Here is a 121,896-nt window from a genome sequence, read left to right as displayed (position 1 = left end):
TAGTTTCTGGCCGCTAGCGGCGAAAATCGCACTATTTTTGGCCGCTAGCGGCGAAAATCGCGATTTTTGCCCGCCAGCTGCGAAAATCGCATGGTTTTTGGCCGCTAGCGGCGAAAATCGCACGGTTTTTGGCCGCTAGCGGCGAAAATCGCGCTATTTTTGACCGCCAGCTGCGAAAATTACATGGTTTTTGGCCGCTAGCGGCGAAAATCGCGCGGTTTTTGGCCGGTAGGGGCGAAAATCGCGCTATTTTTGCCCGCCAGCTGCAAAAATCGCATAGTTTCTGGCCGCTAGCGGCGAAATTTGCAAGATTTTTGGCCGCTAGCGGCGAAAATCGCACGATTTTTTCCCGCAAGCGGCGAAAATCGCGCTATTTTTGGCCGGTAGCGACGAAAATCGCGATTTTTGCCCGCAGCTGCGAAAATCGCATGGTTTTTGGCCGCTAGCGGCGAAAATCGCTCGGTTTTTGGCCGGTAGCGGCGAAAATCGGTCGATTTTTGGCAGATAGCGGCGAAATTCGCGCGGTTTTTGGCCGCCAGCTGCAAAAATCGCATGGTTTCTGGCCGCTAGCGTCGAAAATAGTGCGGTTTTCGGCCGTCAATGGCAAAAATCGCCCGATTTTTGGCCGCTAGCGGCGAAAATCGCACGGTTTTTGGCCGCTAGCGGCGAAAATCGCGCATTTTTTGGCCGGTAGCAGCGAAAATCGCGATTTTTGCCCGCCAGCTGCGAAAATCGCATGGTTTTTGGCCGCTAGCGGCGAAAATCGCGCGGTTTTTGGCCGGTAGCGGTGAAAATCGTGATTTTTGGCAGGTAGCGGCGAAATTCGCGCGATTTTTGCCCGCCAGCTGCAAAAATCGCATGGTTTCTGGCCGCTAGCGTCGAAAATAGTGCGGTTTTCGGCCGTCAGCGGCAAAAATCGCCCGATTTTTGGCCGCTAGCGGCGAAAATCGCACGGTTTTTGGCCGCTAGCGGCGAAAATCGCGCTGTTTTTGGCCGGTAGCGGCGAAAATCGCGATATTTGGCCGCCAGCTGCGAAAATCGCATGGTTTTTGGCCGCTAGCGGCGAAAATCGCGCGGTTTTTGGCCGGTAGCGGCGAAAATCGCACGGTTTTTGGCCGCTAGCGGCGAAAATCGCGCTATTTTTGGCCGCCAGCTGCAAAAATCGCATAGTTTCTGGCCGCTAGCGGCGAAAATCGCACTATTTTTGGCCGCTAGCGGCGAAATGCGCATGATTTTTGGCCGCTATCGGCGAAATTTGCACGATTTTTGGCCGCTAGCGGCGAAAATCGCACGGTTTTTGGCCGCTAGCGGCGAAATAAATAAATAAATAAATATATATATATTTATATATATATATATATATATATATATATATATATATATATATATATATATATATATATATACATATATATATATATATATATATATATATATATATATATATATATATATATATATATATATATATATATATATATATGTATGTATGTATATATGTATGTATGGATGTATGTTAAGCTTATATTGAGGCCCCCCCAACTTGGGGGGACCTCAATAGGTTAAACTATTGACCCTCCCTAGGATGCAAGCCCACAGTTGACCAACTCCCGGATACCTACTCTCAGCTAGGTGAACAGAGGCATTAGGCGATAGGAAATATACCCAACCATTTCTGTCCTGCCTAGAATTCCTAACTGCATGTCAAGAACAACCAAGACAAGCACTACTAAGACACTTGTGCTTTTTAAGGAGTACAAGTCTCCATGAGACTTGTACAGTTGAATAACCACTAATTTCTTTTCCTTGAAGTCATATGTTCCTTAGAATATTCCTAAGGATTGGTTATTTTCTATTGCAGCTCATATATAATTGTGCAACTTTCGATGACTAGGTCCTATTCTTTATCGATCTGCTGCATATGGTAGTGTTCATATTATACTTGTGATGTGCATCGTTATACTATTTGTAGGGGTATTCAGAGTTTTTCAATTTTTAGTGTGAATAGTAAAGTATTCAGTGTTGGCTGCTTGTTTATCGTCAATTATAACTTGTCTGGTCTCGTCTTTTAAAAGTCCTACAGAGTCCTTTGTCTTGGTTTTACTTTTTATGTAATGTTTTGAGTAAGTTTACTTTCATAGTTCCTTTTGGCTATGATTTCCTGGGTAGCTAAGTTTAACACCTGTCTGTACACTGTATCTCTAATGTCTAAGCTCACTATTCCGGACTGTATGGGAAGGACCCCTCACCAGATAAGCAGAATTTATTACTGTGGAAGTCCAAAAATGACCATATTCAAATTTTTTTGTCCCATAACCAACTTAATTTGAATTTCCACACTTTAAATAAAAAATATAATACAAAAAACTAGAACTTACCTTGTTGTAGTTAGTCTTTTTGTTTGATACTGTCTATCTTAAATGTGTAGTTCTTGAAAATTTATGTTACATAATCTCCAGATTTCTGTCTGGATATGGCAAAGTTTTGCAGAAAATTATCAGCACATAGTTTTGGCTAGATAACTAATATATTCGATTTAGAGAAATTCGGATAAGCGATCGCATACAGTACTGTATAATATCTTGAGGTTATCTTGAGATGATTTCGGGGCTTTAGTGTCCCCGCGGCCCGGTCCTCGACCAGGTCTCCACCCCCAGGAAGCAGCCCGTGACAGCTGACTAACTCCCAGGTACCTATTTACTGCTAGGTAACAGGGGCATTCAGGGTGAAAGAAACTTTGCCCATTTGTTTCTGCCTCGTGCGGGAATCGAACCCGCGCCACAGAATTACGAATCCTGCGCGCTATCCACCAGGCTACGAGGCCCCATAAATATAAATATAATCCAAGTGAGTTCTGGTGAATTGATCCCAGTGGACAATATTTTCCTGAGGGCCACCATCTATCCAGTGGCTTCAATGAGGACAGGAAACAGGGTGGCTTCTCATATTCCCAAGGATTCTTTTTCCAATTGCATTTTGAACTGCAGTAATGTCAGGATTTACAGTTTTGGCAGTTCCACAGGTTTATAACCCTATGAGTGAAAAAGCATCCGTTTTCTGTCCTACATTGTGGCTTGTTTAAGTTGTTGCCCCTCGCACGAGTTATATTTCACATTAATAAAAATTGGAATCTTCCTTGCATCATCATAGATGACACTTTCTCAAGTTTCAAACCAATGCACACAAATGTTTCTCCAGGCATCACAGATATCAGAAATACCAAATTAAATACCTAATTAAAGAAATGAAACTATTTTTTACCATTAATTTTATTTACCTAAATACATAATTTGCACATGTTAAGTTAACAAAAATGCTTTTCAAATAAAATAATACTGTATATAGTGGCACAGACATTTTGGGCAAGTAATTATCAAAAGCACTACGCATTATATAGCAGCGTCTGTTACAGAAAGATTTTAATGTAACTGCTGCTTTACATAAACAATGTATACATGTCCAATTTATTTTGAGCAAATATTTGTACAGTAAATAAGTACTCAATAAAGCCGATTCAACTCTCACCACTTGAATAACCCGAGCAACCTGCCTCCCTGGAAACACAAACTGAAACTGTCTCTATTTTCCGCTTGTTACAACTTGTAATAAAGTTGTTACATCTTGGCTTAATGTGTTTATGACGTATTAGAACGTTGTTACAACTTGCTATATTGGTTGTTATAACTGGTCAGGAGGTGCTAAAACTTGTTCGAACGTTGTACCAACGTCGTAGTTTCAGTGTGTGTTTGGCAGGTTAGGGCGTTTCCTACAAGAGCGAGCATGAATTGGTACTTGAATAACCCGAGCGACCTGCCTACGGCGTTTCCTGCACGAGCGAGCATGAATTGGTACTTGAATAACCCAAGCGACTTGCCTAGGGTGTTTCCTGCATGAACGAGCATGAATTAATGCTTGAATAACCCAAGCGACCTGCCTAGGGCTTTTCCTGCATGAGCGAGCATGAATTGGTGATGTCATCCCGAGAATTCTTTGCTTCACCACAAAGGGTGATAGTGTATTTAATTTTTTCTTTCCCATGCATGATCAGGGGAACCCATTTTAACATTATTAGAATACAAAAAAAAAAAAAAAAAAAAAAAATGCATGCATACCAGGGTTGTCACATGTAACAGGCACACAGTGCAGGGGTTACAAAGAAAGCAAAATTCTGTAAGAGGTACTAGCGCAAATGAGAAAAAATAATCATCACTATCTGTAGACTTTTACAACTATGAAGAGCACATATGAGTAGAGAAGTAGAGAACGTGACCAACCTTTTCAGTAATTCCTCTTTAATTAGCTTTCATTATTACCGGTATATTGTATCGAGAGGAAAAGTCAAATAGAAGGTTGAGAGGTCTTACTTCTAGTAAAATATAATTTTGAAGTTATGATCAAGAAACTGTTCATTTTGATACAGCCATTTCAACAAATACATCACATTAGACTATTATTTCTTAGGACCATAACAAATTATTGGTCAAGTACATCCTAGTCACAACCATATAAGATTCCCTTTGTGCATTACAAAAGCAAAATACAAAATTAAAGAAACTGACAACGCTACATATTCCAAGATAAAATTCAAACTACTTTTTGATTCAGAACAAAACAATTAGGAGCAAGCCAGGCTAAAGCCCAAAGTATTAAACCATCACTTCACTCTTATAATAATAATGACAAAAGCCTGCTCAGATTGGTCCCTCTGTTGCAACTTGTTAGCTAGATCATCATTAAATATATATATAAACAATATAATTTGTAAGTGACAGTATATATCAACAGCTTATACACCTATCTTTATGACTTATACTTAGTAATTCAATAATTTCTTTTGATTTTCCGAGAAGTTTTCATTGTAGTTGCATAACTGTACTTATATTAATCTCCTTTTTGTTTTAGGCAAATTTAAAACATGAGAGAATCTATGTTCTGATACATTGTTACCAGAAATACTGTATTCATAAAATGACATCCTATATAAATTTTGAATATTCAGTCTTGCCCAAAAAGACTGTTGACCTCCACAATTATATATATTTTGTGTTATAAACCCCATGTGTGGAATAAAATAGGCACTTGCCTATTTTAAGTTTTTACAATACAGTATACACATGAACAAACTATTTTTACACAACCACTGTTTACCAAGATAGATACATCCAAAATATTGATCATTACAATTGCTTTTTGTAAAATTTTACTTTTATGTAAAATTTTAAAATAATAATTTCATCATTTGACCATTAGCCTAGGTGTGTGTGTGTCAAAATTGAGTGTAAACCTAATCAAACTTCATTTATGTATGGTAATCCACAGAAATAGTGCAATAGTTACATAATGGCTGTATTCAAAGATGGAAAGACAAAGAAATGTACAAGATTATAATTTTAGTACTGTCTCGAACTTGAGTGGGAATAGGAACTTTGAGATGGATATGATGAAGATGGACCTGCTGTAGGATAGCTAGGATTAGCAGAAGTCGATGCAGCATAATATGAGGAGGAGGTAGACCCATGTGGAGGAGGGGGATAGTGGCTTTGAGGAGGGGGGTTTGCGGGTGGTGTTGGATAATGTGTTGTAGTGGATGGTGGATGGTACGAGGCAGAAGGATGACTTGTTGTGGAATAATGTGATGGAGGAGGTTGTGAGGCATAATGTGGCGTAGCAGCAGCCTGGCATGTAGCTGCAGAGGGAGGTGGGTAATGTCTTTGAGGCGGCTGATATGCTGGAGGGGGTGCCTGGGGTGGCGGGGCCTGAGGTGGTGGTCCCTGGCTAGTTGACGTAGGGTATGAATATGGATACCGCTGGGAAGTAGCAGTAGAAGTTGCCTGAGAAGAGCTTTGGGATGGATAGGAGGGAGGATAATTGGCATATTGGTATGGGTACTGGTAAGGCTGTGTTGGGGTAGCAGCCTCTGTCTTGGCTGGAGAAGATTTCACTTCTTCTTTCTTTGCTTTTTTGGCAGGAGGTAGAACTACACTACTGGTCTGTGTTGGTGTAGTTGGTCGTCGTGGAGCAGCTCCAGGCATGACAAGAGAAGTGTCAGCAGAACTTGAACCTGATTCAGATCGGTTTGGGGAATACAGATCTAAAACTTGGTGACATATATCTGAAAATAAATAATTATAATATAATGTTCCACCCTCATCAATCCACTGCTAAATGTAGCCTTAACCAATGCTGAGAGAAGCTAGTCAACAAGAAAGTATGCTCACTAAATTAAATGTTTTACAACCAACTGGGTTGTAGTGGATATGCGGACTACTGCGGATATACTACTATTGCGGACTGCTCCAGCTTGCCTGCTAGACCAAGTTATCACAAGTTGAGCTTGGCCCCAGGCCGGGCTCAGGAAGTAGAACTCCCGGAACCCTCTCCGGGTATGCTCCAGGTAATAGTAAATAGAAACTTTCTAATTTATACAGTATATACTTACACAAGATTTGAACAAATATTTGAAACCTAAGATGACTTTCCAAACCATTGGTAGAAAAGATTACTATTGCATCACCAACCGCCTTTTACCAAAGCAAATTTTTCCATAAGAAATAATGTAAATTGAATTAATCCGTTCCACACTCCCAAAAATATTAACTTCAAAGTAAATTTTATATCTAATTCACCCAAATTTAGTACTAAAGTATGTACAAGTTATTGCTTACCTTTATTGATGAATCTTGTTGGCGTATGGAAAACAATGGGGAGGGGAGGAGGAGAGGTGTTAGTGTTTGGAAGGGAAGTCCCCTTCCATTATAACATCAAGCAGTGATGACTTCTCTGGGGTACTCTCTCTCCTACGTTTTGCAGGAGTATCACTAGGACCTGGTTGTGGCTCACTGCTTGCTTGTTTTATTAAGAATCTGTCAAAGACACCTGTTTTTCCCTATGTTTTAACACTTGTCTGTATTGAGACATCACATTAGCATTTAAAAGGTCAATGCAATGGCCTGCTACAGCTTTATCTGGGCGAGTTTCTTCAACAAAACTCTGCAGTTCTTCCCATACTTCACACATTTTCTTAATGAGCAAGGGACATCCTCTACTGCCTCTACTCACAACTATTTTCTTAGGTTGAACCTTATCACTGACTTTCTTGGGACCCATGGCGAGATATATAACAATTACTTTTGCGTTCAAACACCCAAAAATCCAAAAAAACACTGAAATTCTTTACAAAGAATTCAGGCGCAATTGTTACCAGGCGGAAGGCATTGGTGAAACGAGGTGCAGTCGCCGTGCCACCACGCGCTAGGTCGGCCATACGCATATCAACAAAATAGCTACCCGAGGCAAAGTTCGTAACCCGATTCGGATTTTATGAAGAAATTGGGCTCGTAACCTGAAAAGTTCGTAAAGAGGGGCATTCGTAAGCCGAGGTGTCACTGTATACACATTTATCATGCACCACCACACACTGCTAGTAGTCCACCACTTCATCAAACTAGATGTACACTGTTCTCCTCGAATTGCTACACACATTATACTGTAAGTACATTCACTCCCTCCTCTTAGATGGATCTCACCATATTCAATGTGATGATTACACTCAATCCCCTGCTTTCTTACACTCACTAAATCAATCTATCTATCACTCTACCTCTCTATCTCTATCTATCTCTCTCTCTCTATCTATCTCTATATCTCTCTCTCTCTCTCTCTCTATACATTCTGGTCTTCCTCTTTTTATCTTCAAATTTACTTAAATGCTCTGCATTTCATTTTTGTAATAGTGGTACAATGCACCAAAGCAATGAAATGACAACACAATATATACGTCCATTATCGGGGATATACTCTCTGGGTACAAAGAATACTCAGAAGACAATATTGTGGTGAAACTGCTACCTGACACACTAGGCTAAGAAATGATCAAGTGATCAACCAATCCAAGGAAAAAAAGGGGGAGGCACTGAATGAAATCCAACATACAAAAGCTGCATAAAATAAGGTCCTCTGAGAATGAAAAGAAAAATGGCTAACCCTTACCAAGAAGTCAGAGAGAGAACTAAGACAGGTGTCCCGTCTTCCCAGTACTCTTTGTCGTATACATCTTTGAAACTATTGATGGTTTTGGACTTCACCTTCTTACTAACTTGTTCCAACCATCTACCACTCTGTTTGCAAAAGAAAACTTTTTAATATATTTTCAGCACCTTATTTCCTTAGCTTGAATCTCTGTCCTCTTTGTTTGTGAAGTTACCTGGTTGATACCGGGTTGATGGGGTCCTGGGAGTTTTTCTACTCCCCAAGCCCGGCCCGAGGCCAGGCTTGACTTGTGAGAGTTTGGTCCACTAGGCTGTTGCTTGGAGCAGCCCACAGGCTCACATACCCACCACAGCCCGGTTGGTCCAGCACCCTTTGAAGAAAACTATCTAGTCTTTTCTTGAAGATGTCCACGGTTGTTCCGGCAATATTTCTTATGCTCGCTGGGAGGATGTTGAACAACCGTGGACCTCTGATGTTTATATAGTGTTCTATGATTTTGCCTTTGAACCCCTGCTCCACACTGGTTCTATTCTGCATTTTCTTCCACATCATTCACTCCAGTATGTTGTTATTTTACTGTGTAGATTTGGTACTTGGTTCTCCAGTATCTTCCACCTGTATATTATTTTATATCTCTCTCGTCTTCTTTCTAGTGAGTACACTTGGAGAGCTTTGAGACGATCCCAATAATTTAGGTGCTTTATTGTGTCTATGTATGCCGTATATGTTCTCTGTATTTCCTCTATTTCAGCAATCTCTCCTGCTCTGAAAGGGGAAGTGAGTACTGAGCAGTACTCAAGACAAGTGATTTATCAAGACAGTACAAGTGATTTGTATAGTACAACCATTGTGATGGGATCCCTGGATTTAACCTTTTGACCTGGATTGACCTGGATTTGAGTTGCTGGTTTCAGGAATTCCTCTTTGTCAATTTGGTCAATTCCTGTTAGTATTTTGAAAGTGGTGATCATATCACCTCTTTTTCTTCTCTCCTAGTTTTGGCATGTTTAACACCTCTAGTCTCTCCTCGTAACTCCTCTTTTTCAGTTCCGGAAGCCATTTTGTAGCATGCCGTTACACCTTTTCCAGTTTATTTATGTACTTGCAGATGATGAGTCACAATAACATGACTGAAGATGTGAAGACTAAGCCACACACCAGAAGGTGAGGAGACGACAACATTTCGGTTCATCCTGGACCATTATCAAGTCGATTATGATAATGGTTATCCGACTCAATTATCACAATCGACTTGATGATGGTCCAGGACGGACTGAAACGTCGTCTCCTCATCTTCTGGTATGTGGTTTAGTCTTCATATTTATGTGCTTCATGAGATTTGGGTACCATACAACTGCTGCATATTCCAATTTTGGTCTCACAAAAGTCACGGACAGTTTCTTTAGTATTTCACCATCCATATAATTAAAAGCAAGTTTGAAGTGGGAAAAGAATGCATACGCTCCTCTCGAATGTTCTTTATGTTTTCCTCTAGTGACAGCTTACTATCCAAAACTAGCCATTGGGCCTCATTCTTTAATATTTCTGTACTGTAATTCCTTTCCACATCATTTGTAAGTTGTGTGTAGTCGATTTTCTCCTAATTTCACATTCCATAACATGGCTTTTATTCAACATTAATTCCATTTGCCAACTGACACTCCAAGCACTCATTTTATCTAGATCGATTTGAAGGGCATTACAATTGTCTGCATCTCCTATCCCCAGTATCTTAGCATCATCCACAAACATGTTTATATAATTCTGTATTCCTTCTGGTAGATCTTTTATATAGACGATGAACATTACTGGTGCAGGAACTGAACCCTGTGGTACTCCACTAGTAACACTCCTCAGTCAGATACACTGTCTCTAATTACCACTCTCATATGTCTGTCAGTTAGAAAACTTTTCATCGATGTTAGCAGTCTCCTTGTCACCTCTCCAGTATGTTTCAGTTTCCAGAACAGCCTCTTGTGTGGATCTCTGTCAAAAGCCTTTTTTTGGTCCAGACACAGTCAACTCAACCATCCTGTAGAATCTCTGTGGCTCTATCATAAAAACTAAGTACTATAGATTTATTACATAGGATCTTCCTGTTTGAAAACCATACTATCTGTCCGTTATTATATCATTACTCTCTAGGCATTCAACCCATTTGGTTTTAACTATTGATTCTAATGTTTTGACCACCACACTAGTTAATTATATGGGTCTATAATTTATAGGTTCCTCTCAACTACCATTTTTATAAATTGGTACTATGTTAGCCATTTTCCATATACAGTATCTGCTAAGATTCCTGTGCACAAGGATGTCTGGAATATTAATTGGAGTAGAATGCTCAGCTCAGTAGCACATTCTCGCAGCACACAAGATGAAACCCCATCAGGTCCAGCTGGTTTATTTCTTCCTAGCCCCTTGGTTATCTTTCAACTTTATCTTGGGAAACCTCTATGTATTCTAAGGCGTGCTCTGGAATTCGTATTGGGTCTGAGTCTCTGAAATCCTCATTTTGTACAAAAACTCTTCGGAACTGTTATTTAACGTTTCTCACATTTCTTTTTCATTCTCAATAGTCCTGTTCCCCCATTCTCAATCTCTGGATTTTATCCTTTACGTGCAGCTGGTATTTAATGAATTTATAGAAAAAGCCTGGATCTGTTTTACATTTGTCCGCTATACCTTTCTCAAAATTCCTTTCTGCCTCTCTCCTCACTGTTGTGTAATTGTTTCTTGCTTGCTTGTTGTGATGGTATGTTTGGGGGTTAGGCCTCTTCCTCTTCCTATATTGAACCCATTTTCTTGTCGTTTCCTTTCTGGCTCTCTCAATTTCTGTTGAACCAATCCTGTTTTCTGGTCCTGCATATCTGTTTTGACATGAATATTTGTGTGCCTTCACCGTATATTTTGCAAAATTTGGCATACATCTCAATTACTTCCTTGCCGAGCAACAAGTCTGTTCAATTAAACTCATTAAAGAATTTTCTAAATTCCCCATAGTGTCCTCTCTTGAAATCTAGTTTATCAACTAGATACTGCATAATGTTTACATTCTCTTCTAAATTATATCGCAAAGCATACTTAATTTCCAACAGGACATATCACTCTTTCCCAAGGGAAGAAGGTACTGGATGTCAAATATGACCAAATAAAAAATATGTGCAACTGAGTCTATTGGGCTCTATCATATCTACATTTAAAACTGTGTATAGAGTCTGTCTGTGTGTATACCAGAAACTTTCCATACTCGGTCCTACTTCCATTTTTGCTTGCACAGTATACTATACCTTGTTAATAGCATCGAACTGGGACCTCAGATTTAGTTGTACAATGTTGAGCTGTTAAATATTAATCATAACTTGGCTGAACTATTTTCTCTATTTGATGCCCTTTTAAACCCTACAACTTGCTATGCAGGCGATGAGTCACAATAACGTGGCTGAAGTATGTTGACCAGACCACACACTAGAAATTGAAGAGACGACGACGTTTCGGTCCGCCCTGGACCATTCTCAAGTCAATTGTGACATTCTCAAGTCACAATCGACTTGAGAATGGTCCAGGACGGACCGAAACGTCGTAGTCTCTTCAATTTCTAGTGTGTGGTCTGGTCAACTACAACTTGCTACTTGTACTGCAGTAAAAAAACAGAACCTATTATACTGTACTATTACAAAATATAATGAGATTGTGGTACCTTCTAACAGCTCCATGGAGATGCCTTCAACATACATGTCCCACCAACGCTGGTGCTTGGCATTTCTTCCATTCCAATCAGTTACCTCAAATTTGCTTAATTTTCCCGCAAGATACATAAGTGCAATAGCAATTATTTCTGGTTCCCACTGGAGGCATAATGTTGTGCACAGACTGAAAAAAAAAATTGAATATAGTAATACAAATTGAATTGTACAAAAATAAAATACAGGTATTAATTTTCTGAGAAATGTAATAATGAAACTTATCATCCAAGAATCTTGGCTTAACCCTTAGATCGCGAATATTACCGCAAATATGGGGGGCATAGTAGTAAAAAATATTCAAATTATGTAAAAGTAACCTAAAAATGTTAAACAAATCTCCAACTTATTGGCTTCAGTGTCATGAAACTTTCAGCAAAATACTTTCAGAAATTAAATTTAGATGAATTTTTTAAAAACAAGAACGTTTTATTGATAAGGAGAACAACTCCTAATAACTGGAACTGAAGGATAATGCAGTAATAAAGAGATGGAAGCACCTGTCCTATGCACAAAGAAGAACAATAGTAGTAAGAAGTGTCCACAAAGTGGATATGCAGTTGGTGCCTCTATATCATTGCTGAATAATACATAATAACACAAATAATAATGAATAACTATGTTAATATGATCTATTTTGTTATATATCATATAAATGCATTGTCCAATGTTAATATATGTTACTTTCATCAATGTCCAAAAAATAGTTTTTAGGGGAATTTTTTTTTTTTTAAGATTTTAGTTTTTTCTCCTTTGTTTATTATCTGATTTTGTTGTAACATTTACATCCTGGAAAATGCATATGTTTTCATAACTATTTGAAGGTAGAATGAAATTGGTCAACAAATAAATCAGTCACAACTCGCACAACTTGAGACTAAACTTTTTTCGGATGATTTTTTCTCTGATTTCAAACTCTATTTTCTTTGTCTCTTTAGGTTGTTTTGATGATTCGGATCCATATTAGGGCTTTTTAACTTATATAAAGTATACCCTAAATATATCCCCATAAATCATTATAATTATTATAATTATCCCTATATTGTATTTTTGGGGGTTATATTTTGATTCGGATCCATATTAGGGCTTTTTAACTTATATAAAGTATACCCTAAATATATCCCCATAAATCATTACAATTATTATAATTATCCCTATATTGTATTTTTGGGGGTTATTTTTTCTTGATTTCATTTCAACACATATTGACCTACAACTATCACATATTCGAGTACGAATGCCAATGTTTATTAAAACATACAATTAAGTAATTATCAAAAGAAGGCACCAATCCGAGAAGGGTATGTAGCACCATCAAATGTGCGGGATAATCAGAGGACACTAAATATCACCAAGGATGCCAATACGAGAACAGAAACGCATATGGAGAACGATATCAAAAGTATCCGAGTCACCAAGAATTCGATCGAGGGACAAGCGACCGCGGGGGATGGTCGGAAAACAAGACACACGCTCATCCCGGAAGTCAGGACATTCAACAAGGATATGCACGGCCGTAAGAGGGACAATGCAATTTGGACAATAAGGAGCAGGGATGCGCTCCATTAAGTGACCATGAGTTAAGCGAGTATGGCCAATACGCAACCTCGCCAGAATTGTTTCCCATTGCCGGTTATGGTGGTAGGACGACAACATACAATTAAATTAACGAATTAAACCTACCTTTATTCATTGTTGATAACTTCAATTATCTCTGAAACCAGAGTTTCAACTTTGAGTGGCTTCTAAAATTCCAGTTATTAACCGATTCTCACTATTTTGACACATTGTGTGCTCAGCTGTCTATTTTACAATCCCATCAGAATGGATTTTTTCATAAACTTTATACATTTGGAGTTATAATTTTTTTTGTCTAAATTTGCCACATATTTCAAATGCCCTATTGACGATTTGTTTTACAGTAAACTATACTGAAAACTTATATTCTAATTTGATGAAAATGAAGATCATATGCTATTCTGAGAGAATAACAAATAACTAGATATCTAGATCTAGAGCAACAGCACAAGACCCTGAGATTTTGTCAGATATAGATTGTGTCTCCTCACCTCAAGGTAAGGTCAAGGTAAGGTGTCTGAATCCTTGTCTTCCTACAAGGCCTTAGCACAGTATTATAAATTGCAGTTCTCTACTATATTACCTCTCATGGGTGTCTCACTAAAGACAAAAAATAGTTTAGTTTTCCAACTATTGCACAATAGTCAAGCTTACATTAGAAACATGAACATGTAAGACATACCTGTCATTGACAAATGTCCAAGCCATTTGTACCATGTTGGGAAGTTTCTTCTTATCTCCTGTAAACAAAAATTAGGTTCACTACAGTGATAACTATACAGCACATTTACTATACATATATTTAGTAACTTTTTCAACCTCTACATACTCAAATTTACCATCATTATTAGCCCATTTTCACTTTCATAGGCCAGGAAACACTTGCCCACAATGAAGGGAGAAGAACTGTAGGGAAAAGAAGATTAAAAATACCAGAAATAATTCTGTTGGTCTCCTGGACATCATGCACAGCCAAGAACAGTTGACAATCTGCAACAAAACAGCAGGACTCTTCAAAGCACCATGCTGTGTCATACTGATACAAGGAAGGGCAACAGTCAAGCTTGATCAAAATGACCTCTAGAATTCTCATTCATAAAAACTCAAAAGACCTTCCAAGAGCTAGTTGAGATCATGGAATCTACCACGCCATATTTTCCCTGTTAACTGGCCCAACTGGCCTGTCACCTATCCCAACAGTTTCCTGAAATGGGCCAGCTGACATTTTACCCAACATGAGTACCCTATAAAGCACAGCAGAAACAGGTGTAGAAGAATAGGAATGGGAAAAACCAAATAATATGTTCAGAAAGTAGCGTTTCATATACAGTACAGCAACGAATGCTCAAAACCTGTCGTAAGCCTATTTAGTCCAGTCATTATTGTAATGATTTGTATAATTTATTACAAATGAAGTTTCCGAGTCTGAATCCAAATCTGATTTCTGAGCTACTCCTTTAGACAAGTCGAAGTGGGAGGATGAAGATTACAAAACACACAAAGTGACCTGACTCGCCTGTGCTGCAAAGAGTAGCAAATGGAGCTGCAGTGAATGGAAGCCCTATACCCAGGCACTCAGAACCCCAGTCAAAGAGATGCCCATCTGGGAGAGCTGCCAATGAGCAGCACAATGACAGTGCAAGAAGACAGTCATGAGAACATATTGAGATGCAAATATATGATTATGGCTACACTTATAAAACCTCTGAGCTTTAATGTCAAAACAAGACATGATAGTAAAGAATGCCTTTACAGTGGCAAATGTCCACAGATCATAAGAACAAGAATAAATCTATGACCAACTAAGTTTCACCATTCTGCACAATAGCTGGGAGATCTATGCCTTCATACAAGGCATCATTAAGTATTCAAGATGGAACACAAGCGAGTGTGCAGTGGGAAGCGGAGATACTGGAATAAAGCTGCAGCTGGACAGAAACGAGGCATTAAAATGAGGGATTACAAATAGGACAATTTTTAGCTAGCCTTAGTCAGAGAACCCTATTTATGTGCTGCTGCTGCCACAAGGTAGTGCTCTGAGGTACCCAAGTAGTGCTTGAAAGAGCATTGAATTCATATGAATAACCCTTCTATAGGAATCACACACAGAGATCACAATAACGTGATGCATCAAATGAACAAATCCACAGATTAAGGCAGTGTCTGGGATGCTCCCGGACGCAGGTTCGTATCCTCGTCACGGCCCTTGTGGATTTGTTCTTCTATAGGAACTTTTTAGGCTGAACTGAAAATTCTCCAATTTCTCCCTTGCAGTATGACCAAGAAAGGACATTTCAAAAGATTCCTTTTGTGCCAGTGCAAAATGTATACCTGCTCTGACTATGAATGATGCTCTCCAGAGGACCAGCAGAACCTTGCCTATGGGAGCAACTGAATGGTTTAGTTCACCAAGAAAAAATTAAGTTATTAACTAAACTAAATCCTATAAATTTTCAAACTTTTGTAGCATCGGAGAAAATTACTACCACACAATAAAATTAAAACCACAGCAGTTTCATAAACTAGGTACACAATGCTTCATATCAATTTTTCCAAATAAAATATCCACTCATACTCCAAACCAAATACAGTGCAACCTCTAAGTGACAAACTTAGTTTCGGCAAATCTCTGGTTGAAACACTGAATTTACAACCTGAACAGCCATACAACCTATATGACTGAATTTACTCGACTGCTTCGCTGAATACGAAGCAGGGATGTGCAGATTTGCTTAGGAAGAAGGCCCGAGTTCACAGACACGTGGGAAAGTTGCCCATCATATGATAGATTGAAATGAAAATTTCACTCATTGAAAGTAGCCCATAGAGCATGGGAGGTACTATAATAGGGAATAAATGGTACCTCTTTATATAGTTCCAATTATGCTTTCAATGATTTTCTTAGAAGAAAGAATTGGAGTCTTGAGAAAACTATTGACCATATTTAAAACTATATTCAATGGTTTATTTTCATTTTGAGTTGCCCCATATTTTTTTATTTTTTACTTGGGTATGGACCTAGCTATCTTTTAAAAGGAGGTTTCAATACTGGGTTGTGGAAAATAAGCTGCATGTGGCAAAATCTCTCTAAACTCAGGTTCTCCTAGTGGCAGTTCAGCATATGCTACTGAAATTCAAATTTTGCTTTGTGAAATTAGCTCAGTGAGGAATATTATGGTACAAATAGATATGGTAACATTCTAGATAGATATAAATAGATATGGTTAGTCATATTTTTTTTATTTTTTGAAGATGAATGAAACATTAGGAGAAAAACAGGCATAGCAATGCATTTTTTGTCTTTAAAAAGATTGCATTACCCAAATGCCTCTTGAAGGCATCTCTGGTTACAACAAATCTCCAAGTCCAATGAATTGGGAGGATTCCATATAATTCACCAAACTGAGGTTATACTGTACTACCAGTCCCATTTATTGCCACTTCTGGTGTTAATTCATCATATTTGCCCATTATCTTGACCTCTACCTTTACCCCTGAAACTGACTAACAATGTACTTCACTTACCCCTCAAATCCCAACCCAAATTTAAGGGTCACAGATAGTACTTAGTACTATGATAGAAACATAGTATTTTTCCTAAAGATCACCATCCACAATTCTATCCTCTTAAAATTACATTTGCCTTTCAGATTGTCCACCTTCACCACGCTACTTCTTATGTTTCGTGTTCATGCCGGGGAGGTGTTTCACATCTGACAACAAAAACACTATTGTGCCTCACCACGGCATCCTCTGCACCGGGCACTCACTTTTCTTGATCAACTTAAAATATACAAATTCCACTTTTGTCAAAACACATCCAAGGCACTTCAAACTTAACAGCAAAATCCAATACCTTCCCATTTGACACACACTTCCACAAAGATGTATGTTTTCTCTCCAATATTATTAATATAGTTTTGGTTGCCCCTTTGTGATCTTGATGTGGTTCCGAGATTCAATGTCCTCACTACATTTTCTACCTTTCCTCCCACATCTTGAGACCTTTCAATTATCTCAGTCTGTCAGATATGTCTTTGGCATATGTTTGATACGCTGTGCTCTATTTATATTACTGAATGTACTTTCACAGCTTTCTCCTTATACATTTACCATACTTGTTTCAAACAATTTTAAGAATGGAATAGTAAGGCACCTACTGAAACAAAAAGAATTAGTGTGTATGCACTGAAGTATGTCATTATCTAGTTATCATCATCTACTTGTAGATACAGGAAGAGAGCAATGCTTGCTGTTTACGAGTAAATACACTTCCATTTGTTTGTTCATAACCTTCTACAAATTTATATTGAATGTGGTCAGGATATTCCAAATATGTCTTTTCTAACAATTTGGACATATCAAAAACCTATAATTTTTCCCTTAGAACTCATCGCTCTTTGCTCTCAGGCATTCACAATCTTGCATGCCTTCGGACTTTTGTATTTTAATTGCATGTTTCCCCACCCCTCTCAGTACCATCACGTGTAATTTTTCCAGAATAAATTCCATTGCCAATTTGCTGCTATTTCCTTACTCTATTGAAGTCTAATTGAAGGGTTTAATGTAATGCTGAAGAGTATTTTACTTTATATGCACATTTTCACATCAACAAACCTATTCATACAACTGCTCTCACCCTCTAGGCACAAATAAGTTATCTATATAAGGAACAAACTTAGGTCCAACACTGATCCTTCTAGAATCCCACTTAACTATTCCCTACCAGGTTGAAAATTTTTCTCACTCTTCCTATTTTTCCTTGAGACAAAAAATCTCCCATTCATTTTAGTAATATGCCACTCCCTTCTCCCCCTTCTCTGGGAGGGCCACTCACAGCCTCCACAAGCCAAACATGGGTCCAGCCAAGCCTCCTAGATCTTCCCCTAGTCTATTGGGAGTCAGGGTCAGAATCTGGTTCTACAGGATGAGGGATATTTGGGGATCAGAGGTCTGCCAAAAACCAAGAAATAACCCAATAGAAAGCATAAGCACAATAAATCAAGCCATTACTTTTAGAAAATTTGGGACCCCTCAGGTAACAAGGCAAACAGTCATTGTTGAGGTGTAAACATTTTAGCTGCAATGAGCCTGACCAAGTAGTTTCTGGTAAAAGTGCCCAGCTGTGCCATAGCAGTTTCTTTTAGGCCATATTTTTGGGCACTTAAGGAGGTGTCCGGCAGTATCCAGGCTGTGTATCAAGTTGCATTCCAAGAGCTTCCTGAGCTGTGAGTACAGCATTTGTTGGGCTGTGCCCTAGCACAGATGATTTTGCCTCGAGATTTTTCTTGTTCCATGCCTTCGAGGTTCTGAGCTCAGGTTTGATTGGTTTCCTTCATTTTGGCAGCTGTCTCACTGGGCTGGCTGTTTCAGTGGTGCTGCTTTGCCTGTGGATTTGTTAGTTGCCTAAGTTCCTCTATTCAAGGACTTGGGTTCAAATAATTGGTTCCCAGGGCTATGGACTCAAGTTTAGGGACTCTGCACCCAAATGGTTTTCCAGGCATTCCTCTGCTTTTCATGGCTGTTTACCTGCTGATTGGACTTGGGAGCTTATCCTAAATGGTCCACCTCTAATGTTGTTCTTTGGCTCTGTCTTGGATGTCCCACAGCCTCTCAACGCTTGTGTTTGTGCTTCAGCATTTGGCAGACAATGGGTGCTCTTTACCACAGGCCTTCTCCCATGGCCAAGCCCTGGCCACATTTTGGGCACATTTTTCTGTTTACTGATTTGTCATTTTCCCAGAAATGCAAGCAACCTCTCCCAAGATGCTATTGTGAGTTACCATGGGAGAGCTACCGAAGGAGCCCTCTCTCAAATCATTATGCGATGAAATGCTCTTTTATGGTGGAACCCTTAATAGCTCCAGGGCATGACCTTGTTCTCTACTTTTTCTTGTGGGAGTGGAGTTCAGTTTGAATGGTTCATGAATAACCCAAGTTGATCTGATTCCCACACTCCCTTCGCTTGACAGCATCAGTTTTTAGTCCTGGCTCCCAGTAGGCCATTGTGAATCTCAGAGGTGTGGTGCATTTCCCCGAGGCTTGTCTGGCCCACTGCTGAACTCTGGGAGGTACTGTACTGAGGTACATCCCAATAAAGTCCCAACCTTTTTACTTAATGCACCATCTTGTATATAATAAAGACTTGATAATACTGTTTATACATTACGTTTGCTCATACATACCAATAAGTTTTTTTATCCTGTCTTTCATTGCAGCAGGAATTTGTCCCAAAACTAAAAAGTTGGAAAAAAAATAAAAAATAAAATAAATTTTCAGCAAATGGTCATGATTTTTTTTTTGGAGAGGAAACGTGTCAACATTCAAGACTTGGGTACAGATACACTTTACACTATACCGATACATTAGTATAATGATACACCACTGCTAGTTACTCCTAAAATTGAAAACCTACCTGCCGTCTTCATCAGCATAGGAACATTCACAAGCCCACCTGGATTCGCCACAAAGAAAACAGTGAAGAATATAATTTATTTTTAGCTTTAAAATATTATATCATTTATTTTTAGCTCTAAAATATGAAGTAATATATATAATATGAAGGTTATGAGGGGTGGGGGGAATAAAGTTAGTGGGGTACTAGATTATGGATAGTAATATAAACATAACTTTTGTTTCCCAGGATTAAAAAAAAAAATGATGATGGGTAAGGGGGTGGTTCCTTTGAGCAGGGTTCTAAATGATAAGATGCTAAAAGAAATGATTGGAAGATATACTTCCAATGGTGTTTGGGGACCAGAAAACAACATAATGTGGGAAGAGGTAACAACCAGGTAAACTCCAGGTTGATGACACACCTTGTATATACAGTACAAAAACATTACAACAGCAACAAATCATTAACTCCATATAAGGTTTCTTCTTTAATGAATGAATTAGGCAAGTGAACCCCGCACGCATTAAGTGGGGTTCGAATCCTCCTTATGGCTCCTACTGATTTTTCTCATTGATACATCATCATAATGCGATTTCATTGTGCATTTGATGAGAAGCATTGGAGAACTACTGAACCAATAGCCAGAGTGCATGGGAGCAATGCTTAAAACCCCGATTGGGTTTCAGTTGTAAGCCTCAGAAATCCTAGAGAATTCAGTGGAATCCCAGGTGTCTTATTTTCATTTTCAATGGTCTTGGTCAGGCTCTGATCTCCTCAAGTCAGAAAGAACACACCTTTTTTTTCTGAAGAGGTGGAGTGCTTGGTTATTTGGACTTGCTCTAAATTTGCTCCCCCACTCCACCCCTCCTTATCCTTTTTATCAGGTGTAAGCTGTACTGATGTGGTGTACAAGGCCTCCAAGTTTCTGCATTTGCTGCAGGCTTCGAAGTTCAAGCCTTCGAGGTCTATGGCTCTGTCGGGTTTGGGGATGGCAGTGCCACTTTGGAATGCCCTGTCTGGGGCTGTGGGAGTTATGCCTGGTACCCTGTTGAGACACTATTGCCCTCTGCTTGTTTGGGTGAAGCCAATGGGTTCATTAAGCACAGTCTCTCCCTCATTGTGGGATGCCTTTCCCCCTCTCTTCTTCACAGTCATCTGGTAGGATCCTAGTTCTACCCAGGGGTCTGTGGTTCACATGTGATTTATAAGGTGGTCAAGTTTAGCCAGCCTGATGTCTATCCACAGGCCCATGACATCTGCAAGTTTGCGGTGCTGTCCAACTTCTTTTCCACACATATCTTGGAAGACATTTAAGCATGGGGTATATAGCATTCTTGTAGCTCAGTACTTGGTCAATATTCTTAGGGAACACCAGGCTTGAATGAAATTGGATAGGTTGACCTGGAGCTGATTTCCACTAGTTACTGGCATCTCGTCCCTTCTTATGGTATACCTTGAGGTTATCTTGAGATGATTACGGGGCTTAGCGTCCCCACGGCTCGGTCCTCAACCAGGCCTCCTTTTTGTTACACCCCCCGGAAGCTGCCCGTAGCAGCAGTCTAACTCCCAGGTACCTATTTACTGCTCGGTAACAGGGTGAAAGAAACTCTACCCATTTGTTTCCGCCTCTACCGGGGATCGAACCCGGAACCTCAGGACTACGAATCCAACGCGCTGTTCTCTCAGCTGTCAGGCCCCTGACATGCCATTAATTTTTTTCTTCTCTGTGGGGAGTTAGCTCAGAGAGATGAGGGCAGCCCTCTCAAAAATCCAGTGGTGAATGTAATGAAATGCCTTTTTCTGGTGGGGCCCTTGGTTGCTTCCTGGTGCTAGCCACCTGGATAGCTCTACACATTTCATGTCACATCAAACTCTTGCATGTCAGAATATCACCTACCATAAACCAGAGGTCAAAACTTGGTCCACTCAAATAGATGCAGGGGAACAGTGAACTCAAACTAGCTCACCCAGACCAAGAGAAATTCAGCAGAAAGGAAGAAAAAATCAAAAGAAACAACAGTAAGGAGATATCAGCAACCATGACAACAAGGAACACAGTAATTAGGTACACACAGAAATCACAACAGCGTGATATATCAAACGACCAAATCCACAGAGACTAGGCGAGTACAAGGACAGTGATGAGGGTATGAACCTACGCCTGGGATGATCCCAGACGCGCTTTAGTCAACTGTGCCACAACATGGTTAAAAGAATTGCAACCTGGAGTGCTACTGCCCTCACGAGGATCCCGAAGCTTCTCCAAAGCACAAACCGGGGTTTCACACAATTTCCCCATGCACCCAGACTCTGTCAACCAGATGTTCTACCTCTACGTCCTTACTTCAATACACACAGAAATCACAATAGCGTAATACATATCAAATAAACAAATCCACAAGTGCCGTGATGAGGATTCGAACCTATACCCGGAATGATCCCAGACGCGCCTTAGTCAACTGTACTGTGCCACAACATGGTTAAAAGAATTGCAACCTGGCGTGCTACTACCCTCACAAGGATCCCGCAGCCTTTCCGAAGCACAGGACGCAACTAAGGCACGTCTGGGATCATCCAGGGCATAGGTTCATCACGGCCTATGTGTATTTGTACAGTAGTTAGGTTCTTACTCCAATAGTTACACATCCCCACTCCACCAAGGGGACCACTCTGTGTCACTGAATTAGATATGTACCACCCAAAACAACTGAAGACCCTGACAAAGGGTGAGAAGAGAAAGCTACCTATGAACCCACCAGAAAAAGGCATCTCATTACATTCAATGCTAGATTTCTGGGAGGGCTCTCTAGTGCTATTTCAGCAGAGAACAGAACACAAATGAGGCCAGCAATGGTCTGAGTGGGGTAGCATTGACAAACCCCTAAAGAAGGGAAGAGCAATGCCAGGAAAGCTACCAAATTCAACAGGCTCAGCACTACCAAAACACACTAGATTGAAGAGCAGCACAAGGCACTTCAGAAAAGAAGGTGGATAGACCTGCATACCATGGGCCTGCAGGGAGGCTGCAAGCCACAACAGTGAAACGACATTACAATCAACTAGAAAGAAACAAATTCCCCCCTCACCCCAAAATATACAAGAAACCAAGGCCACCAGACCAAGAGGAATGCAAGAAATGGAGGACTGCCATGACCAGGCAACAAGTGAAGCACCACTGGCCAAAATAAGAAGAAGTGCCCACACCCGGGCCAAACAAAGACCCAAAGAGCAACAAAACCGAAGAAAGGAAAACCAGAAACAGCACCCCTGCCAGAAAGGAGCTGAGGTACCAAAAACTGGACAGAAGTGAAAGAATACAGGAGATCTTTGCACCAAAGTGGAATAACTTAGGACTGAACCTCACAAGGAGATGTAGGAACAGAAAAAATGAGCAGGCTAGGACCACCGAGCCAAAAAGCAAGAAACCACAGATGAGTCAGCCACTAAGGAGCCATAAGGATCACCTATTGACTCCAGACCAGCCGAATGACAACCGCTGCAAAAGCCTCACAATCCAAGAATGAGACCAACAGATTAAGGAAGCCACGTGGCCAACATGAAGATGGACTACTAGAGTGCAGTCGAATGTCTCACAAAACCAACGGGAGGACGCATTGATGATCAACTACCCCGCGGCAAAGGAATGATACCCTGAAAACGCACGCAACGTAGCGGTCGCTATTATCATCTTGTTACAATGTGCTAGAAAGTTGTTATAACTTGTTCAAACTCTTGTAGCAATGACACAGTTTTGTCGTGTGTTTGCTGGGTAGAGACCATCTGCAAAAACAGTGAATACATCCCACACTTATATTGCACGGGGAGGAGGGGGGCAGAGCCTAGCTTTACGGAGGAAGGGACCAAAGTGACCGCTGGTGATGCAGATAATGAAATGCAGGAGCAGTCATATATTTCTGGATATAGTATACATACATACATACATACATACATACATACATACATACATACATACATACATACATACATACATATATATATATATATATATATATATATATTGAATATGTAATACAGTAATATGTAATAATTCTCATGTAGCTTATTTTTATTATCTTACACACTTTATGATGGCAAAGTGCCAATATGACCAGATTCAGATGTAAACAGGCAGCAATGAGTCAGTGAGGGCTGGTGGAGGCCACTAATGCATGCTTGCCCAATTTTAGTGATGAACTATTACTCATGCAGTCAGAATTTTGTTATCTCTATGATACTTGCATTCATAAACCTTGTATTGTATATTGTATTTCTTCTATATTTAAATTTATCTAGTGAGGTAAATTCGACAGGCTTACTTAGTTAGGTTTAGATTTTTTTTGTGAGGGCAGTGCAGAGATTCCTCAGTTAATAGGTATAGGCCCCCCCCCATCCAGTTAATAGGGGGGCAAAGAACCTGATTTTTCTATGTCCAAATAATTAGAAAATCTGGAAAGCTGGGATCCAGACAATGGGGGTTCCACTATACTAGCAGAAAGTCAGGAAGCTGCAAACTCAATCCTGAATGAAGGCCCAACACGTGAAACATTCAGGAGAGGACACCATGGAAAATTCAGGTGGGGGCCAGAAAAACCAAGCCCAGAACAATTTTGTTCTGGGCTTGGTTTTGGAACAAACACACACTCAATTTTTCAGGCAAAAAATATTGGGAAGAACAGTGCAAAACATGAAAGCTGGCTATGATGGTCACTATCCAGCACTCTGGAAATCTGCAAATGCTGCATCCTCAATCCCAAGGAAAGTTACAATGTCCAGATCATGCAGGAAGTGAAGAAAACCATAAATCACATTAGGAGGAGCCAAACACCAGTTGGCATCCCAGAAAGCTGTAGGTAGCAGCACACTAAAATCCAAATGATACACTAATGCTTATAGCATTCACAAAACAAGGCAAACTGCCTAAATGCAATGCTAAAAACCTTCCTCAGAGTCGAGCCTGCAGAAGGAAATCCAGGTGAAATATCTGGATATTAAGGCTGTCAATGACCGGACTATACCCTGGGACACTGCATGAAGCAGAACCTCCAATCCCAAGTGAAATACCACAGGGTTATATACAGAAGTAGGCAAAAGACCACATGCAATGCAGGAAAGCACAGGGAAGGCCATCAATGACAAAACCCTGGAAGGTGACACACACAGCAGCACACTCAATCTAAAGTAGAGAACCAGTGTCTATAACACCTAGCATGCTAAGTAGGCAACATGCCCCATGGGAAACCCATTCCCGGATAAAACTGAAGAAGACCCAAACATGACAAGTAGCAGGGAAAAAAATACCTGACAGCACCTAGGCCAGTAACACGAAGCAACAAAATGAAACCTAAGGGAAGACTAAATGTTTACTATCCCATAATTTGGAAAGGTGGCCCCAGAATGAAGTCCAAAGAAGGAAACCCAGGGTGCATGACCTGACCAGCAGAAATGACCAACAGGAAACACCACAAAAGTTGCAAAAATTAGTTTACTCAATCAATAGTGATGGCAAAATACAGAAGAGTAATTAGGCAATAGCCTATCTTGAGGTTATCTTGAGGTGATTTCAGGACTTAGCGTCCCTGCGGCCCGGTCCTCGACCAGGCCTCCTTTTTGTTACACACCCCCAGAAAGCAGCCCATAGCAGCTGTCTAACTCCTAGGTACCTATTTACTGCTAGGTAACAGGGGCATCAAGGTGAAAGAAACTCTGCCCATTTGTTTCCGCCTTCACTGGGAATCGAACCCGGATCCTCAGGACTATGAATCCGAACCGCTGTCCACTCAGGCTGTCAGGCCTAAGCCCAACTGAAGAAACATATCCCAGAACAGTCTGAGGATCTGGTTATAAGACTTGTCTCCATGAAAGAGCCCTGCTGAACTCTGTCAAGCAGTCACTGAATGAAAGCAAACGGGAAACTAACAAGTAATGAAAATCCAATATGATTTTCAAGTGTGGGTGCCACATCAAGCCTTATTACATTGGTAATAGTAACAGCTTTCCATTTTATGGAAAGAGAAAATTTAAGTATTTCTGCAAATAGTGTAACAACTGGCAGGTGATGCAAAGAAGCATATGTTCACACTTTTTTTAAGAGTATGGTACAGGTATATATAACCCTAAGAACTTTCATAAGTAAAATCAGTCATTTTATTAATAATCACTTCCAACATTTGCTCAACATTTGTATTCTTATATTCAATATGTAATGTTTTATGGAACACACAACTAAAAAGAAAAGAGCAGAGGGAACAATCTGACTTGTTGGTACTGTAACACATTGTTTACCATGAATGCGGTTCATAATGATCCCTCCAAGTGCCATCTTACAGTGATAAGAAAATGGCAGACTTGGCTACTTGCCTCTGGGTTGACCTTACCACAAACTAGGGAACTCGTCATAATGACCAAACCAGCAAAATTTACATACCTCGATATACGAGTGCTCTCAAAAGCAGTGTTGGGTCTTTGTAGGTGATTAAAAATCCTTCTAATACACTAAACAGTACAGCAAGATGTTGGTAACAAACTTCTGCCCATCCTATCTTCCAAGTATACCCTTATGGCAGTCAGCTAGAATAATTTCAAGCTATTTTCTAGAGCTCAGAATATATAACTGTACTCACCTTTGAGACATTTTGCATATTTCAGAAGATAGGTGTATGGATGCTCAACAATAAAATCAAACTTAATAGTCTGCAAGAGGATTCGCTCCAAAGTCATAACCTGAAAAACAGTGATTTAAGAGTTCCAAGTCATATACAGTAGTATTATTTGTAAATAATATTCTTCAAAACTTAATTAGTTTTATACTCTACTGACATTACCAAGACAAAACATTGAAATGTATATATGGGTGTTACAAAATAAAGACAAATTACCTAAATGGGTGTTTTTGAACTTTTGTTGAAGCAAGACTGCTCTTTATCATAGCCTATCGACACTTCTCCACACATTATACACATTTATATATAAACATTACCAATAACACGCTTCCCACTTTCACAGGTAGTGATACATCAGCCCAGAGAAAAATAAAAGAAACATTGTAAAGGATTATAGATATTAAACAGAACATTCAAAATATCACTTCACTCATTATATCATTTCCAAATAATATATGATATAGTATCAGGTAAACAAGTACTAACACACTACAATATCATAAGACCAGGAATACAGTGCAACTCATAAGATGGCATAGATATTTCATACAAATATAAAAAATAAAAAACCAGCAGTGAATGTAATGAAACGCTATTTTCTAGGCGAGCCCTGGAGACTCCCTGGAGCTATCGAACTGACATTAGCTATATTAGTCTGGGGCTTCAGTCATAGGAAGTTCTTGCCTACTGGGAACCACAAGCCAGCACCTGGGAGAGGGAAGAGGAAGCCCCTGCCCCATCGAGCCAGCCGCTAGGCCGTCAGTTCAGAGACTGATCAAATGAAAATAAAGACCGCCGAGCAGAGGGAAGGAGGGTACCAGGGAGCCTCCGGGACTCACCCAGAAAATGGTGTTTATTCAGTGCTATTTTCTGAGGGTAGCCCCGTCGGCTCCCTGGAGCTAGATACCCAGAGATTAGTAAAAAGAGAGACTAACAGCATGCCTCATGACGAAGACGGGACAACTGACTGCAACCGACGGCCCAAGGCCATACAAAAACCCAGAGGGCCTGGAATATTCACGAGATAATGGGTGGCCAGATCCATGTTTGACCTCCAAAACCCATGTGCCCAAATGTCAGCCCAAGACATGTTCCCAAAAACAGCAGCGAGAGCCGCAAACTTTCAAACATCACAGGCACGAGGGTAGACTGCAGACTAGCTAGACTTGATAACCATGCAGACCACCTGAGAGACCCGAGCTCTGGAGCAGGGAACGAGGGACATCGAGTCAACCCAAAGCACATCCCTGGACACAGAACTCGAGGCGCACAGGCAATGGCGTAAAGCTACAACCGGACACAAAACATGATGCACCCCTAGCCTGACCAACAAAGCAGAAAAAACCCATGGACACCTCCAGAAGCCCGCAGTCTCATTCTTCGCTAGAAAAGAAGGAGATGGCTGTAAACGAACAAAACGTCCACTAGGACCGAAAGAGCAGAAACCAGTGTCAAGGGAGAGCAGGAAGTCCACCAACTCGACCCCCAGAAGCCAAACCCAACAAAAACAAAGCATACAGAAAGCGAACATGAACCAAAAGGGCCACCACAAACCGAGGGGAAGTGAGAAAAGAGAGCACCCGGTCCAAAAACCAGGACGGCTAAGACAGCGCATGAGCAGGCAGGTGGAAAAATGCATGTGAAAGCTTACAGAACAGAGCAGAAGTGATATCCACCCTGAACGCAAGCTAGAGCGACCCCACCAGTGCACCACGATAAGAGTTGACAGATGCCGGTCCTGAAAAAGCCAAGAAAGGAAGGACAAGCACAGCCGCTCGAGCAACCGCCTAGTGACCAGGCACCCCCTCAAGAACAGCCGAAGGCAGGACTGCAGCTGGAGCAATGCCGCTGGGGCAAGAGACATGGACGCTGTCCGAGAATACCAAACAAGGCCCAGTCTAGTCCAAACCTGGGACAGAACCAACTGGGACTTCCAACAAACTACCAGGAACCTGAACTTGGCAAGCTGGGAAAGAATTAGAAACCGGCAAAGCAGAGCTGTTGATCGGCAGGAAGCCTACACCAGGCAGCCATTGAGGCAGGATGCCAGCCAGGAAAACACCAGAATGGAGGATTGCAACTGATTAGAGTAAGAGAAACCAAACTCAAACAAAAACTGGACCAACACAGAACTGGGTCTTCCAGGAGGCACAATAACCACGACTACATGTGATTATCAAAACCAATAAAATCACTGAATGAGAGCACAATATACAACTGAGCTTCCCACTTTTTGCTTTTCTTACTTTCAGTTCTTGTTTACCTCAAAATGATTGTGTTTGTGCCCATGATTATTTGTCCTTTAATATTAGCTACATTCTTTTATTAAACAGATTTCTTATATTATCTTCAATGTTGAGAAAACACATACTATTTACTATGTAATTCCATTAAAATATAAAACAATTAGTAATACACCGAAACCCTAGATACACAAATTCACACATCACTGAGGTTTTCTTATTATTACTTTATGAGAAGCTCTGCAAAACTATGCCTTACAAGAAACAAACTACAGTATGATGGTCATATCTTGTTACGACCCTGGGTACAACATTACACTGTGGCAATTGGTCCAGGATCGTGTGGCAATTGTTTATCTTTGAAATAGGGACACTTATGTAGGTATTTTAGTGTGATAGGCCATGAATGTGTTGGATTAATGTTATTTAAATTATAAGAGTTTTTAGATAGGCTTGGTTAAAGGAGGAGCATTATTGTCTGATAGTTTATATACAGGACTGTTTCCCGAAATTTGCAAATGGCAGGCGATCGAGTCCATGCCAGACTTTAGTTCATTTTGATGCCCCTAGCTTTGTAGTTACCCTGCGATAATAATTTGTTAGTGTATTGTAAAGCTAGGATGTTATATTTATACTTAGAATTGTAAGGTGGCAATTAAATATGGTATTAGAGATTCGAGTTAATTACTGTACGATCAGTTGACCAAGAGAGGACCTAGAACAGTGAGACGTGGGTGTGGCCTTTCTACCTCCTAATCTACTTCTGTAAAGTGTAACTTCTGTAAAAAAGTGTAAAGTGTAACTAAGTACCATTACCACGTGTCACCCTTCTATTCTAAGTATAATCTTGTCAGTGTACCATAGTAATATCCTGGAGTTCTATGTAATTGATCCAGGTACTGACCAGTGAACACGTGTCTGATATAATTATATGTTAAAGTTAAATTGTCCCTTAAGGAATCGTAGACTTTACCATTAGTTTTCTGTATGTGAATCTCATCTCCTGCCTATGTGGAGTCAGAGATGTAACAAGATCGAGATGGTAAAGTATTTCTGTCGTACTTGGGGGTTTTAGGGTTAATAAACTGATACAGTATTGTCAAACAGAGTATCAATCACCACTATTGCTTAAGGTTAGGTGATCTGCTTTAAATGACAGACCTTATTTATCTTATTTTGTTGGGAACTGTTTTCCTGGGGGCTAGGCTTTTCCTTAACCCCTTAGGTGGTACTCTAGTACCTAGTTTTAACCCTAGCAGTTCCCCCAACTTATAACACATCTTACCTCTTCACGTGGGTCTGTGCCAAATTCTGCCCAGGTCACTTCATCCATTAGACTTTTGGCAGTTTTCATAATGTCACGACACTTCTTGGGAGTTTCCTCAACCTTGCCAGCAAGGAAAAGGCAACAGCAAGCTGTAACCTGCAAGAAATGTGCAAACTTAGAAATCTACTCTAACTTTCCTAACAAGTGTTCAAATATAGTGTACAGTATTAAGTTATTACATTACAAGTATGTTATTACATTACAAGTATGTTATTACATTACAAGTATGTTATTACATTACAAGTATGTACCGTATTAAAGAAAGTTTAAAAAATTAGAGCATTGAAACATATTTAACATGTGTTTCAGTCTGCTTGTGTATCATTTTCCAAAATGAACTGGAGCTGAGCAGGTAAGCAGTACCACTCATTAATGTTTTTACTCATTGTAATCTGTATCCATTTTTGCCCTTTATATACAAAAATCCAAGTAAAATTTCACAAATAAAGTCTTTATACTATACTGTAATATATACAAAATAATTTATGTGAATCTTTGAACAGTAATTACAGTTTTCAGGTGGTTCATGATAATGCAGCATCAGCATAGACTCTATACCTTGCTAATCACAAAACAACACTATATACTGCAGAACCAAATCATGGCACAAGTCCCTGAGCCAGGAGATAATAAGAAAACACTAAATGAATTAAGCCACACATCAAGAGAACATAGAAATAAATGAGACATGATCACCAAATACAAAACACTCAGGGAAATTAAGTGCAGACAAGGATATATTATAGTACTGTACTGTACCAGGGTACTATAAAGTAGGAGACATACAGCGTTTAATACCATATTAAAACCTTACGTGTCTTGGGAAGGACTGAAAAGTGTGGACCATGTAGAAGCGGTGGAAATAAACAACACCTGTTGCCATAGTTTCATAGCGCAGTCCCATTTTGTTTCCAACCTGGAGAATGAAGCGAGCACCTTCGCGACGATACTGTACTTCCTGATCGACACTGAGACCTGCAATGATGCTAGGAGTGTGTCTTAATTCCCGTTTCTCATAGTACCAACCAGACAGCTGTTGAAAGAATAACTGGGATTAGTACTGTACCTACAGCATTTAAGAATACTGTATATACACAAAATAAAATATAAGACAGAACTTTGTTCTGTCTGCATTTTTAATTACCGTACAGCAGAAAATTTGCAAATATGTAGTCTAAATTCACAAAAAAGTAATCAGGTCTTGGCCTTGTCCTAAATAATTAACCATGTGCTAAAATTAAAAATTTTGGCCAATAATGGCTTACAGTACTATAGTACTCTTTTGTATTTCTGTAACTACAGTATGTGTAAAAAGGTAAAAATAATAATTTATCCCAACTATTAGCACGTGATAGAACTCTGGATGCTGTAACTATCATCATCTCTGCAGGTATTACATGTACAACATCCAAGCTAGTGTCATTTTATTCTCTCCTTGTTCAATTCATACTACAAATTTCCCAGTAACTTAATATAATTATTTTTTAGTCCAATGAGAACATCAATAAGTGTCTGGAGACAGGCAATTTTACCCTATAATGTAAACATTGTGCTGCCTGCCCCAGAACACTAACATACAGGGAACAAATATTTTCCGATTATAAAAATTGGTGCACGATATGAAACATTATGTAAAAGTGTCCTGAGCTACACAAGGTGTTTCTAATCTATGTTGTTTATAGTAGTCTGATTTCAATTCTATAGGCCTATGCTATTTTAATTTTCAATTATTTTAATACCAAATTGTGTATAGTAAACTTCAGTATATGTGTACAGAATATGCAAATTACAGAATATGCGATATACAAAATATGCAATATATATTTTTTTTTTTTTTTTTTTTTTTTTTGAGATATATACAAGAGTTGTTACATTCTTGTACAGCCACTAGTACGCGTAGCGTTTCGGGCAAGTCCTTAATCCTATGGTCCCTGGAATACGATCCCCTGCCGCGAAGAATCGTTTTTTCATCCAAGTACACATTTTACTGTTGCGTTAAACAGAGGCTACAGTTAAGGAATTGCGCCCAGTAAATCCTCCCCGGCCAGGATACGAACCCATGACATAGCGCTCGCGGAACGCCAGGCGAGTGTCTTACCACTACACCACGGAGACTGCTAATATGAAAAATATTGTATGAAATACTGTATACAGAACATGCTATACATAGTCAAATGCTAACTGTTTAAATATCTCATACATAAGACATCTGTCTTGATTTATGTTTTATTATGGAATGCATACTGTTAATAAATTCAATACGGATTACATAGCACTTAATTTAATGATTAGTATAAAATATGACTGCTCGTAGATCAAGTGATCAGGTAGCTTGTCTTTCTTCTCCCCATCTAGTCCGTTCGCTCCTCTGTATCTGATAGCTTTCCTCAATTCAATATTTGAACAGCCTGTTAAAAAGACCTGCAATTATTTGATATGGCTTGTGGTATCAGTTTGTCATCTCAAATTGTGATAAAAGTGGCAATAACTGAAGATTTGAAGATAACCCATAACTTTGTCATGGGTTCGTATCCTGGCCGGGGAGGATTTACTGGGTGCAAATCCTTAACTGTAGCCTCTGTTTAACTCAACAGTAAAATGGGTACTTGGTTGTAACAACGATTCTTAGCGGCGGGGATCGTATTCCAGGGACCTGCCTAAAATGCTACGCGTACTAGTGGCTGTACAAGAATGTAACAACTCTTGGATATATCTCAAAAAAAAAAAAAGCAACCTAAATAGAATGGCACAAGAGGTAGGAATAAAATGGCAGACAAAGTACGTAGTTACCAACAGAATGTCCCAAGCCGGGAAGACTGTGTAGTAATCTTACTATACTGCAAGATGCATTAAAATGGCATTCAAGTTAGCCATCTATAAAATAATAATAAAATAAATAAATGTTTATTCAGGTAAAGTACATACATACAAGAGGTTTTACAAAAATTGATAGATTTATAGATAGAGCTAGTACATACAATGCCTAAAGCCACTATTACGCAAAGCGTTTCAGGCAGAAAAATTTCAAATGGCCTGTTCAAATTTAAAAAAAATGGCCTGTATTTCAAAATACAGGCCATATTGGCCTGATATAAGATGAACAAAACACCCTTACTTAACCGTACCGAATCGAACTTAACCTAACATGAACCATTGGCTTTAAAAACAAAACAAAATTAAAAGAAATTTAGTTGATGTTAATTCGGTCGTGGACTACCAATGGGTGATGCCAAAGGTTGCCAACCGGCACTCATAGCTACACTCCTGAGGAGAAACAATTATTACAAACACTAAGCCATTGGGCTCAGCGATGCATTTACAGAACTTGCGGCTTAATTTATTAACTAAATAAACTTCTGGACTAATGTTGTCAACAGACGTGTCTCTCATATAATTGCTCCCAGCAAGCTAATAGTAATTACCTTAGTCATTTTGACTGTTGTTGTTGCTGTAGCTTGAATGTATGGGTTCTATTAGATTAGGTTTTGTATTAGCTTGTAATTCAGGTTCGTGATTAATAATTTTAGCGGAGTGGCGTGGACGGCTCCTCCAGTGTTGTGGCTGACACAGCTGGACGGGACAACGAGTCTAAACCCTTCCCTTACTACGGCCCTAAACCTTTCCATTAGTACATTAGTCAAAGGAATTCTGCAATAAAGATTTACTATTGTTCTAGCATATAAATATGGATTTAATTTTTTTATAATAATATAATAATAAAAAGATACCACACAAAGCGTAGTTGGCCCCATACTCATTCATGTCCCTCGCTATTTAGTTTAGTTCATTTATTATGCACCCCATACCCATCCCCAGTTTGCTAACTGTAGGTAGTAACCGAGTGATTGTAACCTATCCACCGCTGCCCACTGGATGGGGGGCGGTGTGCAGGACAAACATATAAATTTTGACACTAGCTCTCCACATATGTCAGTTGCTTAATTTAGAACCTGTACCTGAGGTCGATCTCGAACCCATTGTTGATGTGACGACTTATATTGAATTTTGTAACTAGCTCATCAAGATTGTAACTTGCTTAGCTAAATGAATTGTGGGGTTCAGTCCCTGAGCCCATTATGTGCCTCTGTAACCTTTTCCACTACCGCCCACAAAATGAGTATGGGGTGCATAATAAATGAACTAAACTAACTAACTAACTAACCATCTTGTAGGCGGTAGTGAAAAGGGTTACAGAGGCACATAATGGGCTCAGGGACTGAATCCCAAAATTTATTTAGCTAAGCAAGCTCAAGATAAATAGATAGAAGCAAGTTACAATGAAGATGAGCTAGTTACAACGACAAGACGAATATTTACCTGAATTAACCTGAGGGTCACCCTTACTTTTGTTAAATTATCTGTATGTCTCTTGCAAATTGTCTATACAGTATACCTAAGTCGTAAAAGTATTTGTGTGTACGTCTGATACCATATTACTTGTGTAAAGGAGGAATTGTATATGTTTATCTCTCAGAATGTTCGGCAATATGTTTATTGTTTGTGATGTGTGTCTATATATGTATGAACACGTTGTACTGAACGGGGTGAGAATAGCTTGAGCTACCTCATCCCTTTGTGTGTATTTTACCTCAATAAACTTTTTTCAATTTCAATTTCAATTTCTTCTATCTACTGGCCTAAACCGGGACAGGTAGTTTTCTGCTGAGCTCTTTCTACCTTTTTTCAAAAGTAGGGATGACATTTGAATATTTTAAGTCTAGGGGGAATTATCCCTTTATCTAAAGATTTTCTGTAAAGAAGTTACAAGTTTCAGTGGTAGACATAGCTCATCTGTCAATTCCTTTACGAATTTGGATTGAATTCCATCCACACCTGGGGCTTTAGCTTCTTTTGCTTGTCAGGGCTCTTCCTGATTGTTTTGCACATTATGGGAATATCCCTTAATGTATTCTCTTCACCTGCTTCAAACATTCAAAGTATATTGGCTGCCTTTTTATCATCAATTGTAACTTGATTGGTCTCGTCTTTTAAGGGTCCTATCGTATATTTTGTCTTATTTTACTTATGTAGGCATTAAAATAAGACTTGGATCATGCTTCATGTTTTGAGTGACTTTTCTTCCGTAGTTCCTTCTGATTTATCTGATTTCCCGAGTAGCAGAATTTAATGACCTACTTTATATATCATAATCTATGTGATTCTGACTCTTCTTCCAGTGGTTTCGCTTTGTTGTATTAAGTATTAATACAGTATTAAGTATTAAGTTTTATGTCTTTAATGTTTTTCCTGCCCGAAACGCTTTGTGTAATAGTGGCTTTAGGCATTATATGTACTAGCTCTATCTATAAATCTATCAATTTTTGTAAAAACTCTTGTATGTATGTACCTTACCTGAATAAACATTTATTTTATTTTATTTATTTATTTATTTATTTATTTATTATTTATTTATTTATTTGTTATAACTTTTTTGTTTTTTGCTGTGCCTGTCATCTATCTTCTTAATGTTTTCCTCTCCTTGGTACACATTTTTGAACAAGCTCAGTGATGATCTTTTTTTAAATTTTCTCACGAAGCTTCCGTATCTAAGATTGCCCTGTTATCAGTTACTTCAGGCCAAATGGTATGACGTACTTTGAGCTCCGTAATTACGTTATATTACTCAGGAATATTGGAAGATATTCTTGTGCTGTATCCAGATTTTGCTAGTGGAGAGTGATAGATCAGCCTGGCATCTCATGTTCTCTCCTGATTCCACGTATTATTGGCGGTCGTGTGAGGTGGGGATATTGGATGAGCTTGTAGCTGTTTTTTTCTTTATCTACACTGTGTGGTCATTCATACAGAATAGGGAAGCAGTGGTCATTCATACAGAATAGGGAAGCAGTGGTCATTCATACAGAATAGGGAAGCAGTGGTCATTCATACAGAATAGGGAAGCAGTGGTCATTCATACAGAATAGGGAAGCAGTGGTCATTCATACAGAATAGGGAAGCAGTGGTCATTCATACAGAATAGGGAAGCAGTGGTCATTCATACAGAATAGGGAAGCAGTGGTCATTCATACAGAATAGGGAAGCAGTGGTCATTCATACAGAATAGGGAAGCAGTGGTCATTCATACAGAATAGGGAAGCAGCATATTGCTGTGTACACCTAAGCCTGTTAAAAGAGAAACACAAAATCTTGATCTGCTATTAACATTCTCCAGGAGGTATTTTACAATTCCTGTCTTATTCTCTAATAGTCTCCTGGGTGGTGGTCAAGAAACTTATCATACTGGACTTTTAAATGGGTTTCTAGAATTGTATTCCATCCTAGAATATTGTGGTCACGTGAAGTGGTGAGCTTCTACCTTATCAAAATTTGATCGATCATATATACCTCTTCTGGTGTTATCATAATTTACCTGAATTTACCTTAAAGGGCCACCGTCTCACTATAGTGGCCTCGACTAGGACAGGAAGCAGGCAGCTTGTCAAGGGTCTCTCTTCCCGACGCCCCCATTTGTCCTGATGACTTTATCCAGCTGGATTTTAAATTCCAGCAGTGTTTTGGCATTTACGGCTTCGGCGGGAAGGCGGTTCTAGTGATTTATGATCCTATAGGGGTGAAAAGGCATCTCTCTTTTTTTTTCCTGTATTGTGGTTTGCTAAGCTTGAAGCTTACCTATTTGTGTTACATCTGACCTTTCAAAGAAGTGGTCTGGATCAATATCCTCCAGGTTGTTTGATTTTAAAAGTTTCAATGAAACTTTTAAAGTTTCCGGTTTAAAGTTTAAAAGTTTCGATGAAGCTTTTAAAGTTTCCGGTTTAAAGTTTTAAAGTTTAAAGTTAAAGAGACGGCCACATAACAAGCTGGCGGAGGCAGCCACGTAACAGGCTGGCGGAGACGGTCAGATAATAGCATGGCGGAGACGGCATGGCAGACGACGATATTTGAGAAACGAATGTCTATTTCAGATTCCAAGAGTACAACTCAACCAGAAAAAATGCCGAGCAAATTAAAGACTAAATTGTGGAGAGATCTCTCTAATGATATTAAAGTTGCACTTTCTTCAACCAGTTTAAAAAGACAAACTAAAAAAATACCTAATAAACATCATGTAACAAATTTCACTAATTTCTTCATCCTAAAGAAGTCAACCTATGTTTTGTAGTTATTGTGAACATTTAATATTTAATGCTGCTAAACTACAGATTCTGTAACTAAGTAGTCTATAAGGTTTTCATCGTTCGGTGTCACTTAAAAATTGTATACAGTTGTACTGAAGTGCCTTAACTTAGCCAACTACAGGAAACACGAACAGGAAAAGGTACATTATGTCAATTTCGCGAGCCGCTACCGTTACCTTGTACATCAGTTATGGGCCTTAGGTTAAGTATACGTCAAATTGCGACGTCCTATAAAGAGACTGAACAACCTTGTTCTCTTTAAAACTGGAGATTTGACTCCTGTGTTCGCTGTCTGTGATGTTAGTGAGACCGCTCTATAAATTTTAGCAAACACTTTCCAACCTCCCTTATGGAATGCAGCTATATCTGCTGATTTAAGTGCTCTGGTATCTCATCGGTATCAGATGTTTCTCTCTACCTGGGTACCTGGGAGTTAGTCAGCTGTCACGAGCTGCTTCCTGGGGGTGGAGGCCTGGTCGAGGACCGGGCCGCGGGGACACTAAAGCCCCGAAATCATCTCAAGATAACCTACCGCACTAAATGCTCGTGTTTGTTCGTGCATGGACATGTTGTCTATTATATCTTTCAGTCTACTGTTCTCGTGTTAATATCAGTTCTAATGATAGTTGTGGATATCGAAGCTGGCTGGACCTCCCTCATTCGTGCTTACTGGAGTGTTAAACATAGCCTGTATATGAACCTTCTACCATAAAATATGGAAGTTTTTTTTTATGTGAAAAAACATTTTCGATTTTGGGTTATTTCTTATATGGCTTTCTATTTCATCAGAATTTCTTCAATCTGGCGTGATCGCTTCATCTAATGCTCTATTTCTTTAACGTCCCTGATAAAATTAAATTTTTTATTCTTATGCATAATCCCTTTTTGATCATCCGAAAAAGAGCACATTTCAAGAATTGTTTCTGAACACTTCAAGTAAATTGATCAATTCCGTGGTGGAAGGTTTGCTTGTTCCATATGTTTTCATCAATCTTCTTATTGTTGAAATTGAATTTACTTAACAGCTTGCTAAACCTTTGGGATTTATTGTGCAAAATCAAACTGGTTGAGAATGTAACTGAGAAATGGTAAACAAGATTTTATGTAACTTTTGCTGAAGTAGCAAAAGGCTGAGTGGGAAAGAAGTATTTACCTGAGCAACCGTGGTCATCTCCAAGAGAAAACTAGATCGTTTTCTTCAAGAAGTGCCGGATCAACTGGGGTGTGGTGGATATGTATGCCTGCGGCCGCTCCAAGCAATAGCCTAGTGGACCAAACTCTCACAAGTCAAGCCTGGCCTCGGGCCGGGCTTGGGGAGTAGAAGAACTCCCAGAACCCCATCAAGCAGGTATCAAGCAGATAATTATGACAAGATAGTCTTGAAGAACTAAACAAATAATGAAAAGTACAAGGCAGGAAATAGCATAAATTCTACGCCAAGTTTACGCCAGAGAAGCAACAATGAAAATAGAACATTACTGTAGGAAATGTACAGAACGCTTCTATAGGGGCAATTATAGTTCTAAATCTGTATAGTCTCAAGTGCAGGAGATACATAATAATCTACACGTGGGAAATATTAGACTGGCTCCGAATCACCACACGGAAATAACATCTTATGAAACCAGTAGACATGGCAGGATGTGCAAAATAACCCCATTGAAATTCAAAGGTATGACAGATACTCTGAGAAAGCTCTCTCAAAGGCCCAAGATTTGTCAACACTCTCCTGCTACACATAAGGGGGTATAACTGAACGCCCTCTCACGGTGTTGGTAGAAAATAATAATAAAAAAAAAACGGTGTTCAAGGGAGAACTCTATAAACACCTCCAAAGGATACCTGATCAACAAGGCTGTAATTCATACCCCAGGCTGCAAGCAGCCGCATCAAACAGCTTGGTCGACCAGACGATCAACCGGGATGATCTAAAATCATCCCGGTTGTGATGTTATGAGGTAATAAACAAATCTTATAAAAGTATCAAACTATAATGTGATGGTGCAAAGAAAATTGCCCATTGTTAATTGAAAAGACATTTAAACATGTTTCTAAGAAATCTAATATTATTGTCTTAACCTTTAAGAAGGATCAAAGATGGTAGAAGTTATGGTCGTATGAAAATATAAATACTGTACAGTATTTGGGAGACTCCATTTTAATAAATTTTGCAAAGTCTAGGCGTAAAAGTCTTACGGTTTTAAGGTTCTGATAATAGTTGCGTTCATTCTAGACTTACAATTGAGAATTCAGTGGGACATAATTGGTTGTGTTTCCCTTTCACCTAGCAGTAAAGATATCCTTCAGTTACTCAATTCTTGTAAGGTTGCATCCTGATGTGTACTGTGGTTCCACATTGGAGGAGAGCGCGGCCTCGCTGTTCTTAAGAAACTGTTCTTATTTTTCAGTGATGGGAATATCAGATCATTTGATGTTCCCATTTTTCTGATGGGAACATCAGATTATTTGGGAACGCATTGGACGAGGAAGTGGGGAATGGTGGGGGAGGAAAATGAGGGGATAGGGGTGGGGGATGGTGTGGAGGACGAGGGGATGGGGAGTGGAGAATGGTGGGGAGGACGAGGGGACGGGGGACGGTGGAAAGGACGAGGGGGATGGGGGAGGGGGAAAATGGTGGGGAGGATGGGGGGGGGGGCAGGGGAGGGTTATTGTGTTGCTGCTGTGTCCCAGATATTGTCGCATTATCAGAGACGAAACTTGAAGGAAATATTTTAAATAAAGTCGTATTCCCAAGGGGCTACTCAGTTTGGAGACGTGACAGGAAAACTAGGAAAGGGGGGGGGGGAGGAGTGGCTGTGCCTGTAAAAGAACACCTGAAGGTAAGAGAGTTAATATTTGAAAACCCTCGAGATACTGACATAATGGCATTGCAGGTCTGGAATCAGGATGATAAGCTGATAATTTTAAATGCCTACAGCCCACCAGCAAGCAACACATGGACAAAAGAAGAACTGGATGACAAACGAGAGGGCCTCACAATGGTCACGAGAGAAATTATTGTACAAGCAGATAAAGATAAATCACGACTGTTGATACTGGGGGACTTCAACTTTGAAACAATAGACTGGGAGGCCTATGAAGCAAGAACGGAGGACTTTTGGACATGCAGATTTGTAAACCTCATTCTGGAGACACTCTTGAATCAACATTTCAAGCAGGCCACAAGAATGAGGGAAGGGGATGTACCGTCAGTACTGGATCTACTATTCACCAGGGAACAGAAAGAGATATTTGACATCAAACACCTTCCTCCCTTGGGAAAGAGTGATCATGTTCTGTTAAACATTAAATATGCTTTAAGATACCATCTAGAAGAAAATGGGGACATTGAAACAGTTGATAAACTCGATTTCAGGATAGGACACTATGGGGAACTTCGAACATTTTTTAATGAGTGAAATTGGACAGACTTGTTGCTAGGCAGGGGAGTAAATGAGTTGTATGCCAAATTTTGCAAAATATACGACGAAGACACACAAACATTCATACCCAAACAGAGATGCAGGGCCAGAAAACAGGATTGGTTCAACAGAAATTGCGAGAGGGCCAGAGATCAAAAGACACAAAAATGGAATCAATATAGGAAGAGGCCAAACCCCCAAACATACCAGCGATTCAAAGATGCGAGAAACAACTACACGGCAGTAAGAAATTTTGAAAAAGGGATAGCAGACAAATGTAAAACAGAACCGGGCCTATTCTACAAATTCATAAACAACAAATTGCAGGTAAAGGATAATATCCAAACGTTGAAAATGGGAAACAAATTCACAGAAAATTAAAAGGAAATGTGTGAAACATTAAACAAAAAGTTCCAAAGTGTGTTTGTACAAAATGAAATCTTCAGAGAACCAGACACAATAAGAATTTCAGAGAACATAGAGGTAAAGTGCATAGAGGTGTCTAGAGATGAAGTGGAAAATATTCTCAAGGGGCTAAGTAAGAACACAGCAGTTGGCCCTGATGGAGTTTCACCATGTGTTCTAAGAGAATGTGCATCTGAGCTCAACATTCCACTTCACCTGATCTTTCAGGCATCCTTGTGTACAGGAGTCGTGCAAGACGTGTGGAAAAAGGCTAACATAGTTTCAATCTACAAAAGTGGCGGCAGGGAAGACCCCCCTCAATTATAGACCTGTATCATTGACAAGTGTAATAGTCAAAATATTGGGAAAAATAATTAAAACTAAATGGGTAGAACACCTTGAGAGAAACGATATAGTATAAGACCGTCAGTATGGTTTTCGATCAGGAAGATCCTGTGTATCGAATTTACTCAGTTTCTATGATCGAGCCACAGAGATTTTACAGGAAAGTGATGGTTGGGTTGACTGAATCTATCTGGACCTAAAAAGGGCTTTCGACAGTTCCACATAAGAGGTAGTTCTGGAAACTGGAATACATTGGAGGGGGTGACAGGTAAGCTGCTAACATGGATGAAATATTTTCTGACAAAAAAATGAGGGCAGTAATAAGAGGAAGTGTATCAGACTGGAGAAATGTCACAAGTGGAGTACCACAGGGTTCAGTTCTTGCACCGGTAATGTTCATTGTCTACCTAAACTATCTACCAGATGGAATACAGAATTATATGAACATGTTTGCTGATGATGCTAAGATAATAGGGAAGATAAGTAACTTAGATGATTGTCATACCCTTCAAGAAGACCTGGACAGAATAAGTATATGGAGCACCACGTGGCAAATGCAATTTAATGTAAATAAATGCCATGTTATGAACATGGAATAGGAGAACATAGACCCCACACAACCCATAAATTATGTGAGAAATCTTTAAAGAAGTCTGATAAAGGAAGAGATCTAGGGGTTATCTTCTCGAGATGATTTTGGAGCTTTAGTGTCCCCATTATGTACATGATTGCAGATAGAATAAAAAAATAACAGGTGGTTACAGGAAAGGGTGCCAGAAAAATAACCACTCAGTTTTGCAATAACGGAAACAAAATTTACTAGTGTTGAGCAGTTTTCTACTTTGTTCAACTATGCATTTTAAAGTTAATACAATAAACCTTGAGAAAAGCTTCAGAAAATGCAAATTATAAACACTAGCTTCTTACACCTCTAGAACCTTCAATTACAAGCAAGGGAATTTACTGGGTTCCAACAAATTTGTTGATCTATAGAAAACAAAATGTAAACAAATTAGCGAGTAGAGAACACACAAGACATTGCACTAATCATCTCTGCCAATACAAACTACAAAAAAAAGTTTGCAGTATGAGCACAGCCCATTTGCTGCTTGGTAGATATATAATAGTACAAGGCACTCAGAAACCACTGGGGATGAAGAAACGCTAACATACAAGCTAAGGAAAAGTGCAAACACTGCTTGCCTAACTGTACTTTCAATTTTGAAAATACTGTACTTATGACATAATTAAGTTCAACCTGGATATTCCAGTTTCAATCCATACAGATGCATGATAGCTAGTGCATATACAGTATGGCCAAATGTCAAGTTTTGCATGGCATTACTCTTCAAAATTTCAATATGATTGTCATTTGCATTATTGTATAATTCCAGTCGATTGGTGTGAATTGGCTAGTTTCAGTTCTTATGGAACTATTATTATGGCAGGTGACAGAAATCCTTGCCATGTCTGCTGCTGCTTGTCGCCATATTCTAGATATATTTTGTCATTTTCAGCTGTATGACTCTTACTATGTATACAAAGACGGTAGAAGTTTCTTTCCTATTTGCTGAAAAAAATTCATATCCTGCTGTTAAGTTGATTATTGCTGTGATGTAGGCTATGATGAGCAATTTAGCTATAAATCTGATATGTTCGTTTAGGTTTGGCACACATTAACTGTTTTAATTTATATGCCAACATTGTATCGTAACCTATTACAAATTGCACATTTTAACGAGCCTAAAAAAATTTGATTTGAAATTTTTCAATCCATGACGTCTCAATAGGAGGTACTGTACTTTAATATAATCATAAATGCTCATCGTGTATTGCACATTTTTAAGCATCCTGTTCTTCAAAGAGCCTTTAACAGGCTGAATCATCAATAAACACAAACAATGATAGTTTAGCCATCTAAATTTTTTATGGCGACAATGATATTAAGTATTGCAATGTGGAGGGGGGGGGGGGATATAGGAAGCCAGTTAGACAGTTAACAGTTAAATGAGAGAATGTTAAAAAACAAATAATTTCATAAGGCATGGTTAAGATCAAGGAAGCTAGCAGGGACGGAATGGGTTAGAACCAAGATATTATGGCATGAATTCTATAAATGTTACATTATATTTGACTATCACCAGAATGTCAAAGAATTCATCAGTAATATACAACACATTACAGTCATTCGGTAATCAATGGGCATTCTTAGCTTTTGACAAATATAGAAATAAATTGCAATGGTTGTGGGTTTGAAAGGTATCACCGAAAGAAATTTTTTGTTTATTTTTCAAAATAGTACAAAAAGTCTCTTGATTGTCACCCTATATGGCATTGATAGCAATGTCATGTACACCATCTTTTAATTGGCAAATCACCATTGAGTCTTTAACAGATTATTTTCCATGAGGGTTTGTTACAATTACAATATTCTATCTTTTCACAGACAGAAACAATAAAACCATTTATGAGTACTTTCACAAAAAATTATTAAACCTAATCGATTTAGGAAAAAGTTAACTTCTTCAAAAATCTCAAATGCATAAATATCTTGCAACATCTAAGTAAAACTAGCAAATGCAGTAACAGTGGGCATGACTGATCGGCACCAACAGCTATGACAGCAATTATTCAGCCCATAATATAACTTAAAATATTTATGCTGCAACAATCATGCTTTAAAAGCATTCATTCATCACATCCAATCTAAAATGCAGATATAAAATTTAGTCAAAATGTAAAATAGTTTCTATTAAAAAGACATAGTTTTTTTAAGAAACTAAAATATGGATACACTTCACACTTAAAAGACATTCATTACACTACCATTCTTTAAACAGTTAACCAGTAATTTGAGTCATGTTCAGCCAACACTATCAGACAATAGGCGAACAATGAAAATACCACAGTCATATGTTTGTATCACTAATGAGCCTTACACTTCGAGGGAGAGGCAGTATGGGCATCCCAGCCAACAGATCTGGTATTCAGATCAGCACTGAAGCAAGAGTCTGTACTCCCCTCGAGCGGCACTAAGTACTTGTGAGCCAACTGCCAACACCTAGGTAGACTTTATTTACTCCACCAAAATGCTGGTGTTGGGTCGTCCATAATCCTGGGAGATGAAGAGATCGTTAGGATTGTTGAATTTTCCCTTGGGTGTCATGGCCATTGTAGGTTTCCTATTTCGCAGATTATCTTGGTTTCTAGCATGAACTGCTCTATCGGCTGGGTCCTCTAGCATGGTCTTTATAAGCTCTGGGTCCGAAAGTCGTGTTAGGAGCTCATAGAACCGTGCATGGCTCAAGTGCTGCTTCAAACGGTATAGCAAATAAACATCACCAATCTTGCAACAGTTTACTACAGAAACTATAGTGTTGCTCACTGTGTCTTTGGCATTAAGAGGCTTGGCTACCTTAAGCATCATCAGACGGAAGTATGGGAGCCACATGAAGCCTAAAAATATTAGGTATGCACACGTGATGGCAGTCAGGATGATGAGCCATACCCATACACCTAAAAATACTTTCTCATACAATTCCATCACTGTTAAATGACAACCAAATTTCTCTGTCCTTTGACCAACCAGCTTGTTCACTACCCCTAATTCACACTTGGCAAAAGGAGGAAAAGTCCTAGACATGTAGTCTGAGAAATTAACAGGGTCACGACTATATGGATATGCCATCCATCCATAATGCATAAAACGTCCTTGAAAAACAAAATCTAAAAACTGGAAACTGATAATATCAACAATCAATGCTACTAAATTACAGATGACAAATTTGTAATAAAGCCCATTATGGGTTTTAAGATTATAAGCAATATAGCGTGCTGCTCTGTCAACTAACTCTTTCTCGATTTGATCATATCGGTGAGAATTCACAGCAAGATCCTCAATAAGTTTTTTTACCTTGGGATTTTCTGAGTTCTTGGAGATTTTGCGGGGAATGTAGTAAATGCCAGCAAGCACCAGTAGAGTCCAATGTATCCATCTGTAGAAGAGAAGGAATCTACGGTCTGAGCTGCCTTCTTCTACATATGGGTAGGAGAGGCATATGTTTATATAATCCAGACGGACCTGGGTTTCAGCATTGAAATGTGATACACAGGTTATCACATCACGATGGTACCAGGAGTACCACACAGCAGAAAATCCAGCAAGTAATAGCCAGAAGGTCCACTGGTAGTGCATCTTGAGAATAAGTCCATCACAGGGGGAGGTGCATGGAGCACGTTTCTTCTTGAAGATATTTACTACATTGCCCACCAATTGGCGGATAATGTCGGTGCCACCGTGACCTATGATAGCCATCTTTCAGTTCCTGAAAAATCAATTCATTAAAATTAGGCTCCTAATCTCTTCGTACTTCATTACATCTGCAATGAAAAGATATTAGTAGCCTTCACAGTATACCATATCAGTGCCCACAACCATGCCATTGTGCATTTGTCAAAAGCGGAGCCCATGCTCAAGGAGAAAATGAAAAAACGAGAACTGTTCACATTTTATTAAAAACTGACTGGAGGAAAATTGTCTCAACTTGTAGGTCCTGCCCTCCCTCCCCATGAGTTTTTAAGAGAAAGAACGTCAACATCAGTCTCTTGAAAAAGAAGAAAGGCATAAATGCAACAACTACAATATAATGCCAAAGTAAAGACATAAATGCATAACCTGGATGTCAGCTGTTTTCTACATAAAACAAACCTTAAGTACAGTAAGCATTGCTATGAGATTCACACATAATTACAACTTAACAATCTCCGACACTAAAACAAACTGTCATACATGTCATACATACATACTAAAACATTAATCACTAAATTATCATCACAATGTTCAAAATTTGGGAATGATTCCACAAAAGCTTGTTAAAAGCCAGTCAGTTGTTTCACTGACCACTGTCCACCATTTGTACTATCCACTGATAAGTACAGAAGAATTAACAGGGCTGAAGTTGCAGTTTTAAATGACTTAGGCTTCTAGGCTTTTATTTTCCCCTAATTTATTCAACTAAGATACTGGAGTTGGGTAGATATCCCCCTTCACCAGGTGTGTTAAAGAGGACATCCTGAAACTTGCCTGGGGTTTTCGGGTTGTTCTTGCGTTGACGGAGGTCCTGTCCCCCAACACCTTTGTTGTGGCCATGATGGTCGATGGAAACAGTGTCAAGCATCGTGCGGAGGAAGTCAGGGTCTGAGAGTCGTGTTAACAGCTCATAATACCGAGCATGGCTAAAATGCTGTTTCAAACGATAAAGAAGATAGACATCTCCAATTTTACAAGTACTCACTATGTTACAGATCGTGTTTCGAATTGTGTCTTTTGCACTCAAAGGTTTTGCAATTCTTAGCATTAGTAGCCGTGCCCAAGGGACCCACATTAGAGCCAAGAAAACAAGATAACAGGCAGTCATAGTTGTCATAACAATGAGCCATAGCCAGATGACTAAGAACACCTTCTCATACAACTCCATCACAGTTAGGTGACAGCCCAGGCGTTCAATACGTTTATTAGTTAGCTGAACTTCATTGTGTAGCTCACAGTTGGCAAAAGGTGGGAACATTTCAGACATATAATCTGTAAAATGCTGTGGGTCACGGTTGAAGGGGTATGCCTGAAAACCATATCTCAGAAATCGTCCTTGGAAGACAAAGTCAAGAAACTGGAAGCTAAATATATCAACCAGCAGGGCAACCAAATTACATGTAACATATTTGTAATAAAGGCCATTGTGAGTCTTCAAATTAAATGCTATGTATTTAGCAGTTCTTTCTACAAGCTCTCGTTCCAGACCATCATATCGATGAGAATTGACGGCAAGATCTTCTATGAGCTTCTTCACTTTGAAATTCTCTGAAGTCTTGGAGATCTTCCGTGGAATATAGTAGATGCCTGCCAGGAGTAGTAGTGCCCAATGGATCCAGCGATAAAAGAGGAGATATCGTCTCTGACCGCCTTCACCCTCACCAGCATCTTCCCCAGCCCCATCCACGAAGGGGTATGAGAGGCATATGTTGATGTAATCTAATCTAACCTGTGTCTCAGCATTAAAGTGAGAAGCACATGTGATGACATCTCTGTGGTACCATGAATACCAAATGGCAGAGAAGCCTCCTAGAAGGACCCAAAAAGTCCATTGGTAGTGCATCTTAAGCACCATGCCATCACATGGTGCTGTACAGGGCGAGGCCCGCTTATTGAAGATATTGACGACATTTCCGACAATTTGCCGGATAATGTCAAAGGACCTTCCACTCTGGCCTGGCATTACCATCCCTCTCTCTCTGTAAAGGGAGAACTACATTACTGGTTCGATCGCATCTTCCCCCATCTTCTTTATTTCATAGTATGTCAATTTCTCAATAAGCTATTTACCATTAAAGCAAATTCTGAAAACATACAAATCTACTTATATTCAGCATTAACACAAATGTAGGTTAACAAAATTTACTGCCAACAATTGTCAAAATGAATACCTTTGAACCTTTATATTTTTTTTACAGATTAAGGAAGAGGAGAAATTGGGACATGCAAGTGAGCTGAATTGAAAAGTACAACCAACACTACAACATGCAGAACATAAAATTGACATTTACCTATTTAATTTACAAAATTCTGGTTTCTAGTGAACCTCGTTAAAGGTTCTTAAAGCCAACTGTAAAAATGAAAGGTGCATATATTAGCATTAGATTATATTTCTATCCTATAGGCATCAGCTTTAGATTTATGAGAAGATTATTTCTATCCCATAACTGTGAGTTGATGGTCAGCTAGAGCAGCTCTTAACTAAAGCTTTAAAAATGGCAGAACAACCAGCATAACAAGACAAGAAACCCTGCCTGGAGCAAGACTTTAACATCTAGCACTATGAAGTGGGCACTAATGTGGTAACTATGGAGCTTTGCTGACACCACCCCAGCATAAATGAAATGACTCAAGCTCATGAATGAGTGTAACTGTAGACACCTCATTCTGGCATTGCACTGAGTGTGCAACTTTGACCAGTCTGAGGAAAAAAATATTATAGTATTCCCTGGGATGGCATCAGTCAAGCAAATTTTCTTAAGGTACACCTTTATATCGGTGGCAGCACGTATCTACATCTCGCTAAGATGCAGAATTTTTAGCTCCCAGCGACACGGATCCTTAGCCTTATGTTTAATTAGAAAATGAAGCACTCGGTGAGAGCTGCAGGTGGCACTCTTAAGGAGAGTGCAAAGAGCAACCAACCACCAGGTGTGGCAAAACACCGCCTCCACTCATGCCACATTCCACTCTCCCCCTTATCCTTTCACTCCTCCCCCCACTGATTCCTGCCCTTATCAACCCCTCACACTGATTCTCACCCTTATCCACCCCTCACACTGATCCTCACCTTTACCCACCCCCACACTACCACAATTGACCTTGCCCCTAAACCACTTGATTATTGCAACAGTATAACATATATGACCTCTACAATCCAGTGTAAGTAGTTGAACTCAACTTAAAAAATCAGTTACCTTTATAAGCAAACATGTTTAGTACAATATTTGTAAATGAAAATAATTATTCGGGGCTCAATTTGGACATAATGAATGTCTATGCCGTTCAAAACATGTCTGGCTTAATTAATCAGAAGAAGACATGTTTATCTTATAGATAATATATTTATTTATAAATATATTGTATCTATAACCCAGACCATATACAATCTGTTATTCATCCAAAGGATTTTTCTGCTGCTAATAAACTCTCACCTAAAAGATCTTTAAAAATTTAAATTAAGGAAAAAATAAATCTCATGCTTTTTCTAAATGCTAAAGGCACTATACAACCCCTCCCTTTAAACCCACCTGTTTCTACCATATCTTACATCCTGTTGTCTTATTTTCTTAATTTGTACCCCTTGAATGCTCTTTTCCTGGCATACTAAGCTAAGCAATTCCCCCCATAGTTCCCACATTCTCCCCAACTATTATTACAAAAATATAAATTAAGAGTAACATTTCCAACATGTTGTTACTTTTTGTAACAATATATGTAAATAAATATGCAAACAAATATCAGACTTAACAGAACCCATTGGGTCCACTTTATGATCATTGAAAAAAAAAAGTGCAACATCCCAGCAATATGTATTTTAATATTTGGCAGTATGGCTAATTGGGATTTGCACAACCCTTTAAGTAGCAAGAAAAAGATAAGATTTTTTTTATATTTACTTTAAGGATATGCTATTCTGTACCTTACTTTCTTTCAAATATGAATGCATAAAAACAAATTTATATAACTTTAATCTTGTTTACAAATTTAAACTATATTTTTCAATACTAAAATGATGGAATGAATTTTAATTTAACAAAAAATTTAGTATCATTATCCTTAAGAATTTAAATAAAATATGAAACTGAAAAGGTACACATCAATAACATAGTGGTGAGTATTATCAGTTTTAAAGCATTTCTTGAAACTATTACTATCCAAATAGATCATCCTGCCAAAGTTACTTCAAAAAACAAAATATAGACTCTGGAACTTATTTTCCACCCCAAAATTACTATCTATTGAAAATCTCGTTTACTAATTAAGCAAACCTTAATAATTAAGAAGATGGTTCACAATTTTTCTTTTAAATTGTTTGTTAACCAAAAAAAAACAACTTGGGTCAACTGAATAAAACATATGATTATAATTTACCTTGTACAGTACACTGACTGTACTTCTCTATGCAACCAATTTCTATGCCATTTTTCAATACTATAAACTTTATTCACCCACAAAACTCTGAACCATCTTCCTACATGCATGTGCTTCAGTGTCGTTGCTCTCAATGTAACTCCTAACCTTTGGGTTTGGGGCTGTTTAGGTCTGGTCGATGCCGGGTCGTAGGATGCCAGAAGCTGACGCAGGCTGAGATCGACGTCACTCATGTGCTGTGATGTGATGGGAACATAACATCAGTGTAACAACGACCAATGCGCCATTGGGGCCCTGTGTGTCACCGCCACCGTCAATCTCCAGGCTCCTCCTCACGCTCTCCTCTTCTCACTGTCAGAAGTGACTCATCACGCCTGTAATGCATATGAACCAGTTATAATACATGAAGGAGATTATAAATGTACAATCATTTATGAATACAGTCTTTGAATAAATTCAGATCATGGGATCCAACGGGTATACACCTTATAATGTTAACCATCTTCAAGCTCAACAGTTTGTCAATAATAGAAATATATACTGTTTTAGTCGAGGATTTTCAAATTTAATTATTTTGCAGTAGCAGATAAGTAGTTTATTGTTACTAACAATATCAACTGGGTAAAAGCTTGACAGATCCAGTTGCATGTACTGTATATGACTAGGCCTATTTACTTGAAAATTTAAGAACAAAACTGGTCGAGTCAGGCCTCAGGCCGGGCTCTAGGAGTAGAACTCCTAGAACTCTCTCCAGGAATACACAGTACAGTATATAAAGCAAAATGAATACACTTTGACAAACACCTTTTCATTTATGATACTTCAGTTAATGCAACTGTGTTAGGCATTAGTCTATACAGAACAAGACAGCAAAAAAATAAAAAAAACATAATAAAATAAATCTGTTTGGCTGGGTCAATTTAACTACTGTAAATATAAAAATCAGGCATAAACCACTTTGGCAATGTGTACATTTGATTGAATGATTTAATGATACGCTGCACAGAGATTACAGTTAACATTTGGAAAGCCTCTATAATTGAATGTTTAGCACATTGCAGGATCTTTCAGGATGACTGGTAGTAGTTATTATAATGTGCAGGACTCATAAGCCCCACTTCACATTGTGAAGAACTACCAACCTTCACACATTGTGCAGGACTCACTCCCCCCCCCACCCCACACCATGACAATGCATAGCACTCGATCACCACCAATCAGCAAAAGGTGCAAGGACTCCCACACCGCCAACCAACAAAGGGCCCAAGGACTCCCGCACCACCAACCAACAAAGGGTGCAAGGACTCCCGCACCACCAACCAACATAAGAGCGCAAAGACTCTCGCACCACCAACCAACAAAGGGCGCAAGGACTCTCGCACCACCAACCAACAAAGGGTGCAAGGACTCGCACCACCAACCAACAAAGGGTGCAAGGACTCGCACCACCAACCAACAAAGGGTGCAAGGACTTTCACCACCAACCAACAAAAGGTGCAAGGACTCTCACCACCAACAAAGGGTGCAAGGACTCGCACCACCAACCAACAAAGGGCACAAGGACTCTCGCACCACCAACCAACAAAGGGTGCAAGGACTCTCGCACCACCAACCAACAAAGGGTGCAAGGACTCTCGCACCACCAACCAACAAAGGGTGCAAGGACTCTCGCACCACCAACCAACAAAGGGTGCAAGGACTCTCGCACCACCAACCAACAAAGGGCACAAGGACTCTCGCACCACCAACCAACAAGGGGTGCAAGGACTCCCGCACCATCAACAAAAGGTGCAAGGACTCCTGCACCACCAGCCAACAAAAGGTGCAAGGACTCCCGTACCACCAACCAACAAAAGGTGCAAGGACTTTCGCACCACCAATGAACAAAAGGTGCAAGGACTCCCGAACCACCAACGAACAGAAGGTGCAAGGACTTGCACCACCAACCAACAAAAGGTGCAAGGACTCTCGCACCACCAAAAGGTGCAAGGACTCTCACACCATCAAAAGGTGCAAGGACTCTTGCACCACCAAAGGGCGCAAGGACTCTCGCACCACCAAAGGGCGCAAGGACTCTCGCACCACCAACCAACAAAAGGTGCAAGGATTCACACCCCCAACCAACAAAGGGTGCAAGGACTCTCACACCCCCAACAAAAGTTGTAAGGACTCTCGCACTGCCAACCAACAAATGGTGCAAGGACTCTCGCACCGCCAACCAACAAAAGGTGCAAGGACTCTTGCACCACCAACCAACAAAAGGTGCAAGGACTCTCGCACCCCCAACAAAAGCTGCAAGGACTCTCGCACCCCCAACCAACAAAAGGTGCAAGGACTCTCCCACCACCCACAGTTAACCCCTTCCACATTATGGCAACTCGCTCAGTGACCACCTCAATTCCCCCATTTATAAACCATTGAGGCATCGGTTCTTAGCTCTCCCTTAACACCCCCTACATACCCCAACGGCATGTCAGCCTCTCACACAACATCCAGTGGGGGCAAGCCTTCCCATCGAGGGTTGAATTTAGAAATGGCGAGGCCTTAAACTATGGGAAACTGTAATGGTGCTCGTTGATATAAGAGAATAAGGCTGCGCAGCAACTGGCAATATCCCGCCAAAATGCATAAATCTGTTCTGGGTGCGGGAAGATTAGTTCCTTTAGAACTTTTGTCTATTCCGTTTTAAGACGTCTATTATTAATGGGAAAATACTGGAAATCCGTTCTCGGTAAATGTTTTTAATAATTAGGGACAATTGTTAATGTTAATTGCTGTTAATTAAGTTAAAGCACTTAAATATAGATTATGCTAAAACAAATTAAACTTCGGAAAGCTCGGCCCTAAGTTGTAGGCTCCGACTACTTAGGGTCGACTCCGCATAATCCAGGCGCCATCCAGCGGGGTGCACCGACCACACGCCATCCAGCGGGGTGCACCGACCACACGCCATCCAGCGGGGTGCACCGACCACACGCCATCCAGCGGGGTGCACCGACCACACGCCATCCAGCGGGGTGCACCGACCACACGCCATCCAGCGGGGTGCACCGACCACACGCCATCCAGCGGGGTGCACCGACCACACGCCATCCAGCGGGGAGCACCGCCCACACGCCATCCAGCGGGGAGCACCGCCCACACGCCATCCAGCGGGGAGCACCGCCCACACGCCATCCAGCGGGGAGCACCGCCCACACGCCATCCAGCGGGGTGCACCTCCCACACGCCATCCAGCGGGGAGCACCGCCCACACGCCATCCAGCGGGGAGCACCGCCCACACGCCATCCAGCGGGGAGCACCGCCCACACGCCATCCAGCGGTGTGCACCTCCCACACGCCATCCAGCGGGGTGCACCTCCCACACGCCATCCAGCGGTGTGCACCTCCCACACGCCATCCAGCGGGGTGCACCGACCACACGCCATCCAGCGGGGTGCACCGACCACACGCCATCCAGCGGGGTGCACCGACCACACGCCATCCAGCGGGGTGCACCGACCACACGCCATCCAGCGGGGTGCACCGACCACACGCCATCCAGCTGGGTGCACCGACCACACGCCATCCAGCTGGGTGCACCGACCACACGCCATCCAGCGGGGTGCACCGACCACACGCCATCCAGCGGGGTGCACCGACCACACGCCATCCAGCGGGGTGCACCGACCACACGCCAAATAGGCACCCATATATATATGGTCAAATGGTACTCAAGATTGTTCGACAAAGCTAGTTTTCAGATTTCAGATTAAGACGGCAGATATTGTTGTTAGCATACACTTGCTTGGGTTATAACATATTGGACTGGGTTAGGTTGGAAAGGTGGGTTGTCATCCTCACAGCTGGGTTATAATTCCCATAGACTTATTTAGCTTCTAGAGTTGGTAGTCATAAATTTTCTATTGTTTGCGTTCCGCCATTTGTTATAAACTATATACATGTAATATTTTCCATTGTATATTGAAGTATTATGATCTTTATATTGCATATATTATTTATTTACGAAAATTATGTTTTTCGTTAAATTACAATTTCCGTATACGATTTAGTTACTTTTCGTCCTGTGAGGTTGAATCCCATGTACATAATTTTTTAGTTCCTGGTTCCATTTTTTTTTTTTATACATTGGTGTATGCGAACGCGTCGGAGAACTCATTACAATACATAGTATCCCTATTTCCAAAAGTTTACGTGATTAATAACAGTGTCTTCCCTACTTATTTGAAGTGTTGAGCTGTGCTAAAAACATTTGGAAATAAACGCCCAGTAGCAGATTAATTTATGCTGATGCGCTGTTGATGTTGAGAGGAGGGGGAGGAGTTGAGTTTATATAAGGCGGTATTTGTAATCAGTAGAAGGAATTAACAGTAAATTACTCGAAAAACTGGTTTACATTCGCGTAGCTCATTGGATGAAACGGCCAGTACTCGTTCAGTGAGGTTTAAGTACTATATTGGGTCTGTCAACCTCTTGATGGGTGACAGCCTACCCCCCTTGGCAACCCCCCTCTCAATAAACCTAACAGGTTTCTTGCGTCTGATAATACTACATCACCTTACTGTGTACCGCATGGGTGTTCAGCTTAGTTAAGGCTTAGTTTACCAGGTACATTGAGGTTTACAGTTTATCATGCAGTGATTTTCAAGTTACCGCATACGACTGCCTTTATTACAACTATAGATGAGTTGGAATCTGCAAAATTTCCATCCCACTTTTGAACAAAGAATAACATTGAACAAATAAGAAGGTTAGCACTACCGCGGTCGATATCAAAATATGAAAGATATCCAACCAATCTTATAATATACAGCTCACAGACTGCAATATTGAACCTCGAAGCGAGCAAGTTTTAACTAGACAATATTCGAATACCAGTTCGACTACCATTTTCTCGAACCTCTACTCTAGGAAAGGTTCTACTTTTCCAGTTCGCGCTCAACATACATAACGTTGTCCTCTTAAAAAGTTACCTAAATATCTGCAATAGTCTATACAGCACACGCATCGCATTGCACAAGTATTTCATTATGAATGTATAATGAACTAAGCAACATGGGATTCCTTGGCACAAAAACCTGGTGACTAACACGCAAGCTTCCTCACACTGCTGGCACAAATTATCACCTGTCACTTCACCAGATGCATTAGGCCACGAAGTGCACTACAGGAAGCCTAGAGAGCAAGCCTCGGCATACAATATATATATATGCCTCAATTATGGCCACCACTTTCAACGCCTTCTGGTCGTAGTTTTGTTCCACTTGCGTCAAGATTTCATAGCGCAAGTCCAGTATTTTCTTTAACATCCCTGACCATTAGGAGCCCAAATGAACATGTGGGTCCTTTGTCTCCACCAGTAGTTTACAGACAAACTCGCATCTTAAAAACTCACTTCACATTAAACTACAAGACTGACTTCTTTGTCTTTGGTCTCATCCCCCGTTTTCTGTGGCTGAGGCTCAACCACAGGCGGTCGACACCCTCATCACCGAGCACTTCCACCGTACAGTATCCACCAGTGATTCACTTACACAAACTCGAGACAATTCGGTATCTGCTATATTCACTTGTCAAGAATGACACCACCACCGTACGCGATGAACGACAAGACTTCAATGCCACACTGCAAATAATCTTGAGAGGTTTGGGGCGAAGAGCGCAAGCTTACCTGTACCGTACTGGGCTTGCCCTCTAAAGTGTGACCGGCGACGGCAACACCGACCACTCGGGCCTCCCTGCTACAAAAAGTAGTGATGCCACATATTAACTCCCTAACCGAATTCATATATTTATACATATATTATTCATTCCTGCAGCGTAGCGACCTTGATTTACACCCGTTCTTTTAAAACTGCATAATGATCGTCGTTTTAGATATTCCGCTGTACCTGCAATCTCGATATAAACTACAAAATCTTTGCTTTGTATCGCCGTTTCAATCAGTCCGGCAGCCACAGAGGCAACTGTGCTCATTGGCTGTGATTGGCTGGCTGTGTGAGGGGCGGAGTCGTTGAGTGGGTGGTGGTGGGGGGGCCGGGGACCGGGAGAGGCTTGGGGGATGGGAGGGAGTCTTGGCTTGGGGGTGGTGGGAGACTATGATGGGTGACCATGCTATTACTAACAGACTTGGAGGTTCTGTAGTCCATCTCTTATCATTCGATCCCGTTGAGAGATCACTCGTAGCCCTCATCTTTCTCTCTTCATGACTGAGGGGGGGTTTAGTGTGTAATGCTATGACAGCGACCATTATGCTAGGCTCAAAGCTTCTTCCACACATCGTTGCGACCTCCGTCGCTATGGATAAGCTTTTGTGTACAAAGCAAAATATATATATACAAAAAATATTCGTACCTGGAGGCACACATATATGAATATTCTAATGTTTTAATAGTGGTGGATCAAAAGACTAAAACTCATAACACCCCTGTCTTTAAATTGTTCTGCTGATGTTTTGGTATTAATGAACATGCATAATCCTGAAAGGATGACTTGACATGCCTCTACACTAGAATTTGTAAACACCTCATGATAAATATTTTTAGCCGGAGCAAGTTATTGATTAATATTTTAGTATAAGTATAAACGGACATACGGGACATACGGCACTTCAGTTCAGTACGCCGTTTAGAAAGTAACTTTAGGAACTTTAGTTCAGAACTAAACTATACTTTCTGGTTAGTCAGTAAGTACCTGTGTGTCCTTAATAATCCTCCTTCAATACTAAATCAAAGGGACTGAACTCTTCAGCTTATATTTCTTGTGACTTTTCCTTAATGGTTTACATTTTATTAACTAGTGCGCTATAATAGTTTATTCTCTAGTGTACACACACTCCGTTCGTTATCGAAGACATGAAGCATTTTAATTAAGGTTTTTCTGTTCTGATGGGATCATGCGGTTCTCGGGATAACCCATCCACTTACTGGCCAGGCCCAGTGATGTTTAACCTGACTGACCGAGGGCGTGCATAGCAGCTACTGCACCACGCCCTCCAAACATACATTACGTGTAAGATTCTTCACATCTGTACACATGATATATGACTGGCCACTACCCTGACCTTGGTCACTATCTATCTGCCTCACCATGCTGCCCCCACTAATGTTTGGCGCTTCATCAACAGCGCGCCAACATTCCCATGAACGTTCACGGCTACTGAACGTAAGCTAGCCATACAGTGTCACTTGTATCGTAATACCATGCTGAAGATGGCCCGACACTGACACCAGACGGGGAGACAACGAGAGAGCCGTTGACACCAAAGGCCACAGTGTAATCTGCTGAGCTCCATTCTTAATGTTCTAGTACTTTTTCGCCTGCGTTGAACTATAACTCGACGCCCTGGGGAGGTTGGTTAATTCATTAGTTATCTCGCCTCTCATTAGTCTAATCGCCGAAGCTTCATTTATCTCTAAAATTTTATCCCCAATACTATGTAAGTTCAATCATTTATCAATATGTCAGCAATAAACTCCTTTTCTTCTGGTTTCAACTCTTTTTGACCATGTCGTAGCTCAGTTGATTAAAGCAGCGTCTGGGATGCTCTCGGACGTAGGTTCGAATCCTCGTCACGGCCCTTGTGGATTTGTTCTTCAGTAATAGTATTTCTTGGGCCATGAGAATAATCTTGAGATTATTCTCATGGCTTAATTTTATATCTTCTCCAACTTGTTTAGTTGAAGATATAAAACAGTACCTTTACCAAAACAGTACATGACAGGGGCAGCATAATCAATAAGAGATCTCACAGTACATCATGCGATTACCACTGGAATGTGAAATATAGAATACAATTAATAATTGTGTACTGTATGGGTTTGTGAGCCCCTTGAGGGACCTTATATAGACGAGGGTAGAAATAGCCTAAGCTACTCTAGCCTTTTGAGATGTACTTCCTTTTCTCAATAAATTGACTTGAACTTGAACTGGGAAGGTAGGATGGTTGAGGAGAAACCGAAACAGTTTTGTGTTCGCTCTACTGTGATTATGAAGGAACACTTGCCAACACTGTCACTATCAACTTTAATCTATTTGTCTATCTATTTTAGATAATATTCGTAATTTATTCACCACTAGCTCGACATTTATTACCGTACTTCTAGACTTATTATGCAAACAAATATTTGATCATGTATCAAATATTTTAGTATCCTATGTATTTTAGATATGAAGGTTATTTAGATATTAAGATCCTTAGATATTTTAGGATCTTGAGGATCCTTGCTGCAATCTACGTCGTTGGTTCAGCCCTCGTGGAAGAACAAAAGCGATTGTGGGAATTTTTTTTCAACTGATGCTTCTGTTCACCTATCAACAAATAGATACCAAGGTGTTTGGCAACTATTGAGGGTTGCATCATGGTAAATAGGGTGGTTGATCTATGAAACAAATTACGGGGTCACAAGTTGACGTGGGATCATTTAGATTATATTTTTTTTCAGGTAAAGATACATACATTGAAGATGAGTTACAAACATTATGTTGGAATTTAAAGAGAGAGGTAGTACATACAATACCTAAAGCCACTAGTACGCATAGCGTTTGTTTCAAGCGTAGGTTAAACATAAATGAGTGTGTAGATATAAATAGGAGCTGCCTCTGTTTCCTTAATTCTTATAAGTGGCTTCCACTATGGGGCCTCGTAGCCTGGTGGATAGCGCGCAGGACTCGTAATTCTGTGGCGCGGGTTCGATTCCCGCACGAGGCAGAAACAAATGGGCAAAGTTTCTTTCACCCTGAATGCCCCTGTTACCTAGCAGTAAATAGGTACCTGGGAGTTAGTCAGCTGTCACGGGCTGCTTCCTGGGGGTGGAGGCCTGGTCGAGGACCGGGCCGCGGGGACACTAAAGCCCCGAAATCATCTCAAGAAGATAACCTGGGAAACAACGAGGTAAACCATAGCTTGAGTGTGAGACAGGCGAGCTGTGTAAGAGGCGCCGTAATTACTCTGCGAGATGACTAATTAGTCCAGTACAGTGTATGGCACCAAGGCTTACTGATGAAGATGGCACGGGCATGAATAGCCCGTAAGGTAACACGGCTCCTTTCCCGAGCATATGTATGGTCACCTGCACTACAGCTGCCGTCAACGACACTCCGACACCAGCTACTGTGTTCACTATCTCCACACCTCCAAGCTCTCTCTTCTCTCTCCGCTATTGATTTTTGCTGTCCGCCTCTCCCATTAACGGTTGACGATATGACACCCAAGTATTAACCCACACCTCAACCCTTCATAGCTAAGAGCGAACACACCACTCACATTAACTAAGTTTGGCATTCTCACCCTTTTGATTAAGTGGATGTAGGCGATAAGTCACAATAACGTGGCTAAAGTAAGTTGACCAGACCACACACTAGAAGGTGAAGGGACGACGACGTTTCGATCCGTCCTGGACCATTCTCAAGTTTTCGAAGGTGAAGCCCTTCACCTTCTAGTCACATCTAGTGTGTGGTCTGGTCAATTAAGTGGACGTTTTCTCAGTGTGACTGTATTTTGCTCGAAACCCATAGCATCAGAAACACCTTGTATCCACCAACTTATATCCACTGACGTATATCCAGCGACTGGTGAGTTCGAGCATTGAGCTCGACTCTATATTCAAGTCTGCACCATAATCAGCACGCTCCATTGACGGTTGTCTTGGCCATGTTGTCTATTCGTCCGAGGCCAGGCTTGACTTGTGAGAGTTGGGTCCAGTAGGCTGTTGCTTGGAGCGGCCCGCAAGCCCACATATCCACTTCAGAACAGTTGGTCAGGCTTTTCTTGAAGAAAACTATCCAGTTTTATCTTGAAGCGGTAGTTGGAGGTGGATGTTGGGGCGAGCACATCCTGGAGACTTTATGAAACATTAACAATCAATCTATCTATTTATTGAGACACGTTCCTCGATAACCAAATTATGCAATGAAAAAGAAACCACCATTTCCAGATACAACTGTTGTCCTGTCCTTAAATTAATAAACATTAAAGGAATGGCAAAAAACTCTTTAGTCGCACATAGCGGAACATTCCTCAATGATAACGTCTCGCTGTAATTGCAGCAGGATGCTAATTTACAAAAGATAACATGGAAATTTAGACAGCAACAGACCATTACATCAAATCTGCCATGTTTCCGAGATCATTATGAAAATTTGAGAATAAATGCTATACGTTAAAATTCTCTATAACTACACACAATTTATCTAACTTTATCTAAGCATATATGTTGTGAGTCATAAAAGCACACAGTAGGTGTATGCTGTGGCCCCAGTCAGTGACAGTGGCTCTTGTGTACTCATGTACACACACCCGCACTTTAATGTAATGCTCTATAAAAGAACTTGATTTAGCTGATCAATCGTAAAGTAGTTTTCATCTTGGGTTTCCACTGCTGGTCCAGAGGACTGAGGGCCTCGCCCACTGGGTAAACCTAAACCCTTTCCTGCCTTTAAGGGACACAGCCGTCGACCACAAAGCTCTTTCATAAATTTATGAAGTAATTTCCATTTATAGCACATTATTTGAATATGTCAATCTATAGGAATTTATTGAGGGAAATACGAGAGGCAGAGCCAGAGGAACGACAAAGTCAGAACGTGTGCATACAAAATGAGATTTATTGGTCTCGTATCTCGACATGGCACCTCAGTAATGTTCGCGAGATTAGGGAAACTGATCTATTGGGCATGGGTAAGTAAGGCTCGTTATCCTCTGCTTCGCTCCCAGCCCAGGTGTTTATTGGGCTGTAGACAAAAGGTAGGACAAGCAGGGATAAATTCCCGCGCCCGTTGCCATCTTCTCCCAGACACACTCCTTCCCGCCATCGTACCATGCACTTCGTAGGTGCACCCAGGTTTTACCTGTTCTTAAATAGGGTATTTGCGGGACGACTATGCGCTGGTCACTCATGATTTACTGAATTGCTACTGGTAATGGACTGCCAGATAGGAGATATGGCAGCAGTGATTGAGGAGGCTGGAGGTAGCTATGGACCGGGTGGGGGGGTAACCTGGAGGTCAGGTAAAGTGAGGTAGAGAAGAGGTGGGGGGATGGGAGGAGGTAGAGAGAGGGGGTAGTGAAAGGGAGCTTTCCCTTCACACTGCTGTCCTCGTGTCATCTGGAGACTGATACTACACGTTTTACAAAGTTTCCCCAAAATAAGCCTGACTAGAGCGCGGAAACATTCTTCAGACTTACGAGTGAAGAATCTTGGGGTTAAACTTTTGTTTTAACTCTTAAAGCGCTACAATCTTCCAGGCTTGGTACCTTGTTTTGATAATTACGTCCTTCTGTTTAACTGAGAAACAAAGAAAGTCGTTCATTGTGATGCTGAACTCAAGTGCAGTGAACATTGTTGTTCACTTTATGTGCACCTGTAGATAGAGGAAACAATGTTGTGTTTCCGCGATACTTTGTTCACCTGTGTACAGAGAGTTAACAATGCTCATTCAGAGATAATGCATTGTAGTGATGTGGTGGCGGTAGTACTGGTGGCAGTGGTGGTAGTACTGGTAGTGGCAACAGAGGTGATAGCTCCGAAGAGGTGATGGTAGTAGCGGAAATGGTAGTACTAACAGGCGATGCAGCTGTAGCAGTTGCAACAGCTGTGGTCGTAGGACCGGTAATGATGGCAAGAATGTTGTGTGGGTCGTAGCGGCAACCCTTGTGATGCAAGCAAACTTAACAGCACCAGAATTATCGTCATAAACATCATTGTCACCAAGTAGTCCTCCATTGTAACTTTAGTCAAAATTACGACTGAAACGTGCAAATGGACTGGACTGACAGAAGCCTCTGCCATATGCGTCACATAGGCGGGCACCATTCATCTTTTAAGAATGGTTTAAACAACAAGACCTGGGGCCAGATTCACGAAAGCACTTACGCAAGCACTTACGAACGTGTACATCTTTCCTCAATCTTTGACGGCTTTGGTTACATTTATTAAACAGTTTACAAGCGTGAAAACTTCCCATTCAACTGTTGTTATTGTTATAAACAGCCTCCTGGTGCTTCGGAGCTCATTAACTGTTTAATAATTGGAAACAAAGCCGCCAAAGATTGAGAAAAGATGTACAGGTTCGTAAGTGCTTGCGTAAGTGCTTTCGTGAATCTGGCCCCTGCCTACCATGGGTCAGAAACCACTAGCTGCGGTGCCAGAAATAACAAAAAATAAAGTCCCAGTGTGGAAGGTCACAGATTGGCCGGAAGCCGAAACCAAAAAAACAATGTTTAATATTTTTTGTTGTAACTTTTAATTGCACAAAACTAACTTTGGTAATGAGCGGACGGAAATGTTTTCTGAAACATTGCAGAAGGATGACTACTAAGGAAACTAAATTTATATTTCCTAGAATGGCGTAAAGTACAAAATTACTTAACTACCAGCTAATTAATCGGTCATTGGCGGCATAACTGAAGTGTAGACATGATACAGGGGGCTCATTAGGTGAATATAAACAGTTCTTGAATGAGATCATAGTGGAATAGTTAAGATTAAACAATATAGAGATAAACACTTGTTCGGAAAAATTGGAATTGCGTAGAGTTGTTTATCAATACGTCAGACGCAATCAGTGGACAGCCTCAATCAGAGGCTTCATAGCATGAATGGTTGGGTACAGACGAGCTGCAGCTCATCCACCAACATGCCTCCTGCAGCTGCAGCTCATCCACCAACATGCCTTCTCCAGCTGCAGCTCATCCACCAACATGCCTCCTCCAGCTGCAGCTCATCCACCAACATGCCTCCTGCAGCTGCAGCTCATCCACCAACATGCCTCCTGCAGCTGCAGCTCATCCACCAACATGCCTCCTGCAGCTGCAGCTCATCCACCAACATGCCTCCTGCAGCTGCAGCTCATCCACCAACATGCCTCCTGCAGCTGCAGCTCATCCACCAACATGCCTTCTGCAGCTGCAGCTCATCCACCAACATGCCTCCTGCAGCTGCGGATCATCCACCAACATGCCTCCTGCAGCTGCGGATCATCCACCAACATGCCTCCTGCAGCTGCAGCTCATCCACCAACATGCCTCCTGCAGCTGCAGCTCATCCACCAACATGCCTCCTGCAGCTGCGGCTCATCCACCAACATGCCTCCTGCATTTGACTTAATTCTAACTCGTCTGTTCTAATAAGCAACAGCTTTCATGATTACAAAGGTACTTTTAACATACAAAATAGTGCGATCATTAATTTTTATCTCCTTAATTAGCGTGTCCGGTCAGTGACAAAGCTGCAAATCTGGACTGGTGGCGGAGAATTAGGGAGATAACGATGGTAGGCGGGAGGTGGTGATGGTGAGGGCTGGCGGGGGAGGCTGGTCACTCGTCCCCAGGGTAACGGGGGTTGACAAGCATCCCATCCCTCGCCATAACTCATCCCTCGCCATAACTCCTACCATTCAGAGCATCGCCAGAAAGCAACAGTGAAAATCTAACGTGATCTGCTGAATCCCCGTTTTGTTAATGTTGGCTTGAGAGTATGGGGTGTATGTGGGCAACAGTAGCAGGGGGAGGGCGGCGGGAAGTTGTGGTGGAGAGCTGAGCTAATTGCTGTACCACTGCAGTCACCCGCTAGCTGCCACACCCCGCCGCCTCCCGCTAACACTGCCCATTGACTCTGTACAGTGATTTTGTGCGGGCAGAACTCCCTATCAATAAATTCGTCTTTCGATGGCACGACACTGAAGTCAGTCAAGTCCAGGCTGATCGCATCGTCCGGGCTCTAGGCCTAAGAACGCCATAAGGTCGCATTGTGAAGTAAACTTTAAAATCTCTAATATTTGAAGATGTTTTCATGTTTTCTACAGTAAACATGTAGATAAATATCATCCCTTAGTAGTCCACCAAGGGATGATAAGCTGAACTACCTGGTCGACCCAAGATGGGAACAAGCAATCTCTATAACTTGCTGAGAGTGGAGATTGTTGGTGTCAGTGGGTCAGCTGGTGACAACGGCAGGTGTCTTCCAGCTACACGCGGGTAGAGATGAGGAGTTGGTGAGGTGAAGTCATGGAGATCAGGAGTTGGTGTGGTGAAGGAGCGGTGGGTGGAGGGGGGAAGAAGAGGGTGGTGGTGGGGAGAGCAGGGTGTGAAGGGTGAGGGAGGGAGGGGGCTGAGGGTGGGTGGATGCGGGTGGTGCGAGCAGCCTTCCTCACAGATGCCAATACCACTAATATTTTAACCCTCCAAGTTACCCAAGTTTCCTTATACTTAAATGCCTCTGGTTATGACTAGGGTTAACTCACCCAAGATATAATCAGAAGAAAATAAAACTATTTTTTTCTTCCTTCATAATGGCTGCCTACAATGACATTTATCACTGCTAGGTTATAGTCTAATATATTGTTACTAGGTAATATTTCTGTGGTAATTATTAACGAAATGTAATATGTTAGAAGAAGGAATGATAGCGTGCAACAGGGCCAGTACAAGGGCTGCAACACGTAAATTAAACAAGGTGAGTACAAGGGTCGCTCCTCTCACACATTCAAGGCTAAGACAAGAGAACTCTGTTTCCAAGTTCCCAGGCGCGCGCAGGAGGCCCTGAGGCCACGGTGGACGACTGGGGCTGGGAGGGAAGAGGAGGGATGGTGGAAGGGAGGACGTGGGAGGGAAGAGAGGGTGGGAGGGAAGAGAGGGTGGGAGGGAAGAGAGGGTGGGAGGGAGAGAGGAAGGGAGGAACGGACGGAGCAATTCTCTCAATGAGTTGCCCGCGGCTGGCCAAGCCCACACACACACACATATACACACACACCTTAGCCAGCTCCACACCAGCGACCCTTCTGTCCACCACCCGTCTACGTGGACACCAACCCTGCTGCAGGAGTGTCGCCTGGGCACATCTGAGTTAACCTCCCAAGTTAAAGATACTTCTGGGGGCTCCAGCAGGCGGTCCTTTAGATGAAATAACACATTTAAATTTAATATCTCTTATTTTCTATAACTGTGTGCGTGTAAGAGTGGGTATAAATAAAGCACTTGACGACACTGTAGACGTATTTGCTCATAAGCGGCAAAGAGAGTGACGGTTCTTTGGTTGGGTTCGTATACGACCGCTCACCCCAGCAGTCATCTGGTGGATGCCGTTATTTACATTTGTACACGTTCTCATCCGATTGTGAGAAAATATTAATGAAGTTTTATCCTAATATGATTATTTTTGTTACAGTTACAACAAGAAACATTTCAATTGGCATTCAGTTTAAGTATATATACGACGCTAGACACGATTTCTTTGGAACAGGTGGCACCACTGCGTTAGGGTGGGGCGTCGGTGGGGTTGGGGGGGGGGGAGAGGTGCTGCCTCTAGGCGAGCTTCTACTCTTGTTTTGGTTGTAGCGCACTGGAGTGGAGAGTGGAGTAAGTGGGCGCAATGAATAAACATCCCATCTTTTATTCTTTTTGTGACATCAATGTTAAGTCCATTGTCATAATATATCTTCAATACATTGACTCATTCTGTACCAATTGATGGCTTCCCAAGTAGATATTATCGTACGATGGTTGAACGGCATGTAGGGCGTCTGGCAAGCCCTTGATGCAGGGGAAGAGTGGCCTGTCTCCGCCACACTGCCAGGCTCCATTACCATGCCACCACTAATATCACAGTTCAACCCTACCAACACTACTTGCCTCTAACACCTTTCAACAACACGTTTCTATTACAGCCCTAGTCCGCCACCCCATGCGTCGCAGACGTTGAGATCTTGGTAATTAAAGGCCTACTAGGTAGTCTGGGGGAAGGGATTAACAGAGATCTTAAGGACTACACTAGCAGCCGCGTCGAACAGCCTGGTTGACAAGACGACCAACCAGAGGCCTGGTCAGAGACCGGGCTGCGGGGACGTTAATCCTCGGAATCATCACAGGTCGACAGGTTAAGGTATAGCCAAGTACGCCTTGTTTGTAGACTTCCGAGGAAAGGAAGGGAACTATCAGGAGAGTGCTAAGCCATTACGACTATATAGCACTGGGAAGGAATCAGGATAAGGAATGGGGATGGGACGCCAGGGATGGAATGGTGCCCAACCATTTAGACATTGAACGCCGACCTGCATGAAGTGAGACCGTCGTTCTACCATCCAGTTCAAGTTGGGCATCTATAAGTCTTTAACATGGCACAAGGAATTGCTCTCCTAGGTGAGCTTGTAGGCTTCGGTGTCAGGGAGAAGACTTTTGAAATGGATTGAAGACTATCTCAGGAAGAAAAGTCAAGGTCTGCTCTGACGGATCAAATTTGGCTACATAAATATTAAACTAATTACCCAAAGCTTCCTAGCATTACATAAGTAATGAAGAAATATGATATATTTACTCACTATAATGTTGGTGCTGAATGTAGAACATGAAAAACATTTTTATCCCAACGACATTTTTTTTTTTTTATCTTTATTTAAAAAAATACAATATAAATTACATATACATAAGTGTTACAAGGTAATTGACGAAACTAAGTGGCAGGTGACGCCACAGGAAGTCGACGATCGAAGCGACAACGTTGTGGAACAACTTGTCCGGAGGTTATATTAGATTAGGTTTAGTTAGGTACAGAAGGAGGTTGATATGCCAGCGAACACTCTCCAGTCAACAATATATCTTGGATAAGTCGTTCCACAACATTGTCGATTGGGTCGTCGAATATAGATACTGTTCTTAAAAGATTCCCCCATTAGACACCCACCAGATAACGTAAGATTTTAAGGGTTGACAGATGTTAATCTTCTAGTTTAGGAGTGTTGTACATGCTGGTTTGGCGGTGTGTCCACTCACAGGATGAGTGGCGCTGCCCAATAAACTCGCCCCCCCCCCCCGGGGCAAAATAAAAATTAAAATTGGTAACCTTCCCTGGGTCTGTTGGTGCTAACATTGGTAACCTTCCCTGGGTCTGGTGGTGTTAGCATTGGTAACCTTCCCTGGGTCTGGTGGCGCTAACATTGGTAACCTTCCCTGGGTCTGGTGGTGCTAACATTGGTAATCTTCCCTGGGTCTGTTGGTGCTAACATTGGTAACCTTCCCTGGGTCTGGTGGCGCTAACATTGGTAACCTTCCCTGGGTCTGGTGGCGCTAACATTGGTAACCTTCCCTGTGCCTGGTTAACATCCCAATAGTTTGACACGTGAGCTATGTCTGTAAAATAAGGCCTACATGCAATGTTCCTTTCTTAACACTTGAATACGAGGCCCTCAGCGGCGCACTCCGTCACTCGGACTCGAGGAACGCAAGGCCCTCATCACCATCTGGCCCAGGCATGCTAACAATGTCTTGATCGTGTAGCCAGAAATACAATATGAACTTCTTCTTTTACAATCTTTATACTACGTGCTAGTCTCGAGGTCTGGGGCTACCACCTACACCCATGATAGTCTCGAGGTCTGGGGCTACCACCTACACCCGTGCTAGTCTCGAGGTCTGGGGCTACCTCCTACACCCGTGCTAGTCTCGAGGTCTGGGGCTACCTCCTACACCCGTGATAGTCTCGGGGTCTGGGGCTACCTCCTACACCCGTGCTAGTCTCGAGGTCTGGGGCTACCTCCTACACCCATGATAGTCTCGAGGTCTGGGGCTACCTCCTACACCCATGATAGTCTCGGGGTCTGGGGCTACCTCCTACACCCGTGCTAGCCTCGAGGTCTCGAGTGCCTGGACGCACCACTCCCCTCTGAGTGGTGTACAGGTATGTTGTGTGTGACAGAGGCATTATACACAAGGCAAACCAAGCAGTCCACGGAACATACAACATACAGGAGAGTAGCAAGATACAGTAGATCTATTAGTGAGATGCTTCACCTTATTCTATTCACCACATCCTCGAAAAAAAATCCTTCTCTGCCTTTGACAATGTTAACAAGGAACAACTCTTAACTCCAGGCCAAATAAAGCTGTAATAATGAACTTTGGAGAGTTACTGTTTCAACTTCCTTCTCAAGTGAAGAAAAATATAGGGAAAATAGAGAAAATTCGTGCTAGAATCATTCTCACCTTTTCCGTCACATTCACTAATATATGCCTTCAGGAAAGACTGATTGTTATATATATATATATATATATATATATATATATATATATATATATATATATATATATATATATATATATATATATATATATATACATATATATATATATATATATATATATATATATATATATATATATATATATGTATATATATATATATATATATATATATATGTATATATATATATATATATATATATATATATATATATATATATATATATATATATATATATATATATATATATATATATATATATGTTGCGATAAATCTAAAATCAGAAATCAGTAATCTAAAACCTTTTAGATAAATCCAAAATCAGAAACTAAATCAGTAATGACTAAACCCGGATCAGGGCCAACGAACCGTGACAGTATGGCTGGGCTGGTGTTAAATCACTAAGCAGGTGTCAGCTCGCACACGCAAATGGACAAACCATCCTCATGTCCCACGTCACAGGGGAGGTGGCCAGGGGCGGCGGCCAGGGGAGGCGGCCAGGGGCGGCGGCCAGGGGCGGCGGCCAGGGGAGGCGGCCAGGGGCGGCGGCCAGGGGAGGCAGCCAGGGGAGGCAGCCAGGGGAGGCGGCCAGGGGCGCGCATGGCCACCATCAACACCGCCAGGAGTCCATCTCTGGTTGCCACCCCGCCCTGACTTCACTCTTGCAGGGTCCCTGAACCAAGTCTGTACACCTCTGAACGAACAAATCCACAAGGGCCGTGACGAGGATTCGAACCTACGTCCGAGATCATCCCAGACGCTGCCTTTATCGACTGCCTTTATTTGTTCATTTGATGCGTCACGCTATTGTGATTTCTGTGTGTTCTGTACACCTCTACATCATCGCTTCTCTATAAACGTAATAACTCAACCCTAACTTAACCTATCCTAACCTAACCCACCTCAACCTAACCTAAATTAATCTAACTTAAGCTAATCGAAGCTAACCGAACCTAACCCAACGATACTAAGAAATAAAATTGTGTTTTAGATATGGTGTGGAGGAGTGTTGCGTCATGATGTTGATGCCAGTACAGGCTGTGGATGCTCGTGGCTCGGGCGTCCTTGAGGCTGCAGGCAACACGTCTCTCAGCTGGCAACACGTCTCCCAGCTGGCAACACGTCTCTCAGCTGGCAACACGTCTCCCAGCTGGCAACACGTCTCTCAGCTGGCAACACGTCTCCCAGCTGGCAACACGTCTCCCAGCTGGCAACACGTCTCCCAGCTGGCAACACGTCTCTCAGCTGGCAACACGTCTCCCAGCTGGCAACACGTCTCCCAGCTGGCAACACGTCTCCCAGCTGGCAACACGTCTCCCAGCTGGCAACACGTCTCTCAGCTGGCAACACGTCTCCCAGCTGGCAACACGTCTCCCAGCTGGCAACACGTCTCCCAGCTGGCAACACGTCTCCCAGCTGGCAACACGTCTCTCAGCTGGCAACACGTCTCCCAGCTGGCAACACGTCTCCCAGCTGGCAACACGTCTCCGAGCAAGCAACACGTCTCCGAGCAAGCAACACGACTCCATGCAAGCAACACGTCTCCAAGCAAGCAGCACGTCTCCAAGCAAGCAGCACGTCTCCAAGCAAGCAGCACGTCTCCAAGCAAGCAACACGACTCCAAGCAAGCAACACGTCTCCAAGCAAGCAACACGTCTCCAAGCAAGCAGCACGTCTCCAAGCAAGCAACACGACTCCAAGCAAGCAACACGACTCCAAGCAAGCAACACGTCTCCGAGCAAGCAGCACGTCTCCAAGCAAGCAACACGACTCCAAGCAAGCAACACGTCTCCAAGCAAGCAACACGACTCCAAGCAAGCAACACGTCTCCAAGCAAGCAACACGTCTCCAAGCAAGCAACACGTCTCCAAGCAAGCAACACGACTCCAAGCAAGCAACACGACTCCAAGCAAGCAACACGACTCCAAGCAAGCAACACGTCTCCAAGCCTCTTGACTACACTGGCCAGTGCCCTTCTACTAGGACAAATACCATGAAATACTCTGAACTTTGTAACTATTTCACGCACTCCTGAATATTAAAATATATTCTCTTGATCTACCTAAGGCTTGCTAGTGCTAGCTAGTATATAAAATAGGGAAGCAGCACACTCCTGTGTGCACACGAGCTTCTTAATAAAAGACAAATGATATCAGGGAGAGTTCTCTGACGTCAGTTTCTCGGCATTTGAAGGTATAGGACAAATGTTTATGCTTATGTGAATTATGTTTATGAAGAGTGGGCGATTTCAGTGTTGGGAAGCGATGATGTGGGAGGGTCTAAGGGTGAGAGGGGTCACAGGGTCTGAGTGTGGCTGTGGGAGGGTCTGAGTGTGAGGGTCTGAGAGGGGTCACAGGGTCTGAGTGTGGCTGTGATGGGTTCAATTTGTTGACTGGGTAAGATGACCCGTCGGCAGCACTCGGTACCCCACATGTGAGGCCGGCTGCTCCCACAGCCTATAGTAGTCAACCTGATATCCGGCATAATAACTGGTCACCAAGGCTAGAGTCGGGGAGGAGTAATTAACCTGCGAGAACCCTTCGTGTCCCCTTCCGGCCAGCGGGCGGGCCGTGGAAGGGGACACAGGGTGTCTTCTCGCCAGGAGAAATAAATGGCTAAGTTCATCTTACCAAAGTGACACAATGATGCGCTGATGGAGGAACGCTACACCGGCATGCTTTACTTGGCGCCAACACCATCTTCATCAACAACAACATTGTCAGTCACACAGCCAATGTCTACCGTAAGCTTCACAAAGCAAAGAGTTTTTGCAGTCTTGTCAGCGCCACATACGGAACTGTGTCATCAGCAACTGCAAGTCGCACTGCAATGTTGTCAAGTGCAGAAAGATGACGAATGGTCTTACATGTCGTCAGGAAGGCGACATAGCTGCCAGATGCCTGCAGTACTCTACAGTGCTTCTGAGCTGTGGGTTACCGCTCAGAAGTGTGCTCCTTGTGCTTGGGGAGAGCCCACGGCACCTGTGTTTGGGGCTCCTGTGGGTAATGGTTTAGGAAACTTGTTCAAGACCCGTCCACTACACACACACATGTCCCCAAGACCCGTCCACTACACACACACACATGTCCCCCAAAAGTGTCTCATCACACTCAGTCTAACAACGTGCCTCTTCACTCCCGTGGCCTGCCCCTCTTCCCCCCTACTGTACACAGTCACACTATGGTGTATTATGTACACACAGTCACACACTGGTGTATTATGTACACACAATCACACACTGGTGTATTATGTACACACAGCCACACTCTGGTGTATTATGTCTACTCACCTTATACAACAGACTGTCACACACACTATTGTATTCTATACAATATGGTACGCTATGATATTTCTTCAGTGTTCTACAATGATTTAAAAAATGTTGCAACAAATTATATGTTGTGAGAGCGAGCGAGGGTCGGCCTCGGAGGTTACAGCACAGAGTAAAAGTGTTCTCCTCGGGGCGATTGGTTCACGTACGGAGCACGAAGTGTCACGAACACTGTCGTAGCTGTTGTATGGCTCGTGGCGTCTGGCCAGCACCTGGCCACAGCCTCGTGGCGTCTGGCCAGCACCTGGCCACAGCCTCGTGGCGTCTGGCCAGCACCTGGCTACAGCCACGTGGCGTCTGGCCAGCACCTGGCTACAGCCTCGTGGCGTCTGGCCAGCACCTGGCCACAGCCTCGTGGCGTCTGGCCAGCACCTGGCTACAGCCTCGTGGCGTCTGGCCAGCACCTGGCCACAGCCTCGTGGCGTCTGGCCAGCACCTGGCCACAGCCTCGTGGCGTCTGGCCAGCACCTGGCTACAGCCTCGTGGCGTCTGGCCAGCACCTGGCTACAGCCTCGTGGCGTCTGGCCAGCACCTGGCTACAGCCTCGTGGCGTCTGGCCAGCACCTGGCTACAGCCTCGTGGCGTCTGGCCAGCACCTGGCCACAGCCTCGTGGCGTCTGGCCAGCACCTGGCTACAGCCTCGTGGCGTCTGGCCAGCACCTGGCTACAGCCTCGTGGCGTCTGGCCAGCACCTGGCTACAGCCTCGGCAGGTAAGTCCGGGACTCACGACTGCGATACACAGCGGGACAGAGGAACAAGTATAATATATAACTATTCGAACGGTAAGAATCATGGGGCGAGAGAGTAGAGTTAGGTCTGGAGTGGCGAAGCAGCGTGACTGGCACCGTGGGTAACAATGCTGTAGGAGGCCTGGTCGAGGACCGGGCCGCGGGGACGGTAAGCCCCGAAATCATCGCCAGGTAACCTAAATGTGTGAGACAATACTCTGCTTTTCCCGCCAGGACGCTGCTTGCGGGGAGCCAAGCACAACTAGTGGTGTTTGTGCTCTTAAAGGAAAACAAAACTGTGTTTACTCATCAGCCTGAAGCCACCAGCTGAAGGAATGTCAATGTTATATATAATAAATTAGGCTAAACACAGTGCTAAGATTGATTGATGAAGATTAAGCCACCCAAATGGTGGCACGGGCATGAATAGCCCGTAAGTGGAGGCCCTTTTGAGCCATTACCATTATCAAGAGCTGATACTGGAGATCTGTGGAGGTGCAACTGCACCCTGCGTGACGGGAGATGTCTCCCGTGCACAGTGCTAAGCCATTAAGGCGACTATATAGCCCATGGAATGGATATGAGGAAAAAGATTTGAGATAGGTAGGAAGAAAAGAATGGTAGCCACCCACTTGGACGGTCGGAGATTGAACGTTGACCTGCAAGAAGCAAGACCGTCGATTTTTCGTCCAGTCCAAATGGTTGGGCTAAGGAACGCCGAGGAAGAGTTCAAGTCCAATAACAAGAGCATCATAACAACATAAGAATTAAGGATTGATGATATATTTATAACCTTATTAATATTCCTCTTGTTATGGCTTCCATCTTAACGATACAAAGATTCCGTCTTCGGAGCTGGTTCCATCCTTCCTAAGATGACTGCACCAACCCGTTCCATAGTGACACGGACGAGGGAGTTGAAGCCCATCAATGCCAGACCTTCACCACTGATAGCATCAACTTTGTGACTACAAACTCACCCTCGAGAACTCTCCACGAGTCCAAGAGCTCTCAGAGTCCAGGCCTGTCTCCCAGTAGTCGTGTAGGGATATACGGAAACGATTTTGCACACAAACTACCCGGAGAGTGAACACGTGACGTAACTATGAGCATGCTGGCCTGCCACCACCACCAAACATGACATCCCGTATTTTGACGTGACAATCCCGAGCGTCAATGATGCACTAAACATACATAGCGGCTCGCAAAATTGACGTAATGTCCCGTTTTCTATCCGTGGGTCCTCGGTGAGGTTCGTGAAGACACAGCCTTCTGTAACGCATCAAACACTTGGTACACAGATGTTACCAGACACAGACACTACCAGGGATGAAGAAGGGATAACACGCTCACTGCATTAGGCTATCCATATGCTAGGGAGGTTGGGATCAACACTACGGAAGAAAATAGAGTGCAGATGCAGCAGCTCAGGTTGTACTTCGCAAAGATTGGCCAACTCTAATTCCCGCCAAATAAATATGCAAGTAAATAATTAAAATAACAAAGATTTTTGAAGAGTGGAAATAACGATAGGAGGCAGTGAACCATCCACCCACAGTGAACCATCCACCCACAGTGAACCATCCACCCACAGTGAACCATCCACCCACAGTGAACCATCCACCCACAATATACGACTGGTAGTCGCAGCCAAAGCCATGTTTCACGAAAAGTGTTCATCCCTAATACTAATAATTCAGTTAAATAGACAAATAAAAAGTACTGCCAAACTGCGCTATTTGTACATGTTGCTGAACTTTTGAAGTGCGGAAATAAAGAAAAACTCCTTGATATAGGCCAGCCACTTAGTAAAGTGACGGCTTCTCTTCTTGCAAGGTGAGCGTTCGATCCCCAATGGTCCAAGTGCTTAGGCATCGTTCCCCTCCACTCCACCCTCGTTTCCCACCTCCCTATCCTAATGCCCTCCGAGTGCTTAACGCTTTCTCATGATAACAATCTTGCCTGGTCTCTGGTGGGTATCAGTGCCTCTCTTCTCCCTGGTGCTTCACCAGCCATCCCTGCCTGGCTCATGTCTTACACCTGTCCCCCTGGTGTGCCTCAGGCTAGGCCCTCTAGCCCTTGTGGCTCGTCAGCACCAACATAACCAGACGAGTCTTAAAGAATCATGTTATAAACTGACTTTAAGATGGATAGAACAAGGTAATATACTCTAGGAGTCTAGGTATTGAGGCAAGTGTTGTGAAGACATAATGTAGACCAAATGGGAACTTTTAGACTTGAAAAAGGAAAGTGACATGCGGTTTGAATTCACGAAGAGAGACATTGACGTGAAGGTCAATACAGACCTAAACAGTAAATATAATATATAAAAGTGGTTGTTAGTAATTGGAGTGCAAAGGATATTTATTGATACATTCGACTTGTGCGTTTGTGCAAGTTTGCTTTATATATGCAGCGCCTTAGTGTGACGATCCAGAGAGGAAATGCTCGCTCACTGCATCCATGGTTCGTGCCCGCCATTCTTTTTTTTTTTTTTTTTTTTTTTTTTTGAGATATATACAAGAGTTGTTACATTCTTGTACAGCCACTAGTACGCGTAGCGTTTCGGGCAAGTCCCTGGAATACGATCCCCTGCCGCGAAGAATCGTTTTTTCATCCAAGTACACATTTTACTGTTGCGTTAAACAGAGGCTACAGTTAAGGATTTGCGCCCAGTAAATCCTCCCCGGCCAGGATACGAACCCATGACATAGCGCTCGCGGAACGCCAGGCGAGTGTCTTACCACTACACCACGGAGACTGTGAAGAATTCTAGAATGAAGATCTTCATTCTACTACACATACTTCATTCTACACACATACATCCTCGCGGCCGAGTGGACAGCGCCTGGAAGTCGCAGTCCAATGGTTTGGGTTCGATTCCCGGCAGATGAACAATGAAATTACAGTGACATGATATATCTAGGAGAAACTCTGGAGCAGGACAGAGGGATCGAACCAGCGTCCTGGATAACCCCAGACGCGCGCCTTAACCCATAGACCACGACATGTTAATTGCATAACCTGGGATCCTCAAGGATCCACCAGGAGTCTGAAGGCATCCACCTGGTAGCCAATCCACGACTCACATATACAAGTGTAAAACTTGGATTGGCTACCAGTTGGTAGCCAATCTCGTAGCTAACTGGTAGATTGGCTGTGTTGCTGCAAGGATTTTCTCATAATTGGTTCCTTTCACTTAATGCCTCTTTTACCCCCTAGAAGGTAAATAGGTACGGCTGCTAATTTATATATCATACAGAAAAAATATAAGTCTGTACCAACGGTTAGAAAGGCGGAGTCCAAGAGTTAAGATCGCGATCCTGCAGGTACAAATAAGAACATAAGAACAAAGGCAACTGCAGAAGGCCTATTGGCCCATACGAGGCAGCTCCTATTTATAACCACCCAATCCCACTCATATACATGTCCAACCCTTATTTACAAATAGTAAATCCACACACACACACACACATCTTCTTGATCGTCTCTGGTGACTTAGAGCGACGCACTTTCCCATGTGCGACCAACGCTACAAGATGGCGCTCAACCACCTATTAATGTCCTCCAACACATTGGCGAGGCGCACATATATTGTCCCTGGTGTCTGGCCGGGTCCCTGACGGATCAGGTCACAGTCCCTGGCTCCCGCAACACATCCGCTCCGACTCCTTCCTCTGCCCTTCAGTTTTCCTGTTATCCAAGTTCTTTCTCTCTAGCGTTCTTCAAAAATATATATATAACAAAAATGTACAATAATTTGGCTGATATGATTTTGCCACTAATAACTTATTATGAACATTATACGTGTTTCAGTACGAAGGTTAAGCCAGTGTCAGCCAGGGAAGTGGGACACGTTAGCATCTGCAGGTCTTGGATGCCCCAAGACGTTCGGGATGAGATTTCACAGAGGCTCAAAAACTCGTTTTGGTGCACCACAGAAGAATGAGGAGGGGCCTGAGAGAGCCCCGGCGGTGGTCGGAGGGAAGGAGTCTCGCCGCTCAATGAGTCTCCGAGAGGCTATTGAGGCCCGACAAAAAGGTAAGCTAGACAAAGGAACAACCGATCTATTTAACTCTCATACTTCAGAGGCGAGGGCATGTTCAAACAGATCAAGACGCCTGGCGTAATCCACGGGTTCAATTGCCAGTGTGGCGTGGGAAAGTAAGACGTCTCTCGCAGGCAAGTGAAACCTCCCGCTTAGTCAGGCGAGGCGGCAGCCAGGGCGAGCTGACAACATCTTCCCGCTGAGTGACATCGAAGCCGCGCTGGGTTCCGCTCCAACCCGTCCTGGTGTTAATTATCCGTGAGGTAACACTACAACCATAATGCTTAATTATACGAGAAGTTGACATGAGGTGAACACACCTCATGTCTGGTGAACTCAAATGAATATTTGAGTTCCCTTGCATGAGGTGACCAGGCCACCCCCTTGCATGAGGTGACCAGGCCACCCCCTTGCATGAGGTGACCTGGCCACCCCCTTGCATGAGGTGACCAGGCCACCCCCTTGCATGATGTGACCAGGCCACCCCCTTGCATGAGGTGACCTGGCCACCCCCTTGCATGAGGTGACCTGGTCACCCCCCTTGCATGAGGTGACCTGGCCACCCCCTTGCATGAGGTGACCAGGCCACCCCCTTGCATGAGGTGACCAGGCCATCCCCTTGCATGATGGGTGTGTACGCACGCCGCGATAAAGAAACTATTCAAATTCTGAAGAAAAAAAGGTCAATGTTTGATAAAGCGACGGCCACAACGCAAGTGAAGGCCACTACGAGACTCCTCGCCACCTCGCTCCACACTACAGGTAAGCCAAACATATATATATACGATTTTATGTTAACTTTGTGTTGAAATATATTTAATTCCTTACTAACCTCTCCTTCGTTATGCCCTATCACCTACCTGTACACTTCAATCATATATAATAAAATATTCCTCTCGCCTCCATTCCAGATAAAAATATTTGAGTCTATGAGGTGGTTCAAGTAGTGTAAGATGCCTGACTGGTTCTATAAAGACTATGAAAGGTGAGTATATATTCATGTTAGCGCACGTCACATGCCTTAAAGAGGACAATAAGCACAATAATACTTCAAGCGTGAGAGCACAAGAGTTTTGAAGAGCATCATCAGTGACGTGATAGCCGTCTTCAAGAAGGAAGATGAGTGCCTGCAGCTGCTACTGGATCAATACCCTTGTGGTCGTTTAATGGGCTTTTGGGATGCTAATACAAATAGCCGCTTTGGTTCAGCAAACACTAAAGGAGCCCAGTTTTAAACCCGTCTGCAACAGTAGACAACTGAAAGTCGGCCACCAGATGACATTGACATGCTTCCTAACACTGACATGCTTCATAACACTGACATGCTCCCTAACACTGACATGCTCCCTAACACTGACATGCTTCATAACACTGACATGCTCCCTAACACTGATATGCTCACTAATACTGATATGCTCCCTAACACTGACATGCTCCCTAAAACTGACATGCTCCCTAACACTGATATGCTCACTAATACTGACATGCTCCCTAACACTGACATGCTCCCTAAAACTGACATGCTCCCTAACACTGATATGCTCCCTAACACTGATATGCTCCCTAACATTGACATGCTCCCTAACACTGACATGCTCCCTAACACTGACATGCTCCCTAACACTGACATGCTCCCTAACACTGACATGCTCCCTAACACTGACATGCTCCCTAACACTGACATGCTCCCTAACACTGACATGCTCCCTAACACTGACATGCTCCCTAACACTGACATGCTCCCTAACACTGACATGCTCCCTAACACTGACATGCTCCCTAACACTGACATGCTCCCTAACACTGTCATGCTCCCTAACACTGACATGCTCCCTAACACTGACATGCTCCCTAACACTGTCATGCTCCCTAACACTGACATGCTCCCTAACACTGACATGCTCCCTAACACTGACATGCTCCCTAACACTGACATGCTCCCTAACACTGTCATGCTCCCTAACACTGACATGCTCCCTAACACTGTCATGCTCCCTAACACTGACATGCTCCCTAACACTGACATGCTCCCTAACACTGACATGCTCCCTAACACTGACATGCTCCCTAACACTGACATGCTCCCTAACACTGACATGCTCCCTAACACTGACATGCTCACTAACACTGACATGCTCACTAACACTGACATGCTCTCTAACACTGACATGCTCTCTAACACTGACATGCTCCCTAACACTGACATGCTCCCTAACACTGCCATGCTGGTAATCGCCATTTAAGCAAACCAAGCAGTCTACGATTTTGTCTATCAAGGAAATGACAGAGAAGTCCGGCCTGAGTGAAGAGATCTTGTGCTACTATGTCCGATTCCTGGCCATTTCAGGTAACAATGAAATAAGGAAGAATATGCACAGATCAGTAAGCGGTAATGCGAGTGACAGGGAAAGACAACTGAATATAGTGATCAACTCCACACGAGACCAAGGTTTCAAACTTTAAGACAATATCAAGAGTAACATCTCACCGGAAGGATGCAACTGGACCTCTCGCAGTGAAACACAGATTAATAGACGAAAGCGACTGCTACTTCCTTCAACATGTCAATTGAACTTTCATCAGAAGCTGGAGAGGACGGTTCAATTGGCCAAGGAATATTTTGAATTTGGGCCATTGTTTATGTAAGGTGTCCACCAGCCCAACGTAACACTTGGGACAGTAGAGACAGTTGAACACCATAGGAAAGTGGCAAAGTATATTGAGGAGCCCACATTATGCATGAAGTGTTATCGTTGGGGACATATGGCTTAACAGTGCCAGTTTAACTCCCAGATGTCGGTACTGTGGTAATAAGCATGACTCGAGAGAGTGTAGACTCACGATTAAAATAAGGAGAAACATTCTAGCCAAACTGCTGTAACTGTTAAAACATCCACAATGCTGGTTCGTTTGTATTTCTCATGAAGTCCCATGTGAGAGAGTCCAAGCCGGCACCCACAAGCAGGGTACACGAAGCTCCGTAGGAAGGCAAGATTGAACAGCAGGAACAAGGAAGAAAACAGTGTAGAGGCAACGATAGCCTCAGAGACCAATGTTTTGGGAAGAAAGGAACGGCGATGATTAGGGATAGCCTAGTGACAGTAGGAAACGAAGGCGAAAAAGTGTACCCTGGTGGTGATGAGGTGCAGGGCGGCGTCGTGGACTCTGAGGTCGGTACACACATCTTGGATTACCTCAGAAAGTTGGGAAAGAGGACTGAAGCTCTACAAAAATTAGTTATGATAAACAGATGGAGTGAAGTGAGGAATGAAGTGGGGAATGAAATGGGGAGTGTAGTGGGGAGTGAAACGGAGGGGAAAGAAGAGGATGGCGCATCACGGATGGAAGATTCTCAGGACAATGAACTATCCATTAGTGATGGCAGTGTTCAACTCAATGTGGTGGAAAATGTTGGAAGAAACGTTAGGGAAAAACCAGTTTACGAAAATAGAAGTTGAAGACATAATTAAGAACAGAATTACCTTTGATTGTAGTAGAGCAAGAAGCAGTGTTAAAATGTTGACCAGACCACACACTAGAAGTTGAAGGGACGACGACGTTTCGGTCCGTCCTGGACCATTCTCAAGTCGATTGTCGACTTGAGAATGTGGTAAAAATATAATTAATAATTGTGTACTGTATGGATCTGTGAGCCTCTTGAGGGACCTTAAATAGAAGAGGGTTGAAATTGAAATTGAAATAAGTTTATTGAGGTAAAATACACACAAAGGGATGAGGTAGCTCAAGCTATTCTCACCCCGTTCAGTACATCGTGTTAATACATACATAGACACACATCACAAACAATAAACATATTACCAAACATTCTGAGAGATAAACATCTACATTTCCTAGAAGAGGGTAAAAATAGCCTAAACTACTCTATCCTATTGAGATGTATTTTATTATCTCGATAAACTTACTTGAACTTGAACTGAACCTGACCTGACCTGACCTGACCTGACCTGACCTGACCTGACCTGACCTGACCTGACCTGACCCTGTGGTTCCTGCTGCTCAACCCAGAAGTAATTCCATCAAGTGTTTCACCTTCGTGTTTTCTTTCTCCTCATCGCTGTCTCTTACAGGAGATGGAAGACCATATTAAGATGATTCTAATAAATGTTAAACGTCTTACCACTATCTTCTGCCTAAAATGTGCGTGAGTAAGCCAGTCAAGACGCAAGGAAAGACTATACTCCCTGAGGAATCTGTGATGCCGCGAGTCAGTTACACACAGAGATCACAATAGCGTGATGCATCAAATGAACAAATGATTAAGGCGCGCCTGGGATCCTCTCGGACGTAGGTTCGAACCCTCATCACGGCCCTTGTCGATTTGTTCTGCGAGTCTGTTGTTGTTAACTCGTGCATACAATGTGGGCCCCGACCTGAGGCTGCTGTAGTACACTCAATCACCTCCTGTAATCCACGCTAAGCTGACTTAAGCTGTAATTACAGGTTCTACTCCCTCTCACCATTTACCCCTTTTTTACCTGAATTTACCTGAGGGGTAGGGGGGCCTCGACGAGGACAGGAAGCCGACGGCTTGTCAAAGATCCCCCAATTGCCCTGTAATTTTGTATAATTGTAGCTACATTCCAACTGTTAAAGTATTTTCAAGAGGAAACTAGATTTATACTGGGGCTTCGTAGCCTGGTGGATAGCGCACAGGACTCGTAATTCTGTGGCGCGGGTTCGATTCCCGCACGAGGCAGAAACAAATGGGCAAAGTTTCTTTCACCCTGAATGCCCCTGTTACCTAGCAGTAAATAGGTACCTGGGAGTTAGTCAGCTGTCACGGGCTGCTTCCTGGGGGTGGAGGCCTGGTCGAGGACCGGGCCGCGGGGACACTAAAGCCCCGAAATCATCTCAAGATAACCTCAAGATAAGAGATACCAACCGGGCTGTGGTGGGTATGTGGGCCTGCGGGCCGCTCCAAGCAACAGCCTGGTGGACCAAACTCTCACAAGTCGAGCCTGGCCTCGGGCCGGGCTTGGGGAGTAGAAGAACTCCCAGAACCCCATCAACCAGGTATCAACCAGGTATTTAGTGAACAAGCTCATTTAAAGACCACAGAGTTCCTTGCATTTCTCTTAAGATCAATAAGTAACTCACTACAGTCCTTATTATGTTTAAATTGTCTTTTTGTTCATCTTTCATCATCTTGTTTTTTGTTTATTATGTTAAAATTGTCTTTTTTGTTTTTTCAAACAATGGGTTTAAATTGGATAAGTTTAGATTTAGGAAAGACTTGGGTAAATACTGACTCAGTAACAGGGTTGTTGATTTGTGGAACCAATTACCGCGTAACGTGGTGGAGGTGGGGTCCCTCGATTGTTTCAAGCGCGGGTTGGGCATGTATATGAGTGGGATTGGGTGGTTATAAATAGGAGCTTTCTCGTGTGGGCCAATAGGCCTTCTGCAGTTGCCTTTGTTCTTAAGTTCTTATGTTCTAAGACCTTAGCTTCTGCTATTTCTAACTTATACGACTTTCTACAGGTCCTCTATTCATACCTCTCAGGTCCTCTCAGTACATACAGGTCCTCTCAGTACATACAGGTCCTCTCAGTACATACAGGTCCTCTCAGTACATACAGGTCCTCTCAGTACATACAGTTCCTCTCAGTACATACAGGTCCTCTCAGTACATACAGGTCCTCTCAGTACATACAGGTCCTCTCAGTACATACAGGTCCTCTCAGTACATACAGGTCCTCTCAGTACATACAGTTCCTCTCAGTACATACAGGTCCTCTCAGTACATACAGGTCCTCTCAGTACATACAGGTCCTCTCAGTACATACAGGTCCTCTCAGTACATACAGGTCCTCTCAGTACATACAGGTCCTCTCAGTACATACAGTTCCTCTCAGTACATACAGGTCCTCTCAGTACATACAGGTCCTCTGTTGATTAGTTCCTCTCAGTACATACAGGTCCTCTGTTGATTAGTTCCTCTCAGTACATACAGGTCCTCTGTTGATTAGTTCCTCTCAGTACATACAGGTGCTCTGTTGATAAGTTCCTCTCAGTACATGTTGCAAGACGTCTTTAGTAAAGGATGACACGCAATAGTTACATAATGTTGCACAGTCTTGTCTTAATATAACATCGTTTCACGGGTCCAGTCCTCTCTTGAACGTGATTTAACGGGTCTATCACATCCCCGACCTTGATTTAACGAGTCTATCACATCCCCGACCTTGATTTAACGCGTCTATCACATCCCCGACCTTGATTTAACGAGTCTATCACATCCCCGACCTTGATTTAACGAGTCTATCACATTCCCGACCTTGATTTAACGCGTCTATCACATCCCCGACCTTGATTTAACGCGTCTATCACATCCCCGACCTTGATTTAACGCGTCTATCACATCCCCGACCTTGATTTAACGCGTCTATCACATCCCCGACCTTGATTTAACGCGTCTATCACATCCTCGACCTTGATTTAACGAGTCTATCACATTCCCGACCTTGATTTAACGCGTCTATCACATCCCCGACCTTGATTTAACGCGTCTATCACATCCCCGACCTTGATTTAACGCGTCTATCACATCCCCGATCTTGATTTAACGCGTCTATCACATCCCCGACCTTGATTTAACGAGTCTATCACATCCCCGACCTTGATTTAACGCGTCTATCACATCCCCGACCTTGATTTAACGCGTCTATCACATCCCCGACCTTGATTTAACGAGTCTATCACATCCCCGACCTTGATTTAACGCGTCTATCACATCCCCGACCTTGATTTAACGCGTATATCACATCCCGGACCTTGATTTAACGAGTCTATCACATCCCCGACCCTGATTTAACGCGTCTATCACATCCCCGACCTTGATTTAACGCGTCTATCACATCCCCGATCCTGATTTAACGCGTCTATCACATTCCCGACCTTGATTTAACGCGTCTATCACATCCCCGACCCTGATTTAATGGGTCTGTCAATGAAGACGCTAATAATAAATCAGATGTCCTGATTTCTTTCTCGGAGTGTGTCTACACGTGGTGGAGAGTGAGAGAGCGCAGCTGTGGTGATACAAGGGTCTCAAACTCATAGTACTGGGTGACTTGAATCACGAAGAAACTGACTGGGTAGCGAAGGATACTTGTATCATGACGGGGGACACTGATGAGCTCTAGGGGGACAGATATTTCGTGAAGCAGCAAAGTCAACAAAGGCAGGACGAGGATGGATGGATGGATGGATGGATGGATGGATGGATGGATGGATGGATGGATGGATTGCCCATAAATGGTGGTCCTTTTGGGCCATTACCAGTATTAAGAACTGATACTGGAGATTTGTGGAGATTGATTGATTGATAAAGATTAAGTCATCCAAAAAGTGGCATGGGCGTGAATAGCCCGTAAGTGGAGGCCCTTTGGAGCCGTTACCAGTACCAGCTGATACTGGAGATCTGAGAATGGTGGACAAGGATTGATTGATAAAGATTAAGCCACCCAAGAGGTGGCACGGGCATGAATAGCCCGTAAGAGGACGAGGATGAACCGACAACATTATAGACCAGGTATTTTCACAAAGTGAAATGGACATGGAGGAGACAAGACATGAATCTCCAGTCATTAGACTCGTCAAACCTTGGCAATCATGGTATTCACTCTGGCGTAGTTGGTCTCTTCATAATGCACCTAAAGTTAGCCAGCACAGGCAAGTGATCACGTGTCCCTGTATGACTAATCCTCCTGTGTGATGAAGGCTTCACAGCATCACGTGGCTAGTTCTTGACACACTATATAACCCTTCTTGCTTCATGCAGGTCAACCTCCACAGATCTCCTGTATCAGCTAATGATACTGGTAATGGCTCCAAAGGGCCACCACTTACAGGCTATCCATGCCCGTGCCACCTTTTGGGTGGCTTAATCTTCATCAATCAATCAATCAATCATGCAGGTCAGCGTTCAATCCCCGACCGTCCAAGTGGTTGGGCACCATTCCTTTCCTCCCCCGTCCCATCCCAAATCATTATCCTAATCCCTTCCTAGTGCTATATAGTCGTAATTCGCAATGGCTTGGCGCTTTTTCCCCCTGATAGTTCCCTTCTTGTATCTAAATATGTTAAAAACAAAAATTCAGTCGAATGAGGAGAGCAGGAGAGGGTAACATTTGAGGAGCTGTTCACTTGAGACAGTTAAGCAAGTCCCAGCTGTGTCTGGGTACAAGTGACAGGATGAACAACCCAGCGGGTTTTCTTCCTATTGGGGAGTGTTGTACATGCTGCTATGGCGGTGTGTCCACTCACAGCATGAGTGACGCTGCCAAATACTGTCACTATGGCAGTGTGTCCACTCACAAGATGAGTGGCGCTGCCCAATACTGTCACTATGGCGGTGTGTCCACTCACAGGATGAGTGGCGCTGCCCAATACTGTCACTATGGCGGTGCGTCCACTCACAGCATGAGTGGCGCTGCCCAATAAACTCGGCCCTCGGGGCAAAATTTAAAATTTAATTTAATATACTATCCGCTCCTCAAGAACCACAGCGAGAAACCTGTAAAGGAGCAGAAGCGGACAAGGAGAGCGGCTCTAGAGTTACCTGGTGAGAGGTCACGAGGTTCAAGGAAAATGACGGAGACAAATCATAATGGGAAGTGACAAGAAGGAAAAGAAAGGAATATTTACAGTCAGTAACAATGGAACAGGAGCCGACGGGTGACATCTCCCGTCACGCAGGGTGCAGTCGCACCTCCACAGATCTCCAGTATCAGCTCTTGATACTGGTAATGGCTCCAAAGGGCCACCACTTACGGGCTATTCATGCCCGTGCCACCTTTTGGGTGGCTTATTCTTCATCAATCAATCAATCGGAACAGGAGCCAGTTGTGTGCTAGAGCATTCCCGTGATGTTCCACACACCCCCCCCCCCGCCCCAACACGGCTGTGGGACTAACGGATGAGTAGACAGCGGTCAGGATTCGTAGTCCTAGGGATCCTAGGATCGATCCCCAGTGGAGGCGGAAACAAATGGGCAGAGTTACTTACACCCTGATGCCCCTGTTCATCTAGCAGTAAATAGGTACCTGGTAGACAGCTGCTACGAGCTTCTTCCTGGGGCATCAGGGTGAAAAAAAACTTTTTGACTATTTGTCTCCACCTCCACCGGAAACTCAGGACTACGAATCCGAAGCGCTGTCCACTCAGCTGTCAGGCGGGGAGGGGGGTGTAACAAAAAGGAGGCCTGGTCGTGGACTGGGCCGCGGGGACGCTAAGCCCCGAAATCATCTCAAGATAACCTCAAGATAGACATGCGTGTAACTTAACGTAGATGACCACTACATAACGTAGATAAGAGCTCTATAGCGTAGATGTGAGCTGCGTGACGTAGATGTGAGCTGCGTGACTGTGAGCTCCGTAACGTAGATGTGAGCTCCGTTATACGACATGTTTTCCCCCAGCAATAATGTTAGCCAACCAACAAATATTTTACCAGACTCGGACCTGGACTTATGGCTAAGACACTTTAATTATACCGAAATATTATAACCAGGAAAGTGTACCATTGTTTCCAGATTCACATGAAAGCTAAAGTAGCCTCCGAGTGTAATTCTGACTGTCACTTGTCCGTCAGACATGGCTGACTCTTCGATCCCATCCCCGCAGAGTGTCAGGCATTAAGAGCGTGAGCCTAGACTCGTCACCTGTGGCTCACCTTGAGTGAGAGGGGGGCGTCCGGGGGCGGCCCCTCACTCTCCCCAGCACCGTTACTGCCTCGTCTGACGGAACTCAGACGAGAACTCCACCTCACTGCCTCGTCTCACACTCACCCCCTGTAGGAAACACATAACACAGGGATGAGGATATTGGCAAACCTTTTCACAAGATTCTACGTGTTATAATTAGGGTAAGAGAAGAGTGTGAAAAGTAAAATGCAAGAAAATTAAGAATACAATAATTATGCTACTTTCTGATTACATTTTTGTGTGTGGATAGACAGGCAGGAGGGTTACTGTGTGTGGATAGGCAGGCAGGAAGGTTACTCAGTAGACAAAATATTGAAGTTCTTGTGAGACAGGATCAAGTATAAAATTTGGGGTTTACGGCTCATGCTAAGTGATATGAAAAATGGGTTTACTGAGAATTATATAAACTACATATAAATGTAGCATTTTCCCTTGTACATTGACGTAAATATGATCTTTATATTGTATATTATTTAATAAAGACAACAAAAAAAAAACACTTTGAAGGTGTTAATCAAGTTATCTCTTGCTCCCCGGAAGAGGTCAGCTCGATATACACATTCTACCTCCCTACACACATTCATACTTACATTATGAACAATTCTCACGAAACATTAAGAGAGTAAGGGTGGCATGATGAAATGTACAAATGAATACAAGTATAACAAAGTGGATATAAATAATTCTCTAAATATTAGTGCGACTTGATAAGGGTCCAGGACGGTCCGGTACGTCTCCATTCATTTCATACAAGTTCACTTTGGCACATCTGTGTTGTAAATTCGGTCGTGTTGTGTATCTATATAACTGCTTGATGGGGGTTCTGGGAGTTCTTCTACTCCCCAAACCCGGCCCGAGTGTGGAAATGTGTGCGAATGTACGTATATATGTGTGCATATATGTATATACGCGTGCATATATGTATATATGTCGTACCTAGTAGCCAGAACGCACTTCTCAGCCTACTATGCAAGGCCCGATTTGCCTAATAAGCCAAGTTTTCCTGAATTAATATATTTTCTCAAATTTTTTTCTTATGAAATGATAAAGCTACCCATTTCATTATGTATGAGGTCAATTTCTTTTTATTGGAGTTAAAATTAACGTAGATATATGACCGAACCTAACCAACCCTACCTAACCTAACCTAACCTATCTTTATAGGTTAGGTTAGGTAGCAGAAAAAGTTAGGTTAGGTAGGTTAGGTAGTCGAAAAAACATTAAATCATGAAAACTTGGCTTATTAGGCAAATCGGGCCTTGCATAGTAGGCTGAGAAGTGCGTTCTGGCTACTAGGTACGACATTATATATATATATATATATATATATATATATATATATATATATATATATATATATATATATATATGTGTGAGCGAGTTTAACAAAGCTCGGGGAGGAGGAACTAGAGACGGGTCTGCGGGTAAACGAGTCATGTGGGTGGTTTTGCCTGGCCGCCTCCACCCCCCGCCAGGAGGTCCTGTGTCACCCCGGTGTCCTCTTCTACTTCCGCTCTCCCCCACACCCATAGCTGCCTCCTTTTGTTACTCTTGTTGTTCATGGTGTTAGTGGCAACGTCGCGTGTACTCACCTATTTGTCGGTACATGATTAACCTTACGTGCATGGACCTCGCGTTTCCTGTTACCTAGCAGTAAATAGGTACCTGGGTGTTAGTCAGCTGTCACGGGCTGCTTCCTGGGGGTGGAGGCCTGGTCGAGGACCGGGCCGCGGGGACACTAAAGCCTCGAAATCAACTCAAGGCTCAAGGTTCCAGTCGCCAGTCTTCTCACGTAATGACTCCCGACCTGCACGTCTACTATTGTATCTATTTTTAAAAGTGTATTTGGAGTAGATTTTAAAAGTCAGACAACTTTACGCTGTTAGATTTACGCTGGAGGATTGTGTTCACGCTTCTGTGTGACTCAGCACTGTCTCTGGCTTCCATTCTTCTCTTCTTAGTTCACTTGTTGCTTGTGTGTGTGTGTGTGTTTTTGTACATTCACCTACACCTGATGTCCAGATGTACTGAACAATTCAGTCCCCTGTCTGTGGAACAATTCAGTCCCCTGTCTGTGGATCAATTCAGCCCCCAATTCTGTGGATCCCCTCCCATGTTGGAATATGTGGGAATGAACGAGCAGATGTGCTGGCTGCTGAAGGCGCTGAAGGAGACCATATTGAATACTTCATACCCAAGACTCAACTACAAATTAGAGGTATTATCAGGCAACATCACCGTGACAAGGTAACTGAGGAAAGGAGGATAGAAGCACAAACCAGTGAATCTGTACGATGGTACAACATGGTTGCAGCTGGCAATCCCAATCATTATGGCCGAAGAGGAGGACGACGAGGGAGAGAATCTGTAATAGCGAGAATCCGTCTTGGATACAAATATCCATGGAGATTTGGAATGGAAACAACAGTTGATCAGCGAAGTTGCAGAATCTGTGGTGAGAGTGATGGACACCGCCTTGACCACTATCTACGTGAATGTGAACACCTGAGAGACATTAGGAATAACTGTAGAATAATAAACCCCACATTGTTTGAGTTAGGAAAACACTTTTTGTCAAATGTTGATACTGTTCTTAAAAGATTTCCCCATTTTGCACCCGCAAGATAACGTAAGCTTTTAAGGGTTGATAAATGTTAATCTTCTTGTTTGAGGAGCTGTTCACTTGAGACAGTTAAGCAAGTCCCAGCTGTGTCTGGGTACAAGTGACAGGATGAACAACCCAGCGGGTTTTCTTCCTATTGGGGAGTGTTGTACATTCTGCTATGGCGGTATGTTCACTCACAAGATGAATGGCGCTGCCCAATAAACTCGCCCCTCGGGGCAAAATTTAAATTTTAATTCAGTCCCCTGTGTACTGACTGTGGGGCCCAGGAGCTAATGTTCCCCCAGGTAGCATACATGACACTTACATAGGTGCCATTATTGCATGCGATTGGGATGTTCACACTGTTGGAGGAAGTTAATCAGAAGAAAGTTTTATATATATATATATATATATATATATATATATATATATATATATATATATATATATATATATATATATATATATATATATACATATATATAATCAAATGCCATATATACCATCAAATGCATAATAAAGCACAAAAATATTCAAGGAAGGGGGTGGTAGGAGAAAAGCACACAGAAACTGTATTGGAGGGGATCTAAACATTCCCTCTAATGCGTTATGCGTGGTTTCCTCCGAGGCTATGGGTCCCCCTTCTTCCAGCTAGAGGTGGTACTCTGTTTTTATATATATATATATATATATATATATATATATGCTTTGCTTGTCTGATAAGCTGTTCACTTGAGACAGTTAAGTAAGTCCCAGCTGTGTCTGGGCACAAGTGACAGGATGAACAACCCAGCGGGTTTTCTTCCTATTGGGGAGTGTTGTACATGCTGCTATGGCGGTGTGTCCACTCACAGGATGAGTGGCGCTGCCCAATACTGTCACTATGGCGGTGTGTCCACTCACAGGATGAGTGGCGCTGCCCAATACTGTCACTATGGCGGTGTGTCCACTCACAGGATGAGTGGCGCTGCCCAATACTGTCACTATGGCGGTGTGTCCACTCACAGGATGAGTGGCGCTGCCCAATACTGTCACTATGGCGGTGTGTCCACTCACAGGATGAGTGGCGCTGCCCAATAAACTTGCCCATCAGGGTAAAAAAAAAAAAAAAAGATAAAAAAAGTGCTTTGATACTGGCTTTCACTTACAAGAAATTCGGGTGTTTATTATTATATACAAGCCACGCTGCCCGTGATTGGAATGTCGGCTGACGCGGTCAAGAAAGGTATGAATGTCCACGATTTCCATGACAATAAACAAAGGATCTTTTTAAATTCCTCCCAAAGGGGCCACCGTGACTTGCTCCCTTCATTTATTTTCCAAGCAGTCTCCGGCTTCTTTGGTCAGGTTCATCTGAGCACAAATATTTGAAGTGTTTAGTCGCGAATTACAATATATTAATTTAAATGGAACAATATTCCAGGCAATGATTCTCCATATTGGACAAACGTGCAGCCATTGGTGGTGATCCTCCAGTCCTTACAAGAGGTAATAAGGCGCTCTCAAGTAACCTCCAAGAATGTTGCTCAGGTGAAATTGTCTATAAGCACTCCGTTTCCTGTCACTACCTGCCTTCACGTTCCAGCCTGTTCCAGGATGTTGTGTGTCGGAGCCACGGAAGGCAACATTCTCCGGACGTGACGCATGCGCGGCCACAAGCCCGTGGCTCCAGACGTGCTGGCTATCCCATCTGTTATATCTTACATTAATCAGGCTCGATATCTACCGCCTTAGTTCGTTGACTTTCTCGATTGGCGCGTCACCGGCCGCCAGAACTCTGGACATGATTATTTACCGGGCGAACATTATTATTATTAACATCTTTATTGACAAACCGGGCGAACAGCTTCAGTTAGCATGGCACATAGCAGCGTGGGAGCGGCCTTGGAGTACAGTAACTGGACCAGACACTCCTTGTGTCCCTAGGCCCTCTCCCTACATCCCAAATTTCCACCATCCATCGCCCCGTCTCCCGCCTTGTGGTCCACAAAGTTCCAAGTTAGCTGTGCATGCGTCGTGAAGTTAGGTTGTGGTGGGATAATGGCTGTCATGGATGACAACCATTGGAGTGGATGGGTGGTAGGCTTCTGGGACGGTGTGGTAAGGTGGGGAGGAAGGTGGTGGGTGTTTAGTGGGTGGGTGGTAGGCTCGTGGGGCTGCGGGGGAGAGGTCGGGTGGGCGGGAGACTGACTGGGGGCTGGGTGGGTTGGTAGGTTTTGTGGGGAGCGGAGGTCGAGTCCACAGGACCAAGGGCAGGCATTTCCGGGGGACGGGAAGGGGGAAGTGGGGGATGGGGTGTGAGGGAATAGGATAGGGATGATGGGGGGGGGTGGTAGTGGGGTGTGAGGGGAGGTTCTCCTCCACCTCACAACACCATGAACCACGCCTCATTTCCTCTCGGCTGATCGGCAATTATCCAGCGAATAATTCAGTTGTCTTGATGTTGGCCACACTAGATAGTGAAGGGACGACGACGTTACGGTCCGTCCTGGACCATTCTCAAGTCAATATGTTTATTGCTTGTGATGTGTGTCTATGTATGTATTAACACGATGTACTGAACGGGGTGAGAATAGCTTGAGCTACCTCATCCATTTGTGTGTATTTTACATCAATAAACTTATTTCAATTTCAATTTCAATTTCTCAAGTCGACTGTGAACATTCTCAAGTCACAATCGACTTGAGAATGGTCCAGGACGGACCGAAACGTCGTCGTTCCTTCACTTTCTAATGTGTGGTCTGGTCAACATGTTTCAGCCACGTTATTGTGACTCCTCGTCTGCAGGTGTCTTGATATGCCAAAAAGTAAATAGAGAACAACATTTTGCCGTCAACTGATATATATCTCTTTAGGCCTATCGTCAGTAGCGGTCACGCTGCCGTGAAGCACACGAGACAAGGCACAGACAAGGATATGTTGTTCAGTACATATTAGTCTTTAAGGCCTACATATTAGTCCTTTTGAGCGTCATCATATAACCGGGTGGGCTCAGACCACAGTACCGGGTGGGCTCAGACCACAGTACCAGGTGGGCTCAGACCACAGTACGGGTGGCCTCAGACCACAGTACCGGGTGGGCTCAGACCACAGTACCGGGTGGGCTCAGACCACAGTACGGGTGGCCTCAGACCACAGTACCGGGTGGGCTCAGACCACAGTACCGGGTGGGCTCAGACCACAGTACCGGGTGGGCTCAGACCACAGTACCGGGTGGGCTCTGAGCACAGTACCGGGTGGGCTCTGAGCACAGTACCGGGTGGGCTCTGAGCACAGTACCGGGTGGGCTCAGACCACAGTACCAGGTGGGCTCAGACCACAGTACGGGTGGCCTCAGACCACAGTACCGGGTGGGCTCAGACCACAGTACCGGGTGGGCTCAGACCACAGTACGGGTGGCCTCAGACCACAGTACCGGGTGGGCTCAGACCACAGTACCGGGTGGGCTCAGACCACAGTACCGGGTGGGCTCAGACCACAGTACCGGGTGGGCTCTGAGCACAGTACCGGGTGGGCTCTGAGCACAGTACCGGGTGGGCTCTGAGCACAGTACCGGGTGGGCTCTGAGCACAGTACCGGGTGGGCTCTGAGCACAGTACCGGGTGGGCTCTGAGCACAGTACCGGGTGGGCTCTGAGCACAGTACCGGGTGGGCTCAGACCACAGTACGGGTGGCCTCAGACCACAGTACCGGGTGGGCTCAGACCACAGTACCGGGTGGGCTCAGACCACATTACCGGGTGGGCTCAGACCACAGTACCGGGTGGGCTCAGACCACAGTACCGGGTGGGCTCAGACCACAGTACCGGGTGGGCTCAGACCACAGTACCGGGTGGGCTCAGACCACAGTACCGGGTGGGCTCAGACCACAGTACCGGGTGGGCTCAGACCACATTACCGGGTGGGCTCAGACCACAGTACCGGGTGGCCTCAGACCACAGTACCGGGTGGGCTCAGACCAAAGTACCGGGTGGGCTCAGACCACAGTACCGGGTGGGCTCTGACCACAGTACGGGTGGCCTCAGACCACAGTACCGGACATAGACTAGGACACAAAGTACAATACAGTATTATCCTTTACAGACGACACTCCGATTTTAAAAAGCAGACAATATACAGGACACAATAAACTTCTAACTAAACTTATCTAAACTTATGTAAACCAGATCCTTCAATAGGCCACAGAAAGCATAATGTTCCAGCTCCTGCGCTATGATCAACACGCAGAAATAAAAGCTGAAACCACATATGTATTGTATTTTGAAACCGTGTATTTTGAATACACACTTCTATAGTGTGTATTCAGAATACACACTATAGAAAGAAAAATAAGTCTAAAATTACTCCTGAAAGTCATCACAACGGTAGACCCAATTTGTTTAGAACACAATAATAACAATATTCGACAATAATAACTGGGTCGTCAATAATAACTCGTACAATAATAACTCGTACGTCAGGCTGCGAGCAGCCGCGTCCAACAGCCTGGTTGATCAGTCCGGCAACCAGGAGGCCTGGTCGACGATCGGGCCGCGGGGACGCTAAGCCCCGGAAGCGCCTCAAGGTAGCCTCAAGGTGGGTCACAATAGAACTAACACAGCTGCAAGAAAAATGAGAAGTTGGGTAACAAGAACCTTTCGAACAAGTGATGCCAGACTAATTAGGGGTACTGTTCAAGACATTAGTGCTCTCTAGGGTGAAACATGGTTGCACATTAACCACTCCAATCAAAGCTAGAGAAGTTTCTGACCTGGAGAACGTACAGAAAACTTTTAACTGGCTGAATCTATTCATTCGTACGGTTCAAGTCTCTCAAACTGTACTCTCTAGAATGCGAGAAAAATGCATAATAATTTACACTTGGAAAATAACTTTACGACTGGTTGCAAATTTGCACACAAAAATAGCTGCTGACAAGATCAGGAGGCATGACAGAAAGTGCAAAATAGCCCCGTTGAAAACTTGAGGTGCAATGGGAAAGCAGAAATCATTCTTTTAACATTAATTATTGCCCAAAAACTGTTCAACATAAGGGCCATAGCTAGCCAAAACCTAACGGTGTCAAAAGAATTCGACACACACCCGCACACCTCCAAAGGATATCTGATTAACAGGACTGTAATGTATACGTCAGGCTGCGAGCAGCGGTGTTTAACAGTCGGAGTGAGACACCGAACCGCGAGGACATTGATCCACTTCAAGAATTCACAGAAGATACACTTAAGGACCCAAACATCTATGTGTCCTTTGTCACCGGCTCAGAGGACACTTTCGAAGACACAAAGAACATACACGTGTCCTTTGTAATCGTCACAGAAGACACACACACACGTGGACAAACATCCACGTATCCTTTACGGATGATACCAAAATCATCATGGTAAGATGATTTTCTCACCAGATTGCACTGGAAAGCTATAAACAGATGTTGATAAAGTCTTCAGCGAGACATCGGGAAATAACAAGACATTCGATGGGGAGATATTCCCATTTCTTCACTACGGAACCAACCCAAAGCCTCGGGTGCTACACCTTGGAGGGAAACTTTCCAGGGCGCGTGTGATCCCTCCTCTCTAATACTGTGCTCGCACCTTTCACTACTCCCATAAGACCATTATATGTAAACAACTCGGTCCAACACTGAGCCCCAGCCTACACTCTCTGGAACCTAGACGAGCTGTATCCCATAAATTAAACATGTAAAATGCTTTAAAGTCAGGTCTGTAATCTACACGCTCAAATACAGACTTTGCTAGGGATGAGATATAGGTTATAGGCACGAGGTGCAGGATGTGACCCAATGATAAACAGGGACGCTCTGAGTACAGTTAGAGTCCACTACCAACAGTCGAAGCTCACGACTCTTCAGTATTCTACCAGCTAGTAGAGGGAATACGAGCTGTTTGGGAGGGTGGGTAGGATCACTGGGAGGGAGGGTGCGTGGGATCACTGGGAGGGAGGGTGCGTGGGATCACAGGGCTGTGAGGGTGGGTGCGATCAGAGGGCTGTGAGGGTGGCTGGGATCACAGAGCTGTGAGGGTGGCTGGGATCACAGAGCTGTGAGGGTGGGTGGGATCACAGGGCTGTGAGGGTGGCTGGGATCACAGAGCTGTGAGGGTGGGTGGGATCACAGAGCTGTGAGGGTGGCTGGGATCACAGAGCTGTGAGGGTGGGTAGGATCACAGGGCTGTGAGGGTGGCTGGGATCACAGGGCTGTGATGGCTGTGTGTCGTATAGTCAACAAGCTCTAGATCAAGCAACAATAAGATGGTCTTGCCTGGTCAGTACTGAGGAAACACCCACAGGAAAATTCTTTAATGATAAGACCACAGAATGTACACTGAGACGCATTCGCTCTTTTATTCTAGAAAAATATCAAGTTGAATATATCAAACTTTGCTGAACAAAAAAAAACAACTACAAAAAATTAGCTTACACCCTCCTGTGTGTCTTTGACTGTGGTAACTTTGTTTCCCTGTGTTCGGGTGAATTAGGTAAAGTAAGGTAAAGGTAAATAAGGTAAAGCCAGTCCCAGGACTTACAGTCAGCCCATAAGGTAAAGCCAGTCTCCAGGACTTACAGCCAGCCCATAAGGTAAAGCCAGTCCCAGGACTTACAGTCAGCCCATAAGGTAAAGCCAGTCCCAGGACTTACAGCCAGCCCATAAGGTAAAGCCAGTCCCAGGACTTACAGTCAGCCCATAAGGTAAAGCCAGTCCCAGGACTTACAGCCAGCCCATAAGGTAAAGCCAGTCCCAGGACTTACAGTCAGCCCATAAGGTAAAGCCAGTCCCAGGACTTACAGTCAGCCCATAAGGTAAAGCCAGTCCCAGGACTTACAGTCAGCCCATAAGGTAAAGCCAGTCCCAGGACTTACAGTCAGCCCATAAGGTAAAGCCAGTCCCAGGACTTACAGTCAGCCCATAAGGTAAAGCCAGTCTCCAGGACTTACAGTCAGCCCATAAGGTAAAGCCAGTCTCCAGGACTTACAGTCAGCCCATAAGGTAAAGCCAGTCTCCAGGACTTACAGTCAGCCCATAAGGTAAAGCCAGTCCCAGGACTTACAGTCAGCCCATAAGGTAAAGCCAGTCTCCAGGACTTACAGTCAGCCCATAAGGTAAAGCCAGTCTCCAGGACTTACACTCAGCCCATAAGGTAAAGCCAGTCTCCAGGACTTACAGTCAGCCCATAAGGTAAAGCCAGTCTCCAGGACTTACAGTCAGCCCATAAGGTAAAGCCAGTCCCAGGACTTACAGTCAGCCCATAAGGAAAAGCCAGTCCCAGGACTTACAGTCAGCCCATAAGGTAAAGCCAGTCTCCAGGACTTACAGTCGGCCCATAAGGTAAAGCCAGTCTCCAGGACTTACAGTCAGCCCATAAGGTAAAGCCAGTCCCAGGACTTACAGTCAGCCCATAAGGTAAAGCCAGTCTCCAGGACTTACAGTCAGCCCATAAGGTAAAGCCAGTCTCCAGGACTTACAGTCAGCACTGAGTGTAGTCTATCATCGCCCATCAGTCTTTATATTTGCGTATAAAGTAGTGATGATTACATCCTGTCAGATGCCCAGAGGGCCAGTACCGCTGTATCCAGAGGGTCAGTACCACTGTACCCAGAGGGTCAGTACCACTGTACCCAGAGGGTCAGTACCGCTGTACCCAGAGGGCTAGTACCGCTGTATCCAGAGGGTCAGTACCACTGTACCCAGAGGGTCAGTACCGCTGTACCCAGAGGGTCAGTACCGCTGTACCCAGAGGGTCAGTACCACTGTACCCAGAGGGTCAGTACTGCTGTACCCAGAGGGTCAGTACCACTGTACCCAGAGGGTCAGTACCACTGTACCCAGAGGGTCAGTACCGCTGTACCCAGAGGGTCAGTACCGCTGTACCCAGAGGGTCAGTACCACTGTACCCAGAGGGTCAGTACCACTGTACCCAGAGGGTCAGTACCACTGTACCCAGAGGGTCAGTACCACTGTACCCAGAGGGTCAGTACCACTGTATCCAGAGGGTCAGTACTGCTGTACCCAGAGGGTCAGTACCACTGTATCCAGAGGGAAGGGAGCGGAAGCTGTCATCATTTTCATTGAAGGCATGAGGAGGAGGGGATGTTGAAGCCTTCCAGTAATGTTGGCGGGTTCCAGTCTTTTTCTCCCACTAACACTAAGAGGTTCCAGTCTTTTTCTCCCACTAACACTAAGAGGTTCCAGTCTTTTACACCCACTAATACTAAGAGGTTCCAGTCTTTTACACCCACTAATACTAAGAGGTTCCAGTCTTTTACACCCACTAATACTAAGAGGTTCCAGTCTTTTTCACCCACTAACACTAAGAGGTTCCAGTCTTTTTCACCCACTAATACTAAGAGGTTCCAGTCTTTTTCTCCCACTAACACTAAGAGGTTCCAGTCTTTTTCACCCACTAACACTAAGAGATTCCAGTTCCTGTCGTAAAAATCATCATTGTCCCTTTCAACAGAAACTATGACTTACTCCAAAATATCCCCGTCATTGTTTATTAAATTAAACTGACATAATTACACAAATCCTGCCAGTCAATTTGCTCAGTATATTCTTGACACCATTAGTTGCATTACAAATATATTGCAGTTCGGCTGCCTCCAGCTTGGTTCCTCCATTGTTAAGTCCTTCCTTAAGATTAATGAACAATTTTTTATTTCGTAAAACACTTCACTTCACGCAAGTGACCTTTTCAAAAGTAAAATGACTTATGACTTGCTAAACTGTCAAAGACAAAGCACTTTCTCCTCAAACATTACTTTCCATCACCTCTTTGTACTATAAAATTGTACAGCCAGTTACCAGGTCTGAAAAGTTTGACGTAGGAGAAAATATGACTTCAAAATCTTTGAAAAACTAATCAATAAGTCAGTTACATGTACCCAAAGTTAAGCTAATGTCGGAAGTATGAGGAACGTCAGTATCTTAGGAATGTCTGTACTGTTGTCGAGGCCCCAATTTTATAATAATGCATTCCTAAGACGTTTTATTCCACCCCTCCCTCTACCTGGGCATAGCTCCTCAGAGACTATAATACCCTCTCCCTCCCAACGCCCTGGGCATGGCGCTCCTGAGCCAACAAATCTACACCCCCCTCACTATCATGCTTGGCTCATGATTTCTTCCCCTGCACACCTGACTCCCAGGCTTGGTTCCACAGCCTCACCTCCATCCCCCACCTCCACACCTCACCCCCGACCCCTCACACCTCGCCCCACATTCCTGGCTGTCTCCTCCCTCGTCTGGCCGACGTGTGATCCGGTGTGCAGGATGGCGGAGGCTCAGGGCACCGCTGGGTGCACGATACCACCACTGATCTGAGAGCTGCTCTAAACAATACCTGCTTGGTGGGGTTCTGGGAGTTCTACGATTTCTTCTACTCATCAAGCCCGGCCCGAGGCCAGGCTTGACTTGTGATAGCTTGGTCCATCAGGCCGTTGCTTGGAGCGGCCCGCAGGCCCACATATCCACCACAGTCCGGTTGGTCAGGCACTTCTTGAAGAAAACTACCCAGTTTTCTCTTGAAAACGTCCACGTTTGTTCCTGCAATATTTCTTATAGTGGCTGGGAGGATGCTGGGACTGGGGGTCGCTGGGATTGCCTCGGCTTCACTCTTAACACATTGAGTTCTATTTTCAGTGCTCTCTATTCAACACCATTCACCTGTTCAAATGTAGACTCTGTCGTCTGTTTCTGGTTATACCGTCTTGGTATAACTTGGCATAACTTGGCATAACTTGGCATAACTTGGTATAACTTGGTATAACTTGGCCTTCTAGCACCGACCTACCCAGTTTTGTGTGGATTTACTTGTTTTGTAATTACTATTTGTGCCTCCAAGATCCAGCTGTTAGCTCTTGGACCCCGCCTTTCGAACCGTCGGTTGTCTAATGCACTGACTCCCGACCTATTTTCCTCTTTCACATTTACTACACATTTCTCTCTCTCTAAATGTACATATACACTAGATCCCTCATTCTAAATCTTCGTGAAAGGCCACGTATGTTGAGGGAGCGCCAGGGACCACGCAGGAGCACCAGTGCAGGTGGCGGGTGTTGCCTGCAGGGGGCGCCTGGAGGAGCAGCAGCAGCAGGGGAGGCAGGTGCATCTGACCTCCGACAAGCCCCTCCTCTCCCCTGGTCCCTGGCTGTATAATGACCGGCCAAAACCGGCTTGCCGGGACCTCTGGATAGTGTGGCGAGACAGACAAAAATGCTCCTAGGAAGGGTTGCCTTGAGGTTACCTTGAGGTGCTTTCGGGGCTTATAGCGACCCCGCGGCCCGGTCGTCGACCAGGCTTCCTCGTTGCTGGATTGGTCAACCAGACTGTTGGACGCGGCTGTTCGCAGCCTGACGTATGAGTCACAGCCTGGTTGATCTGGTATCCTTTGGAGGGGAGGGAATTATCAGGAGAAAGGAGAAAGCGCCAAGTCATTACGACTATATAGCACTTGGAAGGGGTCAGGATAAGGTTTAGGAATGGGACGGAGGGGGGGGGGGGACGAATGGTGCCCAACCACTTGGACGGTCGGGGATTGAACGCCGACCTGCATGAAGCGAGACCGTCCCTCTACCGTCCAGCCCAAGTGGTTGGGCAATGCTTTTACGAGTACTAAGGAGATAAGATCCTAGGAGTATTGAGGAGATAAGAATTCAGCTGATGATAAACAAAACAAAAGCCAGTGTGAGCCAGCAAGCCAGTGTGAGCCAGCAAGCCAGTGTGAGCCAGCAAGCCAGTGTGAGCCAGCAAGCCAGCGTGAGCCAGCAAGCCAGTGTGAGCCAGCAAGCCAGCGTGAGCCAGCAAGCCAGTGTGAGCCAGCAAGCCAGTGTGAGCCAGCAAGCCAGTGTGAGCCAGCAAGCCAGTGTGAGCCAGCAAGCCAGTGTGAGCCAGCAAGCCAGCGTGAGCCAGCATGCCAGCGTGAGCCAGCAAGCCAGCAAGCCAGCGTGAGCCAGTGTGAGCCAGCAAGCCAGTGTGAGCCAGCAAGCCAGCAAGCCAGTGTGAGCCAGCAAGCCAGTGTGAGCCAGCAAGCCAGCGTGAGCCAGCAAGCCAGTGGGAGCCAGCAAGCCAGTGTGAGCCAGCAAGCCAGCAAGCCAGTGTGAGCCAGCAAGCCAGTGTGAGCCAGCAAGCCAGTGTGAGCCAGCAAGCCAGCGTGAGCCAGCAAGCCAGTGTGAGCCAGCAAGCCAGTGTGAGCCAGCAAGCCAGTGTGAGCCAGCAAGCCAGTGTGAGCCAGCAAGCCAGTGTGAGCCAGCAAGCCAGCGTGAGCCAGCAAGCCAGCAAGCCAGCGTGAGCCAGCAAGCCAGCGTGAGCCAGCAAGCCAGTGTGAGCCAGCAAGCCAGCATGCGCCAGCAAGAGCCAGCATGCGCCAGCAAGAGCCAGCATGTCAGCGTGAGCCAGCAAGCCAGTGTGAGCCAGCAAGCCAGCATGCGCCAGCAAGAGCCAGCATGCGCCAGCAAGAGCCAGCATGTCAGCGTGAGCCAGCAAGCCAGTGTGAGCCAGCAAGCCAGTGTGAGCCAGCAAGCCAGTGTGAGCCAGCAAGCCAGTGTGAGCCAGCAAGCCAGCGTGAGCCAGCATGAGCCAGCAAGCCAGTGTGAGCCAGCAAGCCAGTGTGAGCCAGCAAGCCAGCATGCGCCAGCAAGAGCCAGCATGCGCCAGCAAGAGTCAGCATGTCAGCGTGAGCCAGCAAGCCAGTGTGAGCCAGCAAGCCAGTGTGAGCCAGCAAGCCAGTGTGAGCCAGCAAGCCAGTGTGAGCCAGCAAGCCAGTGTGAGCCAGCAAGCCAGTATGAGCCAGCAAGCCAGTATGAGCCAGCAAGCCAGTGTGAGCCAGCAAGCCAGTGTGAGCCAGCAAGCCAGTGTGAGCCAGCAAGCCAGCGTGAGCCAGCAAGCCAGTGTGAGCCAGCAAGCCAGTGTGAGCCAGCAAGCCAGTATGAGCCAGCCGTGGTGACAACAACTCCCAGAAGCTACAGTGTAACTATCATTACCTGTAGCGCCATTAGCAGCAACAATAAGAGAGCTTAAAAGACCCGGAGCTGCGTGTATATTTACAGCTGGGGAAGTTTTACATTGTTGGGTCAACAGAGGAGAGCAAGAGCACCTTGGTTTACCTTCCCACGAGGTGGGTGACGCCCCCAGGATGCCCCCTTCTCCGCCCGCGAGGCACGAACCCCCACATGCCCACTCGCCGACTCCTGGTACACTACCTTGTGATGTCTCACGGTTAGTGATGTCTTGTGGTACTTGCTGAGACTGAACTGTGCGTTTGCTTACGGGACATTAGTACTTCACGAATATCCAAACGCTGGACTCCGGCGCCAGCGCAAGAGGTACCGGGAGAGTAGCTGCGCACCTGGTCAGCGACCGCGCCAAGCAGGAAGTCTGACTACGAGGTCGGGTTTGGCCTGCGGTGTCCCTGAGCTGTTCAGGGAGGGCAGGTGTGTCCCTGAGCTGTCCAGGGGAGGGCGGGTGTGTCCCTGAGCTGTCCAGGGAGAGCGGGTGTGTCCCTGAGCTGTTCAGGGAGGGCAGGTGTGTCCCTGAGCTGTCCAGGGGAGTTCGGGTGTGTCCCTGAGCTGTCCATGGAAAGCGGGTGTGTCCCTGAGCTGTCCAGGGAAGGCGGGTGTATCCCTGAGCTGTCCAGGGAGGGCGGGTGTATCCCTGAGCTGTCCAGGGAGGGCGGGTGTATCCCTGAGCTGTCCAGGGAAGGCGGGTGTCCCTGAGCCGTCCAGGGAGCGCAGGTGTGTCCCTGAGCTCTCCAGGGAGAGCGGGTGTGTCCCTGAGCTGTCCAGAAAGAGCGGGTGTGTCCCTGAGCTGTCCAGGGAGGGCGGGTGTGTCCCTGAGCTGTCCAGGGGGGCGGGTGTGTCCTTGAGCTGTCCGGGGAGAGCGGGTGTGTCCCTGAGCTGTCCAGGGAGAGCGGGTGTGTCCCTGAGCTGTCCATGGAGAGCTGGTGTGTCCCTGAGCTGTCCAGGGGAGGGCGGGTGTGTCCCTGAGCTGTCCACTGGGTGGCTAGGTCACCGGGATTTTAGATGTGGAGTAGGGACACGCAGCTGTAAGACTAGTGTGTAGAGTGAGGAATTATATGGATGTTCACCTGTTGACGATTATGAGTCCTGCTCCAGCAGCCCAGCCTGCCTTCCCTGGTGACTGCCTGATCTGTGAGACTGTTGGTGTTCGTAGCTCGCACGGCCACAGTGCTAGGTGAATGGTGATGATATAGGTGGCCAGGAATGAACTTATCAGCTCAACTCGACTTTTTATTCAAACAAAGCCACACCAACAGGCAGATGTGTGTGTGATGTTCTCGTCCACACCTGCAACCCAGGTGTGTGCATGGAAGCTAGGACGCCCCAGGGGGAGAGAGGTCGTGTGCATGAGGTGCAGAGCCCCTGAAGTTACCCCTGAGGTTAGACAGTGTGAGGAACATAGGAATAAAGGCAACTGCAGATGGCCAATTGGCCATACAAGACAGCTCCTATTTATAACCACCCAGTCCCACTCATATACTTGTCCAACCCGCGCTTGAAACAATCGAGGGACCCCACCTTCACCACGTCTCCTGGCAACTGGTTCCACAAATCAACAGCCCTGTTACCGAACCAGTATTTACCCAGGTCTTTACTAGCCCACTATGCGTCTTCGCCGCTCCTGGCCCAGCTGTCTAAACCAAGTTATGGCTCACTTGTCCAGGGAGGACAGGTAGCTGAGCGGACAGAACACTGGACGCGTAATCCTGTGGTCCCGGGTTCGATCCCAGGCGCCGACGAGAAAAAATGGGCAGAGTTTCTTTTACCCTGATGCCCCTGTTACCTAGCAGTAAATAGCTAACTGGGAGTTAATCAGCTGTCACGGGCAGCTTCCTGGGGGTGGAGGCCTGGTCGAGGACCGAGCCGCGGGGACACTAAGCCCCGAAATCATCTCAAGATAACCTCAAGAAAGATAACCACTTGAAGGCTCGCAGCTTCGACCCTCTCCGTCTGACTGTGCCTGGGGAGGAGAGTCTTCAGGTGCTGCAAGGCTTAAGTCGTTATAACGCAGCCTCCATACCTTCCCAGCATATAAAAAAACAGCAAAAAAATTTATCTGATTCAGTACAAATTTAGGATTAGTAAAATACAGCCATCAAGCGGCGGGGATCACGCGAGGAGCCCCTGACATACCAGCCGTCCCTCAGGGGCCCACCATCACTCAGTCCCTTGAGGGACTTGTAACAGCCTCTTGAGGGACTTGTAACAGCCTCTTGAGGGACTTGTAACAGCCCCTTGAGGGACTTGTAACAACCCCTTGAGGGACTTGTAACAGAGGAGAATAATAAGAGTCCTCAGAGTTACTCTATCCCTTCGAGATGTATTTTGTCTCAATAAATTTACTTAATCTTTGAGAAAGAGAGAGAGAGAGAGAGAGAGAGAGAGAGAGAGAGAGAGAGAGAGAGAGAGAGAGAGAGAGAGAGAGAGAGAGAGAGAGAGAGAGAGAGAGAGAGAGAGAGTTGGGGGGGGGGGTAGGGGGTAGGTGAGAAGGGGGCAAGGATGGCTGCCGGCCATTTCCCATGGGAGTGTTATCTGTCCCATCTCAGGGTCGGGAGGCTTGCCATAAACCCATAAAGCCCACCACATGTCCCTGAAGACGACGGTCACCACACAGGCCGCCCCCAGGGACCTCCTGTAGGCTTAGCGGCTTCCAGGTACCCGCACCCTCATCCTCTCTACCCTTGGAATTGTGTGTGTATAATATATATATATATATATTATATATATATATATATATATATATATATATATATATATATATATATTATATATATATATACTATATATATATATATATATATATATATATATATATATATATATATATATATATATATATATATATATATATAAATTCACTTGCCTTTCATTTTATATATAAACCAACAATACACATTTATTGGTTTTAAGTAACTTATTTCTGATTAATATTTTTTTTCATTTTCCAATTCTCGTATACCCCAATGTGTTTATTCAAGTGCCTACGAAACCTTTTTGACATTCTCCGACTGTATAAAAAAACTACCTGGAGAGAGTAAAATGTCCTTTCACTGTGACTTTTCCCCGGCCACAAAGTGCTCGGAATTTTCTACCTTTACCACCATTACTTAGGACCCCAGCTTCTGTCACCGACATTTTATACCCCCGAGGGTCGCTGGGGAGGGAGCTGAGCTGGGGGAGGGAGCTGGGGGAGAGAGCAGGGGGAGGGCACCACCTTCACTTCTCAGCTCGGTCAAGCGACCGAGTGTAAGGTGTTATCGACACTGATCAAGGCGGCTGTGGTGTGGACTCACATGGGGGGATAAAAAGGATCTAATTCGGAGGAAAATCTCATTTAATTCCAACACACAGAATTTGGGTCTTTCTGTAAACTTGAAAGCCATGAAGCCGCTCTGAATAGTCACACTCCCTATTCAACAGCCTACAAAAGTAGACTGTTCCAGTCATCAACAATATTCACGTTAAAAGTTTTGGGTAAGAGAAGTACACAATGACTGACCGTGCCATTGGTCAGCCTCCAGGGGGAGTGTAGGGGGTGTTGAGAGTGAGTATGGGGGTGTTGAGGGGGAGTATGGGGGTGTTGAGGGGAGTATGGGGGTGTTGAGGGGGAGTATGGGGGTGTTGTGCGGGGGGTACAGCGACACCGGTGATGGTTGTTCAGGAATGTGGCGACCCCTGCTTCTTATGCTGGGTCGTACCCATCGGGACACACGCGCCGTAGGGCAGTGAAGGTCCTGGGGTCACCTGGTTCATCCCAGTTGTAGCTGGCATCTACCTGGGCCAGTTGTGGCTGGCATGTACTTCAGCCAGTTGTAGCTGGCATCTACCTGGGCCAGTTGTGGCTGGCATGTACTTCAGCCAGTTGTAGCTGGCATCTACCTGGGCCAGTTGTGGCTGGCATGTACTTCAGCCAGTTGTAGCTGGCATCTACCTGGGCCAGTTGTGGCTGGCATCTACCTGGGCCAGTTGTGGCTGGCATCTACCTGGGCCAATTGTGGCTGGCATCTACCTGGGCCAGTTGTAGCTGGCATCTACCTGGGCCAGTTGTGGCTGGCATCTACCTGGGCCAATTGTGGCTGGCATCTACCTGGGCCAGTTGTGGCTGGCATCTACCTCGGCCATCTACCTGGACAGATGGTCGATGAAGACGCTGACACAGATTACTGACTATTACAACCGGTCTTTGTCTCAAACGCCATCTCATCCGAGATCTTTTCCCCGCCAAGCGTTGTGGGAAGCCTCATGCAGCTGGTTAATACTAACAACATATTATTTTATATTAAATTAAAAACTATATTTTTCAATTTTTTTAATAGCTATTGTTATGCAAATTGTACGAAACGTTCTCTTACGTTTATAAATTGTTTTGCAATTTTTTGGAGGGGCGAATGAATAATTAAAAGTTTGTCTTAGGTGTAGTTAGGTTACGTTAGATAAGGTTAGGATAGGTATATTGAAAATAATGATAGCAGTAATTCCGTTCGGCGACTATTTTATTAAATTGTGTAATACACTGTACTAACCTATTTGTGCTTGCGGGGGTTGAGCTCTGGCTCTTTGGTCCCGCCTCTCAACTGTCAATCAAACATACACATTACCAACATGTTTAATGATGTCCAGAAAAATCTCATTTCACTTTGACCGTCACAAATAACGCCCATATTAGTTAGTGATGCTTCCCCAAATCGCATAGTGTCGTTTTCTATGCATGGGCCTCGATAAGTTAGTTAGGGGGAGCCGGTCGGCCGAGCGGACAGCACGCTGGACTTATGATCCTGTGGTCCCGGGTTCGATCCCAGGCGCCGGCGAGAAACAATGAGCAGAGTTTCTTTCACCCTATGCCCCTGTTCCCTAGCAGTAAAATAGGTACCTGGGTGTTAGTCAGCTGTCACGGGCTGCTCCTGGGGGTGGAGGCCTGGTCGAGGACCGGGCCGCGGGGACACTAAAGCCTCGAAATCATCTCAAGATAATCTCAAGATAAGGGGTGCTCGGCTTCCAACGTTTCTGGTGTTCAAAACAACTGTATTTTTGTTTTCTATGGAGTGACAAATCCAAAGAACGGGCTGGGAATTCCACCAGTATAGTTATTGTATTACATAAGAACATAAGAACATAAGAACAAAGGTAACTGCAGAAGGCCTATTGGCCCATACGAGGCAGCTCCTATTCTATAACCACCCAATCCCACTCATATACTTGTCCAACCCGTGCTTGAAACAATCGAGGGACCCCACCTCCACAATGTTACGCGGCAATTGGTTCCACAAATCAACAACCCTGTTACTGAACCAGTATTTACCCAAGTCTTTCCTAAATCTAAACTTATCCAATTTATATCCATTGTTTCGTGTTCTGTCCTGTGTTGATACTTTTAATACCCTATTAATATCCCCCCGGTTATGTCCATTCATCCACTTGTAAACCTCTATCATGTCACCCCTAACTCTTCGCCTTTCCAGTGAATGCAACTTAAGCTTTGTTAATCTTTCTTCATATGAAAGATTTCTAATTTGGGGAATTAACTTAGTCATCCTACGCTGGACACGTTCAAGTGAATTTATATCCATTCTATAATATGGCGACCAAAACTGAACTGCATAATCTAAATGGGGCCTAACTAGAGCAAGATATAGCTTGAGAACCACACCAGGTGTCTTGTTACTAACGCTGCGATTAATAAATCCAAGTGTCCGATTTGCCTTATTACGAACATTTATGCATTGATCCTTTTGTTTTAAATTCTTACTAATCATAACTCCCAGATCCCTTTCGCAATCCGACTTCGCAATCACAACACCATCTAGCTCGTATCTTGTAACTCTATCATCATTACCTAACCTCAGAACTTTACATTTATCAGCATTAAACTGCATCTGCCAATCCTTTGACCATTTCAAAACCCTATCTAGATCAACTTGAAGTGATAGTGAGTCCTCCTCCGAATTAATTTCCCTACCGATTTTCGTATCATCGGCAAATTTGCAAATGTTGCTACTCAAACCTGAATCTAAATCATTTATATATATTATAAACAACAGAGGTCCCAGGACAGAGCCTTGAGGCACTCCACTTACAACATTTTCCCACTCTGACTTGATTCCATTTATACTAACTCTCTGTTTCCTTTGGTATAGCCATGCCCTAATCCAGCTTAATATAGCACCCCCAATACCATGAGACTCTATTTTTTTAATCAGTCTTTCATGTGGCACTGTATCAAAAGCTTTGCTAAAGTCAAGGTATAAAACATCGCAATCCTTACCACTATCAACTGCCTCAACAATGCTAGAATAAAAAGATAACAAATTTGTTAAACATGAACGGCCATTTATAAAACCATGTTGCGACTCAATTATTAATTTATGTTTTTCAAGATGAAGACGAATTTTATTTGCTATTATAGATTCGAGTAACTTTCCCACAATAGACGTTAGGCTAATTGGTCGATAGTTAGACGCAAGTGATCTATCTCCTTTCTTAAAAACTGGTATCACATTAGCAACTTTCCAAAACTCTGGCACTCTGCCTGACTCTATTGATTTATTAAATATGGTTGACAGTGGGTCACAAAGCTCCTCTTTGCATTCTTTAAGCACCCTAGCAAACACTTCATCCGGCCCTGGGGATTTGTTTGGTTTGAGTTTTACTATTTGTTTAAGAACATCCTCCCTGGTAACTGCTAAACTCGTCAACCTGTCCTCGTCCCCACCCACATAGACTTGTTCGGCTGAAGGCATATTGTTAAGTTCCTCTTTAGTAAATACAGATACAAAATATTTGTTAAAAATACTACTCATCTCTTCATCACTATCTGTTATTTGACCTGTCTCAGTTTTTAATGGACCTATCCTTTCCCTAGTCTTAGTACGATATAACTGATAAAACCCTTTAGGATTTGTCTTTGCTTGCCCTGCTATGCGAACATCATAGTTTCTTTTTGCTTTCCTTATCTCTTTTTTAACATTTCTAACCAGTTGTACGAATTCCTGTTCTAAAGTGACCTCCCCATTTTTAATCCTTTTGTACCAAGCTCTCTTTTTACCTATAAGGTTCTTCAAATTCTTTGTTATCCACTTTGGGTCATTAGTATACGATCTATTCAATTTGTATGGTATACTACGTTCCTGTGCTTTGTTTAGAATATTCTTAAATAAGTTATATATTGAATCCACATCGAAATCCCCATTTAAGTCACCTATCGCTGGGTTCATGTCTCGCTCCAAGACCGGCCCACACCCCATACCCAAGCCTTTCCAATCAATTTGACCCAAAAAATTTCTTAGGCTATTAAAATCAGCTTTTCGAAAATCTGGCACTTTAACAGAATTTTCTCCTACTGGTCTATTCCATTCTATGCTAAATCTGATTTCTTTGTGATCACTGCTCCCTAGCTCACTCCCTATTTCGATGTCATTAATTTGCGTTTCCCTGTTAGTTAACACTAAATCTAAAATATTATTTTCCCGTGTTGGTTCCTTAATGTGTTGCGTAAGAAAGCAATCGTCAATTAATTCTAGAAAATCTTCTGCTTCACTATTCCCTGTTTTGTTTAACCAGTTTATTCCGCTAAAATTAAAGTCACCCATGACATAAATACTGTTAGATCTAGATGCTCTAGATATTTCATCCCATAGATGCTTTGCTTCCATTCTGTCTAAATTTGGTGGCCTATATATTACTCCTATTATAATATTATTAGCTTTTTCGTTTAATTCAATCCAAATAGTTTCTGTGTGTGGCTCTGTTTTGATTCCCTCTTTGAGACTACATTTCAAATTGTCCCTAACATATATGGCTACTCCACCTCCTCGTCTAATATATCTATCTGTGTGAAATAGTTTAAATCCATATATTTGATATTCAGCTAATAGTTCTCTATTTTCTACATTCATCCACGTTTCGGTAAGTGCAATAATATCTATTTTTTCTGTGCAGACAAGAGCATTTAATTCGTTAATTTTATTTCTTAGACTTCTACTGTTAGTGTAATATACCCTAAGTGAATTGTTATTTTGCGGACCTTCTCTTTCCCTGATCGTTTTGCCAATTCCTTTCTCCCACAAACACATACTTTTATTACCTCCTTCCTCCAAATCAATTCCCATACCTCTATCTACTAACAGTTTAAACCCAAACAAACACCTCTAACCACTTCTTCTAGCGAGTTCGCAACAGCAACAACCCCAGCTCTCGATAGATGCACCCCATCACGAGCATACATTTCATTTCTTCCATAGAAGTGTTCCCAGTTGTCTATGAAAGATATTGCATTTGATTTGCAATATCTTTCCAGCCGGCAATTGACACCAAGTGCCCTCGATATCCATTCATTTCCCACTCCCTTTCTTGGAAGAATGCCACATATGATCGGGATTCCTCCCTTGCTCCTAACTAACTCTATGGCTGTTTTATACCTCTGAATCAGTTCCTCACTCCTGACTCGACCAACATCATTTCCTCCCACGCTAATGCAAATAATGGGATTGTTCCCATTACCAGCCATAATATCATTCATGTTGTTTATAATATCACCAATGCCAGCTCCGGGATAGCAAACCCTTAACCTGTTCCCCCTATCTCTAGCACAAAACGTTCTATCCAAATACCTTATCTGGGAATCTCCCACAACTAATGTTTGCTTAGGTACTTCCTTTACTTTCTGAGGGGCCTGCGCTTCCTTTCTCTTCGTTGCTTTCCCTTTTGCGCGATCCACAGTCTCTCCACAGCACTCGTCCTCCAAAACTTCAAATGAATTTGAAGTTGCTATGGCGTTTGATTTCTAATTTAGGTTAAACAGAAGACATGGAAGGAAAACTTGTCCCCCACGAGAGATGTGATGTGATAAACATTGTATAAAGTGCTGGAGACGGCGCGGAAAATGTCTTAAAGACCATGTGTTGAGATGAGTTACCGCTGATGTTATCACCAGGGGGCCCCTGAGCACGGCAACCCGTGTCTGCTGGGGCCCCTGAGCACGGCAACCCGTGGCTGCTGGGGCCCCTGAGCACGGCAACCCGTGTCTGCTGGGGCCCCTGAGCACGGCAACCCGTGTCTGCTGGGGCCCCTGAGCACGGCAACCCGTGGCTGCTGGGGCCCTGAGCACGGCAACCCTTGGCTGCTGGGGCCCAGAGCACGGCAACCCGTGGCTGCTGGGGCCCTGAGCACGGCAACCCTTGGCTGCTGGGGCCCAGAGCACGGCAACCCGTGGCTGCTGGGGCCCCAGAGCACGGCAACCCGTGGCTGCTGGGGCCCAGAGCACGGCAACCCGTGGCTGCTGGGGCCCCAGAGCACGGCAACCCGTGGCTGCTGGGGCCCCAGAGCACGGCAACCCGTGGCTGCTGGGGCCCAGAGCACGGCAACCCGTGGCTGCTGGGGCCCAGAGCACGGCAACCCGTTGCTACTGGGGCCACGGCAACGCTGAAGACGTCAGGGTAGTGTAGTGTTGTGGGGCGGAGGAACTTGACCCCACGCCGGCCTGGCCGCTGTCGTCTAACCTCACATTAATCACCGCTTGTAAAAGGTGCTCCCGGGGCTCCTGTCCGACCTTACTCGTCTCCTTCCCCGTATGACCTTTGCTCCCCTGCGCAACACTCCCCAAACCTTCGCTCCCCTGCGCAACACTCCCCCAAACCTTCGCTCCCCTGGGCAACACTCCCCCAAACCTTCGCTCCCCTGCGCAACACTCCCCAAACCTTCGCTCCCCTGGGCAACACTCCCCCAAACCTTCGCTCCCCTGCGCAACACTCCCCAAACTAATGTTTGCCGGCCGTCCACTTTGAGTTGTTCTTCTCTGCCAGCCATACCTATATACTTACCTATCAACACTTCCCTATCAACATCCACGGAAGAGTGAGGTCTAGCTCTTCATGCCCCTCCTCCTCCTTGTACATGTTGCACTGTAATCATTCTATCCTAATATTAGAATTATTTAAATATGTGGATGGAGGTGGCTTCTATAACTACTTCTTTCAGTGCTGTCCAATTGCTGTCTACCTGTACCGGGTGGGAGAGTACAACTAGGTTGGAGTACAACTAGTTGTGCTTGCGGGAGTACAACTCCCGCAAGCACAACTAGGCGAGGTTAGCGCTTTCTCTTCATAAATACATTACACTCCTCCCCGAAGGCATGGAGGGAACTATGAGACCTCCTGGATGCGAGGATAGGAGCTGAGAGGGACGATTGGAGCGGAGGAACTGTTTCTAACCACTTGGACCATCGGGGATCGAACGCTGATCAGCAACAGTCGATCCCGTACTTGCACCGAGAAGTCCTTCAAGAATGACTGTACAATTTTCCTTTGCAACACTATGTGAAAGGCTGTTATGTTAAAAATTTGCAACACCCCGAATGACTGCAGTTTTGACATTCTTGGCAACTTAAAATAACTGCGGCTGTAATTGATCAGTTAACTGTCTCAGTGATTTGCAATAATTGTCAGAGTAATTCACTTGTAACCATCGAAATTAGTATCTTTAATTTTGAAGTAACTGTTTTGCCAGCAGTTATCTAGACCCGCTTCCTAGAGGTTTTTCTTACCTCAAAGCCTCTGAAGAATGTGCCCGATCAACCACACTGTCGCTGCTTGCAACTCGCGAGCCAGCGTAACCTCTCCCCTCCCCCCACACCGGCCTCTTGAATGACCTCTTGAAGAAACTGATCAAAGCTCCGTAGCAAGACCGCACCACACCAACACTACAGGTCACAGCCCTCAACACCGCGGGCTCCTGCTTGATGGGGTTCTGGGAGTTCTTCTACTCCCCAAGCCCGGCCCGCTGCCAGGCTTGACTTGTGAGAGTTTGGTCCACCAGGCTGTTGCTTGGAGCGGCCCGCAGGCCCACATACCCACCACAGCCCGGTTGGTTCGGCACTCCTTGGAGAAAATGATCTAGATTTCTCTTGAAGATGTCCACGGTTGTTCCGGCAATATTTCTTATGCTTGCTGGGAGGACGTTGAACAACCGCGGACCTCTGATGTTTATACAGTGTTCTCTGATTGTGCCTATGGCACCTCTGCTCTTCACTGGACCTCTGATGTTTATGCAGTGTTCTCTGATTGTGCCTATGGCACCTCTGCTCTTCACTGGTTCTATTCTGCATTTTCTTCCATATCGTTCACTCCAGTATGTTGTTATTTTACTGTGTAGATTTGGGACCTGCCCCTCCAGTATTTTCCTCGTGTATATTATATGGTATCTTTCTCGTCTTCTTTCTAGTGAGTACATTTGGAGAGCTTTGAGACGATCCCAATAATTTAGGTGCTTTATCGCGTCTATGCGTGCCGTATATGTTCTCTGTATTCCCTCTATTTCAGCAATCTCTCCTGCTCTGAAGGGGGAAGTGAGTACTGAGCAGTACTCAAGACGGGACAACACAAGTGATTTATTTATTTACTATTAACATCTCTGGTCTCTTACTACATATAGCCACTACTTTTGTATTTATATTTTGAACTCTCAAGTTGGTATAATGTAAGTCGTGAGATATTCTCTGGTCCCTGAGAGAACAGGTTGACCGTATGCGCTCGGTGTAGGTTGTGTGTGTGTGTGTGTGTGGTACTGGGGGTCGGTCGCCAGCTTCCCACTCGCTGCCTGTCCTGCCCACTCACTACACCAGCCTTACCACCTCAGATCCCCTCACATCGTCACCTGGATAAGGTTGGAAATCATCCTTAAAGTGTAAATCAAATATTCCCAGCTCCTCGACCCTTACAGGTGACTGGGGGTTAAGCATCTGCCATTTCAAACACCTGTGTTGACCTGACAGATTACAATTAGCAAAGCGTCCGGCTGCTACTTAATGCGTTTATTGGGTGACTACACTAATTCGAGGTATTGACTGTGTGGGTGTCCCAGCACTGCGACCTGGGGTGGGAGTCCCAGCACTGTGGCCTGGGGTGGGAGTCCCAGCACTGTGGCCTGGGATGGGAGTCCCAGCACTGTGTCCTGGGGTGGGTGTCCCAACACTGTGACCTGGGGTGGGTGTCCCAGCACTGTGACCTGGGGTGGGAGTCCCAGCACTGTGGCCTGGGGTGGGTGTCCCAGCACTGTGACCTGGGGTGGGTGTCCCAGCACTGTGACCTGGGGTGGGTGTCCCAGCACTGTGACGGTCTCAGCACAGTGTCCTGGGATGGTTGTCGCAGCATGGCGACTCGGAGTAGGTGTCCCAGCGCGGCAAGTGTCCTAGGAAGATGGGTGTCCCAGCAGGCGAGCCTGGGGTGTGACCAGCCACTCAAAATAGCCTCACAAGGTAGCGGGAAGACGCATTAATATTTCAAGGGTGTTCAGTGCAGGCTTTAACCCTCTAGCCATGAACATGCAGCGACCCAGGGGTGCAGCACAGGCCAGGGTGCTCACCCTTTCTGCAGCAAGAGAACGCCAATCTTTGCAGCAAGGGGGAAGCCAGTCTCTGCGGCCAGGGGGTGGATTAAGCCTCTACATATCGACGTGTAGTGTCCATGGGGGGAAGCGGAGACGGGTCCATGATGCATGTAGGTGGGCGTCGTGTATACACGAGACACGTCAAGCCCAAGAACGACGTGTTAATTGCCGCTGGTGGTTCCCAGGGAGCGGCTGACCCAGCGGGGGAACCAGGTCATGGCGCCGCTGGTGTCGACTTGAATACAAATGTTTGGACTCATGTTCAGACATATTTTATGCTCATTCGGTTGTTATTGTTGTATTTGTTTGGTATTTTATTTTATAACCACTTTCTGGTGGTTGTAGAGAATCGTTGTCCGAAACTGCCCGAAACGTTCCGAAAGTTTCGGAAACTGCCCGAAACGTTCCGAAAGTTTCGGAAACTGCCCGAAACGTTCCGAAAGTTTCGGAAACTGCCCGAAACGTTCCGAAAGTTTCGGAAACTGCCCGAAACGCTTTGCGTAATAGTGGCTTTAGGCATTGTATGTACTAGCTCTTATCTATAAAGCCAACAAACTTTGTAAAATCTCTTTATGTATGTACCTTTGCCTAAATACAAATTATTATTATTATTATTATTGTCCCCCGGCAGGAGGTCTCTCACTCCACCTGGTTGACGGTCTGAGCGAGCTAGACCATATTGGTTATTTCTACTCGCAGTCTGACGTCAAAATTACAACTTGGTTCAGAAGATATTCCTTGGAGGCTTTTAACCAGTTCCCTCTTGTATATCTTGCATTCCCATCACACAAGTTACTTACTGCTCCCTAACGTCCGGCCCAACCACTTGGGCTGGACGGTAGAGCGACAGTCTCGCTTCATGTAGGTCGGCGTTCAATCCACGACCGTCCAAGTGGTTGGGCACTATTCCTTTACCCAGTCCTATCCCAAATCCTTATCCTGACCCCTTCCAAGGGCTGTATAGTCGCAATGGCTTGGCGCTTTCTGCTGATCGTTCCCTTCCCTAACGAGTTAGTCCAGGGTGTGAGGATCAGGGGTTACACGAACCCTGTAATTGTTACACACTGAAATCACAATAGTGTGATGCATCAAATAAACAAATCCACAAGGGCCGTAACGAGGGTTCGAACCTACGTTCGAGAGCATCCCAGACGCTGCCTGTAATTGCCTATCCCAAAATATAAGCATCCTGTGCTGCCCTCTGATGCAGAGCGAGTCTGAAAAAGACTGCCCCAATGTGCCCACAAAGAACTCGCATTGTTGACCAGACCACACACTAGAAGGTGAAGGGACGACGACGTTTCGGTCCGTCCTGGACCATTCTCAAGTCGATTGAGAATGGTCCAGGTCACAATCGACTTGAGAATGGTCCAGGACGGACCGAAACGTCGTCGTCCCTTCACCTTCTAGTGTGTGGTCTGGTCAACATTCTTCAGCCACGTTATTGTGACTCATCGCCCGAATTTGGAGTGAGATTGTCTTGGTGAGTCTGTAATCGTGTCTACCTTGCCATCCCTGTCAGTGGACACGGTCCCCCGGGGTGGGTGTCCCCTGTCAGTGGACACGGTCCCCTGGGGTGGGTGTCCCCTGTCAGTGGACACGGCAAACCCCCCCTCCCCGCGGGGGCTCACAGCAGCCTCCTCAGCTTAGTGACCAACACGGGCCGGAACCACGTGGCCTTGGGGACACCTGAGGGAGGGGTGGGAGAGGAGAGAGGGAGAGTGAGGGAGAGCGAGTGAGTACTCACCTTGCCTAGTTGTAGTCACCTAGTTGTGCTTGCGGGGGTTGAGCCCTGGCTCTTTGGTCCCGCCTCTCAACTGTCAATCAACAGGTGTACAGATTCCTGAGCCTACTAGGTTCTATCATATCTACATTTGAAACTGTGTATGGAGTCAGCCTCCACCACATCACTGCCTAATGCATTCCATTTGTTAACTACTCTGACACTGAAAAGTTCTTTCTAACGTCCCTGTAGCTCATTTGGGTACTCAGTTTCCACCTGTGTCCCCTTGTTCGCGTACCACCAGTGTTAAACAGTTTATCTTTATCTACCTTGTCATTTTCTCTGAGAATTTTGTAGGTAGTGATCATGTCTTCCCGGGCTCTTCTGTCTTCCAGCGACGTGAGGTGCATTTCACGCAGCGTTTCCTCATAACCTATGCATTTTAGTTCTGGGACTAGCCTACTGGCATACCCCTAAACTTTTTCCAGCTTCGTCTTGTGCTTGACAAGGTACGGGCTCCATGCTGGGGCCGCATACTCCAGGATTGGTCTTACATATGTGGTATACAAGGTTCTGAATGATTCCTTACACAGGTTCCTGAACGCTGTTCTGATGTTAGGCAGCCTCGCATACGCCGCAGATGTTATTCTTTTTATGTGGGCTTCAGGAGACAGGTTTGGTGTGATATCGACTCCTAGATACTTATCTCCGTCCGTTTCGTGAAGGACTTCATCTCCCATTCGGTATCCTGTGTCTGGCCTCCTGTTTCCACTGCCTTGTTTCATTACCTTACATTTATTCAGGTTGAACTTTAGTAGCCATTTGTCGGACCATTCATACAGTCGGTCTAGGTCATCTTGTCGCCTCATACTATCTTCCTCTGTCTTAATCCTCCTCATAATTTTTGCATCATCAGCAAACATTGAGAGGAACGCACTCCTACCTAGTCACCCTCCCTCCTACCTAGTCACCCTCCCTCCTACCTAGTCACCCTCCCTCCTACCTAGTCACTCTCCCTCCTACCTAGTCACCCTCCCTCCTACCAAGTCACCCTCCCTCCTACCTAGTCACCCTCCCTCCTACCTAGTCACCCTCCCTCCTACCTAATCACCCTCCCTCCTACCCTGTTCTTTCCACACTCGGGAAAGGTAAGTCATGAACTAGACTAGGTAAGTTCATGACTGGTAAGTCATGAAACTTACCAGAAGGAACAGACCCGCCTACTTTCTGGGTGATCTGAACGCCAAGCACAGAACACTGGGACATGGAAGGAACAACCAAGCAGGAGAAGCCATCCACAATATGATAAGGTACGGAAATCTAACCCACCTGGGCCCAGACTTCCCAACTTACGTCAGACAAGGCCACAGTGGTAAACCAGACATAATACTGTCAAACAACCACCACTTCCTAAACACCCGCATAGAAAGGGGCCCTGTGAGCACAAGCGACCACCTACCAATAATAATGACGCTATCAACTAACCCCATTCAGAAACCCTCACCACCAAGACTTTAATACACTAAAACTGACTGGGAAGCGTTCAAAAGCAGTGCACAGGAAATCAGTGTCACAGATTTTAATGGAAAGGAAACATCTTGCATAAACGCCGAGTTAAATACATGGATTAACACCATTGAAAAATGCATGACTGATCACATTCCCGTAGCTCACCACATAACGCTCCCACACCCCCCAGCCACTGAGGCGCTCAGGACACTGCAAACCAGATATAACAATCTTCTACAACTCATAACACAACACGGGTGGACGGATGAGCGCAAAAGACTACAAAGGGAACTTCAAGATGAGCTGCAAGATCTATGCAAAACAGAGTACACCAAACAATGGGATGACCTAATAAGCAATATCCAAGTCGACTACAGAAACCCGGGGAAGTTCTGGAAAAAAGTAAAGACCCTGATGGGAAGCTCTTCTGAGGAAACACCCTACATCATAGACGCCTCAGGAAATAAACTCTATGAGGAGAGAGAACAAGAGCAGGAATTCAGGAAGTTCTGGGAAAAAATATTCAGGATAAACCTGGAAGAAAATTTAAATTTTTGCCCAATTAATGAAAGGGAAATTACAACTCAAGTCGATAACAGAGCTGCAGCACTACTCCCGACGCAAACAATAGACCTTAACAACATACGCGATGACTGCCACCTTATGAAACACATAACCATTGCGGAGGTCCATAAAACAATTATGGGTTTCAAGAACAAGGCGCCGGGCAACAGCAAAATAAATAAGATGGTATTATCCAACCTACCAGTGATTGCACTCCATCAATACACATGTATCTTAAATGCAGCTCTTGCATCTGGACTATTCCCCACATACTTCAAGAATGCCACAATACGATTAATCCCCAAGCCAGGTAAACCCCCAACCCAAACTGAAAACTACAGGCCAATTTCCCTCCTCGAAGTACCAGGTAAAATATTCGAAAAAATTATCAATCAGAGACTTGTGAAGTACATGGAAGAGGAAGGGAAGTATAACAGCAGGCAGCATGGGTTTAGACACCGCAGAGGGGCCCATACAGCTATAGCTCTGATCTACGAGCATATAGCTAACGCAGTGTCGAAAAAAGATCAGTGTAATATAGTGCTTAGGGACGTCTCGAAAGCCTTCGATAAAGTGTGGCACACAGGCCTAAAATATAAGATATCTGAACTAGGACTTCCTGAGAGATTTACAGCTACTCTCTGCAGCTTTATAGACAATAGAACTGCTAGGCTTAATATCGGCAGCTACTTGGGTGACGTAATAGAACTGAAAAGTGGAGTACCACAAGGAAGCTGCCTCTCCCCCACTCTATTCAACATATATACAGCTGACCTACCCCAACCCCAACATGGAGAATACATCACATACGCTGATGATGTTACCCAAATAATATGCCAACCGGGCCCATCAAAGCCGCTACTAGCCGACAAGACCAAGGCAGCCATTGAACTCATAAACAACTTTGAGAAGCAATGGAAAATTAGCACCAACAAACAAAAGTTCCAAATAATACACATTGCGAAAAGAAACCCTGACCCCATCATCCTTGATAACCAGCCCATCCAATATGCGGAGGTAGGCAGAATACTGGGACTTATGATAAATAGAACAGGGATACAAATTCATGTAAGGGACCGACTAAACAAAGCCAAAGCAGCATTAGGAAAACTGAGAAGATTCCGAAGCCTCAGTACTAACATTCAGATCCACCTATATAAGGCTCTAGTTCGGCCGCATCTAGAATATCCCCCAGTACCACTACACACCATAAAGAAAACTAACATGCAGAAACTGCAAGCAGTACAAAATAAGGCGCTAAGGAGAGCAGCAAAACACCGTCCACCATATGATCAGACAATCCAGGAGCTCCACGAACTCCTGAACATACAGCCACTAAACATCAGACTGCAGCACCAAGCCATCAGGGTATGGAACACCATCGAAATGTTAGAGGACCCAATGTTTGAAAGATTACTCCAAGATGAGACGCCCCGCTCCCACAGCTGGTGGCCCAAGAGCCTCGATTCTCTGGACGAAAACCCCGCCCCACAGTATATAATCCCAAGATGAGTTATATATGTATATATATGAACAGTTCATATATGTGTATGTATGAACAACTCGATAAATAATATGTATGACAACTCGATAAATAATAATAATAAAATAAAGAGCATTAAACAGAATAACGTGTGTGGAAGCATCGGAGTGTCTATATATGAATGCTTCACAGTATTCATCTATGGACATCCATATATGGTGAAACACATGTGAAGAACCTCTCACACACTCACAGCTCCCTGACAAGAGGGAGCCAGCTTAGCTTAGCTGCCAACACCCACACATCGTGTCAGCAAGGCGGACAGCCCGCCTGCTTTCATACCTCTCACTGTATTTCCCACTTCTATACTTCCCTTCACCTATGCCTCTCCTTCCTCTTTACTCCCAAAAAAAAAAAAAAACGGGAAAGGTCGTGGTAACTACAGCATGACATATTTACCTCGATGTTAGATTGCCTTGGGTCGGTTCCGAGGCTCAACGTTCCCGCGGCCCGGTCTCTGACCAGGCAGCTCGATTATCTTGGCCACGATGCATCGTTTTACGATATACTTGCTTGACTGCACGAAACAAAGCGACCAATGACCAGACTGAACATGTCAACCTGTCAACAACCGGAGCCATGACGTGTTGACGCGTGAGAGTGATGGCTGCCAACCCCCCCCCCCCCCCGGCCCTTCCCTTCAACATATAAACAAGTTATTTACATTCTAAAGCATCAATTCTTTCCTGTTCGCGAACGAACACAAAAAGTCAGTTCGTATACCTAACGACACCCAATGTTGCAGCAGGTGTGTTGCAGCAGGTGTGTTGCAGCAGGTGTGTGGCAGCAGGTGTGTGGCAGCAGGTGTGTGGCAGCAGGTGTGTTGCAGCAGGTGTGTGGCAGCAGGTGTGTGGCAGCAGGTGTGTGGCAGCAGGTGTGTGGCAGCAGGTGTGTGGCAGCAGGTGTGTGGCAGCAGGTGTGTATGACTGCGAGCTCCGAGGGGTTAAGGCTCAGGGGCCAGATTTCACGAAGCAGTTACGCAAGCACTTACGAAGCTGTACATGTTTCCTCAATCTTTGGCGGCTTTGTTTACAATTATTAAACAGTTAATGAGCTCCGAAGCACCAGGAGGATGTTTATAGCAATAACAACAGTTGATTGGAACGTTTTCATGCTTGTAAACTAAATAATAAATGTAACCAAAGCCGTCAAAGGTTGAGGAAAGATGTACACGTTCGTAAGTACTTGCGTAACAGCTTCGTGAATCTGGCCGCAGGTTAAGAAAGCTGTTGTGTACTACACCCGCTCAACAACAATCGCCGGAACAGCCCAAAAACTGTTTCCTTAAGAGAGAGAGAAGTAAAGAGCAACAAGTTGAGGTTTATGAGGGGGTGAGAGAGAGTAGTGAGAACTGTGAGGATTAGCATTCCTGGGCGAGGCTGGTAGGCCTACCCCCCCCCTGCTTCCTCACGCATCTATCTTGAGGTTATCTTGAGATGATTTCGGGGCTTTAGTGTCCCCGCGGCCCGGTCCTCGACCAGGCCTCCACCCCCAGGAAGCAGCCCGTGACAGCTGACTAACACCCAGGTACCTATTTTACTGCTAGGTAACAGGGGCATAGGGTGAAAGAAACTCTGCCCATTGTTTCTCGCCGGCGCCTGGGATCGAACCCAGGACCACAGGATCACAAATCCAGCGTGCTGTCCGCTCGGCCGACCGGCTCCCCCATCTGGGACAAAACATAAACAAATCATAAACAAATCTCTAGTCACTGTACCTCACCACAGCAACATCTGTGCCACAAACATCTATACAACATCTCACACCACTGGGGCAGAGAAGCGACAGAGGGGACATGATCGCAACATACAAGATGCCGAGAGGAATTTCCAAGGTAAACAAGGACCGCCTCATTAAGACGAAAGTAGAGCGAGGGAAGACACCTGGAGGCTGGACACACTAACGAGCCGAAGAACTTCAAGGAAATACTGTAAGGAGCTCAGCGTTCTCGCGGCCCGGTCCCTGACCAGGCCTCCTAAAACGCATATTGCGCTGCCGACAAGATTCGAACCTGGGCGGGCAGAACCTAATGGATTTCAAGTCCATCTCCTTAACCACTGGGACGCCGCATGTCTGGCCCACTGGTCACCAAGAGGAATCCAGAGCAGGAAGTTGTGGAAGCCACCTCCATCCATACTCTAAGGCCAGATTCGACCAAGAGTTGGAACGTCGGAATAGTTAACGTATAAAGTGACAGGTACGACAAGACTAGCAGCTCGGGCATAACAAGACACAGACTTTACCACTTCTTTTTAGGGAGCCGGTCGGCCGAGCGGACAGCACGCTGGACTTGTGATCCTGTGGTCCTGGGTTCAATCCCAGGCGCCGGCGAAAACAATGGGCAGAGTTTCTTTCACCCTATGCCCCTGTTACCTAGCAGTAAAATAGGTACCTGGGTGTTAGTCAGGTGTCACGGGCTGCTTCCTGGGGGTGGAGGCCTGGTCGAGGACCGGGCCGCGGGGACACTAAAAGCCCCGAAATCATCTCAAGATAACCTCAAGATAACGTGAGTGGTCCTCGTCTTGCTCCACTCACAGCCCTGTAGAGGCCTCACTCCCCTGTGGCCCCTCACCTGTAACATCTCTAATATCTCACTCTACGACAAGCGCTCATTTAAATAGGAATTTTGTGATACATATACATCACATTCAAGCAGGTAACGGAAATAAACTAATTAGTATTCCCCCGCCAATGTTCGCGCGCTCCACAAGAGAGAAAACCTGGAGTGATTTATGTAGCCTATCCCAGCAACAACACGGGAGAGGGGGCAGCTTATACATCATCTGCACATACAACACATACAGTTACCTGCAGTAACACCTATTACCTGTAGTCTGCGGCAGGTGTTATGTCCTGTTTACATCACAATTGGATAATAAAGTGAAGAGATAATTGTATATTCAGATTCAATCACGAAACATGTGCAGTCCAAGCCCTGCTCTCACTGCGCCTGCGTGAGATATGGGGATAGTGTAGGGTTGTACACACATGACTGCTTCAGGTGTGGAGGTATATCTGACACAGGGTGTGGAGGTATACCTCACACAGGGTGTGGAGGTATACCTCACACAGGGTGTGGAGCCATACCTCACACAGGGTGTGGAGCCATACCTCACACAGGGTGTGGAGCCATACCTGACACAGGGTGTGGAGCCATACCTCACACAGGGTGTGGAGGTATACCTGACACAGGGTGTGGAGGTATACCTCACACAGGGTGTGGAGCCATACCTCACACAGGGTGTGGAGCCATACCTCACACAGGGTGTGGAGCCATACCTGACACAGGGTGTGGAGCCATACCTCACACAGGGTGTGGAGGTATACCTGACACAGGGTGTGGAGGTATACCTCACACAGGGTGTGGAGCCATACCTCACACAGGGTGTGGAGCCATACCTCACACAGGGTGTAGAGCCATACCTCACACAGGGTGTAGAGCCATACCTCACACAGGGTTTGGAGCCATGCCTCACACAGGGTGTGGAGCCATACCTCACACAGGGTGTGGAGCCATACCTCACACAGGGTGTGGAGCCATACCTCACACAGGGTGTGGAGCCATACCTCACACAGGGTGTGGAGCCATACCTCACACAGGGTGTGGAGCCGTACCTCACACAGGGTGTGGAGCCGTACCTCACACAGGGTGTGGAGCCGTACCTCACACAGGGTGTGGAGCCATACCTCACACAGGGTGTGGAGCCATACCTCACACAGGGTGTGGAGCCATACCTCACACAGGGTGTGGAGCCATACCTCACACAGGG

General features: G+C 44.1%; 6 protein-coding genes across 17 annotated transcripts; 4 read left to right on the top strand and 2 right to left on the bottom strand.

Annotated features, from left to right (window-relative positions):
• Positions 1–3,733: 3,733 nt before the first annotated feature.
• On the bottom strand, positions 3,734–33,515 carry CycK (cyclin K). Of its 2 annotated transcripts, XM_045729350.2 has the most exons (8): positions 33,359–33,514; positions 30,751–30,969; positions 29,895–30,032; positions 26,328–26,427; positions 19,726–19,764; positions 13,993–14,050; positions 11,690–11,862; positions 3,734–6,112 (listed from the first exon to the last, which is right to left on the bottom strand). In XM_045729350.2, exons 1-8 carry the CDS (start codon positions 33,365–33,367, stop codon positions 5,391–5,393), a joined length of 1,458 nt encoding a protein of 485 aa, XP_045585306.1. In that variant the 5' UTR covers positions 33,368–33,514; the 3' UTR covers positions 3,734–5,390. The 2 variants fall into 2 exon arrangements, with proteins under 2 accessions (XP_045585306.1, XP_045585307.1); XM_045729351.2 differs by lacking the exon at positions 19,726–19,764 and having other exon boundaries at positions 33,359–33,515.
• Positions 33,516–43,515: 10,000 nt separating this feature from the next.
• On the bottom strand, positions 43,516–85,768 carry LOC123747274 (innexin inx2). Of its 11 annotated transcripts, none has more exons than XM_069319967.1 (4): positions 55,463–55,602; positions 50,075–50,301; positions 46,328–47,532; positions 45,397–45,569 (listed from the first exon to the last, which is right to left on the bottom strand). In XM_069319967.1, the coding sequence occupies exons 2-4, from the start codon at positions 50,158–50,160 to the stop codon at positions 45,547–45,549; spliced, it is 1,314 nt and encodes a 437-aa protein (XP_069176068.1). In that variant the 5' UTR covers positions 50,161–50,301; positions 55,463–55,602; the 3' UTR covers positions 45,397–45,546. The 11 variants fall into 11 exon arrangements, with proteins under 11 accessions (XP_069176071.1, XP_045585305.1, XP_069176068.1 ...); XM_069319969.1 differs by lacking the exon at positions 45,397–45,569 and adding an exon at positions 47,845–47,903 and having other exon boundaries at positions 45,741–47,546; XM_069319968.1 differs by lacking the exon at positions 45,397–45,569 and adding an exon at positions 47,845–47,903 and having other exon boundaries at positions 45,741–47,532.
• Positions 51,120–52,316, top strand: LOC138359977 (serine/arginine repetitive matrix protein 1-like). Its single transcript, XM_069319855.1, has one exon. It carries the CDS (start codon positions 51,120–51,122, stop codon positions 52,314–52,316), a length of 1,197 nt encoding a protein of 398 aa, XP_069175956.1.
• LOC138359976 (uncharacterized) lies at positions 68,959–69,936 on the top strand. The gene has a single exon (XM_069319854.1). The coding sequence runs from the start codon at positions 68,959–68,961 to the stop codon at positions 69,934–69,936; it is 978 nt and encodes a 325-aa protein (XP_069175955.1).
• Positions 85,769–99,054: 13,286 nt separating the features above from the next.
• On the top strand, positions 99,055–99,342 carry LOC138359975 (alpha-S1-casein-like). The gene has a single exon (XM_069319853.1). The coding sequence runs from the start codon at positions 99,055–99,057 to the stop codon at positions 99,340–99,342; it is 288 nt and encodes a 95-aa protein (XP_069175954.1).
• Positions 99,343–99,732: 390 nt separating this feature from the next.
• Positions 99,733–100,410, top strand: LOC138359974 (uro-adherence factor A-like). Its single transcript, XM_069319852.1, has one exon. It carries the CDS (start codon positions 99,733–99,735, stop codon positions 100,408–100,410), a length of 678 nt encoding a protein of 225 aa, XP_069175953.1.
• Positions 100,411–121,896: the final 21,486 nt, after the last annotated feature.

The sequence above is a fragment of the Procambarus clarkii genome, chromosome 94 (genome assembly GCF_040958095.1).
Source record: "Procambarus clarkii isolate CNS0578487 chromosome 94, FALCON_Pclarkii_2.0, whole genome shotgun sequence".
NCBI classification, from domain to species: Eukaryota; Metazoa; Arthropoda; class Malacostraca; order Decapoda; family Cambaridae; genus Procambarus; species Procambarus clarkii.
The sequence above is the reverse complement of the archived record's forward strand: the minus strand, read 5'-3'. Positions and strand labels throughout refer to the sequence as shown.

Excerpts from the sequence above, each read along its gene's own strand:
- LOC138359977 (XM_069319855.1), top strand. The coding sequence starts at position 51,120 with ATGCATAGCACTCGATCACCACCAATCAGCAAAAGGTGCAAGGACTCC.
- LOC138359976 (XM_069319854.1), top strand. The coding sequence starts at position 68,959 with ATGTTGATGCCAGTACAGGCTGTGGATGCTCGTGGCTCGGGCGTCCTT.
- LOC138359975 (XM_069319853.1), top strand. The coding sequence starts at position 99,055 with ATGATAAACAAAACAAAAGCCAGTGTGAGCCAGCAAGCCAGTGTGAGC.
- LOC138359974 (XM_069319852.1), top strand. The coding sequence starts at position 99,733 with ATGCGCCAGCAAGAGCCAGCATGCGCCAGCAAGAGCCAGCATGTCAGC.
- CycK (XM_045729350.2), bottom strand. Across the intron at positions 26,428-29,894 it reads GCACAGACCCACGTGAAGAG|GTTATGACTTTGGAGCGAAT; the intron begins GTAAGATGTGTT and ends ACTGTTTTTCAG. Across the intron at positions 19,765-26,327 it reads ATATGCAAAATGTCTCAAAG|GTGGGCTTGTGAATGTTCCT; the intron begins GTGAGTACAGTT and ends TGGCGAATCCAG.
- LOC123747274 (XM_069319966.1), bottom strand. The coding sequence starts at position 50,160 with ATGAGTGACGTCGATCTCAGCCTGCGTCAGCTTCTGGCATCCTACGAC. Across the intron at positions 47,533-50,074 it reads AAACAGCCCCAAACCCAAAG|AGAGAGAGGGATGGTAATGC; the intron begins GTTAGGAGTTAC and ends CTCCCTTTACAG.